General features: G+C 44.5%; 5 protein-coding genes and 1 pseudogene across 5 annotated transcripts; 4 read left to right on the top strand and 2 right to left on the bottom strand.

Moving 5' to 3' along the window:
• Nucleotides 1–55785: 55785 nt before the first annotated feature.
• On the top strand, nt 55786–58815 carry LOC139415616 (inactive serine protease 35-like). The gene is made up of 2 exons (XM_071163731.1): nt 55786–55990; nt 56660–58815. The coding sequence occupies exon 2, from the start codon at nt 56679–56681 to the stop codon at nt 58248–58250; it is 1572 nt and encodes a 523-aa protein (XP_071019832.1). The 5' UTR covers nt 55786–55990; nt 56660–56678; the 3' UTR covers nt 58251–58815.
• Nucleotides 58816–59748: 933 nt separating this feature from the next.
• Nucleotides 59749–98969, bottom strand: LOC139415213 (clathrin coat assembly protein AP180-like). Its single transcript, XM_071163117.1, has 24 exons — nt 98311–98969; nt 97940–98214; nt 92122–92264; nt 91594–91669; nt 77134–77236; nt 76875–76968; nt 76438–76549; nt 76108–76214; nt 75899–75940; nt 75280–75341; nt 73822–73827; nt 73650–73662; nt 73460–73554; nt 73222–73298; nt 73070–73084; nt 72520–72690; nt 69856–69954; nt 67628–67693; nt 63562–63681; nt 62242–62266; nt 61984–62056; nt 60858–60938; nt 60661–60774; nt 59749–60544 (listed from the first exon to the last, which is right to left on the bottom strand). Exons 2-23 carry the CDS (start codon nt 98067–98069, stop codon nt 60685–60687), a joined length of 1800 nt encoding a protein of 599 aa, XP_071019218.1. The 5' UTR covers nt 98070–98214; nt 98311–98969; the 3' UTR covers nt 59749–60544; nt 60661–60684.
• Nucleotides 98970–104054: 5085 nt separating this feature from the next.
• LOC139415430 (phosphoacetylglucosamine mutase-like) lies at nt 104055–109068 on the top strand (annotated as a pseudogene).
• A 2367-nt stretch (nt 109069–111435) lies between these two features.
• Nucleotides 111436–115079, bottom strand: LOC139415615 (notochord granular surface). Its single transcript, XM_071163730.1, has 11 exons — nt 114874–115079; nt 114384–114549; nt 114090–114239; nt 113849–113968; nt 113578–113673; nt 112994–113128; nt 112791–112901; nt 112573–112683; nt 112276–112400; nt 111731–112006; nt 111436–111526 (listed from the first exon to the last, which is right to left on the bottom strand). Exons 1-11 carry the CDS (start codon nt 115077–115079, stop codon nt 111436–111438), a joined length of 1587 nt encoding a protein of 528 aa, XP_071019831.1.
• Nucleotides 115080–123406: 8327 nt separating this feature from the next.
• LOC139415212 (cyclin-C-like) lies at nt 123407–133346 on the top strand. Its single transcript, XM_071163115.1, has 12 exons — nt 123407–123579; nt 124005–124111; nt 128653–128737; nt 129180–129249; nt 129425–129476; nt 129628–129683; nt 130642–130677; nt 130781–130872; nt 130958–131025; nt 131128–131207; nt 131297–131415; nt 131525–133346. Exons 1-12 carry the CDS (start codon nt 123548–123550, stop codon nt 131577–131579), a joined length of 852 nt encoding a protein of 283 aa, XP_071019216.1. The 5' UTR covers nt 123407–123547; the 3' UTR covers nt 131580–133346.
• Nucleotides 133347–133913: 567 nt separating this feature from the next.
• LOC139415211 (failed axon connections homolog) lies at nt 133914–142455 on the top strand. The gene is made up of 6 exons (XM_071163114.1): nt 133914–134380; nt 136451–136586; nt 136795–136991; nt 137257–137474; nt 137847–137963; nt 140338–142455. The coding sequence occupies exons 1-6, from the start codon at nt 134121–134123 to the stop codon at nt 140622–140624; spliced, it is 1215 nt and encodes a 404-aa protein (XP_071019215.1). The 5' UTR covers nt 133914–134120; the 3' UTR covers nt 140625–142455.
• Nucleotides 142456–144179: the final 1724 nt, after the last annotated feature.

Genomic DNA, 144179 nt, shown 5'->3' with positions numbered 1-144179 from the left:
ACTCTGTGAAGCATTTATTTGGGCTGCAATCTGAGGAGCAGTTAATTGCTGATTTCTGAGGCTGGTAACTCTAATGAACTTATCCTCTGCAGCAGAGGTAAGAAAGAGGTCTTCCTTTCCTGTGGCGGTCCTCATGAGAGGCAGTTTCATCATAGCGCTTGATGGTTTTTGAGACTGCACTCAAAGAAACTTTCAAAGTTCTTGACATTTTCGGTATTGACTGACCTTCATGTTAAAGTAATGATGGAATGTCATTTCTCTTTGCTTATTTGAGCTGTTCTTGCCATAAAATGGACTTGGTCTTTTACCAAATAGGGCTGGCTATCTTCTGTATACCAACCTTACATTGTCACAACACAACTGATTGGCTCAAACGCATTAAGAAGGAAAGAAATTCAACAAAATAACTTTTAACAAGGCACACCTGCTAATTGAAATGCATTCCAGGTGACTACCTCATGAAGCTGGTTTAGAAAATGTTAAGAGTGTGCAAAGCTGTCATCAAGGCAAAGGGTGGCTACTTTGAAGAATCCAAAATATATTTTGATTTGTTTAACACTTTTTCAGTTCCTAAATGATTCCATGTGTGTTATTTCATAGTTTTGATGTCTTCACTATTGTTCTACAAAGTAGACAATAGGAAAAATAAAGAAAAGGCCTTGAATGAGTAGGTGTGTCCAAACTTTTGACTCATACTGTAGTTACAGTGCCTTGCAAAAGTATTAATCCCCATTGGCGTTTTTCTATTTTGTTGCATTACAACTGTGCCGCCATCCTGTTAGAAGGTAACAGATAATTTTATTACAATGGTTAAAATGTATTTTCATTGTGTTCCATGGCGTTATTCGTCCCCTAGTGGAGCTTTCTGGTACTTAAGACTACGCAAACAGGAAGTAGAGAATTCGTTCTGAACGCATATAAGCAGCTAAAAACAACGATACGGTGCAGGTCTTTCAGTGTAGTTATTTCTTGTCACGCTTCAGCCTTGGAAAATATTTGTTTGTAAGTTCGATTCAAGCATTTAGCTAGTGATGATAATCTTGTTATTGATAGAGTTGCTTACATATCAATGTTGGTTGGTTGCATTTACTCACACAAATTGCAATGCCTTTCATGTATGTCGTTAGCTGTATTACAGTCTACGATGCAACAACCAGAGCCAGGTGTTCAACAGAGAGAGATGGAGGAGCCTCTTCAGCACATTGGGACCAAGTCTCATTCTACAAGATCAAGGTCATCAAAACAGTCAAGCAGATCCTCAACGGCGAGTTCTGCAGCCATCAAAGCACGCGCCAAGGCGGACGCAGCACATGCTCAAGTCTCCTATGCTGAGAAGGAAGCTTCTGTGATGAAGCAAAAAGCTGACCTTGATGCAAGTTTGTATGTTCTCCAATTTGAGAGAACAGCTGCTGCTGCGTTGGCTGAAGCTGCAGCCCTTGAAGAAGCTGTAGAATCAGAACGCAGAGAGCTTCACAAAGAACTAGACACAGGGACACAGCCCTTAAGTCCAGTCCAACGTACATGTGAGTATGTGCAACTACATGCTAGGCCCTACTTTGCTGAACTTCCATTTGAAGTAGAGAAACAAGAGCTTAGTGTTGACCCAGCTACATGCCATAATCCAGAAAGTAGTAAACAGAGCAAGAGAAGAGACTCTCCCGTTCAAAAGAAATGAACAGCAGCATGGTGGAAATGGAAAACAAGCCCACTTCCAGTCACACACACAAAGCTTCCCTGAGTCACAAGTGTCACCAGACCTCATCAAGTACCTCCTACGCCGTGAGATGGTGCGTTCCGGACTCCTGAAGTTTGATGATCGCCCTGAAAATTATTGGGCATGGAAAGCATCCTTTCTCAATGCAAGTGGCTTGGGGCAGAGTCGTCTGAGCAAGCAAAGAGAATTAGATCTGTCCATATTTTCAATGCAACAGCAGGGCTTAACATGGTCTGGCAACTACTAGAAGAGTGCTATGGTACACCCGAAGTGACCGAGAATGCACTGTTTTAGTAAATTGATGATTTTCCAAAACTGGCTAACAAAGACAATCACAAACTAAGAAAACTAGGTGACATTCTTCTCGAACTGGAGTGTGCTAGAGTAGAAGGGTACCTTCCAGGCCTCGCTTAGCTGGACACATCTCGGGGGGAAAACCCTGTTGTAGACAAACTTCCAGTCAGTTTACAAGAAAAATGGATAGCACAGGGATCCAAATATAAGGAGGACTATCGGGTAAAATTCCCACCATTCTCGTTCTTCTCGAGATTCATCAGGAACCAGGCGAAAACTAGAAACGACCCCAGTTTCACCCTTTACACCTCAACTAACCAGGTGTCTATGAAAAGTGAGAAACCTGCCAGGTACAGTAGCAAGACACTTGTGACTGTATACAAAACAGATGTGTCATCTGAGCCCTCAGACCATCAAGCCAAACCCAGTAAGACAAAGGTTGAAAACCCTGACCATCACTGCCCAATACACAACAAGCCTCATCCTCTATATCCTTTATGGACAAAATTCCAGCTGTGGACCCAGACGGTCCCATCCTCCTGCGCTTAGGACATCTTAAGGGTACACAAGGTACGAGAGCAAATCAATGGGCCCCACGACACTCCTCATGCACAGCGACTCGACCTCGGGTGGGTCATCGTGGGTGAGGTCTGTCTGGGAACGGCTCACCGACCAGCCAATGTTAACGTGTTCAGGACAAACATACTTCAAAATCGTCGCACATCCTATCTGAGCCCTTGCCCTGACATCATCCAGGTAAAAGAGAACTACAGCAGCATAGTTCAGAAACACATCTCTCCTTCTACAGTGCACTCGAGAGATCCAAGCACAACTGTGAACACAGACAGCCTGGGATGTTCCGTGTTCGACAAAACACAAGACGATGATAAACCAGCACCATCAGTGGAGGACAAAGCCTTCTTGGACATTATGGACAAACAGGTTTTCCAGGATGATGGAAACAACTGGGTGGCTCCACTACCCTTTCGCCCCACTAGACGTCACCTCCCTAATAACAGGGAGCAGGCCATGAACCGTCTCACATCACTTCGCAGGACTTTAGACAAAAAGCCTGACATGAAGCGTCATTTTAATGACTTCATGCAAAAGATGCTGGATAACGACCAAGCCGAACCTTCACCGCCACTAGAGGGAGACAAAGAACGTTGGTATCTGCCCATATTTGGTGTTTACCATCCACAAAAGCCTGAACAAATAAGAGTAGTATTTGACTCCAGTGCCAAGTGTCAAGGCGTGTCACTTAACCTGTTGCGTCGAGCAATCCCGTATCCGGGAGCATAATTATAGCCTCAAGCTCATTACCATAACGCAACAATAACTATTCATGAAAATCGCAAATTAAATGAAATAAATATATTGGCTCACAAGCTTAGCCTTTTGTTAACAACACTGTCATCTCAGATTTTCAAAATATACTTTTAAACCATAGCTACACAAGCATTTGTGTAAGAGTATTGATAGCTAGCATAGCATTAAGCCTAGCATTCAGCAGGCAACATTTTCACAAAAACAAGAAAAGCATTCAAATAAAATCATTTAACTTTGAAGAACTTCGGATGTTTTCAATGAGGAGACTCTCAGTTAGATAGCAAATGTTCCGTTTTTCGAAAAATATTATTTGTGTAGGAGAAATCGCTCTGTTTAGTTCATCACGTTTGGCTAAGAAAAAAAAAAGAAAATTCAGTCATTACAACACCAAACTTTTTTCCAAATTAACTCCATAATATCGACAGAAACATGGCAAACGTTGTTTAGAATCAATCCTCAAGGTGTTTTTCACATATCTATTCGATGATAAGTAATTCGTGGCAGTTTGGTTTCTCCTCTGAAGCAAATGGTAAAATACACGCAGCTGGAGATTACGCAATAATTGCAACGGAGTACACCAAGCGGAGCACCTGGTAAATGTAGTCTCTTATGGTCAATCTTCCAATGATATGCCTACAAATACGTCACAATGCTGCAGACACCTTGGGGAAACGACAGAAAGTGTAGGCTCATTCCTTGCGCATTCACAGCCATATAAGGAGACATTGGAACAAAGCGCATTCAAAATCTGGGGCATTTCCTGTTTGAAATTTCATCTTGGTTTCGCCTGTAGCATCAGTTCTGTGGCACTCACAGATAATATCTTTGCAGATTTGGAAACGTCAGAGTGTTTTCTTTCCAAAGCTGTCAATTATATGCATAGTCGAGCATATTTGTGACAAAATATCTTGTTTAAAACGGGGGAAAAAAAATTATCCAAAAATGAAAAGAGCGCCCCCTATATCGAAGAAATTAACGATGTTCTGCTCAGTGGTCCAGACTTAAACAACACACTCTTGGGTGTAATCCTCTCCGCAAGGATTGCATTGCACTAACAGCAGATGTGCAACAATGTTTTACTGTTTTGGTGTATGTGAGGATCACAGAGATTACTTAAGGTTTCTCTGGTATGAAGACAACAACCCAGATAGAAACATAACCGAGTACAGGATGAAAGTCCATGTATTTGGGAACAGCCCTTCACCAGCCATAGCCATCTACTGCATGAGACGAGCAGCGCTACAGGGTGAGAAGGAACATGGGTCAGAACCCAAGCAATATGGAGTGAGGAACTTCTAGGTCGATGATGGTCTGACATCAGTAGCTACTACAGAAGAAGTTATCAACATTCTAAGAAAAACACAAGCAATGTTGGCGGAGTCCAACATGAAACTACACAAGATTGCATCCAATAGCAAAACAGTTATGGAAGCCTTCCCTATGGAGGACTGTGCAAAAGACTTAAAAGATCTGAACCTAGGAGTGGATCCTCTCCCCTTTCAACGGAGTCTGGGACTTTCCTGGAACCTGGAAACAGACAGCTTCTCATTCCAGGTGTCCCACAATGAGAAGCCTTTTACACGGAGAGGCATCCTGTCCACAGTGAAGTCTTTATGACCCCCTTTGGTTTGTGGCTCCAATAACAATGCAAGGTAAAGCCTTAATCAGAGAACTCTCTTCTGATCAGAGTGAGTGGGATGCCCCTCTTCCCACAGAAAAAGAAGAGGAATGGAAAATGTGGAAGGAATCTTTGATGGAGTTGGAACATATGCCTTGCGAAAGTATTCGGCCCCCTTGAACTTTGCAACCTTTTGCCACATTTCAGGCTTCAAACATAAAGATATAAAACTGTATTTTTTTGTGAAGAATCAACAACAAGTGGGACACAATCATGAAGTGGAACGACATTTATTGGATATTTCAAACTTTTTTAACAAATCAAAAACTGAAAAATTGGGCGTGCAAAATTATTCAGCCCCCTTAAGTTAATACTTTGTAGCGCCACCTTTTGCTGCGATTACAGCTGTAAGTCGCTTGGGGTATGTTTCTATCAGTTTTGCACATCGAGAGACTGAAATTTTTTCCCATTCCTCCTTGCAAAACAGCTCGAGCTCAGTGAGGTTGGATGGAGAGCATTTGTGAACAGCAGTTTTCAGTTCTTTCCACATATTCTCGATTGGATTCAGGTCTGGACTTTGACTTGGCCATTCTAACACCTGGATATGTTTATTTTTGAACCATTCCATTGTAGATTTTGCTTTATGTTTTGGATCATTGTCTTGTTGGAAGACAAATCTCCGTCCCAGTCTCAGGTCTTTTGCAGACTCCATCAGGTTTTCTTCCAGAATGGTCCTGTATTTGGCTCCATCCATCTTCCCATCAATTTTAACCATCTTCTCTGTCCCTGCTGAAGAAAAGAAGGCCCAAACCATGATGCTGCCACCACCATGTTTGACAGTGGGGATGGTGTGTTCAGCTGTGTTGCTTTTACGCCAAACATAACGTTTTGCATTGTTGCCAAAAAGTTCAATTTTGGTTTCATCTGACCAGAGCACCTTCTTCCACATGTTTGGTGTGTCTCCCAGGTGGCTTGTGGCAAACTTTAAACAACACTTTTTATGGATATCTTTAAGAAATGGCTTTCTTCTTGCCACTCTTCCATAAAGGCCAGATTTGTGCAATATACAACTGATTGTTGTCCTATGGACAGAGTCTCCCACCTCAGCTGTAGATCTCTGCAGTTCATCCAGAGTGATCATGGGCCTCTTGGCTGCATCTCTGATCAGTCTTCTCCTTGTATGAGCTGAAAGTTTAGAGGGACAGCCAGGTCTTGGTAGATTTGCAGTGGTCTGATACTCCTTCCATTTCAATATTATCGCTTGCACAGTGCTCCTTGGGATGTTTAAAGCTTGGGAAATCTTTTTGTATCCAAATCCGGCTTTAAACTTCTTCACAACAGTATCTCGGACCTGCCTGGTGTGTTCCTTGTTCTTCATGATGCTCTCTGCGCTTTTAACGGACCTCTGAGACTATCACAGTGCAGGTGCATTTATACGGAGACTTGATTACACACAGGTGGATTGTATTTATCATCATTAGTCATTTAGGTCAACATTGGATCATTCAGAGATCCTCACTGAACTTCTGGAGAGAGTTTGCTGCACTGAAAGTAAAGGGGCTGAATAATTTTGCACGCCCAATTTTTCAGTTTTTGATTTGTTAAAAAAGTTTGAAATATCCAATAAATGTCGTTCCACTTCATGATTGTGTCCCACTTGTTGTTGATTCTTCACAAAAAAATACAGTTTTATATCTTTATGTTTGAAGCCTGAAATGTGGCAAAAGGTCGCAAAGTTCAAGGGGGCCGAATACTTTCGCAAGGCACTGTATATTCAGCAGACCTACATCCCAGTCTCCTTGTCTACCACTCAAAGAAGAGAGCTATACATCTTCTCGGATGCCTCTACAGTAGCCATAGGAGCGGTAGCCTACCTGAGAGTTATTGACTCGGAAGGTCAATGCCATGTTGGATTTGTCATGGGGAAATCAAAATTGGCCCCTCGTCCGGCCCACACTATCCCACGCCTAGAACTGTGTGTGGCTTTGCTAGCTGTTGAGATGTATGAACTGATCAGAGACGAAATTGACATTGATGTAAATGCGGCCAAGTTCTACACAGACAGTAAAATAGTTCTCGGTTACATCCACAATGTCACCAAAAGATTATGTTCATGTTGCCAATAGGGTAACTCGCATCAGGAAGTCTACCCATCCAGATCAGTGGTGTTATGTAAACACTGACAGCAATCCAGCAGACCATGCAACCAGGCCCATACTTGCTGCACTCTTAAAGCACACCAGTTGGTTCTCAGGTCCACCGTTCCTGACCCAACCAAACTTGAGTAAGCCTGAGAACGTACATTTTGACCTTATAGAGCCTCACGCAGACGCAGAGATTCGACCAGACGTTACTGTCTTTGCCTCTAAGGTTTCTGGAGCTCAACTCGGCTCTCATCACTTTGAGAAGTTCTCAAGCTGGAAAGCTGTCAATCGAGCCACAGCACGACTCATTCATGTTGCCAGATCCTTCCATGAAGGTGCGGACAACACCAGCTGCAGAGGCTAGCATGACTGTAATAAACCATGCGGTACAAGTGAGTTGTCACAAGCCAAAACAGCAATCATTCACTGTGTGCAACATGAAGCCTTCAGAGAGGAATTCAATTGCCTTGAAAAAGGAAAAGAGTTCCCAAAGCAAAGTACACTGAAAAAGCTGAACCCGGTGATTGATGAGGATGGGTTGCTGAGGGTGGGAGGCCGCTTATCCTCCGCCGACATGTTACAAGACGAAAAACATCCTCTCATCATCCCACGGACACATCATGTTGCAACTCTGCTGGTAAGACATTATCACGAGCAAGTGGCTCACCAAGGCCGTCATTTTTCAGATGGAGCTATTCGAGCAGCAGGCTTCTGGATTATTGGGAGCAAACGTCTGGTCTCTGGTATCATTCACAAGTGTGTTACCTGCCGCAAGGTTAGAGGGAGGTTAGTTGACCAAAAGATGGCTGACTTGCCTGCCAGACAGACTCGGCTGAACCACCATTCACCAGGGCTAACCAAACCTCGATAGCTAGCCATGTGGAGCTAGCTAGTTGGAGACTTAGTTGGAAACTAGTTGGAAAATTATTAATTATATTCAAAACGAAAGCCAAGCTTGAATCCCTACTCTCGCTCTCTGACAACATAGTGTCGGGGGAAGTTGAGCTAGGGGATGACGCAGACAACGACGGGATTAATATTGTGGGTCTGGTCGACTTTGTGACTGACATGGAGGGTGAAACCTGTTTTTCCCCCCATCTTAAGTCCCGAGGTCCCCCTGCCCCCAAGACAGAGGAGCAGATGATATCCCCTTGGAGTACGGGCTCCTAAACATTTGCAAGCAACCGCAGGCAGACTGGATATTGTGTGGCAAGCTCTTTTGGGGAGCCAGAACCCCGGGATGGGAAAAGACTCCCATCCCGCATAGCAACTGCTTCCTGCGGTCCCAGCCTGTCTCAAAGAGGCTAGGAGCTCATGGGATAAGCCCCCTTACCAGCAAAATCCTGGCTAGTAGTTTCCCGAGCATGGACAAGCACAATATGGAAGAATCTGGGTGTTGCAACCCTCTCATGGTGGAGCCGTCACTGGCGGACCACCTCCACCCTATATGCAGTGCTGCTAGCACTACTGGCACTTCTCTCCCTGGAAAGACAAAGCGCTTTTCTGCCTCCATTTTTCATAAGATGTACAAAGCCTTGGCTTTATCAATCAGAGCACCAAACGTGTTGGATTACCAGGCATAGTTACTGGAGGATGTGGGGAAGCAACTGAATCAACTGGACCCTGAATCAGGATGGTTGGGATGAGATCTGTATGATAACGGATGTAAATCTCCAGACCTCCCATAATGCCATCCGTCTGTGGTCGCACCATGAGCCCGTTGGTCACTGCAACTCGCCCTAGCCTCACAGCAGGGAGGGGGCAACAAGCTGGCTTTGGGGGCCCAAAACCCCCGGTGACTCAGCAGACTACACTCTTAGAAAAAAGGGTTCTGCGGCTGTCCCCATAGGAGAACCCTTTTTGGTTCCAGGTAGAACCCTTTTTGGAACCCTCTGTGGAAAGAATTCTACATGGAACCCAAAAGGGTCTACCATCAACCAAAAGCACTGCAAAAATTGAAATCTAAGTAAGATTAAATATGGTAAATCAAGGCAATATATGCTTGTTTTTTGTCTGACAAGATATTTATTCTTACCAGACAGTTTTTATGTTGGAGCATTTCACTTGTTTCAAGCTTTTTTTGTCCTTAATGATCTTAATAAGATAATAGAACTTGTTACTGAGATTGTATTACTGGTTCTGAGTAACTTTATGCTCAAAACTAGAATTACCTGAATTATAAAGCTGTTTGATCAACACTGACAAGTACGAAACTGCTTTGTCAAAGTTTAAATTTCTTATTTCAAGCATCTTATCCTTTTCATCTCTTCACATATTAACAACAGCTAATGACCAAATGGAATTCACTGTTTTATTGTCAATCCCAGCACAGAAATCATGTGGACAAAATACAGTACATAACAAAGACGGTACACTTTTCATATCTGGGGAACACACTATGAATCATTTGAACTGTTGTACAATTCTATTACATCCCCAAGATGGTATTTGACTTGTACATAAGTTTGTGTAATAAGAGGTCAAATCAACCAGCTTTTCAGCATCCACTAACTCAGTGGCCTGTGCAAGGTGTGGGACCTTAATTTGATAAGCCATGATGTTTCTATCAAAGCGTATAGTTTGAAATGGTTAATATTCCAAACAATAAAGCCTAGAATCAACAAGAAATATGTATTTGACCAGTCCAAATTCTGGCATATTACCATTCAGTACTTTGGCAAAGATCATGTATTTATTACAATTTATTACTAGCTATTTGACTGATACAGCATGGTTTACTTCATTGAAACCTAGGAAGTCCCTACATTTTCCACATAAATATTGTAGATCTTTAACCTCTGATACAGGTCCCATCTCCCTTTCATTTGAAAAAAATTGGGTGCATTGAACTGTCAACATTCTGGCAGCTCTCATATATTTGGTTCTGACTGATCAAAGACTTGCAAATATTTTTTAAATTAAGCTTGGAAGCCCATTGTTTAAAAATGTTTATTTGTCACGTGCGCCGAATACAACAGATGTAGTAGACCTTACAGTGAAATGCTTACTTACAGGCTCTAACCAATAGTGCAAAAAAGGTGTTAGGTGAACGAACAATAGGTAAGTAAAGAAATAAAACAACAGTAAAAAGACAGGCTATATACAGTAGCGAGGCTACATACAGACACCGGTTAGTCAGGCTGATTGAGGTATGTACATGTAGATATGGTTAAAGTGACAGTGCATATATGATGAACAGAGAGTAGCAGTAGCTAACCATTGGACCCAATGACTATCTGCGACGGCAAATGTATCATATAATGCTGTTTAGGTGCAACATTTTTCCTGTTCTGTTGGCAGATAAGTTTGCTTATTTTAAGTAATATTTCCCCAATTTTATTGCTTTTTTTCTTGTTTTTAAGAGCTGACTTTTTGCAGTGTATCTAGAACCAAAAATTGTTCTTTGGCTGTCCCATAGAGAACCCTTTTAAGAACCCCTTTTTTAGTTTCAGGTAGAACCCTCACTACAACCTAAGAGCAAACACCAAAACAACTACATCTTTAGATACATGTACTGTAATGATGGCCAGGAAATTCTACTTTGATAACAGGAAACACTGTCTGCATGGTTAGATTAAATGTCTCCCAAATGTCAAAATCTAACATTACCTCATTTTCACCATGAGCAAATCTCCAAATGGTTCTCCTTCTGAAGTGCTCTGGCCCGGGAAAGAGATCACGTAAATCCTTCTTAGAGAAGCTGGGCAGCATGTCTGTGCTTATATTAGCAGCTGAAAAATACATTTAACCACATGGTAAATAGTTAAGTAGTTAGCAACTAAAGCATTGTGTTTATAAACTAAGTGTCAATTTGATATAGGTTATGAGACATTAGCATACTGTCTTCCCTTTCCAGTTAATGCAGGAATGATTTACCAAGCTAGCTAATGTTAGCTAACCAAATTAGACTACCAGTATAACATTAACGTTGACGTGAATTACTTTAAACCAAAAGATAGTGCAAGCTAATGAAACTAACGTTAACACTAAATTGTCTCCCATATTGAAAATCTTAGGTAGTTAATCTTTGCTTGCCTAGCTAAGATTGTATACAATGACTGACACCATTGATAATTTAACTTTGCCGTCTTTGGCGCCCTTTTTTTATTTATTTTCTATTGTCAATAGAAAGGGTGCCAAAGATGGTGAAGCTAAATAATCGACGGTGTGAGTCATTAGGGCACATTTACACCTCATTTACACTATTTCTGGCAATAAAGCACTATCAATCTAACCAAAGTTAGAGTTTTTTCAACGAATGGCCGTTCGTGCAGTTATTAACTGCTAACAGTCAACATTACCTAGTTAAAATTATATCATGCTAACTTGGTTTGCCAACTTTCCAATTCAAATGAACGTTAGCTAATGTTAGCTTGCTAAGGAGAAAGGTAGACGGGTATAACCAAATGAACATTACCTTTTAATATCGCGGTTGATATATGATCCATGTGTCATCCATTCCATCTTCATTCATGGTGTTGTTAGACGACTCAAAGATTTGGACCGTCTTTGACTTTTTATTTATAGGCCTAGCTTATGTAGCTCGATAATGTGATGAACTTACGTCTGTTAAGCAATATTACATGAGAGGGAGTGCTGAATATCAGCACGGCTGTGATTCGGTCGTGGGTACGAGGCCGCAGATAATAATATTCAGTATAACAGCAAGACCTCGAGTGTGATATTGCTTTTATAGAACAGTTCTACAAGCGCAATTTATTAGTTAAAAGTAATAAGCGACAACAGATTATGATTTGTTTATTTATTTAATCATTTATTTGGCTCCACCAACACTCATTCTGTAGTTCCACAACTGGTCTGGGACACATAGTTCCACAACTGGTCTGGGACACATAGTTCCACAACTGGTCTGGGACACATAGTTCCACAACTGGTCTGGGACACATAGTTCCACAACTGGTCTGGAACGCATAGTTCCACAACTGGTCTGGAACACATAGTTCCACAACTGGTCTGGAACACATAGTTCCACAACTGGTCTGGGACACATAGTTCCACAACTGGTCTGGGACACATAGTTCCACAACTGGTTTGGAACACATAGTTCCACAACTGGTCTGGAACACATAGTTCCACAACTGGTCTGGAACACATAGTTCCACAACTGGTCTGGAACACATAGTTCCACAACTGGTCTGGAACACATAGTTCCACAACTGGTCTGGAACACATAGTTCCACAACTGGTCTGGAACACATAGTTCCACAACTGGTCTGGAACACATAGTTCCACAACTGGTCTGGGACACATAGTTCCACAACTGGTCTGGGACACATAGTTCCACAACTGGTCTGGGACACATAGTTCCACAACTGGTCTGGGACACATAGTTCCACAACTGGTCTGGGACACATAGTTCCACAACTGGTCTGGGACTGAACTGTTGCCAAGCACCACATATACATTTTCCTACACACTAGCTCGCTACTGCTACTTTGTGTAGGTCTACATGTTACCGTCCTCTCCTGACGACCATTCATAATTTAACTCAAATGTTATTTGTGGAAATATGTTCATTTTTGCGGTGCGAACTTTGTTACAATCTAAGATAGATAACAATAGTTAATGTAATTAACGGTTATTAGAACACCTGTAAAGCGGAGTGATACATGTATAGTTAAAAGTCCCGGTGCTGTTGTACTCTACTCCAATCAAATTACTTGGTCGTATTATAAATCCATATCAATAGATTGCACAGTCATAGCCCTGATTTCTGTTTGCTCTGTGGTATTGACGGATGCAGTGAGGAATATAGTGTACAATTCCTTCTATCATCATGTAAAGAGAAACCCCCTTCAACACCTACTTGATTGCACCCGACCAGATGAACAACCATCGGAGGAAAGCCAAGTACCACCAGGAAACAAGTAAGTAGCTAGTTAGCATTTCTTTTTTGGTTCTCTGGATTTAAAAAAATACTAATTTAATGAACGGACAATAAACGGACGAAAGTCATACTGTCCATAGGCTATTCGATAATAATGACTAAAGCTGGGTTAATGTGAAAATAATCAATGATAAATAGGAACAAAACACTTAAATAAATCTATTGATGAAACTAAATACAATTTCAAATAATAATCTGTTTCTTTGATGTGTTGAACACAGGACAACACTCAAACCGATCAGCTTCTAGTTTCACTGATCAGCAACTCCATACATCTCACTCAGATGAAGGGCAAAGGGGCATTGACCAACATGGAGCTGTCACAGTGCAACAAGTAAGTTACTCGGTTTGGTGGCAATCTACTGAAATTGACCATATTTTTTTAAGTACTTAGATTTACTAAGAGCATTCATAAATCAGTCTTCACAACCACTTCTCCTGTCAAACATTATACTTGTCATGAACTAGTAATGTCCAGCCTGCACATGTCAGGATACTACATTCAATGTCAACATTCTTTTAGGGTCTGACAACACATGCCAATGCTTTTGTGATAAATGCCAGAACCAAGCATCTTCTCTCACAGGTAAGATGCTTTTTCTGAACAGAGCACAGCATTTGGTTTGTTACATTATGCAGAGCATTTTGTAGTGGTTCAGTGATGGTCGAGTTCATTGTCAGTGCTAGGTTGTCCACCTTACTATTGGTCCCTTATGTCCTTATGTTAATGAATATGTCATAAGAAAATCTGAATATCATAGGTATACATGATGGTGTGTTCCAACCTCCATGATTAATGACATCTCTCTCGCTCTCTCTCTTATTTTCAGAAAGGCGTGAATGACATTGTTGCTGGGGTACAGCAATATCAATCATCACTATTGGACAACCTCAGGAAGCAGATGGAGGCAGTGCTAAAGAAGCATTCAGGAAGCACATCAGGTCAACTTGAAAAAGATGCAATGGATATATTTGACAATTTCATTGACCCTTCTGCTGGCGTTGCAACAACATTTAGACAGGACAGTGTAATTAAGAAGCAGTTTAGCTGTTTGGACGCAGAGGAAATTCACATTGATCAAACCATATGCAGGATGAAATGTGGAGGATCAAAGACATTTTCATCAATTATTTTACTATGTACCATTAGTCAAAATTCTAGAACAGTTCTTATCACACCCAATGATTTTGTCTATGGTTGAAAAGGGACCCCAGATGTGCAGGGAAAGTTTTTTTCATGACATTGTTGATGGTGCTCTTCTAAAATCACATCCCTTATTTTCAGAGAAACCAAAGGCATTACAGCTTGTTCTGTACGCGGATGGAATAGAGATCTGTAATCCACTAGGATCCTTTGCATCAAAAAGCAAGTTGTTAATGGTGTACTACACCCTAGGAAATATAAATTCAGGTCTAAACTGGCTGCTATCAGGCTACCTGCCATGTCTAGATCAGCAGACCTCCGTCAATCTGGTGTAGATGTAATATTGAATAGAATCAAGGAAGACATGGATGCAATGTACAGTTGGGTTAAAATCCTAACTATTAACGGAAATAAAACGATATATGGTGCCATGGTCTCTCTCTGTGGAGACACCCTTGCACAACATGAACTAGCAGGGTTCAAAGAGGGTGTGGGCTTTGCCTACAGTAAGTGCAGACACTGAGGGTTCTTTTGAGGACATGCAGTCACACTTCAATGAGGATGCATATACTAAAAGGACATTGGAAAAGCATGTCAGACAGTGTGATGAAATAGAAAAGGCACAGACGGACTTGCTTCGCAACAGCCTGTGAACAACATATGGGATCAATAGAAGGAGCAAGTTAGTTGAATTCCCAGTCTTTGATGTCATACAACAAACTCCGCAAGACATAATACATGTAATTCTGGAGGGCATACCCCCATTGGAAATCAAATGTGTTTTGAATCATCTTGTTGTGTCAGGACAGATTGATCTGGACTCAGTAAATTCTGCTATTCTTGGTTTCCCTTATTCCCCTCTAGATGTTAGAGATCAGTCATCCCATATTTCTGTTAGTACATTAAAGTGATGGTAAACTAAAACAGTAATCTGGGCAAATGCTTGTCCTGCTAAGGATATTGCCATTTGTTTTGGAGAGTTTGGATGTCAATACATATATGCAACTGATATTTGAGCTAATAGAGATTGTACAGATAGTATTTGCACCTGTTCTTTCCATTGTGACTGTGTCTAGGTTGAAGTTACTCATTGAAAACCATTTGAAGCATTGGAAGGAGCTTTTTCCAGACCGCAATGTTACACCCAAACAGCATTATATGATACATTTGCCATCACAAATAAAGTCATTGGGGCCAATGGTTAGACATATGTGTGTGCGGTTCGAGTCTAAACATTGTTTCTTTAAACAATGGGCTTCCAAGCTCAATTTAAAAAATATTTGCAAGTCTTTGATCAGTCAGAACCAAATATATGAGAGCTGCCAGAATGTTGACAGTTCAATGCACCCAATTTTTTCAAATGAAAGGGAGATGGGACCTGTATCAGAGGTTAAAGATCTACAATATTTATGTGGAAAATGTAGGGACTTCCTAGGTTTCAATGAAGTAAACCATGCTGTATCAGTCAAATAGCTAGTAATAAATTGTAATAAATACATAACTCAGAAGTCCATGATCTTTGCCAAAGTACTGAATGGTAATATGCCAGAATTTGGACTGGTCAAATACATATTTCTTGTTGATTCAATGCTTTATTGTTTGGTATATCAACCATTTCAAACTATACGCTTTGATAGAAACATCATTGCTTATCAAGTTGAAGTCCCACACCTTGCACAGGCCACTGAGTTAGTGGATGCTGAAAAGCTGGTTGATTTGACCTCTAATTACACAAATAGCAACAAGAGACAAACTTATGTACAAGTCAAATACCATCTTGGTGATGTAATAGAAATGTACAACAGTTCAAATGATTCATAGTGTGTTCCCCAGATATGAAAAGTGTACCGTCTTTGTTCTGTACTGTATTTTGTCTGCCTGATTTCTGTGCTGGGATTGACAATAAAACAGTGAATTCCATTTGGTCATTAGCTGTTGTTAATATGTGAAGAGATGAAAAGGATAAGATGCTTGAAATAAGAAATTTGGACTTTGACAAAGCAGTTTCGTACTTGTCAGTGTTGATCAAACAGCTTTAGAATTCTGGTAATTCTAGTTTTGCGCATAAAGTTACTCAGAACCAGTAATACAATCTCAGTAACAAGTTGTATTATCTTAAGATCATTAAGGACAAAAAAAAGCTTGAAACAAGTGAAATGCTCCAACATAAAAACTGCCTGGTAAGAAGAAATATCTTGTCAGACAAAAAACAAGCATATATTGCCTTGATTCAAGATATTTAATCTTACATTTTTGCAGTGTAGCACCTGCTAAGAGGCAAACCTGTAGTTCAACAGTCCTTTGCTGCGGCTGAAGCCGTCCCTCCCCCTCTCTGCCTCGCACAACAATGGGGGGGCACATCTGCATTGGGGGGGGATAATATTTCCTGTGTAGCAGTGCTTTTTCAGGTCTTTGCTCATATGGCAAAATGGGGATGTGCACTCTTAACCCCAAGTGCTATCCCCTCTCCAGCTATCCCCTTGGCACCTCAGGTTTTGAGCCAGGACGAAACTCAACATGTCCGCTCTCCCTCTGGTCTTCTGACTTATGGATCTGGATGACTGATTGCCATTTGTCATAACCATGGCTCCCACTCTAGGTGGGTAAGGCAGGGAAGAGAGCTGACACAATTCCGTTTTCATATGATAAAACAGGTTTCCGGGGTTCACTTTTTTGGGAAATCTTATGACAACTTAGCTCTGTTAATTGAAAAATAGAAAACAGTCAATACAGAATTCCATGATTCATACTTTGCTGGGAAGCCACAAACAGCCATCTCAGGTCTACCACACTCTGGCATTTTTCCCTTGTCCCATTCTTACCTGCACTTGGTTCACACAGTCGGGCACTTGTAAGCTGCTGAGGACATTTTTGCTCGTCAGCCCTTTCCTCCAGGGTAGGACTAAGACAGACCAGACACATGGGATTAGGACATCTGGGTTACCAGCCTGTTTCCTTCTTCCTTTAAGCTACACCTATTGGTGCCTTGTTTAATTCCGTTGGCCACTCTCATGCAAAATGCCTGCTCAGTGACACGGTATAGCCATACCCATTGCAATATGCTAGGGACGAAGTCCAAGGGGATCAGGCATGTTTTGAAATAAATATTATGCCCATATGCATTATGAGTATATCTCAGAAATGGGACACTCTCTGCCCTGTGCCACCCTGTGACGTTATCACGCTCTGGGGTGTGCATGACACGCACTAGCACTTCAAACCTGTTCCTGAGAGCTCGCCCTCCGCATCTATCCAGACTGACTCAAAAGACACCGTTAGAAAGCAACAACCCTGAGGGTTTTGGAGAACCCCGTCCCTATATGGTGGTTACACACCATATAGGGTGGAACCACCGGCACACCCTCTCAAGAGTAATGCCTTAAGCTTTCCCCTCTCCTAGACCTGACACCCTCCACTCTAACTGAGCGAGGTAACAGTCTTATCCCTCATCTTCGAGCCCCTCTATGACCAAGGTCTTTACTGACTGGATGTGACAGCACCTTTTTTGGGGCATACTCCCTCACGTTCGCAACCTCAGAGGTGATGCTGTTGGAACTACACTGTCTTCAGGAGAGCATGTCCGCGTTACGGGAGCTGGCCATATCCAATAGAGACACCAAAACCAGTATTTGAAACTCACGTAATCCTGGTTCTAAGAGTATATGAGTGAGATGTTAACCTAACTTAACCTTAACACAATTCTGGGAACTTTCAATAAATTCTTGGGTATTCCCAGGATTCCTGTAATCAGGAGGGAATAAGCAGGAAATCCAGAATCCTCCAACCAGGATTTCTGGAAAACCAGGGAATTTATTGAAAGTTCACTTAATTTTGCAATTAGTTTCACAGCTTTCCACTGCTCGCAAAAGCGCAAGGAAGAGAGGCATGCTTGAGAAATACCAGAGGGGTTCACCTTATTCACCACTTGACCGGTCTGTCAGTCTCCAACAGACGCTGTGTGATTGGATACTTCAAGCTCATGGACACGCCCAGGTATATCCTATAGTAAGACATCGCACTCATATGCTTATAGAACCCAGGTCACTTGAGAAACCTAGAGTTTTCTTCATGATTGATGATTACAATAATCTTTACATTAAACGGAAACTTCACCTCTACAAGGGCTACTTCTGATAGATCCTTTTTTTAAATTTGATTTTACAAAAGGAACAGGAATACACAGAAGAGGAGTTGAGACAGTGAGAAAAAGAACAATGAGACCAGCAAGCAGGGCAAATGACAAACCACCAAAGTTGTTTTGGTGTCGGCAGCTAGCTAGCAATATAAGCTCTCTTTTTACACAAGGCAGTGTTGTTTAGTACAGTACAATTCCGTGATTAATTCAGCTATAACGGGGCTTGCTAGTATGACTACAAGCCAAGCTAGCCAAGTTTAGCTAGCTAGCGTTGTTTGCTATACCTTTTAGTCTTGGAGTAACTATACCTGTGTGTTATAGCTAGCTAGCTAACATGTGTCTTTGAGATGTCTCATTTTCTACACCATGCTACTACAGTAGGAACAGACAGTACACAGCGATTGCCCATGAATGTCTTATAGCGTTTTTGTCTTTCTCTCTCAGACAATACCGCTTGAATACCAAGAAGTTAATGACTTTCAAGAGGAGATGTGAAAGGTCCCAGAAAACAATCTGCCCATGTATCAAAGTGACTCTGAGCCACCCAAAAACACCATTTGCAAGTATTCCCACTGTAGAACTATAGTATTTATTATAGGCGTTAGTAGTATATTTTTCTTCTACTGTATATACAGTATGTCATACATTGCCATAACTATTCCTGCATACTGCTGTGCTAATTCACCTCGGTCTCCAGAGAAAATAAAGTTTTTCTTAAATAGAAGCCATGTCTACTTGTTTGCTATATTGATAGACTAATCTACTGTTTTATTGAAACATGTTTACTTGCCAACAAATGAAAGTTGAAATGATACACCAACTCCCTGCATCACTTGTTTTAGAATTAAGTTTGTAGCTAGTTTATCCAAATACAGGTACATTTAATGAATATCACAATTAATAGATCCAGAAGTTGAAGACAACAATTTATTGCTTTCTGGTGCAGCTGTAATCATCTAGTCACTACACTTTAAAACTTCTTCAGGCTTGGTGGGTCCCCTGTGCGACGGTTGAGCTAACGTAGGCTAATGCGATTAGCATGAGGTTGTAAAGAACAAGAAAATGTCCCACTGCACTGTCCAATTAACAGTAGCTATTACAGTAAAATAATACCATGCTATTGTTTGAGGAGAGTGCACCGCTTTGAAAATGAAGTTATTAATAAACAAATTAGGCACATTTGGGGTAAATTGGCACAAAATGTTTGACAGAAATTCAATGGTTCATTGGATCAGTCCAAAACTTTGCACATACACTGCTGCCATCTAGTGGCCAAAATCTAAATTGCAGCTGGACAGGAATAATACATTATGGCATTTCACTTGCATTTCACAGATGATGATACACACAAAAAGTTGTTTTTTCTTTGTAGTAATCTCTATCCAGATATAAAGTGTTATATTCTCCTACATTCCTTTCACATTTCCACAAACTTCAAAGTGTTTCCTTTCAAATTGTACAAAGAATATGCATATCCTTGCCTCAGGGTCTGAGCTACAGACAGTTAGATTTTTTTTTTTAAAGGGGCGGATCCTTAAGAGGTTTTAAAAAGTATTATATAAAACTTTTGATCAAACACCATTATATACATAAACTAAGCAAAAAAATAAATGTCCTCTCACTGTCAACTGCATTTATTTTCAGCAAACTTAATGTAAACAAATACAGTGCCTTGCGAAAGTATTCGGCCCCCTTGAACTTTGCGACCTTTTGCCACATTTCAGGCTTCAAACATAAAGATATAAAACTCTATTTTTTTGTGAAGAATCAACAACAAGTGGGACACAATCATGAAGTGGAACGACATTTATTGGATATTTCAAACTTTTTTAACAAATCAAAAACTGAAAAATTGGGCGTGCAAAATTATTCAGCCCCCTTAAGTTAATACTTTGTAGCGCCACCTTTTGCTGCGATTACAGCTACAAGTCGCTTGGGGTATGTCTCTATCAGTTTTGCACATCGAGAGACTGAATTTTTTTCCCATTCCTCCTTGCAAAACAGCTCGAGCTCAGTGAGGTTGGATGGAGAGCATTTGTGAACAGCAGTTTTCAGTTCTTTCCACAGATTCTCGATTGGATTCAGGTCTGGACTTTGACTTGGCCATTCTAACACCTGGATATGTTTATTTCTGAACCATTCCATTGTAGATTTTGCTTTATGTTTTGGATCATTGTCTTGTTGGAAGACAAATCTCCGTCCCAGTCTCAGGTCTTTTGCAGACTCCATCAGGTTTTCTTCCAGAATGGTCCTGTATTTGGCTCCATCCATCTTCCCATCAATTTTAACCATCTTCCCTGTCCCTGCTGAAGAAAAGCAGGCCCAAACCATGATGCTGCCACCACCATGTTTGACAGTGGGGATGGTGTGTTCAGTGTGATGAGCTGTGTTGCTTTTACGCCAAACATAACGTTTTGCATTGTTGCCAAAAAGTTCAATTTTGGTTTCATCTGACCAGAGCACCTTCTTCCACATGTTTGGTGTGTCTCCCAGGTGGCTTGTGGCAAACTTTAAACAACACTTTTTATGGATATCTTTAAGAAATAGCTTTCTTCTTGCCACTCTTCCATAAAGGCCAGATTTGTGCAATATACGACTGATTGTTGTCCTATGGACAGAGTCTCCCACCTCAGCTGTAGATCTCTGCAGTTCATTCAGAGTGATCATGGGCCTCTTGGCTGCATCTCTGATCAGTCTTCTCCTTGTATGAGCTGAAAGTTTAGAGGGACGGCCATGTCTTGGTAGATTTGCAGTGGTCTGATACTCCTTCCGTTTCAATATTATCGCTTGCACAGTGCTCCTTGGGATGTTTAAAGCTTGGGAAATCTTTTTGTATCCAAATCCGGCTTTAAACTTCTTCACAACAGTATCTCGGACCTGCCTGGTGTGTTCCTTGTTCTTCATGATGCTCTCTGCGCTTTTAACGGACCTCTGAGACTATCACAGTGCAGGTGCATTTATACGGAGACTTGATTACACACAGGTGGATTGTATTTATCATCATTAGTCATTTAGGTCAACATTGGATCATTCAGAGATCCTCACTGAACTTCTGGAGAGAGTTTGCTGCACTGAAAGTAAAGGGGCTGAATAATTTTGCACGCCCAATTTTTCAGTTTTTGATTTGTTAAAAAAGTTTGAAATATCCAATAAATGTCGTTCCACTTCATGATTGTGTCCCACCTGTTGTTGATTCTTCACAAAAAAATAGAGTTTTATATCTTTATGTTTGAAGCCTGAAATGTGGCAAAAGGTCGCAAAGTTCAAGGGGGCCGAATACTTTCGCAAGGCACTGTATATGTGTAAATATTTGTATGAACATAAGATTCAACAACTGAGATATAAACTAGTTCCACCAATATGTGACTAACAGAAACGGAATAATGTGTCCGTGAACAAAGGGAGGGTAAAAATCAAAAGTAAGTCAGTATCTGGTGTGGCCACCAGCTGCATTAAGTACTGCAGTGCATCTCCTCCTCATGGACTGCACCAGATTTGCCAGTTCTTGCTGTGAGATGTTACCCCACTCTTCCACCAAGGCACCTGCAAGTTCCCGGACATTTCTGGGGGGAATGGCCCTAGCCCTCACCCTCCGATCCAACAGGTCCCAGACGTGCTCAATGGGATTGAGATCCGGGCTCTTCTCTGGCCATGGCAGAACACTGACATTCCTGTCTTGCAGGAAATCACACACAGAACGAGCAGTATGGCTGGTGGCATTGTCATGCTGGAGGGTCATTTCAGGATGAGCCTGCAGGAAGGGTACCACATGAGGGAGGAGGATGTCTTCCCTGTAACGCACAGCGTTGCGATTACCGGCAATGACAACAAGCTCAGTCCGATGATGCTGTGACACACCGCCCCAAACCATGACGGATCCTCCAACTCGATCCCGCTCCAGACTACAGGCCTCGGTGTAACGCTCATTGCTTCGACGATAAACGGGAATCTGACCATCACCCCTGGTGAGACAAAACCGTGACTCATCAGTGAAGAGAACTTTTTGCCAGTCCTGTGTTGTCCAGCGACGGTGGGTTTGTGCCCATAGGCGACGTTGTTGCCGGTGATGTCTGGTGAGGACCTGCCTAACAACAGGCCTACAAGCACTCAGTCCAGCCTCTCTCAGCCTATTGCGGACAGTCTGAGCACTGATGGAGGGATTGTGCATTCCTGGTATAACTCTGGCAGTTGTTGTTGCCATCATGTACCTGTCCTGCAGGTGTGATGTTCGGATGTACTGATCCTGTGCAGGTGTTGTTACACGTGGTCTGCCACTGCGAGGACGATCAGCTGTCCGTCCTGTCTCCCTGTTGCGCTGTCTTAGGCGTCTCACAGTACGGACATTGCAATTTATTGCCTTGGCCACATCTGCAGTCCTCATGCCTCCTTGCAGCATGCCTAAGGCACGTTCACGCAGATGAGCAGGTACCCTTGGCATCTTTCTTTTGGTGTTTTTTTAGAGTCTGTAGAAATGCCTCTTTAGTGTCCTACGTTTTCATAACTGTGACCTTAATTGTCTGTAAGCTGTTAGTGTCTTAACGACCATTCCACAGGTGCATGTTCATTAATTGTTTATGGTTCATTGAACAAGCATGGGAAACCCTTTACAATGAAGATCTGTGAAGTTCTTTGGATTTTATACGAATGATCTTTTAAAGACAGGGTCCTGAAAAAGGGAAGTTTCTTTTTTTTTAGTTTATGTACCAGAGCTAGCACTATCTATACCACAATGCAGTTGTGAGCATACTGGGCATTCTATATTATACTACAACATGAGTCTAACGGAATATGGATGTTGTGTTGGCTGAATGCTCCAGGCAGGTTCCAGACTGTTCTTCAGCTGGTGAACCTCATTTTGTTGGGTAATGGAAGCTGGTGTTGCAGACTTTGACGCTGTAGCGATGTTGGCAGGGATGTTGGGTTTGGGGAGCTGTGTCTCTGGCTCCTTGTAGACAACATTCTAAGTTGTTTTGCACTCCACAGACAGGTGGACAAGCCTCTCCCTGAAGTGGTGGGTTCTGGGCTCATACACTTTCTTCACCACCCACTGCGTCGACCTCTTACAGAAGATGTGTTTGTACTGCAAGTCTCCTGGAAAGACATGAATACTGATGAGGATGTGTAAAACAAAGACTGATCATGAGGATGTGTAACCATACAAGAAACCATTTTAATCTGTAAACGGCAGAAGAAATTTGGCATGCCGCCCCGGGTCCTCTCTAAATACTACCGCTGCACCATCGAGAGTGCCGGTTACATCACGGCCTGGTACGGGAATTGCTCTGTCCACGACCACAAAACCCTCCAGCGGGTGGTGAAGACGGCCCAATACATCACTGGGACAATGCTTCCACCCATCCAGGACATCTACTCGAAACGGTGCTTGAGGAAGTCTCGCAGCATTATCAAGGACCCCACACACAAGCTGTTCTCTCCCTTACCGTCAGGCAGATGGTATCGGAGAATGACGTCTGATAGAAATTCTCTGAGCCTGTTGGTGTCTACAAGACTGCTGAACACTTGAACTTGACTGACCACCTGCTTTGATTCTCTGCACCTTAGCACACATCACAACTACTGCTACCAAACTCTTATTATACTGCTCAATTTATACCCTTGTCCCTCACACACACCCCTTCTCCAATACACATGTAAATATTGTACTATACATTGTGCCTTCCTGTATAATACTTATGGTAAAATGTTTATATTTTACTGCCATTTACTTTATGTTTGTATTCTTATCTTTTACAATTTCTCATTGTTGTTGCATTATCGTGAAGGAACCTACAAGTAAACGTTTTTGGGGATGATGTATACCATGCATATCCCGTACATACGACCAATAACACTTGAACCAAAAAAGGATACAGTAGACTGGTACAGTATGTGTTCTGTTACACTCAGTCAATAATGGGGCATTGAGATGGACTGTTAGCATAGATGTTTGATGGGGGCTTGACTTGTAGACAGTCCAGTTGTGTATTGTTGTATATGAGTATATGAGTGCCTACAGTTGTGTTGTTGGGTAGACAAGCACTGCCAACAATACAGTAAATATGTTGGAAGAGTACACTAACAGCCTCTCTCCCCCATGCCAAAGAATATGTAGGACACTCTGTATTAGTGATTAGCCAATATTTTACAAATGTGTCCCCCATCAGTACACACGAAAACAAGGTACTATATCCACCCACCCCCCTCACGTCAATAGATTAACCTTCTCTCTCACACACACACACACACACACACACACACACACACACACACACACACACACACACACACCCCTCCTTACTAATACCTTATTTTCTCCAATGTAGACTTCAAGCCTTGTATGAACAATCAGCTAAGCCTCCACTACACAGAGAAAACGACAGTAGAAGTTGCAGCCTGATTGTAAACACACCAGCTATGACAAGACACGGACCATGTATAAGCCTAGCTACAGTATAATTATTTACTCATCATGTTATCATTGAAAGGTTTAGCAAAGGTAACTTACACTAGTTCCTGGTGCTGAGCTTGATGTTGATGCCGCTGCAGATATTGATGGGATCGAACACATAGTCACGTTAGCATCTACGGTACTGTTAGTAAGTCAGTTAGTTAGTTAGCTAGCTACGATCCGGTGGGCTGTAGCTACGTAATCTAATGTAGCCAATGTTAGCTTGCAAAGTTACAAATCACTTTGCCAGATAGCTGCTAGCTAATTACATTGACTTGCTTTGGAATGTCTAGCCAGGGTATTATAAGAGCTAGCTAGTTAGATTTTGGTTTAGATAAACAAACGTAGTTAGCTACGTTATCTCAGTTCGACTTATTTTCTGCTGTGCTGATCGGATACCTTTCCTCTTTGACGTGAAGGGGAAATTCAATGGAATACCATCACTTTAAAACGTTCGATGCACTGGCAACCTCATCAGCTGAGACTTCAGGTCCATATCGAAATCCTCCGGCTGAAAGTGCTGGCTCCAAACACAGACATTTAGATATCCACCTCCACTGGACCCACCTCCGCTGAAATCGCTAGGAATTCTGGATATTGTGGTTTGCTTACAACCAAGAAATGTAGTTTCCCCGTTTCTACCAATGAGATGCAGAAACGCTCATATTTGCGTGTAGTGAGGAAATTCTCAATTTCTTTGACACAGAATATGTTAATAACATATTAATGGACATACACAGTGTAATAGAGCAGCGGTGACATTTCCCTTTAACGATTTCTAGCATGCATTGTTGCTGTATAGAGCGCAACATGGTAAATGTAGGAAACTTGGCTGAACAATTTACTGTTTTATTTGCCTCAAGGGAGAGTGGTGTGGTCAGCGGGATGTTCTGGACCAAACACAAATGACTAAACTCTAATTAATGACCAAACTCCAAAGGATCCACTTAAACTCCCACAAAATTAACACAGCCAGTAAGATATGCATATAGTCAGCCACAGTCCTCCATCCACAGAGAGAGAGAGTACCACAGTTTTTCAATCATTGAAATTATGGAGAATATGGAGACTTGACTTGAAGTGCTCTAGTATGCACAAGGTCAAGGCTGGAAATGAGTGACAGCATGGTTTAGTTTAGTTTTTTAAGATCCCCATTAACTTCTACACATGCAGCAGGGCCTGCATATCCTGTGACATTCCCTGAGTAACCATCGTACCCTATTGCCTTAGGGTGTTACTTTATGATTGATGAGTTATATTGGTTGAATATGTCGGGGGAGAGTTATGGAAGGCTTTATTTTCATACATTGATTTATAACCACAGTGATGCAAAGGTGAAAGTGTTTACTTTGAATCCAGTGCCTAAGTTTGTGTGTGACTGTGTGTGTTTGAGGTGATTGTGTGTATGTATATCTCAGATTGTGTGTGTGTGTGTGTGTGTGTGTGTGTGTGTGTGTGTGTGTGTGTGTGTGTGTGTGTGTGTGTGTGTGTGTGTGTGTGTGTGTGTGTGTGTGTGTGTGTGTGGTGTGTGTGTGTGTGTGTGTGTGTGAGAGAGAGAGAGAGAGACAGAGAGAGAGAGAGTGTGCATGCATGCGTGTGTGCATGTGGGTTTCATGTCTGTAGGCATGTGAATGTATGTATGAATGTGATTGTCCTTGACAGAGCATGTAATATGAATAGTAGTCTATATCCCTATGTGTATACAAGTGTGTGGGTGTATCTTGACATTTCCATGTGTTCCTTAAACTGAGTGAAAGCTGATATTTTCCACAGTGCTCACTGACAGTGCTCTGTGTTGGCTGCAGTCAGACCTGCTCCAAGCAGCACACATCTGTAACCTGTTAACAGGTCTCCCATGTTCAGGAGAGTAGACTGCCAGAGAGGAGGAGGAGGAATACACTCCCTGTCTGCAGGCATGTTCAGTTGACACAAAAGTACACAAACCCACACAGCTGAGTCTCAGCTATGTCTCTCTCCCCTCCCTGCTCTCCAGAGATAATTCCACTGCCACCCCCGGTATGGATGTTCAGTCAGTGGCAGTATAGCTATTCTAATGCAGTGTTTCCCAACTCCAGGTCACAAGTACCCCCAACAGGACAAAATTTTTTGTCACCTCGAGGACTGGAGTTGGGAAACACTGTTCTAATGTATGTAAACTCCCTTATTTAAAATGTTATATTAGTGTGGAAGGTCTAGACTAGGTCCCTTTCTTCCTCTGCTTTCTGCTTGCTTGGTTTATGTGTACAGTGTGATTTAGGGAGATGCTTGTCTACTGATGAGTGTGTAGAAGACAAAGGAGAGGGGGAAAAGAGAGAGAGAGAACGCTCTCTGGGTTGTGGTCATTTCGCCTTTCTTCGCTTGGCTAGGGTTATCCACATCTGCCTTAAGCCAGGTCTAGTCTTGTGGAGGAGGGGGAGAAGAAGAGAAGGATAGGATGGGAGAAGAAGGAGAAGGAAAAGTAACAGGATGGGGGAGTATGACGAGGTGGAGAGGAGAGCCTAAAGTAGGTGGAAGAGGAGATTCGGAGGAGAATAAGGTGAACAACTAGAGGAAAAAAGGTGCTTGGTAAAATAGAAGACAATGCAATCAAATGATCAGCGCTCTGAGTCATTATCCCATCGATCAGATCCAACAGTCCAAGATCATCCAAAACGTATATTTTTCTCTCTTCCCTGTCTCTCTCTCTCCTCTCCTCTCTCTCTCCTCTCTCCTAACTTTGCTCTTATTCTTTACTTTGATTTCTCTATTTTATTGAAAGCTCCAGTGTGAAATAACAAACTAACAAATGAAAGCAAATACACTATATATATATTTTTTTTTTAAGTATATGGACACCCCTTCAAATGAGTGGATTTGGCTATTTCAGCCACACCCGATGCTGACAGATGTATAAAATTGAGCACACAGCCATGCAATCTACATAGACAAACATTGGCAGTAGAATGGCCTTACTGAAGAGCTCAGTGACTTTCAACGTGGCACCATCCTAAAATTCCACCTTCCCAACAAATCAGTTTGTCAAATTTCTGCCCTGCTAGAGCTGCTCTAGTCAACTGTAAGTGCTGTTAAGTGGAAACTTCTAGGAGCAACAACGGCTCAACCGCAAAGTGGTAGGCCACACTAGCTCACAGAATGGGACCGCCAAGTGCTGAAGCGCATAGCTTTTGTCCTCAGTTGCAACACTCACTACCGAGTTCCAAACTGCCTCTGAAAGCAACGTCAGCACAAGAACTGTTTGTTGGGACATTCATGAAATGGGTTTCCATGGCTGAGTACATTTATTTATATTTTTTATTTAACCTTTATTTAACAAGGCAAGTCAGTTAAGAACAAATTCTTATTTACAATGAAGGCCTACCAAAAGGCAAAAGGCCCCCTGCGTGGACGGGAGCCTGGGATGAAAAAATAATAATAAAAACAATATACATTTAGGACAAAACACACATCACAACGAGAGACAACACAACACTACATAAAGAGAGACCTAAAGACATAGCAAGGCAGCAATACATGACAACACGGCATGGTAGCAACACAACATAGCATCAACATGGTAGCAACACAACATGGTAGCAGCACAAAACATGGTATAAACATTATTGGACACAGTCAACAGCACAAAGGTCAAGAAGGTAGAGACAACAATATATCACACAAAGCAGCCACAACTGTCCGTAAGAGTGTCCATGATTGAGTCTTTGAATGAAGAGATTGAGATAAAACTGTCCAGTTTGAGTGTTTGTTGCAGCTTGTTCCAGCCGCTAGCTGCAGGGAACTTAGTGGAGGAGGAATAATGGACTGGGGCTGCTTTTCATGGATCAGACTAGGCCCCTTAGTTCTAAGGAAGGGAAATCTTAAAGCTACAGCATTCAATGATATTCTAGACGATTCTGTCCTTCCAACTTTATGGCAACAGTTTAGGGAAGGCCCTTTCTTGTTTCAGCATGACAAGACCCACATGCACAAAGCAAAGTCCAAACAGAAATGGTTTATCGAGATTGGTGTGGAAGAACTTGACAGGCCTGCACAGAGCCCTGACCTCAACCCATCAAACATCTTTGGGATGAATTGGAATGCCGACCACGAGCTAGGCCTAATCGCCAAACATCAGTGCCTGACCTAATGCACTAGTGGCTGAATGGGAGCAATTCCTCGCAGCAATCTTCCAATATCTAGTGGAAAGTCTTCCCAGAAGAGTGGAGGCTGTTGTAGCAGCAAATGGAGGGACCAACTCCATATTAATGCCCATGACTTTGGAATGAGATGTTCGACAATCAGGTCTCCACATACTTTTGGTCATGTAGTGTACCTCAAATGGGTGTGGGAAGTTAAGAACCCATTCCTGACACACATGTTGTCTTAAAGCATTTCTCATGAACACCCGTACGTGTGTGTGTGAGCGATGAGACTGAGAGAAAGCGAGCGCAAGAGAGAATCTTGGAAGCTCATCTCTGAAGCCAACTCCACAGTTTGAAACAGCCAAGACGTCGTCAACAGTTTTTATTCATTATTTGGACTTTAGTTTACGAGCACAATATTAGTGTTTACGGAATTGTTTTCACTGAGGACTTCATATTCTTCTTCTCCAAGACACTAACAAATATTTAGAGACTTCATGGCCTTTGTGTTAGTTGCTGTCTTACAAATATGTTGTATGTTTATAATCATATGGTTTCCTGTTCAGAGAAGATAGGCTTGGTTCCCTCTTACCTCACAGACACAACACAAAGGATGTTAGTGGTCCAACACAAAAGATTGAATGAGAGCATTATCAACATTAAGTCAGACAGATTGACTATGTGTTTGTGGGGTGTTGAGCCATGGGTGCATGGAACCATTCAGGGTTTGGATTACTCATTGTATGTGAACTAATATGGGGTGGAACAGGGTGCCGTGGTTTGTTATGGGTGTACCCAGCACTCATGGGTACACCGGTAATTCAGAAACTGAGACCAGAGCTTAAGAAACTGTTTGCGCTCACTTCTCCAGTCCTACAGTCCTACAGTAGAGGGGAGACTCCTTATTTCCTACCCAGCTGACATAGGCCCTAAATATCAAAAAGCACCAGCCAGTAATACAAACCCTGATTCAGGTTCCCCCTTTCTCACATAACAATGCACTATGAAAAACCAATCAGTGCAATGAACAGCTGGTGAACATCAGAGAGAATATTTAAGCCCTCTGGTTCATAGAGAGAAAAGTAGTTTATTTCAATATTAATTAGATTCATACAGAGGGGAAATATGGATATAATATGTTCTATGCCAGCCCAATGATGACAGAATTGCATAATAGTCACAAAGCTGGTCCTGGTAAATGCATGTTATTTGGACTTGTAGATTGTGATCAACAGTGCGACTGGACTTCATGAATGTATTTTCTAAAGATCTTAGGCCAGTGACATGGGTTAGGGCTGGATTGGTACTGCAGTGTCACAAGAATAATCTGTTGGTCATTTGTGAATTAGCTGACCACTGTACTATGTGAGGCCACAAAGAATACTATTTTTTCTCTCTCTCTCTGATGAATTGACATACTGTAATCTAAAAGAGTAACCATGACTTCACATCCTTAAAGACTGAATATGACAGTGACGTTGGACATTTACAGTTATCCTGCATTTGATAAAAAGGGATGTAATAATGAGAACGGAAATGTAAACCGGGATTAAATGATCGATAGAGTGGAGGGGAATGTGATAACTTCATGTTAAAGGAACTCCAAGCAGATTTGGGGGATAAATTACAGCTTCCATTTTGGCATAAATGTTTTTACAGAAAGAAATGATGGATTTCCCTTCAGGTTTGGACAGAGAGAGAGAATGTAAAAGAGATCCTGCATCTCCAGTTGTTTATGTGTTTACCAAATTGGCAGAGATGCTGCAGTTTGGTGAACACATAAACAGAGAGCGAAAGGAGGAGTACGGGGAGGAGAGGCAGAAAAGGAGGAAAACAGTAGAGAGTTGGATGATTTACCCAGGTCCTGATATTTCACTATGTGGGGTCAACAGTGCCAACTCTCTCCCACTGTCTAAGATTACACTGTTTTCCACTGCACTGTTTTCCTCCCCCGTTGTCTCTCTGTGGTATACTTGATGATTGTGTTGGCCTTACAGAGAATCCCTCTTTACTACACCTTGTGCATAGGAAAGTCAGAAGAGAAAGAACTAGTAAACACTGGTAATTAAGCAGCACACACAGTTGGTATTATCTAGGAGTTTGCCTTCTTTTCTGTGATCTACCACTAATTACTTGATGTGATAACTCATCTGATTTGGATAGGTGAACTCATTATGGTAGAAACCGGATTTAACCCATCTCTGATTCAAAAGATGCATATCTTAAAGTGATGTTCCAGAACTTTTGTATAATTTCAGACAGTAGTTTTGAAAGTGGTGCTCACAAGCTATAAATGGGTCCCTGTTTTTTTGTGTACTACATCATATTTCGTATGTTATGTCCTGTTTGTGTGTTGCAATTCGTATGATATGCTAATAATCCAATTCGTGGGGCCTCCCAAGTGGTGCAGCGGTCTAAGGCACTGCAGCGCAGTGCTAAAGGTGTCACTACATATCTGGGTTCGATCCCAGGCTGTATCACAAATCTCCGTGATCGGGAGTCTCATAGGGCCGTGCACAATTGGCCCAGCGTTGTCTGAATTAGGGGAGGGTTTGGCCGGGGGCGCTTAACTTGGCTCATCATGCTCTAGAGACTCCTTGTGGCGGGCCGGGCGCCTGCAGGCTCGGTCGTCAGTTGAACAGTGCTTCCGGGTTAAGCAGGTGGGTGTTAAGAAGCGCGGGTCATGTTTCGGAGGACTCATGACTCGACCGTCGTCTCCCGAGCGTGTTGGGGAGTTACAGCGATGAGACAAGATCGAAATTGGGGAGAAAAAGGGGGTAATATAATTTGTACAATATGTTACAAATTTGTTATCCCAGACTGCATCTTTCAGCGTGAGATCAAGACTCCATATGACATGGTGGTCTGTGTGTATCTCATGTTTTACAGGCCAGAGAGATTGAGGACAGTAAATACAACAACACTCCAAACGAGTGAGCATTATCATAATAACAAATGCGTAAACAGGCAATATGGTCCACACACACACTTACACACACACAGAATGTAGAGATGGAATCCCAAAAACAGCTGGAGTTGATATAGAATAAAACTATTACGATATGTGATGACACATGACATTAACACACAAGAAGCTGTGTTTATACAAATGCTGCCAGAACTGTTGAATAGTACTATAATCTGCAGAAAACAACACAGCAGGTGTAGTTGGACACACCAAATGGGTGGTCATTATACATTTTGACTGTTCAGTGGGGTTTTGTGGCAATGCTTGAACAAGATCCGTCTCATTGGGTTTGGTAAAGGTATATGCTGTCTCCTCCCTCCCTTTCTCTCTGTGTATATCACTTATCTTTGTATATCTCCTCTGAGGGTGTTTAATTCTGAAAAAGAGGTGTGGGTTGTCAGTGTGGTTCTGATTAATTAAAAAACAACATATAATCAATGCTAACACACAGAGTATCAGCTCCTTGCAAGATGCTGCATAGTTGTTATTCCAATTTTTAGAGGGCAGGCCCCGGTTAGGATTCCACAACTAGCTACGTTTGAGCTTTTCAACTAGACTCGAGAGAAGTAACAACTGGTTGTACATAATAATGTACGATGTTGACCTGAGATGTCTATTTAAACAGTCAGAACCACCAGACTCCTGCTTTTACTATATTAGCTTATGGAGTAACACTTCAAACAAACATTCTATTTTCTATACTCAATGTGTACACGATCAAGAAAATGGCTGTTGGATGAAGTCCAATTTCTGTCTGGCCCTTGACTCGTTTCCAATAGTTTAAGAGGTGATTATGCACAACACTTATTATTGGAAATAGGAATTCACAAGAAATTCACTGCAGCTCCAGAGTAGTATTTCAGAGGATAATGACATGTGTGTGTATGTACTCAACAGACCCATGCTCTGTGCTATTGTTCTCTTTCATCTCTACAACACACACATCAAATCTACCAAAACAGAGTCTCTCTCTCTCATAACCCTGTGCTCTCTCTGTAGACACACATGCCACTATTAAGACAACTGATACAATAAGGGCCACAATGAAAAATACTGTGTGTGCATGGGAGGTTGTGCGTTTTCTCCCCAGATGTTCCTAGGCTATGCCTGTGTTTTCTATGGCTCAATCTCAGTCAATGTGTCTGGGTTTTCAATGGCTAAATCTCATTCCTACAAGGATGACTTCCCCTCTATTTGCAGTCTGTAATACAGCCAATATGCTTGGAATCAATTTTCTGTATTTTATTTATTTACTTTTATATTTTGTCCTTCAGCAAAGGTTATTTTGACCCAATGCAGACAGAAGTTAAGCATGTCTAAACCCTTATACGTTGTCTCTCTCAGTGTGTGTGCGTGTACGTGGGTGTGTGTGTGTGTGTGTGTGTGTGTGTGTGTGTGTGTGTGTGTGTGTGTGTGTGTGTGTGTGTGTGTGTGTGTGTGTAATGTGTGTGAGCAAGTCTGTTTCTGCTAACATTTGTTTTTGTAAGTCAGGAAGTGTAAGCCTGTGAACAAATAGAGATTTCTCTCCCCACTCCTTTATTCTAGTAAATAAATAGATTTGAGTTTGGAGTGAGTTGTGTTTTCCCTGGACAGTAAGGGGAAAACTAGGATCCTAGGATCCTACATAATATCAGTAAGCACTTGTCTATTGTAGCAACCACATGGATTTACTCACTGATCCGTTTAACAATTTACTAATCATTCAGTTTATTTTCCTTTCTGATCATTACTGTACCAACACAGCTGTTTCATATACTGTACCAATACACACCAACCCAGCTGTTTCATATACTGTACCAATACACACCAACCCAGCTGTTTCATATACTGTACCAATACACACCAACCCAGCTGTTTCATATACTGTACCAATACACACCAACCCAGCTGTTTCATATACTGTACCAATACACACTAAACCAGCTGTTTCATATACTGTACCAATACACACCAACCCAGCTGTTTCATATACTGTACCAATACACACTAACCCAGCTGTTTCATATACTGTACCAATACACACTAACCCAGCTGTTTCATATACTGTACCAATACACACTAAACCAGCTGTTTCATATACTGTACCAATACACACTAACACAGCTGTTTCATATACTATACCAATACACACTAACACAGAACTTTCAAAGATATTTAACACAGAACCAACATTGGCAAGGTAGTCAGTATATTTTAAGAACAATTTCATTGTTATTTGCATACATTTTTAATAATAATAATATTTTGTTATTCTGAAATAGCACCACATGTTTTGATTCCACCACTTACTGTATGTCCAAAGTGGTCATGTTTATTGACATGAATGTTGAGTCAATCATGGTTTTAGCAATCATTATTACTTTAATGATGGAGGTAAGACCTAGTTGATTATGCAAGCACAGTGAGAAGGATGTACTACTTTGGGTTAAACATGACAAAGATGGAATTAGTATGAATGGGTTCAGACAATGAAGTAGCAAGGTTTTATGAATAAACATATACTGTAGGTTTCCCCTTAAACAAGGGTACACATGGTAGATGTCTTCTTACTGTACATCTTACATGAAGGGTTGTATTGAACTCATCAAGACGATTTTTATGATGTTAGACCCTTGTATGGTGGGGTTAGTGGAGTTGGACAGGGTGTGTGTGGTGGGATCCAGGCTGATAATTAGATTGAATTCATTTTTATTCATTTTGGTGGATAGGTCTGGTCCCTAGGAGGCTAGTGATAACAGCACTATATTGCCTGTGTCTATGAGATGAGTCATCAACAGGACATGTCATGCTCATCTTCTCACTCTCTCACACTTATTTGTTGTGCTGCTGACCCTCTTATCATCTCTCTGGTTCCTTCTTTCTCTTTTCATCTACCTCTCTCTGTTCTCACTCTACTGCTCTTCTTTCCTCCCTTTCGATTGTACTATCATGGATCTACATTGGGACTTTTTCTTTTTTCATTCAATCATTCATTCATTCTTCTCTCCTCCATCTTACTCTGTCTACCTCTGTCTTCATCCCTTTGTCCCTCTCATTGTTTTTCCCCCACCACTTCACCAGGTCTCTCGCAGGCCAGCTGGCAGAGGGGCAGAGGAACGTAAAGTGGAGTAGCTTTAGGAGAGAGATCTTGCCGAGGCCAAGTGCCGACGAGAGGCGGAGGAGAGGATGGGTTTGTCTTGGCTCTATACATCTCCCTGTGCCGTGTAACAGAGAGCTTTACAGTTTCCTGTCCACTTTTAATCCCCCCTTTATTGTTATGCGGAGCTAAATGGAACGTTCCCTTGGAGTGATAATCTAATCAATGTGCTCAGTGTTTAAGTAGTCCGATTTCTGATGTAGCCTTGAGCTGTTGATGACCGGCTGGCAAATGCTAACACGGACATTTTTAGATTTAATAGTCTATATCTGGTCTTGATTAACTTTCCACAGCTCAACACAAGCATACATAAACATGTTAACATCACTCACCTCTTTAAATAGGGAGGACAATTCACACTTTGAGACTATACGCACATCTGGGATTAACTGACATACATTATAGAGGTGAGGTGTGTGTGGGGGGGGGGGGGGGGGGGGGGGGGGGGGTGTTTACTTTCCAAATGATGTTGCTCAAGTCATAGGGTGTGTAAGATACTTAACAAGACAGGTTGGAGGGTACAATTATACCATCATATTAAATGCCAACTGGAATCCTATGGGCTCTAGGCAATTGGCATGGACACATGTAAACCATGCTCACACATTCATTTTATACGTCTATTTTATTGTGTTTCTTTTATAGGAATATTTATGTTTTATGATGTGTCACGTCATTTGTAACCTCAACTCACCCCAGGGGAAATTAAAACATTATTTATTCTCAGGGTTTGAAATGATAGAGTGGTGGAAGGATATTTGGCCTGTGAAGATGTTGCCTTGGGAGAAGGTCCAGGACAGAGGGTCCTGTGAGATATTGTCTTGGGAGAAGGTCCTGGACAGAGGGTCCTGTGAGATGTGGCCTCTGGAGAGAAATACCAGGATTGAAGGTCATGTAAGATTTTGCCTTGGTAGAAGGTCCAGGATAGGAGTTCATGTGAGACCAATGAAGCATGGACACTCAGATAGACATAGTTCTTACCATGTGTAGTTCTTACCATGTGAGCTTACATACAGTGCATTCGGAAAGTATTCAGACCCTTTGACTTGTTTCACATTTTGATACATTACAGCCTTATTCTAAAATTGATTAAATATATATTTTTTAAGTATTCAGACCCTTTGCTACGAGACTCGAGCTGGCCGCCCGGCCAAACTGAGCAATCGGGGGAGAAGGGCCTTGATCAGGGAGGTCACCAAGAACCCAATGGTCACACAGAGCTCCAGTGTTCCTCTGTGGGGATGAGAGAACCTTGCAGAAGTACAACCATCTCTGCAGCACTCCACCAATCAGGCCTTTATGGTAGAGTGGCCAGACATAAGCCACTCCTCAGTAAAAGGCACATGACAGCCCGCTTGGAGTTTACCAGAAGGTACCTAAAGACTCTCAGACCATGAGAAACAAGATTCTCTGATTTGATGAATCCAAGATTGAACTCTTTGGCCTGAATGCCAAGCCTCACGTCTGCAGGAAACCTGGCACCATCCCTACGGTGAAGCATGGTGGTGGCATCATGCTGTGGGGATGTTTTTCAGCGGCAGGGACTGGGAGACTAGTCAGGATCAAAGGAAAGAGGAATGGAGCAAAGTACAGAGAGATCCTTGATGAAAACCTGCTCCAGAGTGCTCAGGACCTCAGAGTGGGGCAAAGGTTCACCTTCCAACTAGACAATGACCCAAAGCACACAGCCAAGACAACACAGGAGTGGCTTCCGGACAAGTCTCTCAATGTCCTTGAGTGGCTCAGCCAGAGCCCAGACTTGAACCCCATCGAACATCTCTAGAGAGACCGTAGAATAGCTGTGCAGCAACACTCCCCATCCAACCTGACAGAACTTGAGAGGATCTGCAGAGAAAAACAGGAGAAACTTCTCAAATACAGGTGTGCCAAGCTTTTAGCGTCATACCCAAGAAGACTCGAGGCTGTAATCACTGCCAAAGGTGCTTCAACAAAGTACTGAGTAAAGGGTCTGAATACTTATGTAAATGTGACATCAATTTTTATTTGTAATACATTTGTAAAAATGTCTAAAAACCTGTTTTTGCATTGTCATTACGGGATATTGTGTGTAGATTGATGAGGGGGAAAAAAAGACTTAATGAATTTTAGAATAAGGCTGTAACGTAACAAAATGTGGAAAGAGTCAAGGGGTCTGAATACTTTCCGAATGCACTGTACATGCCTTCATAATGTATGATGAAGTACATACTAATAAAGGCATATTTGCTGGTATGCGTCTGTTGTAACATACCCGATATGGGCTTTGTAATTCCAGTAGAAAAATAGTTCATGTGTTGCATGTTGTACTTAAAGGTCATGAACAGTCAAGATCGTGTTTTTTATTCAATTGAATTATATTTGAAGGAAACCAGGTCAAAGTATGGTGACCAAAGTATGAAAAATATATATTGCTTCTACACTGATAAAGTTTGTTCATAAAGTTACTGGTCCCCTCCCCTATGTCAAAGACATGGATTAATTATTAAGGTGAGATCACCTTAACTCTCATTTTAATACACCAATGGTAACATGATATTCTCTTACCTAATTTAATAAGTCATGCCTTGTAACCAACATTCGAGAATGCATGTTTGTAGAGGGGTGTGGTTTATATAGATAGATAGCTAATCTACCGAAGGCACATTTTGACTGTAGGTTGTCAGCAAATACAATTAAAAGTTTACACTGATGGGTTCTGACTCTTAAACTTGAAATGAGGAGTTCCATAGCCTGGTTTCTAGACCAGGAGTTAATGGTTATCTGTCGGAGGAATTAATATGGTGGAGGCAATTAAGCTTGGAATGTACTGAGTAAAGTAAAGGCAATCACATGGTTGCAGGCACTGATAAGGGTGGAGATATGTGGTTTAGTGAGGAAGTCACATTAAGGGAGAAGGAACACTTTATTGCCCACTTCGTGCCTGACAATAAAGATGTAATGTTTAGCGGGAAGGAGGATGCGCCACTCAAATTGAGGATATATAATGTATACTACCACTGGTGGAACCATGTCTTTGTCTTACACACCTGAATGACCCAGTGGGTGAATAAACTTGGTTTGAGCTTTACTAAGCGTCCGTGAGTACAACGCTATTCATCTATGGCAAAGACACTTACAGTGCATTCGGAAAGTATTCAGACCCCTTCCCTTTTTCCACATTTTGTTACTTTTACAGCCTTATTCAAAAATGTATTAAATACAAAATATTCATAATCAATTTGCAAACATTTCTAAAAACCTGTTTTTACTTTGTCATTCTGGGTTACTGTGTGGAGATTGATAAGGTAAAAAACAATTTAATCCATTTTAGAATAAGGCTGTAATGTAACTAAATGCAGAAAAGGTCAAGGGGTCTGAATACTTTCCGAATGCACTGTATATGTTTCCCCTTTCATCGGTGTCTGGTGTTAGCTAGTTACTGGCTAGCTAGGTCTTCATCTGTGTCTGGTGTTCGCTAGTTACTGGCTAGCTAGGTCTTCATCTGTGTCTGGTGTTCGCTAGTTACTGGCTAGCTAGGTCTTCATCTGTGTCTGGTGTTAGCTAGTTACTGGCTAGCTAGGTCTTCATCTGTGTCTGGTGTTCGCTAGTTACTGGCTAGCTAGGTCTTCATCTGTGTCTGGTGTTAGCTAGTTACTGGCTAGCTAGGTCTTCATCTGTGTCTGGTGTTCGCTAGTTACTGGCTAGCTAGGTCTTCATCTGTGTCTGGTGTTAGCTAGTTACTGGCTAGCTAGGTCTTCATTGGTGTCTGGTGTTAGCTAGTTACTGGCTAGCTAGGTCTTCAGCCATTATGGAACAAAAGGGGGGGAAAGATTGTTCAAAACTCAGACGCAGTTGTCAAGTCAACACATCCGTCAGTGATGCTGTGACATGCCAAATGGGAGATGCATAAAAAATATATATAACATTGATACATTTTCAATGTTGTATGAGTTGCTTTGTGTTTCACCAAATTAGCTTGAGATTATTTTACTGCAACACCGCTCACTGCATCCACGTTGCTTGACATAGGTGTTTCATAGAGCAGTCAGTCAAGGCGAGCTCATGAATATAAGATCCCCACCCACTCAGCATGTCTTTTCAAACTTCCTGGTAGTTAGCCATGAGAGAAACATTTATTTTTAATTCAAGATCCAACCATAGCCATTCTGTGACCGTCTCATGATTGATTTATTAATGTTACGGATACAGTTATCCTGTGTGTGTATCCTGTGTGTGTGTGTTTCTTTTCTCTCCTTCTCCCCTCACAGGTGAAAATCATCACTCCCCAATCAGTCAACAATCAACCCATCAATCAGAAGACACACCTCCTCCTGTTTCCTACCCTATCACAGTTCCTTCCCCATGGTTTAAAAACCCCATCATTTGTTTGTTCAAGAGCTCAATCTTTGTAATGCCATGTTGGTAGATCTCTGTTCTATATAGATTTCAGTAGCTCAATCTCTTTGTAAATGCCATGTTGGTAGATCTCTCTCTTTGCGTCTTAACCTCTTCTTTTGTTTGAGCACCTCCAAATCACTTTGTCATCTCCTGTGAGTATTGTTTTGGTTATGGTGTTTGCTGGTGGGAAAAGGGGAAACCAAGACAAGTCGCCCATGGGCATACACTACCCGTAGGTAAACTTTGTTAAAACACACTAGTTAGAACTGGGCGGACCACCCACTGTATTTTGGTTAGTTAGTTAGCTGTTGTTGAAATAGGCTAGTCTAGCTTAGGGGTGTTTTTGCATATTTGTTTCTTTCCTTGGGTCCAGCTCAGCCCCTTTTCCTGCTCCCCCCCCCCATTACCGTGTGTTTTACAATAAACCCTGAGTTTGACGGTATTATTTCAGTTGTCCTGGTTATTACGTTCACACTTATTTTGTCACTATTATAATTTACATGAGTTATGTTACGCGTCTCATTACCATCCCCCCTAGACTGTCGGGCCAAAAAGGGATTCGTAACAATTAACTTGAATCTAATGAGCACAAATGTTGATACTTTTGGATATACACTGAACAGAAATATAAACGCAACATGTAAAGCGTGTTTCATGAGCTGAAATAAAAGATCCCAGGAATGTTCCTTCCATATGCACAAAAAGCTTATTTCTCTACATTCTTGTGCACAAATGAGTTTACATCCATGTCAGTGAGTATTTCTCCTTTGCCAATGTAATCCATGAAAGGTGTGGCATATTAATAAACTGATAAAACAGCATGATCATTACACAGGTGCAATAAAAGACCACTCAAAAATTTGCAGTTTTGTCACATATCACAATGCCACTTACAGTACCAGTCAAAAGTTTGGGCACACCTACTCATTCCAGGGTTTTTCTTATTTAAAAAAAAAAAGTTCTACATTGTAGAATATTAGTGGAGACATCAAAACTATAAAATAACACATACTGTATGGAATCATGCAGTAACCAAAAATAAAAGTGTTAAACAAATCAAAATATATTCTTCAAAAGTAGCCACCATTTGCCTTGATGACAGCTTTGCACACCCTTGGCATTCCCTCAACCAGCTTCATGCATTTCAATTAACAGGTGTGCCTTGTTAAAAGTTAATTTGTGGAATTTCTTTCCTTCTTAATGCATTTGAGCCAATCAGTTGTGTTGTGACAAGGTAAGGGTGGTCTACAGAATATGGCCCTATTTGGTGAAAGACCAAGTCCATATTATGGCAAGAACAGCTCAAATAAGCAAAGAGAAGTGACAGTACATCATTACTTTGAAAGTTTCTTCAAGTGCAGTCGCATAAACCATCAAGCGCTATGATGAAACTGGCTCTCATGAGGACCAAAATAGGAATGGAAGACCCAGAGTTACCTCTGCTGCAGAGGATAAGTTCATTAGAGTTACCATCCTCAGAAATTGAAGCCCAAATAAATGCTTCACAGAGTTCAAGTAACAGACACATCACAACATCAACCGTTCAGAGGAGACTGCGTGAATCAGGCCTTCATGGTCAAGCTGCTGCAAAGAAACCACTACTAAAGGAAACCAATAATAAGAAGAGACTTGCTTGGGCCAAGAAACATAAGCAATGGACATTAGACCGGTGGAAATCTGTCCTTTGGTCTGATTAGTCCAAATTTGAGATGTTTGGTTCTACCCACCGCGTATTTGTGAGACGCAGAGTATGTGAACGGATGATCTCCACGTGTGTGGTTCCCACCATGAAGCATGGAGGAGGTGTGATGGTGTGGTGGGGGTGCTTTCCTGGTGACACTGAATTTGGAATTCAAGGCGCCCTTAACCAGCATGGCTACCACAGGATCAGCAGTGATACAACATCCCATCTGGTTTGCTCTTAGTGGGACTGTCATTTGTTTTTCAATAGGACAATGACCCAACACACCTCCAAGCTGTGTAAGGGCTATTTGACCAAGGAGAGTGATTGAGTGCTGCATCAGATGACCTGGCCTCCACAATCATCCGACCTCAACCCAATTGAGATGTTTCTTATTTTTATTACATTTTTTAACTTTTATTTAACTAGTCAAGTCAGTTAAGAACAAATTCTTATTTACAATGACGGTATAAGGGCACAAGGCGAGACCCAGATGCAGACACAGAAGGCAGATGGTTAGAGTCCAAGATGTTTATTAACAATCCAAAAGGGGTAGGCAAGAGAATGGTTGTGGACAGGCAAAAGGTCAAAACCAGTTCCAGAGGTACAGAATGGCAGGCAGGCTCGAGGTCAGGGCAGGCAGGTGGGAATGGAGTCCAGAAAAACAGGAAAAGGTCAAAACCAGGAGGACTAGTAAAAGAGAATAGAAAAGCAGGAACACGGGAAAAACGCTGGTTGACTTGAACATACAAGACAAACTTGCACAGAGAGACAGGAAACAGGGATAAATACACTAGTGAAAATAAGTGACACCTGGAGGGTGATCAGGGCGTGACAGACAGCCTACACTTGTCAAACCCAGATGGCGCTGGGCCAATTGTGCGTTGCTCTATTGGAGTCCCAATCACGGCCGGTTGTGATACAGCCTGGAATCGGACCAGGGTGTCTGTAGTGACGCCTCAAGCACCGCTGTACGGGCAGGCATGGGCTACCGACAAGAAACACAATTCAATTTTATCGATGTCATGTTATTAAATGGCAATGCGCAGAGATACTGTGATGAGATCCTGAGGCCCATTGTCGTGCCGTTCATCCGCCACCATCACCTCATGTTTCAGCTTGATAATGCACAGGCCCATGTCGTAAGGATCTGTACACAATTCCTGGAAGCTGAAAATGTTCCAGTTCCTCCCTGGCCTTCAAACTCACCAGACATGTCACCGATTAGGCATTCTCTGGATCGATGTGTACGACAGCGTGTTCCAGTTCCCAACAATATCCAGTAACTTTGCACAGCCATTTAAGAGGAGTGGGACAACATTCCACGTGCCACAATCAACAGCCTCATCAACTCTATGAGAAGGAGATGTGAAACGTTGCATGAGCCAAATGGAGGTCAACAGATGCATATCTGTATTCCCAGTCATGAGAAATCCATAGATTAGGACCTAATGAATTCATTTCAGTTGATTGATTTCCTTATATGAACTGTAACTCAGTAAAATCTTGGAAAATGTTGCATGTTGCATTTATATTCTTGTCCAGTATATTTAGGTCAGGCAAAGCAGCACTCCCTATTTTTCTGAGAAATAGAGAGAGAGTTGTCTTTGGAGCGATATGAGAGGAGAGAGGGACTTTCCTGTGAAAATCAGGGATTCCATAGAGGAAATATGCTGGAAAACAGCAGTAATTCTATAGAAAAGGAATAATACCCCAGAGTACAAAGAAGTAGTCCACACAGAATAATAATTTTAAAAGAGAAACACATTTTATGTTTTTAATACACAGTTAGTCACTTACTAGCTCATAGCTTTAAAACAGATTGACTTGTAGGTGGCGTTGAAGAGAGTTCAAAAGAAGGCTTAAAAGACTGTGATGTATTATGAGACAATGAATTAGTGGAACAATAGTCATTTCCACTGGTTTTACTGTAGATTGTAACGAGAGCTGTAAAGGTTTGTGCTATTCATTAGTGGTACATTCAGAATGCATAATGCTCACACTAAAACTCAAGCATGCGCACATTCAACAGACGCCTTCAATCTTATCTCATAAATAGGGTCATTCCTCCCACTGGAATGACTCCAAAACAAACATTCTTAACATCGCTAACAAATGAGTTATTCGGTCTAGCTCTGTCTCCATCTCATCTCCATGTCCTCGTACAGTCCCATTGACCCTTTCAACATGTAAACTTTTCTCACCTCCGGACATACAGTATGTTTACAATAAATGCAGAAACATGATTATGTAGTCAGAAGGCTTTTAAAAAATATATCTATCACACTCTATCACCAAAACACAGAAATTATAAAAGTGGAATTGTGTGATATGGGTGTGTTTTGAATTTACTGCATTTTCCCTGTTTTGCTTGAGAGGCAGAAAGCCAATCGCAATCAGCAAGATCAATTCCAAATTCCTAAACCTCCAACATGAAGAACATTACACCACAAATCAATCAAACCCCCATTCAGAACATTCCCTCTCTCAATGTGTTAGTTATGGTCACAACCCAAATCTGATTTAAGAGTGTTGAGGCTTCATATAGAGAAGTTATCACTGGTGTGCATTACCACAGCTGCCTCACCTCAAGCCTACAACCAGCTGTTAGTAATAGCCACCCAAATAAATTATTAGTTATTGGTGTAGTGGGAGAACTAGAGTATGAAGTAGGGCTGTGAAGGTTATGGAATTTTGGGTTAAGTTATTTTGTCAGGCAAATGCCCATTTTCACCTTATAACCGATCCAATTGCAAAATTAAGGCATGCTACTTTCTCCTCATCTCTGTCTGCTGCACTACTTCCAGCAGCTGCAGTAGCACCAAATATTCCTTTTTTTTTACAAACCCTTGCTATCTCCTTGTTCTATTTGTGGTAGCACATTGCTTTCCGGTTGCTTAGCAATCACAGTAAACAAGTCTATCACACAGTGGTCACGCAGTTGCACTGGGTGAAAACTGGTTGAATCAACGTTGTTTCCACATCATTTCATCCAACAAATTCAATGTAATGACATTGAATCAACGTTAAAAAAAAATGATTGGATTGCAAAAAAGTAATCAAAATAAGGGAATTTCATATTTTTTTCACCTAACTTTTAACCTAAATCCAATAACATGGTGAAATGTGACAGTGCCCTCCCCTTGAGGCGCGGCTCCAGCAGCGCGCCGACACTGGCCTTGGGGACGACCCTGAGGGCGAGGCGCAGGGCGATCCGGATGGAGACGGTGGAACTAACACGTCCTCCACCGGCACCCAGCATCTCTCCTCCGGACCGTACCCCTCCCACTCCACGAGGTACTGAAGGCCCCTCGCCCAACGCCTCGGATACAGTATGGATTGAACTGAATATGCCGGGGCCCCCTCGATGTCCAGCGGAGGAACCTCCAGCACCTCAGACTCCTGGAGTGGACCAAACACCACCGACCTGAGGAGAGACACATGGAACGAGGAGTTAATTTGATAATCGGGGGGAAGCTGTAACCTGTAACATACCTCGTTCATTCTTGTCAGGACTTTGAATGGCCCCACAAACCGCGAGCCCAGCTTCCTGCAGGGCAGGCGGAGGGGCAGGTTTCGGGTAGAGAGCCAGACCCGGTCCCCCGGTGCGAACACCGGGGCCTCACTGCGGTGGAGATCTGCGCAGGTTTTCTGGCGCCTCACGGACTGCTGAAGGTGCACATGAGCGGCGTCTCATGTCTCCTCAGCACGCCTAAACCAGACATCCACCGCAGTAGCCTCGATCTGGCTCTGATGCCAAGGCGCCAGAACCAGCTGGTACCCCAGTACACACTGGAAGGGGGAGAGGTTAGTGGAGGAGTGGCGAGCGAGTTCTGGGCCATCTCTGCCCAGGGCACGAACGCCGCCCACCGCCCTGGCCGGTCCTGGCAATACGACCGCAGAAATCTACCCACATCCTGGTTTACTCTCTCCACCTTCCTGTTACTCTCGGGGTGAAAACCCGAGATAATGCTGACCGAGACCCCCAGACGTTCCATGAATGCCCTATCAGACCCTTGACGTGAACTGGGGACCTCGATCAGATACTATGTCCTCAGGCACCCCATAGTGCTGGAAGACGTGTGTAAACAGGGCCTCTGCAGTCTGTAGGGCCGTAGGGAGACCGGGCAAAGGGAGGAGACGACAGGACTTAGAAAACCGATCCACAATGACCAGGATCGTGGTGTTACCCTGTGATGGAGGAAGATCCGTTAGGAAATCCACCGACAGGTGCGACCACAGCCGTTGTGGAAGGGGTAAGGGTTGTAACTTCTCTCTGGGCAAGTGCCTAAGGGCCTTGCACTGGGCGCACACTGGGCAGGAGGAGACATAAACCTTTACGTCCTTAGCTAAAGTGGACCACCAGTACTTCCTACTAAGACAGCGCACTGTCCGACCGATGCCCGGATGACCAGAGGAGGGTGACGTATGGGCCCAATAGATCAAACGGTCGTGGACAGCAGACGGACCGTACAGACACCCAGCTGGACATTGGAGGGGAGTGGGCTCTGTACGTAACACCCGCTCGATGTCCGTGTCCAGCTCCCACACTACCGGTGCCACCAGGCAAGAGGCCGGGAGTATGTGTCATACATCCGGGACAGTGAGTCTACCTTCGCGTTCTGGGAACCTGGTCTGTAGGATAGGGTAAAAACAAAACAGGTAAAAAACATGGCCCACCTTGCCTGGCGAGGATTCAGTCTCCTCGCCACCCGGATGTACTCCAGATTGCGGTGGTCAGTCCAGATGAGAAAAGGGTGCTTAGCCCCCTCAAGCCAATGTCCCCACGCCTTCAAAGCCTTGACGACAGCCAACAACTCCCGGTCACCCACGTCATAGTTTCACTCGGCTGGGCTGGGCTTCTTCGAAAAGAAGGCACAGGGGCGGAGCTTTGGTGGCATACCCAAGCGCTGAGAGAGCAGGCTCCTATCCCAGCCTCGGACACGTCCACCTCCACTAGCGTCCACCTCCACTATGAACGCCAAAGAGGGATCCGGATGAGCCAGCACGAGCCCCCAGCTGACCAAAAGCCCTGTCTGCCTCAGCTGACCACTGCAAACGCACCGGTCCCCCCTTCAGCAGTGAGGTAATGGGAGTCTCTACCTGACCAAAGCCCAGGATAAACCTCCGGTAGTAGTTGGCTAACCCTAGAAACCGCTGCACTTCCTTTACCGTGGTGGGAGTCAGCCAATTAGGCACTGCTGTAATGTGGGCACTCTCCATCTCCACCCCTGAAGTGGAAATGAGGTAGGAAAAACAGGCATTTCTCAGCCTTGACGTACAGGACATGCTCCAACAGTCGACCAAGCACCCTGCGCACCAGGGACACATGCTCGCCGCGTGTAGCGGAGTATATAAGAATGTAGTCGACATGCACCAATACACCCTGCCCGTGCAGGTCCCGGAAAATCTCCTCTACAAAGGCCTGGAAGACTGATGGAGCATTCATCAACCCGTACGGCATGACGAGGTACTCATAGTGCCCTGAGGTGGTACTAAATGCCATCTACCACTCGTCCCCCTCCCGGATACGCACCAGGTTGTTAGCGCTCCTGAGATCCGTGCGCCGTGCATTGACTCAATCGCACTGGTTATGAGAGGTAGGGGGTAACTGTACCTCACTGTGATCTGGTTGATGCCTCGATAGTCAATACACGGGCGCAGACCTCCATCCTTCTTCTTCACATAAAAGAAACTCGAGGAGGCAGGTGAAATGGAGGGCCGAATGTACCCCTGCTCCAGGGATTCGGAGACATTAGTTTCCATAGCCGTCATCTCCTCTTGTGACAGGGGATACACGTGACTCCTGGGAAGTGCTGCTTCTACCAGGAGATTTATCACACAATCACCCATCGATGGGGTGGTAATTGAGTCGCCTTCTTCTTACAGAAGGCGAGAGCCAAATCGGCATATTCAGAGGGGATGCGCACGGTGGAGACCTGGTCTGGACTTTCCACCGTAGTCACACCGACGGAAACCCCTAAACAACTCCCCAAGCACTCTCTTGACCACCCCGTGAAAGCCCTCTGTTGCCTGAATTTACGAGTGCCTTATGCTGGGAATGCGGGGAAAACTCAGGAATATTAATATACACAAACATGTGTGCAACAGAGGCCTCTGGGTGAGCCTGGTGCCGACTCACCTGGGGTGACACAAGAGTGCCCTGCCTGCTGCCTCCACTCCCAGAGGAGCCTCTCCAGCACCGACCGACCGGCAGTGCGCCCTCTGCAGCCACAGATGGTGCATGGACCGGCCCCTCCTCAGGTCGCCCTACGTGCAGCACCTCCCAGCTCCATGGGCGTAGGAGCTGTGGTGCTGGGGATGGACCTCGGCGGAAGTCGTGACGATAAGGCCCTATAAAATCCACATTGCGGAGAACTCAGACAGAATCACGGGAACCAGATATTAACATGTAATTCAACAATATAAAATAAATGCAATGAACTTAATAGGAAATCAACTAAATGTATTGAACTTCTTAGAACATGTATTCATTTGCTCAAGTTAATCATAAGACATGAACAAAATGCATCAGTGATTCTTATTTTACTGCAAAGTCAAAGTGGAATTATGTTTTTAGATATTTTTACAAATTAATTAAAAAAATAAAGCTGAAATGTCTTGATTCAATAAGAACAATTACAGGTGACCTTCCTAACTCTGTTGCCGGAGAGGAACGGAACTGCACAGGGATTTCACCACGAGGCCAATGGGGACTTTAAAACAGTTACAGAGTTGGCTGTGATAGGAGAAAACTGAGGATGAATCATCAACATTGCAGTTACTCCACAATACTAATCTAATTGACAGAAGGAAAAGATATTCCAAAACATGGATCCTGTTTGCAACAAAGCATTAATGTTGTACTGCAAAAAATGTGGCAAAGCAATTAACTTTTTGTCCTGAATACAAACATCATATATTTACATTTTACATTACTAAGTGTTATGTTTGGGGCAAATACAATACAACACATTACTGAGTACCACTCCATATTTTCAAGCATAGTGGTTGCTGCATCATGTAATGGGTATGCTTGTAATCGTAAAGGACTGGGGAGTTTTTTCAGGACTAAAAAATAAACATAATGGAGCTTAACACAGGCAAAATACTAGAGGACAACCTGGTTTAGTCTGCTTTCCACCAGACACTGGGAGATTAATTCATCTTTTAGCAGGACAATAACCTAAAACACTAGGCCAAATCTACAAAACCTACACTGGAGCTCTTACCAAGAAGATTGAGTAGCGAAGTTACAATTTGGACTTAAATCTAATTAAAAATATATGGCAAGACCTAAACATGGTTGTCTAGCAATGATCAACAACCAACTTGACAGAGCTTGAAGAACTTGAGAAAGAATAATGTTGCACAATCCTGGTGTGGAATGATCTCACAGACTTACCCAGAAAGACTCAGTGCTGTAATCATTACCAAAGGTGCTTCTACAAAGTATTGACTCAGGGGTGTGAATACCTATGTAAATATTTTCACTTTGTCATTATGGGGTATTGTGTGTAAATGGGTGAACAAAATAAAATGTGGAATAAGTCAAGGGGTATGAATACTTTCTGAAGGCACTGTATCTCTCATACATCTCCCTAAACCTCCTGGGGTCCAGCAACATTAAGGCAGTTTTACATGACATTCCATTTCATACTACTTTTCACAAAACATTAAGTGTGTGCCCTCAGGCCACTACTCTACTACCACAATCTAAACTCAGGACACTAAACTTAGGACACTAAAGAGGCCTTTCTACTGACTGAAAAACACCAAAGGAAAGATGCCCAAGGTCCCTCCTCATCTGTGTGAACGTGTCTTAGGCATGCTGCAAGGAGGCATGAGCACTGCAGATGTGGCCAGAGAAATAAATTGCAATGTCCGTAATGTGTGAGACGCCTAAGAGAGCGCAACAGGGAGACAGGACGGACAGCTGATCGTCCTCGCAGTGACAGACCAGGAGTTACACAAGGAACGCACAATCCCTCCATCAGTGCTCAGACTGTCCGCAATAGGCTGAGAGAGGCTGGACTGAGGGCTTGTATGCCTGTTGTAAGGCAGGTCCTCACTAGACATCACAGGCAACAACGTCTCCTATGGGCACAAACCCACTGTCGCTGGACCAGACAGGACTGGTAAAAAGTGCTCTTCACTGACGAGTCGCGGTTTTGTCTCACCAAGGGTGATGGTCGGATCCGCGTTTATCGTCGAAAGAATGAGCGTTACACCGAGGTCTGTAGTCTGGAGTGGGATCAATTTGGAGGTGGAGCGTCCGTCATGGTCTGGGGCGGTGTGTCACAGCATCATCGGACTGAGCTTGTTGTCATTGCAGGCAATCTCAAAGCTGTGCGTTACAGGGAAGACATCCTCCTCCCTCATGTGGTACCCTTCCTGCAGGCTCATCCTGACATGATCCTCCAACATGGCAATACCAACATCCATACTGCTCGTTCTGTGTGTGATTTCCTGCAAGACAGGAATGTCAGTGTTCTGCCATGGCCAGAGAAGAGCCCGGATCTCAATCCCATTGAGCATGTCTGGGACCTGTTGGATCGGAGGGTGAGGGCTAGGGCCATTCCCCCCAGAAATGTCCGGGAACTTGCAGGTGCCTTGGTGTACGATGTTTGCATTCAGGACAGAAAGTGAATTGCTTTGCCACATTTCTCACAGCAAGAACTGGCAAATCTGGTGCAGTCCATGAGGAGGAGATGCACTGCAGAACTTAAGGCAGCTGGTGGCCACAGCAGATACTGACTAACTTTTGATTTTGATCCCCCTTTGTTCAGAGACACATTATTCCATTTCTGTTAGTCACATGTCTGTGGAACTTGTTCAGTTTCTGTCTCAGTTGTTGAATCTTGTTATGTTCATACAAATATTTACACATGTTAAGTTTGTTGAAAATAAACGCAGTTGACATTGAGAGGACATTTCTTTTTCTGCTGAGTTTTACAATGCATGTGTTTGCGGGTGTCTGTGTCTGTGTCTCTTCACAGTCCTCGCTGTTCCATAAGGTGTACTTTTATCTTTTTTTTTTTAAACAGACAGCTTGGTGCATTCAGCATGTCAATACTACTTAATAAAACAAGTAGCGATGAAGTCAATCTCCCCTCTACTTTGAGCCATGAGAGATTGACATGCTGCCCTGTTCTGAGCCACTTGTAATTTTCCTAAGTCCCTGTTTGTGGCACCTGATCACATGACTGGACAGTGCGACAAAACTAAGGCTTGTATGAGCTGCCTTGTTAACAGTGCTGTTAAGAAGGCAGAAAAGCGCTTTATTATGGACAGACTTCTCCCCATCTTAGCAACTGTTGCATCAGGTTTTGACAATGACAGTTAACAATCCAGGGTTACTCTAAGTTTAGTCATTGCAACTTGCTCAATTTACACATTATTCATTACAAGATTTAGTTGAGGTTTAGGGTTTAGTGAATGATTTGTCCCAAAGTCGATGCTTTCAGTTTTTTAAATATTAAGTACTAACTTTTTTATTTCCAACCATTCTGAAACTGACTTCAGCTCATTATTAAGTGTTGCATTCATTTAATTTGCTGTAGTAGCTGACATGTATAGTGTTGAGTCATCTGCATACAGTACATAGACACACTAGCTGCATCACAACCGGCCGTGATCCGGAGACCCATAGTGCGGAGCACAATTGGCTCATCAACATCCAGGTTAGGGGAGGGTTTGGCCGGGGTAGGCCGTCATTGTAAATAAGATTTTGATCTTAACTGACTTGCCTAGTTAAATAAAGGATAAATAAATAAACAAAATACTCAAAACCAGTGGCATGTCATTAGTAAAGATTTTTAAAAGTAATGGGCCTAGACAGCTGCCCTGGGGAATTCCTGATTCTACCTAGGTTATGTTGGAGAGGCTTCCATTAATGCACCCCCTCTGTTTTCTGTTAGACAGGTAACTCTTAATTCACAATATAACAGACTATGATCGATAATGTCAAAAGCCGCACTGAAGTCTAACATAACAGCCCCCACAATCTTTTTATCATCAATATCTCTCAGCCAATAATAAGTAATTTGTGTAAGTGCTGTGCGTTTTTTGTGTGTTTTTTTTCACCTTAATTTAACCAGGTAGGCTAGTTGAGAACAAGTTCTCATTTGCAACTGCGACCTGGCCAAGGTAAAGCATAGCAATTCGACACATACAACAACACAGAGTTACACATGGAATAAACAAAACATAGTCAATAATACAGTAGAACAAAACAAAACAAAAAGTCTATATACAGTGAGTGCAAATGAGGTAAGATAAGAGAGTTAAGGCAATAAGTAGGCCATGGTGGCAAAGTAATTACAATATAGCAATTAAACACTGGAATGGTAGATGTGCAGAAGATGAATGTGCAAGTAGAGATACTGGGGTGCAAAGGAGCAAGATAAATAAATAAATACAGTATGGGAATGAGGTAGGTAGATAGATGGGCTGTTTACAGATGGGCTATGTACAGGTGCAGTGATCTGTGAGCTGCTCTGACAGCTGGTGTTTAAAGCTAGTGAGGGAGATCTGAGTCTCCAGCTTCAGAGATTTTTTGCAGTTCGTTCCAGTCATTGGCAGCAGAAAACTGGAAGGAAAGACGACCAAAGGAGGAATTGGCTTTGGGGGTGACCAGTGAGATATACCTGCTGGAGTGCGTGCTACGAGTGGGTGCTGCTATGGTGACCAGTGAGCTGAGATAAGGCGGGGCTTTACCTAGCAGAGACTTGTAGATAACCTATAGCCAGTGGGTTTGGCAACGAGTATGAAGCAAGGGCCAACCAACGAGAGCGTACAGGTCGCAATGGTGGGTAGTGTATGGGGCTTTGGTGACAAAACGGATGGCACTGTGATAGACTGCATCCAGTTTGTTGAGTAGAGCGTTGGAGGCTATTTTATAGATGACATCACCGAAGTTGAGGATCGGTAGGATGGTCAGTTTTACAAGGGTATGTTTGGCAGCATGAGTGAAGTATGCTTTGTTGCGATATAGGCTACATATGTTCACGTGGGCCATTTCTAGCACTTTTCTTGGATGATTGATTGTTTTTATTGCTTTTACTGGGAAGCATATCAGAAGTAGACATGACAATGTTATTTCTGTTTGAGCTGATAGTGCAGGGTGAACTTCTAAGGCACACCGCCTTAGTGCTAACAGTAGAACTCTGGTTCACAGGCACATGATTACTGTATAAAATAGCTGTAGGATCGAAAGAGGCTTTCAGGGGAGTTAGAGGGACATACGTTAGGTTACTTACGTTCATTCAAACCTCTACACAAAACTCTCACTCAGAAATCCCCCATTTTCTTATTCCCTGAAGAATTCTTCTGTATGTTATTCTCCTTACACCATTTGTTATCTTCACTGTCAAAATGGAGGCACTTTGCTTAATTGCCCCAATTAGAATGTTTCATTTCCTTTAAACAAACTAACCAATAACATTTACTCACATCCATGGGCCAGGATGCAATCAACATCAACTTCTGTACAGCAGGAATGACTTACAGATGTTTGGGACCATCTCAGAGATAGGCTCAGTTACAGTTGAAGTCGGACATTTACATACACCTTAGCCAAATACATTTAAACTCAGTTTTTCACAATTCCTGACATTTAATCCAAGTTAAAATCCCCTGCCTTAGGTCAGTTAGGATCGCCACTTTATTTTAAGAATGTGACATTTCAGAATAATAGTAGAGCGAATTATTTACTTCAGCTTTTATTTCTTTCATCACATTCCCAGTGGGTCAGAAGTTTACATACACTCAATTAGTATTTGGTAGCATTGCCTTTAAACGGTTTAACTTGGGTCAAACGTTTCGGGTAGCCTTCCACAAGCTTCCCATAATAAGTTGGGTGAATTTTGGCCCATTCCTCCTGACAGAGCTGGTGTAACTCAGTCGGGTTTGTAGGCCTCCTTGCTCGCACACGCTTTTTCAGTTCTGCCCACATATTTTCTATAGGATTGAGGTCAGGGCTTTGTGATGGCCACTCCAATACCTTGAATTTGTTGTCCTTAAGCCATTTTGGCACAACTTTGGAAGTATGCTTGGTGTCATTGTCCAATTGGAAGACCCATTTGCGACCAAGTTTTAACTTCCTGACTGATGTCTTGAAATGTTGCTTCAATATATCCACATTATTTTCCTTCCTCATGACCCCATCTATTTTGTGAAGTGCAGCAAAGCACCCCCACAACATGTTGCTGCCACCCCCGTGCTTCACGGTTGGGATGGTGTTCTTCGGTTTGCAAGCATTCCCTTTTTCCTCCAAACATAACAATGTTCATTATGGCATTGGTTACAGCATTGGACATTTAGATTAACAGTATACAGTTCACCTCTAAAACATTTGATCGGGTCCTATGGAAATAATATGGGAGTGTGACTGTGTGTATGTGGGCGTTCATGTGTGCGTGCTTGGTGCATGTGGAGCCCACACACTCGGTGCTCCACCTCTAGAATGGTCTTCAACTGACTAGGTATTCCCTTTGTGCTTCCCTTTCCCTTCTGTGAAGTTCAGTCAAGGGAAAAGTCTTGAACATATATATTTGCACATTATTGTTTCAAACCCACACTGGAGTGATTATCATCTCTGTAATCAGAGACAATCTGGCACATCTCACTGGGGAGGGATGAAATAGAAGGGAAATGGAACGGACACGCATGTACACACAATGTGTTCTCTCTACTCTGCTGTACATCATTGTTTGCTCTCACTATCAGTATGGCATTTATCGTTAAGGAGTTATGGTCCAGTACGGCATCCCGGGAAAATAAATAGTGGGGGTGATCCGTACCGGTTAAACATCACAATAGTTCAAACAAAAGGTGAAGAAAACTGTAGGCTATTTCACCATTATATGTCATTACTGCATGTCAGAGTCATGAACCATTTGCGAAAGGACTTGAAATTTGATAGCCTACGTGCCAATATGCTATGTTTTCCCGATGAGAACACTGATATTTTGCCAAGGTAGAGATGCGAGGCCAACACTGAGACTCATGCGGACAGCAGTGGACGCATAAATTCGGGCCTCACATTAGCCTTAATGTCGTGACACTTTTTGGTGTTTTGTGTAAAAGATGTCTCTTTCCATTCACCACTGTTTGAGGGCTGGAAACACAGTAAGTTGTGAGTAGATGAACATGTGCGGGTAGCCTAGTAAAGGAGCCCTTTGAAATTATTGTTTGACATTCAGATAAAAATATGACTGGTTGTGATTACACCACAATAAAAGATCATCCATTTTAAAAGTTAAATGACAAATCTTTACAACGAGCCCCACAGAGATCATGTGTGCAAGCGCTTGCACACATAGGAGGTCCCGTACTGGTAAAAAATTAAATCACCTTTCACCCCTGGGTAACAAACCATTTCCATCCTGTCATGATGATGAATAACAGCGATCACCTTTGGCCCTTTCATTGACCTCTGTTCTCATCAACCAATGGCAGAAATCTACCAGGCAGCCCATAGCTGAACTATAACCTCTAATAGCTCCACCCATAAAGGGGATATGTGTGTGTGTGTATGTGTGTGTGTGTGTGGAGGCCAGGGGGAGGAGTTATGTTTTCCATGTCTTTGATTCCGTTCCATTTATTCCATTCCAGCCATTACAATGAGCCCACCCTCCTTTAACTCCTACAACTAGCATCCATTGTTGTCTGTGTGTTTAGGCCAAGACATGGGGTAAGTGCTACACAGAAGGGACAAGGCAAACAGTTTTTTTATACCCTGAAAAGCCTTATAATGCCATGCTTTGTTCAGGTTTGTTGCACTGGCTCTATGGGACCCCTAGAGAAATGTCACCCTGCTCCTCTGCACACTCCACTGGCTTCCAGTCTAAGCTCGCATCCATTGCAAGACCATGTTGCTTGCCTACAGAGCAGCAAGAGAAACTGCCCCTCCCTACCCTCAGGCTATGCTCAAACCCTACACCCCAACCTGAGTACTCTGTTCTGCCACCTCTGGTCTCTTGGCCCTCCACCCTTACCGTAGGGCAGCTCCTGCTCAGCCAGGTCCAAGCTCTTCTCTGTGCTGGCACCCCAATGGTGGAATCAGCTTCCCCCTGAAGCAAGGACAGCAGAGTCCTGAAACCCTACCTCTTCAAAGAGCATCTTAAATATCCCCCCCCCCCCCCCCCCCCACACACACACTTTATTTAGAAAAAGTTCACTTACCATGCTTGTAATATATGGTTTTCCCACCTAGTGTTCTTAAGATGAACGCACTAACTGTAAGTCGTTCTGGATAAGAGTGTCTGCTAAATGACTAGAATGAGAAGTGGATATCGTTTCTCTCTCTCTCTCTGTGTGTGTGCGTGTGCGTGTGCGTGTGCGTGCGTGTGTGTGTGTGTGTGTGTGTGTGTGTGTGTGTGTGTGTGTGTGTGTGTGTGTGTGTGTGTGTGTGTGTGTAGTTATTTTGTCATAAAACAAATCAAAGCTGCTGGTCAGGTTGATGTCTGATATGGTTAATTATAATGTATCCTCAAAGTTATTCAGTCAGCAACAAGGCAACAAGGCAGGATATTTAGCTTAATTCAAAGCAACTCGACTAGATGTGTGAGGTGGGGAATGAAAATACGTTTATGGGAGCTGAAAACAACACGTTTTATATGATTTTCCTACTTTTGAACAAAAATTCCACAGTTCACGGGCTCAATAACTGAATTAAACTTCAGTCCTCCTTCTCATCGCTTTCCTCATCACCAGGGAGTACCTCCCCCGCTCTCATCTTGTAACATGAACGAGCGGCACCTTTTTCCATCAAATGTTTTCTTCGTCATGGGCAAATCTCAGTGCAGTGAAGATCTCGCTCACGGCTTTTCGTTGCGTTCCGGTTGTTTGATGCGCGGGCGATGATGGGACGCGGTCTTTCACGCACTGACTGGTACCCGACTGGATAAAACACCTTTTTTTTAAAGAGGAAATTTGCTGACTTCTCCAACTTTTATTTTCTAAAGCTTGCAGGTATGATTGTTTTGTTAACTCTAGAAGCAACTACCATTTCAATACATTCACGTGACAGACGGGAACGTATAGACGCATCAAGCATTACTAATCAGTGATTATCAAATCCAATTTCCACTCTTACAGTTGCATCATTTACTTTGCTTTGTGTGATTAGGCTACTATGACCAATGTGAGAAAGTCTCAGGGTTTTATCACCATCACCATTACACTAATATGCTAAGTGAGTCTGATATATCCAGTAATTCCTCTAATCATAATTCGTTGACGTATTAAACAAATCATATTCCTGGTCACTTTCATAGCCCAGATGGAGATTTTTTATCAAGCATTTGAATTTGTGCTGCATTCAAACAAATTATTTATTTGAATTTAAGCTTGGTATGATCATATATTCCTTGTGTAGAGAATAGTTGTAAAACATCAGAGGAATTTAGGCTATTGTTGGAGCCAATTAAATGTAACAATTTCCCACCCTGTGCCACCAACGAAATGGACTTCACCACCAACGCTATCTGCCGGTGACAACGCTTTTGCAGAGAATACTTCGATAACACTCAAGCAGATGGTGATGACTGTAGGGGATTGAGCGCCCTCTGCTGGCCTTATTTTATACACCAGTCACCTGTTTATTTTTGCGCAATCTTCCTTCCTCTCTCTGTCTTTTAGGCCCTGGTGGAGCAGTGCGATGACTCCCATTCCCCTGTGTCTGCTGCTGCTCTGTGCCCTGCCCCTGTGTCTTCTTGCCTGGGGGGGCCACGGTGATGGTGTTGATGAAGAGTATGGCTGGTCCATGCAGAGGGTCCCGTTAATTCTAGACAGGCACACAGTGCATCTGCGGAGCCCCACGTTTGGTGGGAAGGTTGAGGGGGCAGGTGAGGATGAGGAGGGGGGGTGTGGGATAAAGTGTCAGAGTGCCCTCCCCCCTCCCGACTGGGCCACACTGGAGAGCATGCTGGGATACGAGACGGTGTACGAGAACGGCACGCGCACACACAGCAACGTCACGCTGCAGGGCCTGAATGACACAACCTCACACACTCCCTTACACACCCCCTCACACACTCGCAGGAAACGTCAGGTGTATGGCGAGGACGGACGCTTTGTCATATCGGACAGCCACTTCACCACCAGCTACCCGTTCTCCACGGCGGTCCGCCTATCCACGGGCTGCTCCGGGGTCCAAGTGTCTGAAAAACACATACTGACGGCAGCCCACTGCGTCCACGATGGGAAGGACTACCTGCAGGGGGTCCGCAGGCTGAAAGTGGGGGTCCTACAGGTCAAATCTAAACGAGGTAGGAGGGGTGGGAGGAGGAGAGGGGGGAGGAGAGGAGGAGGAGAGGGGCAAGGAGAGGAAGTGGTAGGAGAAGAGGAGAAAGGGAATGGGATAGATGGAGAAGAACCGAGACAGGAGCAGAGACGGAGAGGAGGGAGGAGAGGAGGAGGAGAGGGGCAAGGAGAGGAAGTGGTAGGAGAAGAGGAGAAAGGGAATGTGATAGATAGAGAAGAACCGAGACAGGAGCAGAGACGGAGAGGAGGGAGAAGGAGGAAGGGAGAAAGGGAGAAACAGAACAGGGTTGATGAGACTGGAGCAGAGGGAGGTGAAGGAGGGAACATGAAGAAGGAGAGGGGACAAGGAGGGGGTAGGGAGAGAAAGAAAGGTAGCAGAAGCAGCCGTGTACAACGCAGCACCGAACCCAAAACTCAGCCCTCCTTCCACTGGACACGCGTAAAACAAACCCACATCCCCAAAGGTTGGATACACACAGGAGATAGAACCAACGCCATATCCCACAACTACGATTACGCCCTACTGGAGCTCAAACAGGCAATTAAACAGAAGCACATGAAACTGGGTGTAGTGGCCGCTACAAAGCCCCTCCCCTTGGGTCGCATCCACTTCTCAGGGTTCGACAACGAGCCAGAGGGAGGACAAAAGGATGGAGGGGGGGAAAAGGTGGTCTATCGCTTCTGTTCAGTGACGGAGGAGTCAGACGACCTGTTGTATCAGCATTGTGATGCCCAGCAGGGGGCGTCAGGCGCTGGTGTATACATCCGCCTCAGACAGGAAGTGGTGGGGTCCAATAAGGGGAAGTGGCAGCGGAAGGTTATCGGGGTGTTCTCAGGGCACCGCCGGGTGGACGGGGACGGGGGTGAACAGAGGGACTATAATGTGGCGGTGAGGATCACTCCGCCTAAATACGCTCAGATCTGCCACTGGATCCATGGGGATCCCAGCATGTGTAGGGAGGCCTGAGACACCTGGGATATGACCGACTGATCAGAGTAAGAAAAAAATAAGATATGCATTCATGTATCTCCTTTCACTGAGACCTCAAAGCGCTGAGGTGGTGGTGGACAAACTAACCAATGGCCAGCACAGAATGATCAGATGGAATAGAACTTTGGAATATGGGATGATTTTCTTGCTTTGGTCAATCAAACAGATCCCTATCCAGACTGAGGTCTCAAAATTCTAGGGTGCGATAAAAACAGGTTTCTTTGTCACATGTGCTTTTTGTTTCCAAGAAATACCCATCGTGCACATAATATGGGTGCTAAGATGAGTTCCGTTGGTGATGATTTTTCTTGGGTAAATCTTTGTTTTTAGTGTCTACATGATTCAGTTATCTAGCCAATGCTCTTTTTGTTATCAGAATAGTTTTTTCCAGGGTCTATATTTTGAGTGTAAATGTGTATTTTGTTGAGTATTTCCAGAACATATATTTTGCTTGGAAAAAAATTGGATCAACAGTGATGTAAAAAAAAAAGCAAAAATAAAACGTCTTTATATTAAAACCTACCATTGAATACCCCAAAAACTTGTGATGGACTGAACATGTTCAAGCATGAATGACAACAGTGGAGACATAAGTGATGAGGCCTGAAGTCTTTCCACCAGTGTATTTGTATTTTATTGCATCTCAAGGGACTCACATGCAAGTGGGGGAGAGGAGAGGAGTGATGCCATCCAAGAACCAAACACTGCCTTCAACCAAATATATAGCAAATATTGTTATCCACATTTTTTATTTTATGTTTTATTCCTCTTTTTCTTTCTCAATACTTTTTTTCCCACAACAGATTAAGATAGTCACTTTGGAAGAAAAACAACACATGGAACATCCAGTGTATATCTGAGCGGTTTACAGCTAACGAGTTCCCAACACCTCTGGAGTGTTGCTACGGGAGACAATACAACTCTACTGATCACTGCTCCACAATGACCTTAGGTCAGGGTTGTCAAAATTATTCCATGAAGTGCCTAGTGTCTGCTGTTTTTTTTGGTTTGTCCTTTCAAGTAAGCCCTAGACAACCACGTGTGGGGAGTTCCCTACTCATTAGTGACCTTAAATTCATCAATTAAGTATAAAGTAGGAGCGAAAGCCTGCAGACACTCGGTCCTCCGTGGAATGAGTTTGCCACCTAAGCCTTAGGTTGACATGGGCTGTGTCCCAACAATATTTACAAACCTCCTTTCCTTGTCTCCTTCATTTCATGACCACTGGTTGGTTTTCACCAATTGCCTTTCACCTATCAATTCAATTCAGATAATTGGCCGTTAAGTAAAGGAGACAAGTAAATGAGGATTTTTTAAAGTATGTGGATGCAGCCTAGATCAACTTCACTTGACATGGTCAAATGCAGTAACACTCCACACCAGCAGGGAGAGCCACAGTAAACACTGGGGGCTGAGTTTGCATTCAGTGCTGCCTCCAAATACAGATGAGAGATATTTTTCGAAACTGCTTGAATTTTTTAAAACCCTAGAATTCATAGACATAACTAAAATATATGATACATTTTCTCTCAAAATAAAGATTAAAGAAATATATGTATAATCTATACTTAAAAATATTCTAAAATGCATATGTCAATTTGAACATGGTCCACAAATGTTGCATGTAACACACAATCAAAAAAATAGACAAAATAAAAACAAAACATTTTGTCGTATGATTTGTCATCTCGTAAACCCAGATTTGTGGTGACAGTTGTACATATTTCAATATTACTGCATCTGTTCTCAAAGAGGCTGGGTGGCTCAATTAATGGAGAGGAGTACAACTAAGTGTTGAATGATGTTACAAAGACAGCAATATACAGAATTTGATTGGATAGCGAGGGACAGGATAGGGCAGGGATTGGCCAGTGAGGTTTACACACACCGAACACAGTCCACGGTTAACAACACAATCCTCGTCTGGGAAACGCGCAAGAAAATCAACACAGATCCACCATTCCAAGTCAGCTGACACGTGGGAGTTCCAGAACAAATCTAAATACACTATCATTTTTTATGGTACATTTTTTTCTTAGTTTAGGTAAAGGATAACATTGAAGTACACACACACTCATACACAGTTTAGTTTTCTGTGTCTATGATTCACATCCACAGCTTTTGTTACAACAGCAGACAGAGGTTACGGGGAAGTCAGAGGACAGGGGTCGTAGTGCTGATGGTTGATTGGCTGAAGGGGCTGGGGCGTGACAGGAGGGAGACGGGGGTGCACACATCCACATCCACAGCTCCAGACATAACAACAACCTCTGGAGAGAAGAGACAGAGGCAGAGGGATGGATGATTACCACAATATTATTATGTAACTGGCTCTTTTCAATGCATTGTGTGCATGTCGTTTGGTGCCACTGTGAGAGAACCCTACCTCAGAGGGATGGGTTAGAGGGGTTTACATGAAGTCCTTGATGTTGAGGTCATCCAGGGCATTCTTGGGGGGCGGAGGCCTCCTCGGGCTCCCGGCCATCCCTGGAGATCCCATCTGTCACAGGGAACAGTGTTTCATGAAATAGGTGTGTCTTTGTGTGTGTGTGTATGTCTGTGTGTACTCTGTGTGTGTCTTACCGGTGCTCCTGGGGCTGCAGGGGCTCCAAAGCCTGGCCTAACCATGGGCATCATGGGAGCTCCAGCGCCGGCCGCCCCGCCCTGAGAGAGAGGAAACAGTCAGACCCTATGGCAGAAATTTTAGTGATGCGTACATGGGCCACCTAAAGGGGTCATTGGCCATCTTAGGTGCTCCTAATGGTCCTAGGTTGAGGGTGGGGTGGTCTTACCATGCTGAATCCTTGGTAAGACCCCATAAAAGAAGGGGATCCCATTGGAACGTTCTAGGGGTGTGGAGTGGGGGAGAGGAGGTGGGAAATTACCACACTACTTACAACACAGGCACAGTAAAGACAACACTGCAACAACAAACACACAGACATATCACTGACACGCACACATAGTAAACATAGACAAAGACATAAAAAAAAACATTTTAAGACGCACGCAGAGAGAGAACAGCAAAGCACATAAAAACACTCTAACCTCTTAAATCAGGTTCAGGTGATTTGCTCAGAAGCATTTGAAGACCACAGGGTCAATCATAAGAATACATGGATCAGGCAAGCCAGTTTAAATCAGCGACTGGTTATCTGATATTCATGTCAGTGGTGAGGCTTTGGCTGAAATGAACAGCTGAAGCCATAGGTTAATACAGTAACTACAGACCCTATAGCAAAAGCTTTCTTGACTAATGGTTAGTGCAGCAATTAAATTATGAAGATAAAGCGATCTAAATTTGTATTGTGTTTCGTTTGGACACTGGGGAGAGGAGCTGTTGCTCAAAAAATGGGGATTGAAATAAGGAAATATGCAGATGAACGGGGCATTTTGGGGTCAGGTGGCTTGTTTGAGGTCAGAACTTTAAGGGAAGAAAGGGAGGGGAGTGGTTTCACAAGCAGCTCCTTGGTTTGGGACAAACCTCAGCCCGCTCAGAGCTCTCCAGTATTCCCAGTCCAACCCCTTAGTTTTCCCACAAAATGTTCACCCCTTTAAACCAAACACCAAATTCCAAATGTCCATATTCCAAATGTGATTGGACCACCCTGGAGAGTCAGAGAGGAGAGGTGCGTGTGATTGGCTCCATGCCATGCCTGTCACTGCCATGTGGCTGCACTCCATGCTATATGACAAAGACCAGATTTACCATGGGAGCGCCCCAACTTGGAGGAGCTACCTGAGGAGTTGACCAGCCTCCACTTCCCATCGTGTTCTCCCCCCTGCGGAAGAGATGTCAATCAGTCAGTAAGCAAATAGAAAGAGAGGAAGAAAAGACAGAGGCCCCCAACCTCTTAAAATGTAAAGCTCATTGAGCGCTTGGAAAATGCCATGTGAATGTAATCCATGACATTAAGTTACATGTCGAAACACAAAGTGACACATCCTCAAAACAGGAAAAACGTACGTTTTTTGGCTCCCCATTCCCAGATCTGAAAGAGAGAAAATAAGACATTTCCCAGTCAGACAAAATAATGTACATTTAATATCTTATAACAGTTGCGAGTGCTATGTAACATTATTGTACCTCTACTGTAATTACACTGTATCTGGCTATGTGACATTATTGTACCTCTACTGTAATTACACTGTATCTGGCTATGTAACATTATTGTACCTCTACTGTAATTACACTGTATCTGGCTATGTAACATTATTGTACCTCTACTGTAATTACACTGTATCTGGCTATGTAACATTATTGTACCTCTACTGTAATTACACTGTATCTGGCTATGTAACATTATTGTACCTCTACTGTAATTACACTGTATCTGGCTATGTAACATTATTGTAATTACACTGTATCTGGCTATGTAACATTATTGTACCTCTACTGTATCTGGCTATGTAACATTATTGTACCTCTACTGTATCTGGCTATGTAACATTATTGTACCTCTACTGTATCTGGCTATGTAACATTATTGTACCTCTACTGTATCTGGCTATGTAACATTATTGTACCTCTACTGTATCTGGCTATGTAACTACCATGTACACTCAGTAGCCGTTCATGTAAAAGGTTTGCTCCTACAGACAGTGAGTCACGTGCCCATGGCTAGCCATATAAAGTAGGCAGACAGGTATCGAAGCATTCGGTTCCTGTTCGATTGAACGTTAGATTGGGCAAAACAAGTGACCTAAGCGTCTTTGAGCTTGCTATGATCGTCGGTGCAAGCTAACAGGTGGGTTACAAACAGGCAAATAATAGTGCAGTACAACTGAGGTGTGCAGAACGGCATCTTAGAACGCACAACCCGTCGGTCCTTGTCACGGATGGGCTATTGCTGTAGACGGCCACACAGGGTTCCACTCCGATCAGATAAAAACAAAGCGGCTCCAGTGAGCACACGATCACCAACACTGGACAATTGAGGAGTGGACCACTGCCTGGTTCGAGGAATCCCGGTTCGTGTTGTGCCATGCTGATGGCAGAGTCAGGATTTGGCATTAGCAGCACGAGTCCATGGCCCCATCCTGCCTGGTGTCAACGGTGCCCCAAATAATTCAGGCTGTTCTAGAGGCAAAGTACTGGTCTGACCCAGTACTAGATGGGTGTACCTAATAAATGGTCCACTGAGTGTAAGTAACGTTACAATAAGGTGAGATTGGTTATAGGAACATGTCTATGCATAGATGGACAGCACCATGATGCTGAAATTATTCAGGCCAAATTGACAATCCCTGTCCTGTGTCTGCTCAGAGACTTTGTTCAGAGACTTACTGCTAGCCATGCTAGCCATGGTGGCGTCTAGGTCCCCTCCCATATGTTTAACTGGAGATGAGGCGGCCCCAGTCTGGGGCGTCATGGCAGGCATCAACACATCCCCTAGACCATCAAACGCTACAGGAGACACATGGGGGGGGAAGAGAGAGAGAGAGAGAGAGAGAGAGAGAGAGGTGAGAAACAGCCACAATAATCCTCTCTGATCATAACAGAGGGGTCCTCCTTACGAGTGGGATTACCATGACAACCCATCGAGAGGGTCTCCATGACAACAGTGATCAGAGAGGAGCACAACATTGGAATGTTAACAAGAGGCAAGTTCTCATACTGATACTCAGTATGACTGAGGGCTTATACTGTGCCTCAACACACACACACACACACACACACACACAGTTTAAGTGATACTCTCCATGTAATATAAATCAACAGCATAAATATGCTGTCTACTCAACTCTACTAAATAGTATTACTATCCTATTAGCTAGCTTGTTTGAGATGGGGCATCATCCGTTGTATCTTGGTGACAGTAAGGATGCAGCCACCACTCTAGAGGGAGGAAACAGTGCCAAGCTAAATGGGCATTGTGATGTGAGCATCTCACACACCCTGTTTATCAGGCATCTGTCAGAGCAGAGGGAAAATAACAGCAGCAGTCGCTCTCTTACTGCAATGCAGCAATGCACTGTGGGAAACAGCGCATCAATGAGCCAGAACACTCACCCAATCAGAGAGCAGGAAGCAAGCAATGAGCCAGCCCCAGAGCCAGATGGAGAGAGAGAGGAGCAATAGAGGGACGAGAGAGAAAGAGAGAAATAGAACGTGAGAGAGAACAAAGAGTGTGAGAGAGAGCGCGCAAGTGAGTGAGATAAAGTGCAGAGGGAAAGAGAGAGAACAGAGGGAGGGAGGGAAAGAGGGACAGGATGTAATGGTAAGAAGAAAGGGACAGAAGGACAGTAGTGGAGGGAAAAATAATGGAGTGAGTTAAGAGATGACAAATGTTGCGAGAGAAAGAGAGATGGAGGAGAGAGAGAGAGAGAGTTAAGGCTTAAGCAGTAGTACTTGCAGGTCGTCATTTACATAACATGCAGGGCAGTGACAGCCTTGATCATAAACCTGGTAAGCACAGGGAACGTTGCCACGGTAAAATGTGAAAAAGTCAACCAATGCACGCCTCAACAGAGAGAGACATCTATGGAAAGAATCTAGAATGAGAATGACCATACACAACAGCATGTGCATTGGCCATAAAACCAAGGTACGTTCACAAGATACATACACTCAGGATGTATTCATTCAGACAGACGTGTTCATACACAGTACCAGTCAAAAGTTTGGACACACCTACTCATTCAAGAGTTTCTTTATTTTTACTATTTTATACATTGTAGAATAATAGTGAAGACATCAAAACTATGAAATAACACATGGAATCAGGTAGTAACCAGCAAAAGTGTTAAACAAATCAAAATACATTTTATACTTGAAATTCTTCAAAGTAGCCACACTTTGCCTTGATGACAGCTTTGCGCACTCTTGATGACAGCTTTGTACACTCTTGATGACCGCTTTGCACACTCTTGATGACAGCTTTACACAGTCTTGGAATTCTCTCAACCAGCTTCATGAGGAATGCATTTTCAACGGTCTTGAAGGAGTTCCCACATATGCTGGCCACTTCTTGGCTGCTTTTCCTTCACTCTGTGGTCCAACTCAATTGGGTTGAGGTTGGGTGATTGTGGAGGCTAGGTCATCTGATGCAACACTCCATCACTCTCCCATCTTGGTCAAAATAGCCCTTACCTGCCCTCCAAGACACCGACAACACCCGATGTCACAGGAGGGCAAAAAATATAATTAAGGTCATTAACCACCGAAGCCACTGCCTGTTCACCCTGCTTCCATCCAGAAGGCGAGGTCAGTACAGGTGCATCAATGCTGGGACAGAGAGATTGAAAAACAGCTTCTATCTCAAGGCCATCAGATTGTTTAACAGCCATCACTAGCACAGAGAGGCGGATGCCTACCTACAGACTTGATATCATTGGCCACTTTAATAAATGGAACACTAGTCACTTTAATAATGCCACTTTAAGAATGTTTACGTATATTGCATTACTTATCTCATATGTACAGTTGAAGTCGTAAGTTTACATACACTTAGGTTGGAGTCATTAAAACCTGTTTCTTGTTTACAAACTATAGGTTTGGCAAGTCGGTTAGGACATCTACTTTGTGCATGACACAAGTAAATTTTTCCAACAATTGTTTACAGACAGATTATTTCACTTATAATTCACTGTATCACAATTCCAGTGGGTCAGAAGTGTACATACACTAAGTTGACTGTGCCTTTAAACAGCTTGGAAAATTCCAGGAATGGTGTCATGGCTTTAGAAGCTTCTGATAGGCTAATTGACATCATTTAAGTCAATTGGAAGTGTACTTGTGGATGTATTTCAAGGCCTACCTTCAAACTCAGTGCTTCTTTTGCTTGACATCATGGGAAAATCAAAATAAATCAGCCAAGACCTCAGAAAATAAATTGTAGACCTCCACAAGTCTGGTTCATCCTTGGGAGCAATTTCCAAATGCCTGAAGGTACCACGTTCATCTGTACAAACAACACAGCCTGGAGGTGTGTTTTGGGTTATTGTTCTGTTGAAAAACAAATGATAGTCCCACTTTGCGCAAACCACATGGGATGGCGTATCGCTGCAGAATGCTGTGGTAGCCATCCTAGTTAAGTGTGCCTTGAATTTTAAATAAATCACTGACAGTGTCACCAGCAAAGCACCCCCACACCACCTCCTCTGTGCTTCACGGTTTTAACCACACATGAGGAGATCATCCTTTCACATACTCTGCGTCTCACAAAGACACGGCGGTTAGAACCAAAAATCTCAAATTTGGCCTCACCAGACCAAAAGACAGATTTCCACCGGTCTAATGTCTGTTGCTCGTGACCCAAGCAAGTCTTTTCTTCTTATTGGTGTCCTTTAGTAGTGGTTTCTCTGCAGCAACTTGACCATGAAGGCCTGATTCATGCAGTCTCCTCTGAACAGTTGATGTTCATATCTGTGTTACTTGAACTCTGAAACATTTATTTGGGCTGCAATTTATGAGGCTGGTAACGCTAATGAACTTATTCTCCACAGCAGAGGTAACTCTGGGTCTTCCTTTCCTGTGGCGGTCCTCATGAGAGACAGTTTCATCATAGCGCTTGATGGTTTTGCGGCTGCACTTGAAGAAACTTTCAAAGTTCTTGACATTTTCTGTATTGACTGACCTTCAGGTCTTAAAGTAATGAAGGACTGTCATTTCTCTTTGCTTATTTCAGCTGTTCATGCCATAATATGGACTTGGTCTTTTACCAAATAGGGCTGTCTTCTGTATACCACCCCTACCTAATTACAACATAACTGATTGGCTCAAATGCATTAAGAAGGAAAGAAATTCCACAAATTAACTTTTAACAAGGCACACCTGTCAATTGAAATGCATCCCAGGTGGTTGAGAAAATGCAAAGAGTGTGCAAAGCTGTCATCAAGGCAAAGGGTGGCTACTTAAAGAATCTAAAATACATTTTGTTTTGTTTTACACTATTTTTGGTTACTACATGATTCCATGTGTGTGTGTGTGTGTGTGTGTGTGTGTGTGTGTGTGTGTGTGTGTGTGTGTGTGTGTGTGTGTGTGTATATATATATATATATAAATAATTATATATAATGACTATATTTATTATAATTATTATTCACAATTATTAATAATCAAATAACCTAATCTATATCTAATATACATTTAATTAAGATTATATTATATATCCAAAGTACCCAAAAAGGCCACTTGATGTCATCTGATAGAAATCCAAATAAACCTTGAAAGTAACCAAAGATCAAGTCGTTTACTGGTAAATTTAGAAAGTTTCCAGTAATACACCCTACCTTTGTAACCCTATATGTGGTGTATTTACTGTTATATGTCTTTAATACAATGGGAATGGGTCATGCCTGTTGTTTGTGTCATGCCTCGTGGGTGTGTCGTGCATCAGTAGGTACATTACCTGCCATCAGCTCAGCACCAGAGGCAGCTGCAGGTGCAGCAGGTTGGGTTTCTCCACCGGTGGAGTCTAATGGATCAAACCAAACCATACCAGGCCAAGGTGGGCCAAGCCATTAACAGTGCAGCATGAGGACAGAGAAGAGTTAAGAAGTCAGCCATCGGCTCCACACTAGGAATGCCAAACAGATAGAACAGCGTTATCATTGTCAGATAGGACAGTAGACATACACAGGTAAACACACGTACACAGCCAATAGTCTCAAACACACCAATAGAAACTCCTTTGATCCCAATATGCTGTGACAAGTCTACATCTACTAAGCAATACAATCTCAAAATTATGTAGAGGACGTTGAAAAGTCAGATCCAAAGTCCATCCTGAATACCGCAGCTAACAACTTAACTTCAGTAGCAACTTTATTGGTCACCAAAAACATACAGAGAAACGGAATGAGAAATGCTGATGAAGGTGAATGACATGATGAAAAGAATCAATCAAATAATCAGTTAAAGTTAGGGCTTTCCTGCTTCGAAAACATTTTTACAAAAGGCCACTCATTTGAAGATCGTCGATCAATAGCAAGGGGGATAGTTAGAGGTGGGGGGGGGGTGTACATTTACCCACCCCCAAACATGTCTATGATCGCCCCCTTGTCAGTTGGGGGGTCTGAGGAGAGGAAGGGGGCAGGGGAGGAGAATGCATCTGTTGTAAGGGGAGGGGTAGAGGAGGGTTAGAATTATGTGCAAATGTCACACTCACACAACCAAACAAACCCATACCAACTAAACAAACTCACACAAACAACAAAATACAATAAGTATCCTTGAATTACAATAATTCACAAATGTACATATAAAAAAACAGCACTCCAAACACATGCTGAGAAAGAAGGCAGATGGCGTGAGTTTGGGTACCTGCTCCAAACATGTCAACAGTGGGGGCAGGGTCTGCTTTGGTGAAGCTTGGATCTGGCATTGAATCAAACATAGCTACAGGACAAGTACACAACACACACACACACACACAATTTAAATGAGAACAGCAGACTACAAACAATGACTCATTAGATTAACAACTGTGATTGAAAGCCAATGCAGGAGCAGAGAGGCAGCTGGGGAGAATGCATCCAAGCTGAAAGGAAGCAGAGGAAGCGTGATGTGTGCAAGTTAGCCTCACAAAGAGAAAGGGACAATGCAGTTGACGGGTAAAATGCAGGAGACGATAGGACACAGATGCAGAGTAGAGGACAAGGACAAAAGAGAAGAAAATGTTAAATAAAAAGTACCACACACACACGTGTAAACATTTACCACTGAAGAGGTCTATCGATGGGGTGGTGGGGGGGATGGGTGCTGCGATGGTGATTGAGGGGGCAGGAGGGGGCGCCACTGAGTTAAAGCAGTTGTTCTCCATTGGCATCATGGCAAACAGGTCCAGCCCTGGGCCTACTGCATTTGAGCTGCTACCAGTGGGGGCAAAGGGGTCTTTGGGAGGAAAGAACCAGGGAGGGGATGACAAGGGGGATGGAGATATTACACAACCACCATAACACAGTGTGAAATAAACCTAGAGGTATGGCAAGAGCTGTATTCTGTGAAATAGGGAGGAGGAATAGGTGCATTCGGCTGAAATTCTGAAGATACAGGCTTAGTTAGGGAATTCACAGCTCCATATTCTTCATAAACATACAGTACATGTAAAACACTATGAAGTACCGTATGATCAAGAGAATCTGGAAAATAAGCATGTCTGATGAAAAATGATAAGAAAATAACACAATTTGTGAAAAGAGGGAAACATATTGGAGAAAGCAGTATTAGTAGTATTCACACTCTCTCATATTACTCTCTGAAATACCCATACTAGACCAGATTTACAGAGTGTAACCACAGAGCTTGCAGATGTATTTTGAGATTTACAGCGTGAAAGGAAACCCCAGGGGGTATCTAAGCATGGTGGTCAACCACTGTCCTAAAATCAACCTCAGCAACAATCTCCATAGTAACAGCAACAACAATGCCCAGAAACAAACAGCAGCACCACCTTTCTAGGGAAACTAGCTACACCCGCTCACAGCAATGGGATCAACTGTTGAAACACACTCTCCATACACAAAAACACATAAGCACGGATGCACCGAGCACTCAAATACAGCCAAACACACACACAGCCACAAAACTATACACACAGCCATTTACACCGACAGAGACACACGTCCTGCAACCCACCGGCTGCAGCGTCGGCAGCTGGGGTTGGCGTGGGGGCCGGAGCCCCGCCCTCGGCAGCGGCAGAGGCATCAGAGGCGGGAGCAGGGGTCGAAAACGCATCTGATACCCAACACACACACACACAGACGACAGAGAGAGAGGTACAGCGAGAGGCACGGAGAGAAAAGGACGGAGAAAAGAAACAAGCCAGACAATAAAGAGAGTAAGTCAGAAAAGGAAGAAGCCACCTAAAAGATGGTCTGTGCCTCTAAGCAGAGTTTAGAAATACTACTTTCACTTTGTTAGGTATTTAATTGACTTAATATACTGTAACTATATTAAATACTTGTAATGTAATGTCAGGCATAAGATATGTAATATACAGTGCCTTGCGAAAGTATTCGGCCCCCTTGAACTTTGCGACCTTTTGCCACATTTCAGGCTTCAAACATAAAGATATAAACTGTATTTTTTTGTGAAGAATCAACAACAAGTGGGACACAATCATGAAGTGGAACGACATTTATTGGATATTTCAAACTTTTTTAAAAAATCAAAAACTGAAAAATTGGGCGTGCAAAATTATTCAGCCCCTTTACTTTCAGTGCAGCAAACTCTCTCCAGAAGTTCAGTGAGGATCTCTGAATGATCCAATGTTGACCTAAATGACTAATGATGATAAATACAATCCACCTGTGTGTAATCAAGTCTCCGTATAAATGCACCTGCACTGTGATAGTCTCAGAGGTCCGTTAAAAGCGGAGAGAGCATCATGAAGAACAAGGAACACACCAGGCAGGTCCGAGATACTGTTGTGAAGAAGTTTAAAGCCGGATTTGGATACAAAAAGATTTCCCAAGCTTTAAACATCCCAAGGAGCACTGTGTAAGCGATAATATTGAAATGGAAGGAGTATCAGACCACTGCAAATCTACCAAGACCTGGTCGTCCCTCTAAACTTTCAGCTCATACAAGGAGAAGACTGATCAGAGATGCAGCCAAGAGGCCCATGATCACTCTGGATGAACTGCAGAGATCTACAGCTGAGGTGGGAGACTCTGTCCATAGGACAACAATCAGTCGTATATTGCACAAATCTGGCCTTTATGGAAGAGTGGCAAGAAGAAAGCCATTTCTTAAAGATATCCATAAAAAGTGTTGTTTAAAGTTTGCCACAAGCCACCTGGGAGACACACCAAACATGTGGAAGAAGGTGCTCTGGTCAGATGAAACCAAAATTGAACTTTTTGGCAACAATGCAAAACGTTATGTTTGGCGTAAAAGCAACACAGCTGAACACACCATCCCCACTGTCAAACATGGTGGTGGCAGCATCATGGTTTGGGCCTGCTTTTCTTCAGCAGGGACAGGGAAGATGGTTAAAATTGATGGGAAGATGGATGGAGCCAAATACATGACCATTCTGGAAGAAAACCTGATGGAGTCTGCAAAAGACCTGAGACTGGGACGAAGATTTGTCTTCCAACAAGACAATGATCCAAAACATAAAGCAAAATCTACAATGGAATGGTTCAAAAACATATCCAGGTGTTAGAATGGCCAAGTCAAAGTCCAGACCTGAATCCAATCGAGAATCTGTGGAAAGAACTGAAAACTGCTGTTCACAAATGCTCTCCATCCAACCTCACTGAGCTCGAGCTGCACTCGATGTGCAAAACTGATAGAGACGCAAAAGGTGGCGCTACAAAGTATTAACCTAAGGGGGCTGAATAATTTTGCACGCCCAATTTTTCAGTTTTTGAATTGTTAAAAAAGTTTGAAATATCCAATAAATGTCGTTCCACTTCATGATTGTGTCCCACTTGTTGTTGATTCTTCACAAAAAAATACAGTTTTATATCTTTATGTTTGAAGCCTGAAATGTGGCAAAAGGTCGCAAAGTTCAAGGGGGCCGAATACTTTCGCAAGGCACTGTACGTATTTTATTGCAGAGAGATATATTGCAGAGAGATACTATTCAACTGAGCCATCTTTTGATTACTGTAATAAATTCAGTTTAGATTAGTTACAAAACATTTACTTTGTGGCATGAATGATTGACCGGTGAAGGACAAATGAGAATACAGACTGGAGGCACAGCAAGGCCTATGGAAGGCTATGGAAGGCTATGGAAGGCGGGCTTTAGCTACAACTAAACTAGAAAGCGGTAACTAGGTCTGTTGCACTACATAACCGGACAAGCAGGCCACAGAATGGAACCAGAAGCAAAGCAATGTGTCTTTTAGGCGGCAATAAAGAACATGACTCTGTTTGATAGTTTGGCTTTTCTCTGAAGTTAAGAAAAAGCTGTCGGACTATCAAACAAAATGAAGCATGTGAAAATGTATGGGTAGCATGTCTGTGTGGGTCTACAAGTGTGAGCATGCTTGTCTCTGTGTGTAGATCTGTGTCATATAAGTCAGTTAGAATACAGCACAAGATGTTAAAAAATAAATGCATACCAGTATGTGTGTTGCTTGACATGTTCTTCCCAAATGGATGTGTTTGTTTTGGGGTATCTGGGTCACTGTGTGTATGTACATGCAGAGACTAAACATGTGCGTTAGTGTGTGTACATGCAGGTAGAGAACACTACATCTCCTGTGTGTGCATGTGGAGGGTTGGTTGGGGTTGAGCTGTCCAGCAGAGATTCTGTGGTTGGGAATCCTCCAGAAGCCCACTGACCTCCCAGCAGATCCATATTCGTCGCACCGGGGGGGTTGGTGGCGGCCGCACTAGGGGGAGGAGCCAGAGTGACTCCTGGCTCTGCGGCTACAGGGGTGGGCGTTACCCCCGCGGGAGAGGGAGCGGTGTCTACAGCGAGGGTGGGGTCAGGAAGCATGGACTCGCCCATTTCTGCAGGTACCCACGTGGTGTACCAACCAAACCCAAAACAAGGTACCAAAACAACCCCCAGAAATCATCCCCCAAAATACCCCATAGGAACCAAAGCAACCAGAAATGCCCCGTTAGAACCAAATCAAGGTATCAAATCAACCCAATTTCAAAGAAACAACCGAAAAACAAAATCAACCCCAGAATTAAAGCCCCGAAGGAACCAAACCAGGGGATGTGGGGGAGGGATAGAGAGCAGAGAGAAACAAAGAGAGAGAAATAGACTATTGAGACTAGAGCAACACTATGAAACACATTGGGAGATCTAGAGATGACACGCTCTGTTAATGTTAATACACTAGAGATGTTAAAGCCAGGGGCACTGTGGGATAACACTCACCTGATCCAAGGAGGTCTGTGGCAGCATCCCCGGAACAGCATGAGAGAAGGTGATGGAGGAAAACGCAATTATATTAATGTTCATTAGATAATTCAAACTTACTGGTAGTTCCATTAAGAATGAAACGATCAAGTTTTGATGTGGGACATTACCTCCCCAGGACATAGGGGCTGCTGAGGCTCCTGCTGACGGACCAGAGGAGGACAGAGGGTCCAGATCCAACAGAGAACTAGAGCGAGATAAAGGGATAGAGAGAGAATGGAAGGGGAAGGAAGAATGGACTCTTATTCACAGTTTTACCAAATAAATGGAACACATAGAATGCCAGAACTGAGGAAATCCCTGAGGTGACGAGGTAAACTGTGGTAGGCAGAGGAAGTAGTCACTCACTCAGTGGCTTCTTCGGGGGGCGGCACTAGGGTGGGCACGGCGGCTGCAGATTTGGCGGGGGTGGAGGTCGGGGACACGTTATTGGTGGGGGACCCCTGGAATAGAGAGGGAGAGCCTTTTTACTACCTATGTGTCGACATATAACCAGAAATAGAAAGGCAGGGAAAATAATTTGTAATCTTCAACTCACTTTTGTTGGAGACCTGAAAGAGAGACGGAATAGTTCATATTTAAATTTCATCGGTGCAAGATATCACCTTTCAGAGCTGAAGTCATCTACATTTAAATGACCTTTTAAACTTATTTTCATGACTTTACAATACCCTCATCTGTCAAACCCCCAAAGAATCGTTCATGCTCACCCTTCACTTTGATCCCCAATGATGAGCAGAAAGGAACAAAGAGAGAAGAAGGATTAAAGGAAAAGTTAACACAAAACTGTCTTCAGAACTGTGGTGTTGAGATAGGATTCAGCCTGGCAACAAGTGCTCATCCAATTTGTGGTGATTGTTATCCACCCATTCACAAACAAGCGAACCATCGTTAAATAGGAATTACATTTCTCAAAACACATAAATAATGTGCACATTTGAAAGATATGTTAATTCTACGTTGACTGAAATGATTGAACAATGTAAATGTTTGTTATCACGAAGACTAGTAATAGCACTCGGACGCTGAAATGACCAAATTAGCATTCTCAGATGGCAAATATCCTACTGTTATCTACATAAACATTAAGGCACAGTTTCTGTATTTTGTCATTGATATTCTGTGCCTAACACTGTCAGTTCAATAATTGATCTTTGATTGAAAAGGGATAGCCTGTATGGATAATGAGCATTATACACAGTCTAATATTATGAAGTGTTCTTACTACATGAAAACAAGTATAATTTGTTTCAATAATATTCCTCAGCATATAATTAACATATATTTAACATTTTGTGCGCGTTATTTCATAGTTTTAACAAATGTAATTCATATTTAACGATAGTTTTGCTTATTTATGAATGGGCTGGAAGGAGGAAAACCAGCCTGGCCTCAGAGCATTTCGTATGTTTCTGTAAGTAAATCCGAGACACTCCATTTAGTATGATAAGTTAAGTTTCATATTGTATGTATTAATTTGTGGCTGTCCATCACTAATTTCGTAAGATATGTAACCAATTACAATTAGTTTTTGATATATGTTCTGAATTTGCAAAATGTATGATATGTTCTAGCTAGGTGGCTAATGTTAGCTAGGCTAGGGGTTAAGGTTAAGTTTAGGAGTTAGGTTAAAGGGTTAAGGTTAGGGGAAGGGTTAGCTAAAAGGGTTAAGGTTAGGGTTGGGGAAGGGTTAGTTAACATGCTATGTAGTTGCAAAGCAGCTTAAAAGTTGTAAGTAGTTGAAAAGTTGCTAATTTGCTCAAATGCTAATGTTGTCCATCATGAGATTCAAACTTGTAGACTTTGGGCTGCTAAACTTGTAGACTTGGGCTGCTGTTCGCATTATACGCCTACCCATCCACCCTACTTTCATTTTTTCCTTAAGTAACCATTTGTCTTATGTAAACATACCAAACGTAATAAATCATACTGTCCCGGATTTACATTTACTATGTTACATCTAGTCTATGAGACCAGGCTGCATTCGATCAGGAACTGGCTCAAGTGGGCAGGGCTAAATAAGGTGAATAGAGCCCAAGTTATGAGTCTATCTAGTTTCTCACCCTCTCATTTCTCAATTCAGATTTTCTCTGTGTATAGACACCAAGAGAGCCATTTCCGCATTTTAGCTCTTTTTAAAATGGTGTGGTTAGAGAGGGTCCTCTTACCCCTTCTTCCCCTCCAAGCTGTTCATGTGTGTCTCCAGAGACTCCAGGATGCTACTGGGAGCCTGAGGGTCAGAGAAGAGAGAACCAATCAGAGACACAGAAACAACAGGTTTATGTGACTGACTTCCTTACTCATCTGCATGCCAACACTTCAAATAACACAGCACCCAATTCTATTTCTATGGCAGCACCACTCCAGACCCTTCATTTTGAATTCATCCCACTACCCCACTTTTCTATGAACTCAACGGCCTGTAGAATGAAGTGTTCAGGAATATTTTACTTAAACTCTTCAGTCGTTTGTGCACGGAAGCACACACACATGCAAATACACACACAGACATACACTGCAGTCAGAAGTGTCAGTCTGCAGAATTATCCCATGCCAAAACCCCATCCTCCCAAACAGGCACTCTGCCAAGCCACTCCATGTCTCTATGGTTACCGGGTCCTCGATAGGCTTAAAGGGACAGTCCTCATCGTCTGAGTCTATGAGATTCGTCACCACTCGAGGGTGCAGACACTGAGATCGCAGGAGGAAGATTAGGATGGATGTGTGTGTGTGTTACAACTATGCCATCATCCTTCCAGAGAGAAAGCACAAAGACCAGTGACTTACATAGTTGATGTCTGGAATGTCATTTTTTTCGACACCGACTGTCTGTGGAACAGAACACACACAAGAGACAACTTCACAATCATATCCGTGCATCATAACCTTACGTTCCAAATAGAGACAGACACTGTGTGTGAGCAATCCCGGTGTGAGTTTCACTTGGATATAAGTTAGTTAGAATACAGCCTAATCGGTTAGGAAGTTTCCTTTACCTCAGCGAGCTTCATGAACTCTCCGATCTTGGTGACCCTGGTCAGGAACCTCTTATAGATCTCCAAGGCCTCCTTGCAGTCGCTCTTCTTCATCTTAAAGTATTTCTCTACAGACATTTAACAGTTGTTAAGAATAAGAGCATCTTCTAAATCGCCACACGGTGAAAGGAAGTAACTTATATTTTAATTGGTCTGCTTCCCAAATGGCACCCTATTCCCTTAATAGTACACTACGTTTGACCAGGGCCCATAGGTCTCTGGTCAAAAGTGGTGCACTATAAAGGAAATACGGTGCCATTTGGGATGCACCCAATGACATGTCTAGCTCACCTAATAGATTGATTACCCCATCGTTGTAGGAGGCAAACAGCTTGACCAGATCCTTGAAGAGCAGCAGGAACGCTGCGTTGATGATAGGGTTATTCAGCTCCTTGGGGTGGACCTGGGAGAGAGAGAGACGTTTTAAAAGCGTTTTATTCATGTAGTTCAACAGAAGATTAAACTCCAGCAATATTCTGTTGTACTAAAACATTGTACACCCCCACAGAAATATCAGGGTCAATAAAACAGATAGCATCATTGTTATTGAGCGAGAGAGAGAGAAAGAGAAAATGTAACACAGGAAAATAAACAACAGGTAAACAGTATTATTTGTGAGCTGACATAGTACAGTGGTCAGCTTATTCACAAATGACCAAAGGCCCACAGACAGACAGGCAGGCAGACAGTTGTAAACAGATCAATGATAAACAGCATGTCCAACTCACATCAAACTCCAGCAGTGTGTCGATCTGGGTCTGCAGGACGGGCATGCCTTTTAACAGCTTGTCTGGAGCCATTGTCCTCATCACCCCTTCAGCACTGTGGAGGAAACACACAGGGGAAAGCATAACGAGGGCCTCATGGATGAGGTAAATTACAAAATGTCCTCAGTGACGAGGTGAATGACAGTATGAGGTGGGCCTCAGTGACGAGGTGAACAACAGGTGGGCCTCAGTGACGAGGAGAGACAGGGAAGTGACTGACCCCTTCTTGACTTTGGTGAAGTCGAAAGCCATCTGGCGATAGGCAAAGGCCCTCTCATTGAGGTAGCGGCCGTAACGTCTGATGAACGTAGACATGTCATAACCTAGAGAAAGGAGAGAGCACCACATTCATGTCACACCAAAGTTAAAGCTCCTGGTGAAATGTAAAGGCCCTTCCGTTTTGCAAGTCGTGTATCTGATTGTAGGGGAGTTTTGAAGGGGATTGAAGGGGAGGGTTGCAGTAGCTCTTTTTTTTGTTTACGTTAGGATGAGAGACAGTACTATGAGACAGGGGATCTATAATGAGACCAGGGCAAGACACTGGTGACAAGCGCAGGAAATCGCAATCAGAGGCAGGAAGCAGTTTAGTTTGCGTGTGAATGTGCGTGCAAGAGTGCATGGATGTGTGTACAGATGTAGGAACTCAATTTGAGCCAGTTTGCTACAGCAGGAAAATAATCCTGCAGTAACAGGAAATGTAAATTATTATGTGGAATATAATTAATGGACATTTTGGTAGGGGTTGATACTTGATTTTCCCTTACGAAAATGTATGAAATTTCAAAGTGGAAATTAAAAACTTCAGAAGCCTTTTTAAACCTCAAATACACTACAAGTTTGAAATGTCCAGCATTGCAGGAAAGTTCTCCTGCAATAGGGTGATCTTATTGTGGTTCTTAACGTTTTCCCAAATAATCATGGACTATCAGACCACCATTTTATTACGTTTGCAATAGCAACAAATAATCTGTTCAGACCCCAACCAAGGATCATCAAAAGCCATGCTATAAATTCTCGGACAACCCAAAGATTCCTAGATCCCCTTCCAGACTCCCTCCACATACCCAAGAACGTCAGGGTACAAAAATCGGTTAACCACATGACCATTAACCTTGCGCAATACCCTAGATACAGTCGCACCCCTAAAAACAAAAAAACATTTGTCATAAGAAACTAGCTCCCTGGTATACAGAAAATACCCGAGCTCTGAAGCAAGCTTTCAGAAATGGAATGGAAATGGCGCTACACCAAACTGGAACTGTGTAGTATCGAAGAGCCCTCAATGCTGCTCGATCATCCTATTTTTCCAACTTAATTGAGGAAAATAAGAACAATCCAAAATGTATTTTTGATACTGTCACAAAGCTAACTAACAAGCAGCATTCCCCAAGAGACAACGGCTTTCACTTCAGCAGTGATAAATTTATGAACTTCTTTGAGGAAAAGATCATGATCATTAGAAAGCAAATTACGGACTCTTTAAATCTGTGTATTTCTCCAAAGCTCAGTTGTCCTGAATCTGCACAACACTTCCTGGACCTAGGATCAAAGGAGACACTCAAGTTTTTTAATACTATATCTCTTGACACATTCATGAAAATAATCATGGCTTCTAAACCTTCATGCTGCATACTGGACCCTATTCCAACTAAACTACTGAAAGAGCTGCTTCCTGTGCTTGGCCCTCCTATGTTGAACATAATAAACGGCTCTTTATCCACCGGATGTGTACCAAACTCACTAAATGTGGCAGTAATAAAGCCTCTTGAAAAAGCCAAACCTTGACCCAGAATTTAAAAAAAAAATATATATACATTTTTTTTTTTTTAAATCGGCCTTTAACAAAACTCCCATTCCTCTCAAAAATTTTAGAAAAAGCTGTTGCACAGCAACTCACTGCCTTCCTGAAGACAAACAATGCATACGAAATGCTTCAGTCTGGTTTTAGACCCCATCATAACACTGAAACTGCACTGGTGAAGGTGGTAAATGACCTTTTAATGGCGTCAGACTGAAGCTCTGCATCTGTCCTCGTGCTCCTAGACCTTAGTGCTGCTTTTGATACCATCGACCACCACATTCATTTAGAGAGATTGGAAACCCAAATTGGTCTACACGGACAAGTTCTGGCCTGGCTTAGATCTTATCTGTCAGAAAGATATCAGTTTGTCTCTATATGTGGTTTGTCCTCTGACAAATCAACTGTAAATTTCAGTGTTCCTCAAGGCTCTGTTTTAGGACCACTATTGTTTTCACTATATATTTTACCTCTTGGTAATGTCATTCGGAAGCGTAATGTTAACTTTCACTGCTATGTGAACGACACACAGCTGTACATTTTGATGAAACATGGTGAAGCCCCAAAATTGCACTCCCTGGAAGCCTGTGTTTCAGACATAAGGAAGTGGATGGAGGAAAATGTTCTACTTTTAAACTCGGACAAAACTGAGATGCTAGTTCTAGGTCCCAAGAAACAAAGATCTTCTGTTGAATCTGACAATTAATCTTAATGGTTGTGCAGTCGTCTCAAATAAAACTGAAGGACCTCTGCGTTACTCTGGAACCTGATCTCTCTTTTGACGAACATATCAAGACTGCTTCAAGGACAGCTTTTTTCCATCTACGTAACATTGCAAAAATCTGAAACTTTCTGTCAAAAAATTATGCAAACAAATGTATCCATGATTTTGTCACTTCTAGGTTAGACTACTGCAATGCTCTACTTTCCGGCTACCTGGATAAAGCACTAAATAAACTTCAGTCAGTGCTTAACACGGCTGATAGAATCCTGACTAGAACCAAACATTTTTATCATATTACTCCAGTGCTAGCCTCTCTACACTGGCTTCCTGTTAAGGCAAGGGCTGATTTCAAGGTTTTACTGTTAACCTACAAAGAATTACATGGGCTTGCTCCTACCTATCTCTCTGATTTGGTCCTGCCGTACATACCTACATGTACGCTACGGTCACAAGCCTCCTTATTGTCCTTAGAATTTCTAAGCAAGCAGCTGGAGGCAGGGTTTTCTCCTATAGAGCTCAATGTTCATGGAATGGTCTGCCTACCCATGTGAGCGACGCAGACTCGGTCTCAACCTTTAAGTCTTTTTTGGAGACTCATCTCTTCAGTAGGTCCTATGATTGAGTGTAGTCTGGCCCAGGAGTGTGAAGGTGAACGGAAAGGCACTGGAGATACGAACCGCCCTTGCTGTCTTTGCCTGGCCGGTTCCTCTCTCTCCACTGGGATTCTCTGCCTCAAACCCTATTACAGGGGCTGAGTCACTGGCTTACTGGTGCTCTTCCATGCCGTCCCTAGGAGGGGTGAATCACTTGAGTGGGTTGAGTCTGAAGTTATTTTCCTGTCCGGGTTCGTGCCGTGGGGATAGTAAGTTGGTGGTTGAAGATATCCCTCTATTGGTGTGGGGGCTGTGCTTTGGCAAAGTGGGTGGGGTTATATCCTGCCTGTTTGGCCCTGTCTGGGGATATCATCGGACAGGGCCACAGTGTCTCCCGACCCCTCCTGTCTCAGCCTCCAGTATTTATGCTGCAATAGATTATGTGTCGGGGGGCTAGGGTCAGTCTGTTATATCTGAAGTATTTCTCCTGTCCCCAGTCCACCTGGTCATGCTGCTGCTCCAGTTTCAACTGTTCTGCCTGCGGCTATGGAACCCTGACCTGTTCACCGGACGTGCTACCTGTCCCAGACCTGCTGTTTTCAGCTCTCAAGAGACAGCAGGAGCGATAGAGATACTGACCTGAGCCAACTGACATTTACTCCTGAAGTGCTGACCTGTTGCACCCTCTACAACCACAGTGATTATTATTATTATTTGACCCAGCTGGTCATCTATGAACATTTGAACATCTTGGCCATGTTCTGTTATAATCTCCACCCGGCACAGCCAGAAGAGGACTGGCCACCCCTCATAGCCTGGTTCCGGTTTAACCGTCTCCGGTTTCTTCCTAGGTTCTGGCCTTTCTATTGCATTGCTTGCTGTTTGGGGTTTTAGGCTGGGTTTCTGTACAGCACTTGGTGACATCAGCTGATGTAAGAAGGGATTTATAAATACATTTGATTGATTGAATGATTGATTAAGATACCACATCTGTACACGTACAGTACTATGTTTCGCGTGTGCACATTGCATGCTTGCTACTCTTCATTATGCAATTAAAAGGCCAGCAATTTCTTCTCTTTCAAGATGGCCCGTCTCCTCCGGTCTCCTCCTGTCTCCTTCAAATCCCTCCTGTCTCTGCCTCTCCTCCTGTCTCTGCCTCTCCTCCTGTTACTGCCTCTCCTCCTGTCTCTGCCTTTCCTTCTGTCTCTGCCTCTCCTCCTGTCTCTGCCTCTCCTCCTGTCTCTGCTTTATAAATACATGTGAATGATTGATTGATTAAGATACCAAATCTGTACACGTACAGTATTATGTTTCGTGTGTGCACATTGCATGCTTGCTCCTGTTCGTTATGTAATTATAAGGCCAGTAATTTCCTCTCTTTCCAGATGGCCCGTCTCCTCCTATCCTCCTGTCTACTCCGCCTCTCCTCCTGTCTACTCCGCCTCCCTCCTGTCTCTTCTTCTCTCTGCCTCTCCTCCTGTCTCTTCTTCTCTCTGCCTCTCCTCCAGTCTCTTCTTCTCTCCGCCTCTACTCCTGTCTCTTCTTCTCTCCGCCTCTACTCCTGTCTCTTCATCTCTCCGCCTGTCTCTTCTTCTCTCTGCCACTCCTCCCGCCTCCACCTCTCTCTGCCTCTCCTCCCGTCTCCACCTCTCTCTGCCTCTCCTCCTGTCTCCACCTCTCTCTGCCTCTCCTCCTGTCTCCACCTCTCTCTGCCTCTTCTCCCGTCTCCACCTCTATATGCCTTTCCTCCTGGCCCCGCCTCTCCTCCTGTCTCATCTTCTCTCCTACTGTCTCCGCCTCTCTATGCCTCTCCTCCTGTCTCTTCTTCTCTCCGCCTCTCCTCCTGTCTCTTCTTCTCTCCGCCTCTCCTCCAGTCTCTTCTTCTCTCCGCCTCTACTCCAGTCTCTTCTTCTCTCTGCCTCTCCTCCCGTCTCCACCTCTCTCTGCCTCTCCTCCCGTCTCCACCTCTCTCTGCCTCTCCTCCCGTCTCCACCTCTCTATGCCTCTCCTCCTGCCCCCGCCTCTCCTCCTGTCTCTTCTTCTCTCCTCCTGTCTCTTCTTCTCTCCACCTCTCCGCCTGTCTCTTCTTCTCTCCGCCTCTCCTCCCGTCTCTTCTTCTCTCCGCCTGTCCTCCTGTCTCTTCTTCTCTCCGCTTCTCCTCCTGTCTCTTCTTCTCTCCGCCTCTCTCTTCTTTTCTCCGCCTCTCCTCCTGTCTCTTCTTCTCTCCGCCTCTCCTCCTGTCTCTTCTTCTCTCCGCCTCTCCTCCTGTCACTTCTTCTCTCCGCTTCTCCTCCTGTCTCTTCTTCTCTCCGCCTCTCTTCCTGTCTCTTCTTCTCTCTGCCTCTCCTCCCGTCTCCACCTCTCTCTGCCTCTCCTCCCGTCTCCACCTCTCTCTGCCTCTCCTCCCGTCTCCACCTCTCTATGCCTCTCCTCCTGTCTCTTCTTCTCTCCTCCTGTCTCTTCTTCTCTCCACTTCTCCGCCTGTCTCTTTTTCTCTCCGCCTCTCCTCCTGTCTCTTCTTCTCTCAGCCTCTCCTCCTGTCTCCACCTCTCCTCCTGTCTCCGCCTCTCCTCCTGTCTCCGCCTCTCCTCCTGTCTCCGCCTCTCCTCCCGTCTCCGCCTCTCCTCCCGTCTCCGCCTCTCTCTGCCTCTCCTCCTGTCTCCGCTTCCATATGCCTCTCCTCCCCTCCTACTGTCTCCGCCTCTCCTCCCGTGTCCGCCTATCCCCCTGTCTCCGCCTCTCCTCCCGTCTCCGCCTCTCCCCCTGTCTCCGCCACTCCTTCGGTCTCCGCCTCTCCTTCGGTCTCCACCTCTCTCTGCCTCTCCTCCCGCATCCACCTCTCTATGCCTCTCCTCCTGTCCCCGCCTCTCCTCCGGTCTCTTCTTCTCTCCGCCTCTCCTCCTGTCTCCTCTTCTCTCTACCTTTCCTCCTGTCTCCGCCTCTCTATGCCTCTCCTTCTGTCCCCGCCTCTCCGCCTCTCCTCCTGTCTCTTCTTCTCTCCGCCTGTCCGCCTGTCTCTGCCTCTCTTTCCCTCTCGTCTCCGCCTCTCTCTGCCTTTAATCCCGTCTCTTCTCTCCGCCTTTCCTCCTGTCTCCTCTTCTCTCCCCCTTTCCTCCTGTCTCCTCTTCTCTCCGCCTCTCCTCCGGTCTCCTCTTCACCTCTCCTCCTGTCTATTCTTCTCTCCTCCTGTCTCTTCTTCTCTCCTCCTGTCTCTTCTTCTCTCCGCCTCTCTCTGCCTCTCCTCCCCTCTCCGCCTCTTTCTGCCTCTCTCCCGTCTCCGCCTCTCTCTGCCTCTCCGCCCGCCTCCGCCTCTCTCTGCCTCTCCTCCCCTCTCCTCCCGTCTCCGCCTCTCTCTGCCTTTAATCCCGTCTCCGCCTCTCTGCCTCTCCTCCCGTTTCCACCTCTCTCTGCCTCTTCCCCCGTCTCCGCCTCTCCTCCTGTCTCTCTCTGCCTCTCCTCCTGTCTCTCTCTGCCTCTCCTCCTGTCTCTCTCTGCCTCTCCCCCGTCTCTGCCTCTCTCTGCCTCTCCCCGGTCTCCGCCTCTCCTCCTGTCTCTTCTTCTCTCCGCCTGTCTCTTCTTCTCTCCTCCCGTCTCCGCCTCTCTGTGCCTCTCCTCCCGTCTCCGCCCCTCTCTGCCTCTCTTCCCCTCTCCGCCCGTCTCCGCCTCTCTCTGCCTCTCTTCCCCTCTCCGCCCGTCTCCGCCTCTCTCTGCCTCTCCTCCCGTCTCCGCCTCCCTCTGCCTCTCCTCCCCTCTCCGCCTCTCTCTGCCTTTAATCCCGTCTCTGCCTCTCCTCCCGTTTCCACCTCTCTCTGCCTCTTTCCCCGTCTCCGCCTCTCCTCCCGTCTCTCTCTGCCTCTCCTCCTGTCTCTCTCTGCCTCTCCTCCTGTCTCCGCCTCTCTCTGCCTCTCCCCGGTCTCCGCCTCTCCTTCTCTCCGCCTGTCTCTTCTTCTCTCCTCCCGTCTCCGCCTCTCTCTGCCTCTCCTCCCGTCTCCGCCCCTCTCTGCCTCTCTTCCCCCTCTCTTCCCCTCTCCGCCCGTCTCCGCCTCTCCTCCCGTCTCCACCTCTCCTCCCGTCTCTTCTCCTCTCCGCCTCTCCTGCCGTCTCTTCTCCTCTCCGCCTCTCCTCCTGTCTCTTCTCCTCTACGCCTCTCCTCCCGTCTCTTCTCCTCTCCGCCTCTCCTCCCGTCTCTTCTCCTCTCCGCCTCTCCTCCCGTCTCTCTCTGCCTCTCCTACTCTCCGCCTCTCCTCCTGTCTCTTCTCCTCTCCGCCTCTCCTCCTGTCTCTTCTCCTCTCCGCCTCTTCTCCTGTCTCTTCTCCTCTCCTCCTGTCTCTTCTTCTCACTGCCTCTCCTCCTGTGTCTTCTTTTCTCCGCCTGTCTCTTCTTCTCTCCTCCTGTCTCTTCTTCTCTCCGCCTGTCTCTTCTTCTCTCCGCCTCTCCTCCTGTCTCTTCTTCTCTCCGCCTGTCTCTTCTTCTCTCCTCCCGTCTCCGCCTCTCTGTGCCTCTCTTCCCCTCTCCGCCCGTCTCCGCCTCTCTCTGCCTCTCTTCCCCTCTCCGCCCGTCTCCGCCTCTCTCTGCCTCTCCTCCCGTCTCCGCCTCTCTCTGCCTCTACTCCCCTCTCCTCCCGTCTCCGCCTCTCTCTGCCTTTAATCCCGTCTCTGCCTCTCTGCCTCTCCTCCCGTTTCCACCTCTCTCTGCCTCTTCCCCCGTCTCCGCCTCTCCTCCCGTCTCTCTCTGCCTCTCCTCCTCTCCGCCTCTCCTCCTGTCTCTTCTCCTCTCCGCCTCTCCTCCTGTCTCTTCTCCTCTCCGCCTCTTCTCCTGTCTCTTCTCCTCTCCTCCTGTCTCTTCTTCTCTCTGCCTCTCCTCCTGTGTCTTCTTTTCTCCGCCTGTCTCTTCTTCTCTCCTCCTGTCTCTTCTTCTCTCCTTCTGTCTCTTCTTCTCTCCGCCTGTCTCTTCTTCTCTCCGCCTCTCCTCCTGTCTCTTCTTCTCTCCGCCTGTCTCTTCTTCTCTCCTCCCGTCTCCGCCTCTCTGTGCCTCTCCTCCCGTCTCCGCCCCTCTTCCCCTCTCCGCCTCTCTCTGCCTCTCTTACCCTCTCCGCACGTCACAGCCTCTCTCTGCCTCTCCTCCCGTCTCCGCCTCTCTCTGCCTCTATTCTCCTCTCCTCTCCTCCCATCTCCGCCTCTCTCTGCCTCTTCCCCCGTCTCCACCTCTCCTCCCGTCTCTCTCTGCCTCTCCTCCCGTCTCCGCCTCTCTCTGCCTCTCCCCCGTCTCCGCCTCTCTCTGCCTCTCCCTGGTCTCCGCCTCTCCTCCCGTCTCTCTCTGCCTCTCCTCCTCTCCGCCTCTCCTCCTGTCTCTTCTCCTCTCCGCCTCTCCTCCTGTCTCTTCTCCTCTCCGCCTCTTCTCCTGTCTCTTCTCCTCTCCTCCTGTCTCTTCTTCTCTCTGCCTCTCCTCCTGTGTCTTCTTTTCTCCGCCTGTCTCTTCTTCTCTCCTCCTGTCTCTTCTTCTCTCCTTCTGTCTCTTCTTCTCTCCGCCTGTCTCTTCTTCTCTCCGCCTGTCTCTTCTTCTCTCCTCCCGTCTCCGCCTCTCTGTGCCTCTCCTCCTGTCTCCGCCCCTCTTCCCCTCTCCGCCTCTCTCTGCCTCTCTTACCCTCTCCGCCCGTCTCAGCCTCTCTCTGCCTCTCCTCCCGTCTCCGCCTCTCTCTGCCTCTATTCTCCTCTCCTCTCCTCCCATCTCCGCCTCTCTCTGCCTCTTCCCCCGTCTCCACCTCTCCTCCCGTCTCTCTCTGCCTCTCCTCCCGTCTCCGCCTCTCTCTGCCTCTCCCCCGTCTCCGCCTCTCTCTGCCTCTCCCTGGTCTCCGCCTCTCCTCCCGTCTCTCTCTGCCTCTCCTCCCGTCTCCGCCTCTCTCTGCCTCTCCCCCGTCTCCGCCTCTCTCTGCCTCTCCCTGGTCTCCGCCTCTCTCTGCCTCTCCTCCCGTCTCCGCCCCTCTCTGCCTCTCCTCCCGTCTCCGCCCCCTCTGCCTCTCCTACCGTCTCCGCCCCTCTCTGCCTCTCCTCCCTATCTGCCTCTCCTCCCGTCTCCGCCCCGCTCTGCCTCTCCTCTCGTCTCTGCCCCTCTCTGCCTCTCCTCCCGTCTCCGCCCCTCTCTGCCTCTCCTCCCCCTCTGCCTCTCTTCCCCTCTCCTCCCTATCTGCCTCTCCTCCCGTCTCCGCCCTCTCTGCCTCTCCTCCCGTCTCCGCCCCGCTCTGCCTCTCCTCTCTGCCCCTCTCTGCCTCTCCTCCCGTCTCCGCCCCCTCTGCCTCTCCTCCCGTCTCCGCCCCTCTCTGCCTCTCCTCCCTCTCTGCCTCTCCTCCCGTCTCCGCCCTCTCTGCCTCTCCTCCAGTCTCCGCCCCGCCTCTCCTCTCGTCTCTGCCCCTCTGCCTCTCCTCCCGTCTCCGCCCCCTCTGCCTCTCCTCCCGTCTCCGCCCCCTCTGCCTCTCGTCTCCGCCCCTCTCTGCCTCTCCTCCCGTCGCCGCCCCTCTCTGCCTCTCCTCCCGTCTCCGCCCCTCTCTGCCTCTCCTCCCCCTCTGCCTCTCCTCCCGTCTCCGCCCGCTCTGCCTCTCCTCTCGTCTCTGCCCCTCTCTGCCTCTCCTCCCTCTCTGCCTCTCCTCCCATCTCCGCCCCCTCTGCCTCTCCTCCCGTCTCCGCCCCTCTCTGCCTCTTCCCCCGTCTCCGCCTCTCCTCCCGTCTCTCTCTGCCTCTCCTCCTCTCCGCCTCTCCTCCTGTCTCTTCTCCTCTCTGCCTCTCCTCCTGTCTCTTCTCCTCTCCGCCTCTTCTCCTGCCTCTTCTCCTGCCTCTTCTCCTCTCCTCCTGTCTCTTCTTCTCTCTGCGTCTCCTTCTGTGTCTTCTTTTCTCCGCCTGTCTCTTCTTCTCTCCTCCTGTCTCTTCTTCTCTCCGCCTGTCTCTTCTTCTCTCCGCCTGTCTCTTCTTCTCTCCGCCTCTCCTCCTGTCTCTTCTTCTCTCCGCCTGTCTCTTCTTCTCTCCTCCCGTCTCCGCCTCTCTGTGCCTCTCCTCCAGTCTCCGCCCCTCTCTGCCTCTCTTCCCCTCTCCGCCCGTCTCCGCCTCTCTCTGCCTCTCTTCCCCTCTCCGCCCCTCTCTGCCTCTCCTCCCGTCTCCGCCTCTCTCTGCCTCTCCTCCCCTCCCGTCTCCGCCTCTCTCTGCCTTTAATCCCGTCTCTGCCTCTCCTCCCTTCTCCGCCTCTCTCTGCCTCTCCCCGGTCTCCGCCTCTCCTCCTGTCTCTTCTTCTCTCCGCCTGTCTCTTCTTCGCTCCTCCCGTCTCCGCCCCTCTCTGCCTCTCCTCCCGTCTCCGCCCCCTCTGCCTCTCCGCCCGTCTCCGCCTCTCTTCCCCTCTCCTCCCTCTCTGCCTCTCCTCCCGTCTCCTCCCGTCTCCGCCCCTCTCTGCCTCTCCTCCAGTCTCCGCCCCTCTCTGCCTCTCCTCCCGTCTCCGCCCCTCTCTGCCTCTCCTCCCGTCTCCGCCCCCTCTGCCTCTCCTCCCGTCTCCGCCCCCTCTGCCTCTCCTCCCGTCTCCGCCCCTCTGCCTCTCCTCCCGTCTCCGCCCCTCTCTGCCTCTCCTCCCGTCTCCGCCCCTCTCTGCCTCTCCTCCCGTCTCCGCCCCTCTCTGCCTCTCCTCCCGTCTCCGCCCCTCTCTGCCTCTCCTCCTGTCTCCGCCCCTCTCTGCCTCTCCTCCTGTCTCCGCCTCTCTCTGCCTCTCCTCCCGTCTCCGCCCCTCTCTGCCTCTCCGGCTCTCTCTGCCTCTCCTCCCGTCTCCGCCCCTCTCTGCCTCTCCGGCTCTCTCTGCCTCTCCTCCTGTCTCCGCCCCGCTCTGCCTCTACTATCGTCTCCGCCCCTCTCTGCCTCTCCTCCCTCTCTGCCTTTCCTCCCGTCTCCGCCCCCTCTGCCTCTCCTCCCAACTCCGCCCCTCTCTGCCTCTCCTCCCACTCTGCCTCTCCTCCCGTATCCGCCCCCTCTGCCTCTCCTCCCGTCTCCGCCCCTCTCTGCTTCTCCTCCCTATCTGCCTCTCCTCCCGTCTCCGCCCTCTCTGCCTCTCCTCCCGTCTCCGCCCCGCTCTTCCTCTCCTCTCGGCCCCGCCCCGCTCTGCCTCTCCTCTTGGCCCCTCTCTGCCTCTCCTCCCTCTCTGCCTCTCCTCCCGTCTCCGCCCCCTCTACCTCTCCTCCCGTCTCCGCCTCTCTCTGCCTCTCCTCCCGTCTCCGCCCCCTCTGCCTCTCCTCCCGTCTCCGCCCCCTCTGCCTCTCCTCCCGTCTCTGCCCCTCTCTGCCTCTCCTCCCGTCTCCGCCCCTCTCTGCCTCTCCTCCAGTCTCCGCCCCTCTCTGCCTCTCCTCCCGTCTCCGCCCCTCTCTGCCTCTCCTCCCGTCTCCGCCCCTCCCTGCCTCTCCTCCCGTCTCCGCCCCTCTCTGCCTCTCCTCCCGTCTCCGCCCCTCTCTGCCTCTCCTCCCGTCTCCGCCCCTCTCTGCCTCTCCTCCCGTCTCCGCCCCTCTCTGCCTCTCCTCCCGTCTCCGCCCCTCCCTGCCTCTCCTCCCGTCTCCGCCCCTCTCTGCCTCTCCTCCCGTCTCCGCCCCGCTCTGCCGCTCCTCTCGTCTCCGCCCCTCTCTGCCTCTCCTCCCTCTCTGCCTCTCCTCCCGTCTCCGCCCGCTCTGCCTCTCCTCTCGTCTCCGCCCGTCTCTGCCTCTCCTCCCTCTCTGCCTCTCCTCCCGTCTCCACCCCCTCTGCCTCTCCCCGGTCTCCGCCTCTCCGCCTGTCTCTTCTTCTCTCCGCCTGTCTCTTCTTCGCTCCTCCCGTCTCCGCCGCTCTGTGCCTCTCCTCCCCTCTCTGCCTCTCCTCCCGTCTCCGCCCTTCTCTGCCTCTCCTCCCCTCTCTGCCTCTCCTCCCGTCTCCGCCCCGCTCTGCCTCTCCTATCGTCTCCGCCCCTCTCTGCCTCTCCTCCCGTCTCCGCCCCCTCTGCCTCTCCTCCCGTCTCCGCCCCTCTATGCATCTCCTCCCTCTCTGCCTCTCCTCCCGTCTCCGCCCTTCTCTGCCTCTCCTCCCCTCTCTGCCTCTCCTCCCGTCTCCGCCCCGCTCTGCCTCTCCTCTCGTCTCTGCCCCTCTCTGCCTCTCCTCCCGTCTCTACCCCTCTCTGCCTCTCCTCCCGTCTCTGCCCTCTCTGCCTCTCCTCCCGTCTCCGCCCCCTCTGCCTCTCCTCCCGTCTCCGCCCCTCTCTGCCTCTCCTCCCTCTCTGCCTCTCCTCCCGTCTCCGCCCTCTCTGCCTCTCCTCTCGTCTCCGCCCCTCTCTGCCTCTCCTCCCTCTCCTCCCGTCTCCGCCCCCTCTGCGTCTCCTCCCGTCTCCGCCCCCTCTGCCTCTCCCCGTGTCTCTTCTTCTCTCCGCCTGTCTCTTCTTCGCTCCTCCCGTCTCCGCCCCCTCTGCCTCTCCTCCCGTCTCCGCCCCCTCTGCCTCTCCTCCCATCTCCGCCCCCTCTGCCTCTCCTCCCCGCTCTGCCTCTCCTCTCGTCTCTGCCCCTCTCTGCCTCTCCTCCCGTCTCTGCCCCTCTCTGCCTCTCCTCCCGTCTCCGCCCCCTCTGCCTCTCCTCCCGTCTCCGCCCCTCTCTGCCTCTCCTCCCTCTCTGCCTCTCCTCCCGTCTCCGCCCTCTCTGCCTCTCCTCTCGTCTCCGCCCCTCTCTGCCTCTCCGCCCCCTCTGCCTCTCCTCCCGTCTCCGCCCCCTCTGCCTCTCCCCGTGTCTCTTCTTCTCTCCGCCTGTGTCTTCTTCGCTCCTCCCGTCTCCGCCCCCTCTCCTGCCGTCTCCGCCCCCTCTGCCTCTCCTCCCGTCTCCGCCCCCTCTGCCTCTCCTCTCATCTCCGCCCCTCTCTGCCTTTCCTCCCTCTCTGCCTCTCCTCCCGTCTCCGCCCCCTTTGCCTCTCCTCCCGTCTCCGCCCCCTCTGCCTCTACTCCCATCTCCGCCTCTCTCTGCCTCTCCCCCCGTCTCCGCCTCTCCCCCCGTCTCCGCCTCTCTCTGCCTCTCCCCAAGTCTCCGCCTCTCTCTGCCTTTCCCCCCGTCTCCGCCTCTCTCTGCCTCTCCCTTCGTCGCCACCTGTCTCATCTTCTCTCCGCCTCTCCTCCTGTCTCTTCTCTCCGCCTCTCCTCCAGTCTCCACCTCTCCTCCTGTCTCCGCCTCTCCTCCAGTCTCCACCTCTCTCTGCCTCTCCTCCCGTCTTCCCCTCTCTCTGCCTCTCCACCTCTCTCTGCCTCTCCTCCCGTCTCCCTGCCTCTCCACTTCTCTCCGCCTCTCCTCGTGTCTCTTCTTCTCTCTGCCTTTCCTCCTGTCTCTTCTTCTCCACCTCTCCTCCAGTCTCCGCCTCTCCTCCTGTCTCCACCTCTCCTCCTGTCTCCGCCTCTCCTCCAGTCTCCACCTCTCTCTGCCTCACCTCCCGTCTCCAACTCTCTCTGCCTCTCTACCTCTCTCTGCCTCTCCCCCCGTCTCCACCTCTCTCTGCCTCTCCTCCCCTCTCCCTGCCTCTCCCCCTGTCTCCGCCTCTCTCTGCCTCTCGCCCCGTCTCCGCCTCTCCCCGAGTCTCCGCCTCTCTCTGCCTCTCCCCCGTCATCGCCTCTCCCCCCGTCTCCGCCTGTCTCTTCCTCTCTCCTTCTGTCTCTTCTTCTCTCCGCCTGTCTCTTCTTCTCTCCGCCTTTCCTCCTGTCTCTTCTTCTCTCCGCCTCTCCTCCTGTCTCTTCTTCTCTCCGCCTCTCCTCCTGTCTCCTCCAGTCTCCACCTCTCCTCCAGTTTTCACCTCTCTCTGCCTCTCCTCCCGTCTCCACCTCTCTCTGCCTCTCCCCCCGTCTCTGCCTCCCCCCCCCCGTCTCCGCCTCTCTCTGCCTCTCCCCCCGTCTCCGCCTCTCTCTGCCTCTCCCCCCGTCTCCACCTCTCTCTGCCTCTCCCCCCGTCTCCTCCCGTCGCCGCTTCTCTCTGCCTCTCCCCCCGTCTCCACCTGTCTCTTCTCTCCGCCTGTCTCTTCTTCTCTCCTCCTGTCTCTTCTTCTCTCCGACCTCTCCTCCCGTCTCTTCTTCTCTCCGCCTCTCCTCCTGTCTCTTCTTCTCTCCGCCTCTACTCCTGTCTCCTTCAGTCTCCGCCTCTCCGCCTGTCTCCACCTCTCTCTGCCTCTCCACCTCTCTCTGCCTCTCCACCCGTCTCCGCCTCTCCAACCGTCTCCGCCTCTCCAACCGTCTCCGCCTCTCTTCCCGCCTCTCCTCCTGTCTCCGCCTCTCGCTGCCTCTCCTCCGGTCTCTGGCTCTCCTCCCGTCGTCTCCCGTGTCTGACCTCCCCTCCCGTTTCTGACCTCACCTCCCGTCTCTTTCTCTCTCTCTCTCCTCCTGTCTCTGCCTCTCCTCCTGTCTCTGCCTCTCTCCTCTTCTCCTCCTCCTCTCTCCTCCTTGTCTCCTTCTGCACCTCCAGGTAGTCTCACATCTCATCTACTGTATCAGTTTATGGTCTCAACTGGGAGGGAATCCACCTGCATCCCTCCACAAACATACAGGAAGTGCACTTACCGTGGGAGCCTGTTTTGTCGATAAAGTTGCTGAGGTTGAACAGAGCAGTCCTGGAGGCCAGGTATTGGATGAACCTCTGAGGAAGCAGAATGACAATAAGGCACTGACACTCTGAAACACCTTACAATGAAATAGGCTGATTAAACAAAACCAGAATCCAAGAAAAAAAAATTAAGACAAATAAGGCATATTTACTGAAATTGTCAACTACAAATTGAGTGCTAGTATGTTTGTCCAAAATTGAGACTTTATCATTTACAGTGTGTGAAAGCACGTCTTTTGCAATACAGCAACTCAATAAGTAAATATAGCTCCAGACAAACACAATGGTGATTGATGAAACATGAAACCATGTTTCAGAACGAGCTCTAGTCTGCAGCCATACTAATAGCACTGTTTCCAGCACCATGGACAGCCACACTCACAGCTCCCCTGGGATGAATCAAGACAGCCGTGTAGCTGTCCATGGTGCTCAAACAGTCCTAATTGGTTTTATTGTGGTTGTGCACTAAATTGCTGCCCTCTGACCTCGTTTCCATGGACACACATGTGGTGTGTGGTGACTAGGGCCTTGAAGACGACAATCCAGCTGGCGTTGGTGGCCCTCTCAAACAGAGTGTCAGCCATCTGAGGGATGTTCACGTTGGTCGCATTGGTGGCCGATATCAGATCTGAAACACATACAGATAGGTTTGTTAGTACTGTGGGAAGAGGCTGTTCGTTCAGCTCAGTGAAACGGTTCTCTTATTGATTGTCAATCCGTGAAACGGTCAGACATTTTGAGACAGTAAAATATAGCAGGATTTGTTAGGATATCTCAAGGTATGTAAAGAGTTGTAAAATCATGATGAGTAAGTACAATTTCAAAGTGTTAAGACATGCTGACTGCCTAGAAAATATGTAATGTGCTGCCGTAGCTGATAGTGAAGCCTCACCCCAGGTCAAATGAGATTCAGTCTCCCTTGCTCCATTCATGTGCTCTGTGATTTTTTGGAGTAGGAGTGCTGGGCTGTGTGTGTGTGTGTGTGTGTGTGTGTGTGTGGTGATTCTGCTACTGGAATGTGTGAAAGCCATAAAACAGCCTCTGGGGGTTGTTCACTTCACTGTGTACCTAGTGGAGCTAGGCATTGCCGAGTCAGACATCCATTTGGGAGTCAGGACACACATACCAAGCCTCAAAGAGCCACCAACACTGCTGGAAAGGATCCAACACAGAGATAGAAGTAGTACACACACACACAGAGACAAACAGACTGCTATTTAGACAGACTGACCGACAGGTCTGACTCAGAGAGCAATCACCTCAACCCAGCTCTTTGGGATACAGTAGATGACAGATTAGCTGCTCGGAAGAGAGAGGGGGATATGGGATATGAGATATGAGATATGAGATATGGGATATGAGATATGGGATATGAGATCGGGAAGGTAAATCATAGCCAAACCGTGTTTCTGTACTTCCAAAAGGCGGAAGCTTGTCCTGCCAAGGGATGGAAGGCTGCAATATTATCAAACAACACTGACCAGACTAAAAAGAGAGAGGGGATGCATGATGAAGGCTTGTTAGTCATTTCATGGTCAAAGGGCAGGGGCTTTGTCCACAGATTAATATAAATCAGTAAGGAGTCTGGTGTGGTGACCCCTCTCCCAAAAGCCACACACACACACACACACACACACACGAGAACAAACACACACGTCTCCAGTTATAAGCTTTTGTGTCCAGTTTTTGGTAAATGTTGACTGAAGTACTGCCTGTACATTCGTATAAAAAACAGGTGCTATCTAGAGCTTGAAAGGGTTTTTCGGCAGTCCCCACCGGAGAAACCATTGAAGAACACTTTTTGGTTTCAGGTAGAACCCCTCTGGGTTCCATGAAGAACCCTTTCCACAGAGGGACAACCTTTTATGTTCTCTCTATCCTAAATGTGTCTGCCTCTCTCAGTAAAACAGTTGGTGATGACAGCCATAATATTCCTGTCTGTCCCTGCTTTGCTCGGCTTCCTACACAGCTCAACCATATGTTCCATCTCAACAGGCAACCCTGTGGTGGGGATTTTATGTGTGGAATATTTGTGGCCCACTATTTTGTTTCCCACACAAACGTGTTCACACACACACACACACACACACACACACACACACACACACACACACGTTTGTGTGTGTAAGTCTAATGATGATTGACTGATCTAAATAAAGACTCAGTAATCCACAGCAGACAGGAGAGCTGTAAAAATTAACTGGTAGGGGAGTCTATAACAAGGCACACAGGACTGTGTGTGTGTGTGCATGTGCGTGTGTGTGCGGGCGTGCATATGTTTGTGGCCTGCCTGGGTGTGTGTATTGTTGTACTCACACACCAGACTTCTCCGAGGTTAGAGTGACAGGAATAGGCCAGATTAAAATCAACTAGAAGCCAGCGTATAGACGCCAACCCATTACCCTAACAACACTCCTATGAGACCACACACACACACACACTTGTTAAGCTTGTCCAGAGGTATCAGCTAAATGATTCACTTAGCAGATGACTGAAAATGCCCCCCCCCCCCCCCCCCACACACACACACACACACACACACACACAAGCTGTGCCCATGCATAAAAACATGCATGTGGGTATAGGCTACACTGACCACTAAACCAGTGATTCCTGTCGCATCACTGATCTTCAATGTATTTTTATCATATTGCTCAGAAGGAACAGGTTTGTCAAATTTAACGAACTGTGTTTCACCACAAGAGGGAACAATAAGAGTCCTATCAAAATGAAATACATTTCAGACATCTCGCTCCTTCAGAGTAAGAACCAATAAAAAAAACACATTGAAACCCATCTCACTCTGAAACACCAAAACAAGACAGAAAATATAATTCTAAGGATATGCTACTGCCCAAAATGACTATCTGTTGAAGCACTCTGTAGTCGTTTGCCCGCCACTGTGCCTTTCCAGAACCCCCCTTTGTGTCAGCCCGAGTCTTTAACCCGCTCTACAATCTGTTTCCATGGCAACCGGACTGCCTCTCAAGGGTCAGCAATCATGACACAATGATGATGGACAACAACTATCTTCTCTGTTACAATGGCTTCACACAAAGACTAGAGGGGTAATGTTTGATGTATCATCATATTGGCAAATTAATGTCTGTGGCAATTTGTATAAGGGTCATTGAGATGTACTATACTCTTATTCCATTTCCATGTCTAGGCCTAGGGCATTATCTGTGGAATCTATGCGTTATGCCATCAAACTTAAGGCCAAGAGATATGTAATATACAGTACCAGTCAAAAGTTGACACACCTACTCATTCCAGGGTTTTTATTTATTTGTACTATTTTCTACATTGTAGAATAATAGTGAAGACATCAAAACTATGAAAACGACACATATGGAATCATGTAGTAATCAAAAAAGTTAAACAAAACCAAATATATTTTAGATTCTTCAAAGTAGACACCCTTTTCCTTGATGACAGCTTTGCACACTCTTGGCATTCTCTCAACCAGGTTCATGGGGTAGTCACATGGAATGCATTTCAATTAACAGGTGTGCCTTGTTAAAAGTTCATTTGTGGAATTTCTTTCCTTCCTAATGTGTTTGAGCCAATCAGTTGTGTTGTGACAAGGTAGGGGTGGTATACATAAGATAGACCTATTTGGTAAAATACATGCCTTCTTTATTTGTGCTGTATGTATTGTTTTTGCTCCATTTAGAAAACTATTATTATTGAATATCAGTATAAATATGGAATGATCCATTATAGAGCATGGTTGATGAACTCGTCGTTTTTGGTTTTCTATTAGAATTATCATGGGTATTTAAAAGCATTATGTGTTCCCCTTCCCTTTACCTATTTAGGTTGTTGTCAGAACGGGTCTACTAAGCCACACGTATGGCGGCACCTTACAGTTTTTTGACCGCTACGCCACTAAGCTGCTACTAGTCTATACCTCTGTTTACAGTTTAAATCTGACCGCTTTGCCTTTGATTATCTATGGAATATAGCTTATGAAATGACCTTTTGTTTGGAGAACTTTGATCTTTGAACGCTCTGTTCTGTGGTTGCTTTGGAAGCGCGTCTGACTACGGCATCACATACCTGAGGCCTCAAGGCAAGTTTGGAATTGGATTATCCCTGAGGAGATGACAAATAATATGCCCTACTAGAGTTTCCAATAATATATTTAGGTTAGACAGAGCCCTTGCCTAAAAATGTTGGCCTAATTAAATGTTTTGGTGTTTGAAGCCTTGAATGTTGCCTTGAGGGCATTAACTATGTGGCAAGAAAATAAGATAAGGGAGACATTGTGCCCTATTTTTATTTAGTTTTGAAGGGCCATGAAATCGATATACATTGTACATGCACTAGGATTAACTGCAAGGCAAGAGACATCGCTACAGGTACTCAACAATCAATGTCACAACACAGACAAGACACAGACAATATACTTCCATCTCGATAAAGACCGGATCCATTTGCATTGTGCTTTGTTTATTCACGCTTGTCGTATTTGGTTAACATGTGTAAAAAATTAACTACTACAGTAAACATACACTGAGTATACCAAACATTAGGAACACCTTCCTAATATTGAGTTGAACCCCCTTCCCCATTTTGCCCTCAGAAGAGACGCAATTCGTCAGGGCATGGACTCTACAAGGTGTCGAAAGCGTTCCACAGAGATGCTGGTCAATTCTGACTCCAATGCTTCCCACAGTTGTGTCAAGTTGTCTGGATGTCCTTTGGGTGGTGGACTATTCTTGATACACACGGCAAACTGTTGAGTGGGAAAAACCCAACAGCGTTGCAGTTCTTGACACAAACCAGTATGCCTGGCATCTACTACCATACCCTGTTCAAAGGCACTTAAATATTTTGTCTTGCCCATTCACCCTTTGAATGGCACACATACACCATCCGTGTCTCAATTGTCCCCAGTTTTAAAGATCCTTCTTTAACCTGTCTCCTCCCCTAACAAGTGGCATCAATAAGGGATCATAGCATTCACCTGGTCAGTTTGTGCAATGGAAAGAGCAGGACATATGTGTATTTTGTTGGGTAAGAATCTCCCTTCTCTGGACAGCCATACTCTGAGTTCTCTGCCTCTCTCTATCTGTGCAATGCTATGCTAATCCCCAGCAGTCTCCTGCCTACTTTAGCATTAGCATGGTCACCTTTGGCTGTGTAAATAATAGAGGCCAGTCTTTGGCTGATTAATGCATTATTCAGTGGGGAGCGTATCACACGACATAAGTTCTGAGTCTTGCTAGACCTAGCCTGAGACTGGGCTGGCCACCTGACCACACACACAGGCAGGTGGAACACCATTCATCCACGACTGCTTTAGTTTGACTCGGGCTGCTAGGCCCTATGCCAGCCATTCATATTGTCTTGTCATGAGGCGGACCCTGATTCTTTATGGAAGTAGCGCTGATGCAGGGAAAATTGGATACTGGTGAATAAGCAGAATTGGACGTTAAGGCCTATATATCTACAGTAGGCCTACATCTATATGTTATCTAGTCGTTGCCCATTTAATTCACACTTGATATAGTGTATAGTGTATAGGCTACACCTTTGAAACCAAGTGAGGAAGCTCTTTAGCTTATCAATAACAAACACAACTACAGTAGCAGACACTGCAGCCGTTGAAGACTTGAAGACATGCACTCCCTCCTGCCATAAGTATCACTTAAGGGAAGCTTGGGAGGTGTAGTGTGCAAGGACAAGTGAACAAGGGAAAATGTCATGTATTGTGACTAGGCCTCTGTGTGAGTCAGTCTCTTTTGAGTCATGACCACCTTTCTCTCCAATCACTGTGAGCTACACATGTAGGATGACTAGGGGTCACCATTGGGGTCATCTCCATGGTAACATAACAATAACAACAATACATTGTAGGCCTCTGGTCATGCAGGACAGGAGCATAGAAATGTAATGCATTGGTTGATGATTCAACAAGCTCTCAGTCTCACATCAGAATTAGACAACATTTCTAAGTGGTTTCAAACATCACATTTCTAAGGGTTTAGGGTTAAGTTTAGGCATTAACTACGAAATCTTAAGGTTATGTATTAACTCTGAATGGTTAAGGTAAGGCATGAGATTTGGGATAGTCTTAAAACATAAATCTCAAAAACAACATTATATGGCTGGATTCGAACATGCAACGTTTGGCACCAGAGGCATATGTTTACAATGGATGTCAACCATTTTTTTCCCCATAGATATCTAATCAATTCATGATGCAGTGTTCTTCACCTGATAGTGTGTGTGTGTGTGTGTGTGTGTGTGTGTGTGTGAGAGAGAGAGAAAGGGTGGGGATGAGAATACACTTACATTCCAGGTGCTTTTTCTTGGGCGCCATCACCTCGTGAGTGGTGGCTTTGCAGACGGCGCGAGATACCTCTGATCCCGTCAACTGGTACTGCGCAGCGGCAATACGATCCGTGAGCGTCTGCCCCGACATTTTCTCCTCGTGTAGTCGACCACCTTAAGAATTTATTTAACCAAAGAGAGAAATAAAAGCCGGTCTTGCTACAGGAATACGGGTATCAACGATGCCAGTGCTGTGCGGTCCTCTCCAAATCTCCCACGTATAGGCCTGTGACCTTCTGGATGGGCGAACAATTTGCAATATTAGCTCAAATAAATAAATCAATATTTCATTTGACATTAAATAATTGGGTCACGTTGATGTGTGCTCTGACCTGGGTAGACTTAAACAAGATTGCCTTCTTCCTTCTGTGTCCCCGCTATACCGTTCAATTCAGCACCTTGGATAAAGTCACTCTTACGTAACACTACGCTAGAAATACAATGTATTTCCTCAGCCCACAGCAATAAAGCAATAATAAAGAAGCAATCAGGAGATTGAAAACGTTGCGACCTCGCAGCGTTTCTTATCCTTACAATGAATGGGTTTGGCCAAAGGTCCAACCTTCGTCAAACATACATAGAATATTCCGTTATCCGTTTTGCAGGAGCATCGGATACACCGTCCGTGTTTCCTTCTCCACGACGCACGGAAAAAAAGGCAAACCGAAGGAGTAAAATGCACGGGGGCGCTTTCAAAATAACGATTTTGTAGTGACGCACAGTCGGCTCGTTGATTAAAATCTTCGCTCCGGACGTTTTCTTCTGATCAAGAATGTCTGATAGAGAAGGACAACGAGCCTCTGTCGACAGCAGATGTGCCTCTAACCCCTGTGCCAAGAGCCAACACTGACCGGCGCACCAATCCAAGGAGGCTGAATAGGCTACTAGGCTATACTGTATGGAGATGTTGGAAATAATTGTGTCTTCCACTCACTCGAATGTATGTTTATTTGGACTATCTATCCTCTCCCCCCGTGCAAAGTTAGGACAGGGTCAGGTGACACTTCATTAACAAACCGACACACGTCCATCCCACGCTCACCGTGGCGCGTTCTTAAAGGGGAATATTCCTAGGCCTACTGTATAGCCTTGCAATCATATCATTAATATGTCAAAGGGTTTACGAGTGAGCACTACTGCAATGGTGCAAAATATTAAAGAGACAGATTTGAACCCACTTCGCACAGGAAGTATATTTTCCAAATGGCCCGTGCCCTCGTGATGCTACTCGCTCTCCCATTACTACTGTTAGTTTCCTTCCCTGCGGTTGTTTACCCTGGTCATTGACACGTTGCCACACACGTATAGGCTTTATTATGCCCTATAATTAGCATGTATTGCCTAGAGCAAAGTTATTATAGTTTTGTGTTTTTACATTCGTTTTTATTTCTATTCGTTTTTGTATTATTATTTGGAAGTAAGTTTATTTTCAGTTCGTTTTCAGACCTGATTTGATAGTTTTTATTTAGTTTAGTTATATACAAATATTTATATTTTCAAATCAAATCAAATTGCATTTGTCACATGCACCGAATACAACAGGTGTAGAACTTACAGTGAAATGCTTACTTACAAGGCCTGAACCAACAATTCACTAATAAGAAAATACCTAAAACAAGTAGGAGATAAGAATAACAAATAATTAAAGAGCAGCAGTAAAATAACAATAGGGGGGTACCAGGTACAAAGTCAATGTGTCGAGGTAATTGAGGTAATATGTACATGTAGGTAGAGTTATTAAAGTGACATAGATAATAGCAAAGTAGAAGCAGCGTAGAAGGGGGGAGGGAGGCAATGCAAATAGTCTGGGTAGCCATTTGATTAGATGTTCAGGAGTCTTATGGCCTGGGGGTAGAAGCTATTTAGAAGCCTCTTGGACCTAGGCTTGGCGCTCCGGTACTGCTTGCCGTGTGGTAGCAGAGAGAACAGTCTGTGACTAGGGTGGCTGGAGTCTTTGACCATTTTTAGGGCTTTCCTCTGACACCGCCTGGTATAGAGATCCTGGATGGCAGGAAGCTTGGCCCCAGTGATGTGTTGGGACGTACGCACTACCCTCTGTAGTGCCTTGCGGTCGGAGGCTGAGCAGTTGCCATATCAGGTAGTGATGCAACCCATCAGGATGCTCTCGATGGTGCAGCTGTAAAAGTGCCTCTCCTTGTTCGGGCGACATTCGGCGGTCATCGTCACCGGCTTTCTAGCCGCCACCGATCCACGTTTCTTTTTCCATTTGTTTTGTCTTGATTTTACACACCTGGTCCCCATTACGTAATAATTATTTTCCCTATTTAACCCTCTGGTTCCCATGATGTTTTGTGCGTGATTGTTTCTTGTTTAGTGTTAGTCTTCTGTGTTATGGTGTGTTTTCCCTGCGTGGAATTTCTGGTTGTTTGTTTTTTGAGTAAAGTGCGTTATTTTACTCACTCTGTTCTACAGCTCAGCATTTAACACCATAGCACCCTCCAAACTCGTCATCAAGCTCGAGACCCTGGGTCTCGACCCCGACCTCTGCAACTGGGTCCCGGACTTCCTGACGGGCCGTCCGCATGTGGTGAGGGTAGGAAACAAAACCCCGCTCCACCCCGCTGATCCTCAACACTGGGGCCCCACAAGGGTGCATTCTCAGCCCTCTCGTGTACTCCCTGTTCACCCATGACTGCGTGGCCATGTATGCCTCCAACTCAATCATCAAGTTTGCAGACGATACTATAGTGGTAGGTTTGATTACCAACAACGACGAGACGGCCTACAGGGAGGAGGTGAGAGCCCTCGGAGTGTGGTGTCAGGGAAATAACCTCACACTCAATGTCAACAAAACAATGGACATGATCGTGGACTTCAGGAAACAGCAGAGGGAGCAACCCCCTATCCACATCGACGAGACAGTGGTGGAGAAGGTGGAAAGTTTTAAGTTCCTCGGCGTACACATCACGGACCAACTGAAATGGTCCACCCACACAGACAGCGTGGTGAAGAAGGCGCAGCAGCGCCTCTTCAACCTCAGGAGGCTGAAGAAATTTGGCTTGTCACCAAAAACACACAAACTTTTACAGGTTCACAATCGAGAGCATCCTGTCGGGCTGTATCACCGCCTGGTACGGCAACTGCTCCGCCTACAACCGTAAGGCTCTCTAGAGGGAGCAAACTACCTGCCCTCCAGGACACCTACACCACCCGATGTCACAGGAAGGCCAAAAAGATCATCAAGGACAACAACCACCGAGCCACTGCCTGTTCACCCCGTTATCATCCAGAAGGCGAGGTCAGTCAGTACAGTCCTCTTCTGAGGAGGAGTAGCGAGAAGGATCGGAGGACCAATGCGCAGCGTCGTAGGTGTGGGGGGGGGGGGGTTTCACAAGCCACTGTATAAGGTCCCACAGTTGACAGTGCGTGTCAGAGCAAAAACTAAGGAAGGAGGAGGAATTGTTCGTAGATCTCTGAGAAAGTATAGAGGCACAGATCTGGGGAAAGGTACCAAAAAATGACTGCAGCATTGAAGTTCCCCAAGAACACAGTGGGTTCCATCATTCTTAAAAGGAAGAAGTTTGGAAGGTGCTTCAACAAAGTCCTGAGTAAAGAGTCTGAATACTTACGTAATAGTGATTTTTCAGTTTAGCTACTTAGCCAATTTTTTATTTCCCTCTTAGCCAGTGATAGCCAGGTGATAGCTAGTGATAGTGATGTGCAAGCTAGTGTCACGACTTCTTCCGAAGTCAATGCCTCTCCTTGTTCAGGCTGTGTTTGGCGGTCGATGTAGACCGGTCTTCTAGCCATCGCTGATCCATTTTTCATTTTCCATTTATTTTGTCTCGTTTTCCCACACACCTGGTTCTCATTTCTCTCATTATGTGTTGTGTATTTAACCCTCTGTTTCCCCCAAGTCTTTGTGTGGTATTGTTTATCTGTTTTCATGTATGTGCACGTTAGGCTGGTTGTGCTGGGTTATGTTCAACCTGTATTTGTATTTCGTGTTCGTTTGTGCTGTGTGCTTTTGGTTCGCCAAATAAAAGGCTCCGTTTTGCTACCAAATATCTGCTCTCCTGCGCCTGACTTCCTACAGCCCTTCACGCATACGTTCACAGCTAGGCGTATTTGAAACAATTCTGTCTCCTGGTTGCATTTACCCACCAGATTGAATAAACACACATTCATCCTAGTTTTGTTTTTTATTTTTGTACATTTTTGGAGTCAAAGATAACTGTTTCAGTGTAGTTTTAGTTTTTCGAATGGGTTTGTTAATTATTTTATTTCAGTTTACTATATTGTTCTTTCATGATTCATTTTAGTTTACAACACCCGTTGCTGACAGATGTATAACACTGTAAGTGCTGTTATTGTGAAGTGGAAACCTCTAGGAGCAACAATGGCTCAGCCACGAAGTGGTAGGCCACCAATAGGATGGTGCAACCTTAATTGGGGAGGACGGGTTTGTGGTAATGGTTGGAGCGGAATCATTGAATGGTATCAAAAGCATCAAACACATGGTTTCTGAGTGATGTAAAGCTCGCCGCCATTGGACTCTGGAGCAGTGGAAACACAGTCTCTGGAGTGATGAATCACGTTTCAACATCTGGCAGTCCGATGGAGGAGTCTGTGTTTGGCGGATGCCAGGAGAACTCTACCTGTCCCAATGCATAGTGCCAACTGTAAAGTTTGATGGAGGAGGAATAATGGTCTGGGGCTGTTTTTCATGGCTCAGGCTCCTTACTTCCAGTGAAGGGAATATTAACTCTCCAGCATACAATGACATTATAGATGATTCTGTGCTTCCAACTTTGTGGCAACAGTTGGGGCAGGCCCTTTTCTCTTTCAGCATGATAATGCCCTTGTGTACAAAGCGAGGTCCATACAGAAAGGGTTAGTCAAGATCAGTGTGGAAGAACTTGACTGGCCTGCACAGAGCCCTGCACAGAGTCCTGCACTCAACCCCATCGATCACCTTTGGGATGAATTGGAATGCCGACTGCGAGCCAGGCCTAAATGCCCAACATCAGTGCCCGATCTCACTAATGCTCTTGTGGCTGAATGGAAGCAAGTCCCCGCAGCAATGTTCCAACATCTAGTGGAAAGCCTTCCCAGAAGAGTGGAGGCTGTTATACCAGCAAAGAGTGGACCATCTCCGTATTAATGCCCATGATTTTGGAATGAGATGTTCGACGAGCAGGTGTCCACATACCTTTGGCCATGTAGTGTACAATAGGCAAGAACTGCATTTTATATAGGCACATTTATTCTGGGCACAGTCTTATGATTAAATCGATATGTATATTGAATTGTCTTGAGTCGGTAAAAACATTGGGTAAAGCTTTTAGCCCACTAATTATCCTTGGGGAAATCGTCCTCTAAAGCTGTGCCCACTGAATAAATGCATCAAAACATGTCTAATCTGCCCAGCCTACTATGTGCTCAGATGATTGGTTTTGTGCGGTGCAGCGGAGCATGACAGTTCAAGGGCGTGGTCAAGGGACGTACAAGGAACTGCAGCCACGTCGCAAGTAGAATCGAGAGGCTTTCAATTCATTCCTTCAACAACTGCAAGTAAGTGAAACTATTTATACGTTTAGTAAACATTTCGAAATTAATAGCCGGTATTCTATTTGTATTGTAACAAGTAAATTACCTTGCACGCATGCTGCGATATCAGTCTGTCAATAGAGAGGAAGGAGCTTAATCATGTTTCTGCATGAGTTGATTTAGTTTACCTAGCTATCAATGATCAGCAGCAGCACAGATACACCTTTGAAATAAACTTTGCCCCGTAGAGTATGACCTGGTAGTGCCAAGGCTACATCATAGTGGATTTAGGACGAATGAGTGAACATGGTTTCTCAGTGCCCTCATTAAATTGACATATCAAATATTGAAATCGTGTTGATAAAGGGTTGTGGCTATCATTATTATTGTAAACTGTTCAAAATTAATATATTATCACATCATTTTTATTATTTGGGGTATTTTAAACATGTTCTGCCCCCTGATTAATACAGGCTACATCTTATGAAGGAGATGAGCTGAAGAGACGAACCCACTTCAAATGATTGAGACATCCCCTTTGTTTTTCTGTTTTGGTGTTTCAGGAATGGCCCAGTTTGAGGAAGTATCCCAGCAGTCTGCTGTCCACCCTAAACCTGTAGGGTTGGTCCTACAGTATGGTACTGCTGGGTTCCGCACCAACTCTAAGCAGTTAGACCATGTCATGTTCCGAATGGGTTTACTGGCCACACTCCGCTCCAAGAAGACTAAGGCCACCATTGGAGTCATGGTCACTGCGTCACACAACCCTGAGCTGAGCCAAACCTAACACTTGCTTCCTTTTAATACCCTTCGCTGTACCTATATGGCTTCAGGGTCATTCCATGTCATTTCAAGCAAACCATGACATCTCAGATTGTTCTGAAATCATTTCTGTAGTTAGAAACAGATAATAGCATTCCTGCAACATTATTTTGTTGAAATATAATTTGATCTATGATAAATTAAGCTAATTGATTGCACCCAAATTGGCCATTTTAATTTATAGGATTCATGTAATATTCAATAAATGTAGTACCTAACATCTGATTTGGACTAATTAGAAAAAAACAATGATTAAGACATGAAGAATTCAAAGAAATGGTCAAAAGCCACACATGGACCCCCCCCCCCCCCTCCTCCCCCCAACCCTCCCCAACAACCATTAATCTGTGTCTATTTTCTTTCTGACAAGTACTATGGAGCTGCAGCTCGGAGTATTGTTTTTTCTTACTATGTAATATATTCTCAGTGAATTTGGGGAAGTTTTTTTCCAACCCTGTTCAGAGAAGTTAGTCATTGAAGCTGTTAGGTTTGTGTCCCATCCTACATCCTTATAATACCAGGTTCTGACCACTAGATGCTATTAGGTGATTTAAATATATATATAATAATCCCCCCAATGTTGGAGAGTTCACACAAATTACATATTGGTTTCCTTACCCTGTCAGCAGTTTATGGACAAGTTATGACAGCAACTCATGCTTGGTCCAAATCGGATGTTAGGTACTATATTTATATAATATTATATGAATCTTATAAATTAAGATGGCCAATTTGGGTGCTTAATTGCTCAAATCAAATTATATTTCTAACAACAGAAAAGATTTTAGAACAATCTGAGATGGTGGGTGTCAATCCTCTTACTTGTGCTTTTTAAGGTGGACCGATCGTCCCTGGTTCTATTCTGGTCTGCTCTGAGGGCCACAAATAAAGCTGCTGATATTATTACAAAAAGGTTGTCTGGAATTGATTTGCTTTCATGGAAACTATTGCTTTTCTGACTTACACAATATCCCAATCTTTATCTCTCCCCTCCTCCTTCTCTCCATCTACCTCACCCCTAATATCCACACTATACTACAATCACCCCTTCCTGTTCCTTTCTTACCCCTTCCTTCCTTCTCTCCTCCACTCCCTTCCCATCCACTATATCCCTCTACCCTCCCTCTCCAGGAGGATAACGGGGTTAAGCTGGTGGACACCATGGGGGAGATGGTGACCCCTGCGTGGGAGGGCTATGCCACCCAGCTGGCCAACGCAGAGCAGGAGGGGCTCCTCACCGCCATGAAGGACGTAATCGAGAGAGAGGCCATTAGCATGGCCCAGGAGGCCAGCGTGTTTGTGAGTAAAGACACAAGGTACTGGGGTATTAACATTATCTAGTCTAGAAACTAAACTATAATCTTGAATGTCAAGGGTTAGCAATATAACAGGGGGCAAGTTCATTTTGCATCACCCGGTGTCCCGGGTGGGTAAAAATTTCACTTTAGGACCAATGGAATGATCTAAAATACTTAAACTCACCCCATCCGGGGCACCAGGTGATGCAATAAGAACTCAACCAAGGTTACCTCAGATATTTAATGTGATTGGTTGTGTTCCATCAGGCCCAGTAGTGAGAGCCTATCACAGGCAGTACTGGATGGAGTCCACGCCCTGGAAAGCCACAGTAAAGGTGCATTAACTCTTGGGTTTAACTACACCTTGATATTTGATTGTTGGTTTGAATGACAAAAATTGGTCAGCAGTTATAAGCAAGTTTATTCACTTGCAAGAACTTATACTTGCTTGTTATAATTGCTTGCTTGTTATTATAAGGTTAAACCAAGTAGCAGTTCACTGCTAGTAGCAGTTCAGATGTCTTTGTCTTGTCGTGTCCCATGTATATATATTTTTTCATTTGTATATATTTTTTTATATTTTTAACCTCAGTTTCAACATACTCTCCTGCAACCCGCCTCACCCAATGTGGTATGGATCTCCTATTTTCTATACTTAAGAACCGGAACCCCCAACAGAAGCTAGCCAGCTAACTAGCTAGTAGCCAGTTAGCCACTGCTAGCGGCCATCAGCTAACCTTAGCCCTCAACTCCTGTCAGTCTGCACAGCGAATTCAACCCAGAGCATACCGGACTACTTTTTCTCCACATCTCCGGATTCCTACCGCAAGCTCTGAACCTTTTCACCTGGATCATCGCAGCTAGCTAGCTGCTATTCGAGTGGCTACCCCCTGGCTAAAGTCTCTGTCCCGAAGCAAGCACCAGTGAGCCTGGAACTAGCCTCGTGCTAGGCCTATCTCCCAGCTAGCTGAAGAGGTCCATTAGCCACTCCTTGGGCGACAATACCTTTTTTGCCAATTGGCCTGGACCCATTTTACTGCTGACACGAGCCCCGCCGTTCCATCACGACTGGTCTAGTGATGTAATCCACCCGAGGGGTTTCAACAGGCTCGTCCATCGTGACGTCCCCTGAAGGCCCATCCGCTAGCCTGCTAGCCTCAGCCCGCTAGCTGTCTAGAGCATATCGGACTGTTAGCTGAAGAGGTTCATCAGCCAATTTCTTGAGATACAATACCTATTTTGCCAATTGGCCTGGACCCTTTTACTGCCAACACGGAGCCCTGCCGATCCAACACGACTGGACTACCAATGTAACGTCTGAGGGGGCTACAACAGACTCTTCCGTCACGACGTCCCCCTAAGGCCCTTCTGCTAGCCCTGGCCCACTAGCTGTCTGAATCCCCGTGTCTCCAGCTCGCCTAGCTACCCACTGGTCCCTATGATCACTCAGCTACGCATGCCTCTCCCTAATATCAATCTGCCTTGTCCATATTGCTGTTTTGGTTAGTGATTGTCTTATTTCACTGTAGAGCCTCCAGACCTGCTCAATATTCCTTAGCTAGCCCTTTTGTTTCACCTCCCACACATGTGGTGACCTCAACTGGTCTAAATGATGTCTCTAGAGACAAAACCTCTCTCGTCGTCACTCAATGCCTAGGTTTACCTCCACTGTATTCACATCCTACCATACCCTTGTCTGTGCATTATGCCTTGAATCTATTCTTCTGCGCCAAGAAACCTGCTCCTTTTACTCTGTTCCGATTGCACTAGACGATCAGAGAAGGGTCAGAGCCATCCACTCTCTGTCTGTCTGTCTGTATTGCTCTCTCCCTCGTTTTCCCATCCCAATCTTTCTCCTCTTTTGTCTCACATCTCTCTCTCTAGGTGTGGAGATGAGTGCAGGGGAGCGTTGCTGTTCGTATGATGGTGATGCTGATCGTATTGTTTATTACTACTGTGACTCAGCAAGGAGATTTCACCTGCTAGACGGGAGACAAGATTGCCACCCTCATCAGCACATACCTCAAAGAACTGCTTACACAGGTATACACCCACGCACTCGCTATACTCACCTGTGATGCTTAAACATGCCCCTACATAACACACCAACTCCTCCTCATTCAGAAGTGTGCACACACTGACATGTTCCCCTGTGTGTGTTTTGATTTGCGCAGGCTGGTCTTGACCTACAAATAGCCGTGGTACAGACGGCATACGCTAACGGCAGCTCTACACGCTACCTGGAAGACACGATGAAGGTGAGGACACACAAACACACCTTAGTCGCTCCAACACACATGCGATCAGTGCTGACCTCTCCTCCCTCCAGGTGATAGTGCGGTGTACCAAGACCGGAGTGAAACACATTCACCATGCAGCCCAGGAGTTTGACATTGGTGTTTACTTCGAGGCCAACGCCCACGGGACTGTGAGTAGGAAACCGACTTGCACATGCTTACACACTGATCTGTGATGGGTAGATTGCTTGAACGTGCCCGCTCAGTGACGGCCTGTCTGTATGATTGCGGTCCTGTCTCAGGTCTTGTTCAGTAAAGAAGCAGAAGAGAAGATCCAGCAGCTAGCCCGGGACTCCAACACCGACGAGAGGGAAAACGCTGCACTGCTACTGCAGAACACGGTCAACCTCCTCAACCAGGTATGACCACACACGGCCATGGCAACACAATCAACCGTTTTTAGCAATAGTGACTACACACGTTCGTTGCAATTTAAGGGTCCAATCCTGTATGCATAACTGACATTTTCTCTCGCTCTCACTGTAGACCGTAGGAGATGCTATCTCTGACATGCTACTGATTGAGGCGGTGTTAACCATCAGAGGGATGACCGTACAACAATGGGACGCCACCTACACAGACCTGCCCAACAGACAGCTCAAAGTCAAGGTGTGTATTTGCGTGGGTGGGTGCATCGTATGTTACTTTAAATGCCTGTATAATAAGGAAATCTTGTATATATGTTTTAACACTGTTTATCCCAGTGCCTCAGTTGCAGTGTTGTTGTGTGGCCTGTGGGTGGCAGACCGGCGTGTGATTGACACTACAGATGCAGAGAGGAGAACAGTGAGTCCAGCAGGTCTGCAGGAGGCCATAGACAGCCTGGTGAATAAGCACAGACAGGCACGCTCCTTTGTCCGCCCCTCAGGTACTGAGGATGTGGTCCGAGTGTACGCCGAGGCAGACACCCAGGTGGGATTTAGACGCTGACACTCAAACCTACTTGAACGGAAAAAAACACTGAGCGATAGGGATTCACTCAATTCACATTTCTTTGTTCACTCACTATGCCTTTACCTTTCTTTACTCTTTCTTTTTCTGTTATCTCACTGTCTGAGGGTGATGTGTGTTTCAGGAGAGTGCTGATGCCCTGGCACATGAAGTTAGCCTGGCAGTGTACCACATCGCAGGAGGAGTGGGAGAGGAGCCCAAACCTTTATAAACAGGCATTATGCAATGTCTGTCGAACACATTTTTTAATCGTGCATCTAATGACAACTTCCTCAACCCATGATTCTACGTCAAATTTGTAGTCTTTATCAGGTGCCAAATCATTTTATAATGTGCACTGCATTTAATACTGTGTTATCACTTTTCTATGAGTCTGAACAATTTGATTTGTCAATGTGAATGAAAGGGAATCACTGTATTGGACAATGAAGGGAAAATATGCTAAATAAGGTTAGACTTGTAATCCTCTTCTTTTTTTTACCCAACCTTAATCCTCTGTCAATGTAGTGGTACATGTTTACATTAGCAGTTATTGTAGATCAATTTTGTATTACTGTTTTATAGTGTAGTAATTGCACTGCTTTGAACGGACCTCAACTACAAAGACTGCTGCTATGACTGTCGGCGTTACTCTGGACCCTGATCTCTCTTTTGAAGAACATATCAAGACTGTTTCAAGGACAGCTTTTTCCATCTACGTAACATTGCAAAAATCAGAAACTTTCTGTCCAAACATGATGCAGAAAAATTAATCCATGCTTTTGTCACTTCTAGGTTAGACTACTGCAATGCTCTACTTTCCGGCTACACGGATAAAGCACTACTTCAGTTAGTGCTAAATACGGCTGCTAGAATCCTGACTAGAACCAAGAAATTTGATCATATTACTCCAGTGCTAGCCTCAAGGGCTAGCACTGGGCTAGCACAAGGGCTGTTTTCAAGGTTTTACTGCTAACCTACAAAGCATTACATGGGCTTGCTCCTACCTATCTCTCTGATTTGGTCCTGCCGTACGCTACGGTCACAAGACACAGGCCTCCTAATTGTCCCTAGAATTTCTAAGCGAACAGCTGGAGACAGGGCTTTCTCCTATAGAGCTCCATTTTTATGGAATGGTCTGCCTACCCATGTGAGAGACGCAAACTCGGTCTCAACCTCTCAACCTCAAGTCTTTACTGAAGACTCATCTCTTCAGTGGGTCATATGATTGAGTGTAGTCTGGCCCAGGAGTGTGAAGGTGAACGGAAAGGCTCTGGAGCAACGAACCGCCCTTGCTGTCTCTGCCTGGCCGGTTCCCCTCTTTCCACTGGGATTCTCTGCCTCTAACACTATTACAGGGGCTGAGTCACTGGCTTACTAGGGCTCTTTCATACCGTCCCTGGGAGGGGTGCGTCACTTGAGTGGGTTGAGTCACTGATGTGATTTTCCTGTCTGGGTTGTGCCGTGGCGGAGATCTTTGTGGGCTATACTCGGCCTTGTCTCAGGATGGTAAGTTGGTGGTTGAAGATATCCCTCTAGTGGTGTGGAGGCTGTGCTTTGGCAAAGTGGGTGGGGTTATATCCTTCCTGTTTGGCCCTGTCCGGGGGTGTCATCGGATGGGGCCACAGTGTCTCCTGACCCCTCCTGTCTCAGCCTCCAGTATTTATGCTGCAGTAGTTTGTGTCGGGGGGCTAGGGTCAGTTTGTTATATCTGGAGTACTTCTCCTGTCCTATCCGGTGTCCTGTGTGAATTTAAGTATGCTCTCTCTAATTCTTTCTTTCTCTCGGAGGAGGACCTGAGCCCTAGGACCATGTCTCAGGACTACCTGACATGATGACTCCTTGCTGTCCCCAGTCCACCTGGCCATGCTGCTGCTCCAGTTTCAACTGTTCTGCCTGTGATTATTATAATTTGACCATGCTGGTCATTTATGAACATTTGAACATATTGGCCATGGTTATAATCTCCACCCGGCACAGCCAGAAGAGGACTGGCCACCCCACATAGCCTGATTCCTCTCTAGGTTTCTTCCTAGGTTTTGGCCTTTCTAGGGAGTTTTTCCTAGCCACCATGCTTCTACACCTGCATTGCTTGCTGTTAGGGGTTTTAGGCTGGGTTTCTGTACAGCACTTTGAGATATCAGCTGATGTACGAAGGGCTATATAAATACATTTGATTTGATGTAATTGTTGAACACCAGGAGTAAAAATAGGAAACTGGACATCAAATTTGTCCAATTTTTTTTTTTTTTTTTTTTTACCTAAATATGTTTGGAAATTACCACATTGAGTGAAAAATACTATAATTGCTTTGCTGTTTTTTATTTTATTTGTTGCTTGTAGAGCGATATGGTTCTCAGACACACACACACAGGGAGTTAAAGGCTAACAGAAAGGCAATGTGAGGCTAAGAGGGAGTTTAGTGCAGGCAGAGACAGAGACACTGAGAAGAGGACCATAGGGATTCTGAAGACCACTATCCTAGGGGGTTGGTGTGGGTTACATTTTTGGGGGCAAGGGTGGAAGGGCTGGGGCTTAGGTCTCAAGGGGTCTAACATTCATTCAGTGGTGTAGGAGTTAGGAGCCTGGACTTCCATCTCTAGTCCTCGTCTGTGTCGTCAGCAGCTCCAGAGATGGTAATGGTGCATTCCTGTGTGTCGCTCTCATACATGTCATCTGTCTTAACTGTTCTGAGAGAAAATGGGAAAGGGCAGGGAAAAAGGGGTTTGAAAACAACACTGGGTGACAAATATATTTTATACAAATATATAAAAATGTCCTCAATCACTTATTCAGGTGACAAAACAGACTACCGGTATGCCATATTTTATCCACAGATTATTGGTAAAATTATCTCCCAGTACGGTTTAATTTATGACCCAGGCTTGCTCTACCTGATGAGAAGAGTCTTCCGCTCAGTCATCTCCACTGACTGTTCCTCGAAGCTCTCCGTCTGGCTCTCTGGTGATATCACCGCCCCGCCAGGGGCCTCTTTGGTGCCTCCGTATCCAATACCAGGGGCTCTGCCCAGCCCGGCCCCGTATCCGCTGACAGAGGCGGCACTAACCGAGGTGGAGCTAGCGCTGATGGCCACACCTCCTCTTCCTCCTCCCAGGGACATGCTCTGTACCATGGTGCTGAGACGGGTGTCCTCGCCTTCGATCAGCGCCCTGCCAAATTCACAACCACAGAGAAGACACACAAAATCACAGATTTACACTTAGCAACCATAAAGTAGGCTGCATATCAAAAGAGTTGTGTTGCTGCATGCCTCCTCTTTTTCATCTCTACAGATTTGACAAACCCAGGATAGCTGAAAGCAATATGGAGGACACCTACTTGGTGCAATCTGCATTTACCTGTCCAGTTATTTTCTCTTCAATGGGAAATGAGGAGCAGAAAAGGCCTGTTTAGACTATAGGGGAGTTATGATTGTCACCTGTAGGTGGTGATCTCAATCTCCAGGGCCATCTTGATGTTGAGCAGCTCCTGGTACTCTCTCAGCAGCAGAGCTATCTTCTCCTTCATCACCATCAGCTCCATCTTCAGCCCCTCAATACGCTCCTGTGGGAAACACACACAAGCTTTTAGGTCATAGGGAGCCAATTGTGACCGGCTGTTGGAGTCCATTTGAAAGTACTCTCACTTATTGCCCACTTTGTAGAGCAAATATCCATTCTGACCTCCCATGCTTCTTTCTACAGTAAAGGTGTGTCGTGAGAGTAGTACAACTCACACGCAGTGTCTCCTCTTCTTTCTTGTGTCTCGCCACAGCATCACGAATCTGAACCTCCAGAGACTCATTTCTCGTTTTCATAGACTCCAACTCACGCTCCAGGTTTAAGCTCTACACACAAGAGACAAACACACACACACACACGTGTGTTTTCAATCTGTTGCCTACTGTTGTCAATAACAGTATTATCGATTATAAGAAAAGAGGGTCCCACTTACATCTTTCTTGTAACTTGCGATTTCCTCCCTCACACTTCGAACGCTTTGAACGTGTTTGGTTGTCACATTGTTCAGGTCCTGGAACTTTGACTTGTACCAAGCGTCCATCTCCTGAGGAAGACCAGAAACAAAATGGATTCAGTTTTCTGTGTAATTATGTAATCAAGTATGAAGTGATGTGTAATAATATCTGCAATTGGTACCTGTAGGTTTCTGGCAGCGATGCTGTCGTACTGGGACTGGATTTGTTTGAGGGCGGAGGAGAGGTCAGGAAGGGCAAAGGTCATGTCCACCTTCGCCACCGCCACATAGATCTGCTGCATCAGTTCCTCAATTTCCTGACCGGGGCAAATACAATGGAGACTACTCATTCCTTCTGTGAATTTTGCTTTCATTCTTATCTGTGTATACCCTAACTTCCTAACTCAGCCCGCCATGCAGTTTTCACAGTTAGTCGATAAAGTTTGCATCACAAAACTGTCAATCACTAGGCCCATGAAACAAACTCTCCCACTTTAAGTCATATACTGTCATAAGTAATGTGTGAATCCAGCTGCATGCCTGTGATGGCCACAAATCATACTTAACAGATGCTGCTACAGACACATACAGTATGTAAGATACAGTATGTTACACCGAAAAGGACTACCTCAATCTGAAAATAGATACAAAGGTATGTTGCCCCTCTGTGAATCAAGACAGTGAAAGACACTTATACCTGTGAATACAGCTACCTTCCTAGTTGGGAAAACAGACGTAGACACAGATATAGACCCAGACGTGTTACCTCTTTGTGAACTCTGGTCAGGAAGGTCAGCTCCACCTCCAGGTTCTCCAGCTGTTTCTCCAGGCCGATACGGGCCGAGGTGGCTCTATCCACATCCTGCCAGAAAGGTTAGAGGATGAATTATTATTGAGTTTATACACAGGAATAACTGAGAAGACAGTAAATTGTTTCATGACAGCCTGGTAAATGAGGTAGGTGATTCTGTGTGTACACAATTTGAGTTCATGTTGACATTGTTTAATGGTTATGTCTGCATCTGTGTTTGACTCACGGGGCGGAAGGCTTCGATCTCCAACTCTGCATTCTTCCTGGCCTCCAGAGCCTCCTCATATTTGACCTTGAGCACCTCCACCTGTCCTGCCATGGCCCCCTTGGCCGCTACAGCCAGGTCCTTGGGGTGTAGGAAACACAGTCAAACCCAATACCTGTCTGTCTCATCCCAGTCCACCATTGTAAAAGTAATTATCATGCATAGGCTATAGGTGGGCCATATTGGTGGTCATAAAGCTCACCCTCTGTACTCTCATCTGCTCCGCGATCCGGTGGAGCTCTCTCAGCTGTCCCTCGTAGAGCTGTCTCAGCCCAGACGGCTTCATATAGCGGTTCTTCAGAGCATCAATCTCAGCCTCCAGCAGCTTGTTCTGCCCCTCCAGAGTACGCACCTGGGACAGAACATGGGCTTGTGAGTGAGAAAGAGCGCAGAAAAGATAGGTTTGCATGAAAGTGTGACTGGGTGTGGCATAGAGTTTGAGTGAGAGAGAGGAGAGTATGAGTGACAGAATGTGTGAGATGAGGCGTGGTCTTGCCTTCTCGATGTAGATAGCCAGGCGGTCGTTGAGGGCCACCATCTCCTGCCTCTCACCGGTGCGGGTGCTCATGAATTCTTGGTTCTCCGCTGCAGCTGCATCCAGGTCCAGGCTGGGCCCCAGGCCCATGTTCATTCCGAAGCACAGGGCCCCCATACTCACACTACTGTGGTAAGGACAGGAGTGGACAAGGCCAGTCATCAACTATCCACTATATTTGACTTCATTACATTTTTTATCTGTATTATTCAGGTAATGAAATAATCAGAATAGGTCTGATACTCAAAGTGAAATATATTTTATCAATAGAAATAAGTGTCCCATTAGGAATAAATTCAGTGAGTATTAGGCTAAGCCTACAAATATAAATGAGGCAGTATTCCTGTGAAAGAACAAATGGATAGTTAATGCTGATATTGCATTAAAACCTCAACTGTAGCCTATAATGGTCCTATCCATAGAGAATACAACTTCAAGAGAGTTGTTTTACCTGGTCATATGGGATTTGCGGCTGCTGGAGGGGTTCCTCCTCCCCATGGTTCCACCGCTGCGACTGTAGCTGGCAGAGCGGTGACGTACATCCCTTCGGGTCGGTGAAGGGCTCGAAACCCGCACCTGGTAGGAAGCAGAGGAGGAGGCAAGGGCGCCCTCGAAGTGGCGGCGGTAAGAAGACATCCTTTCTGGGCTGCGACTCATGATGGCGGCCTGTAACTTGTCTTTACCTTCACTCGATACTGGAAACTGTTCACACTTCGTTGGAATGGGACAGTGGTGATTTTATACCTGGGCTCTCTTCTTCAGCCCTTCCCAGTTTCCACCACCAGGGCAAGACGCACCAACGGCGAGGAATTTAGAACCTCCCCATTCCAAAGGCTGACCGTCCCTGCAAAAATCTATCACGGTTCCGTGAAGAGACTACAGTGGTAAAAATAGAGGGTTGAATGAGTCTTAATACAATGACTGTTATTACACTGGAATGTTTACTGTAGCATACAGAACAGAATAATCTACTCCTCGATGCAGGCTGTATCACAACCGGCCGTGATTGGGAGTCCCATAGTGTCGGCGCACAATTGGCCCAGCGTCGTCCGGGTTTGGCCGGTGTAGGCCGTCATTGTAAGTAAGAATTTGTTCTTAACTGACTTGCCTAGTTAAATAAAGGTTCAATAAAAATGTTGTTTCTGTCTTTTTTTAGTGTGGCCTATCCACAGCTTGGTTATTTATCCATGTAATTATCCCATCTAAAGTTCATATGGGTTAATGAGGATGAATAACAATTATAGTCAATTATTGTATTAAAAACATAGACGTGACAAATATTTAACCTCATTTGCATTACTCATTACCAACCTATTCATGGATAAGGTCGTAAAAAGATGGGGTGTGGACGGCTTCCTTATACTGTCATCTCTCCAAGACTGGAATCATATGATCACTGTGAGGCTGCATAGCGCCATTCTTTCGGGCTTGCATGCATGTGGCAGGTGCACAAAGTCATAGTCTATTGGAGGTGTGAACAGAAACAAAGTAATTGTGCTTGAACCCTGGGCTTCCCAGGCAGTAGCCCATTGTCCTTGCCTTACCGTGTGTGTCTTAGGGTAGACATGGAATTATAATTCCTTAGTAATAGTTTATATACAGTGCATTTGGAAAGTATTCAGACCCCTTGACTTTTCCACATTTAGTTACGTTACAGCCTTATTCTAGAATGGATGAAAAAAAAATGTGTCCTCATCAATCTACACACAATACCCCATAATGACAAAGTGAAAACAGGTTTTTAGATAAAAACATGTTTTAAACTAATTGCACCACCAACTAACCTTACACTTATTTACCACTATTTAAAAATATTAATATCTCTAAACATCTTATAACTTTACTGCAGTAAAATCTCGTACACACAGGTACTGCTCTGCAGCTGCCACCTACAATCATTAAAAACCGACTACCCCATTCCACTATTTTGACCCTATCTGTTCCTGCACCATGCCAACAGCCTGGGAGAACAGGACACCAACCCGTCAACACACCCTGTAACTCTTCTTAAGTCAAATCTTGTATACCCAAATACTTCTCTGCAGCTACCACCACATCTATTTTCTGTGATTTACATTCCATTTCTGTGTTACAGTTTATAACCATTGCTATGAACACTAAGAAGCCAACCTTACTGAAGCATAAATCACTCGTTGGCCTATCCCTCTGTGCTGGCACAGATCTACTACTCATTGGGATCCTCTCAGGATCCCTACCCCTTGACCCATCCTCCTCTACTTTCTTCACTGCCTCAGCATATGACACCTTCTGCACTATTTTGACTCTGGCCACTTCAACCTGCCATAATGCAATAATAGTGTTTAACATAATTTTTTATGACTAACTCATCTCTGTACCCCACACATACAATTATATGTAAGGTCCCTCAGTTGAGCAGTGAATTTCAAAGACAGATTCTACCACAAAGACCGGGGAGGTTTTCCAATGCATCGCAAAGAAGGGCACCTACTGGTGGATGGGTAAAAAATAAAATAAAATACAGACATTGAATATCCCTTTGAGCATGGTGAAGTTATTAATTACATTTTGGATGATGTATCACTACAAAGATATAGGCGTCCTTCCTAACTCAGTTGCCGGAGAGGAAGGAAACGGCTCAGGGATTTCGCAGTGAGGCCAATGGTTTAAAACAGTTACAGAGTTTAATGGTGTGATAGGAGAAAACTGAGGATGGATCAATAACATTATAGTTACTACACAGTACTAACCTAATTGACAAAGGGAAAAGAAGGAAGCATATACAATGCATACCATGCATCCTGTTTGCAACAAGGAACTAAAATGATGGTGCAAAAAAATGTGGTAAAGCAATTAACTTCTTGTCCTGAATACAAAGTTTTTGTTAGGGGCAAATTCAATACAAAACATTTCTGAGTACCACTCTCCATATTTTCAAACATAGTGGTGGCTGCATCATGTTATTAGGTATTCTTGTAATCGTTAAGGACTAGGGAGTTTTTCAGGATAAAATAGAAATGGAATGGAGCTAAGCACAGGCAAAATCCTAGAGGAAAACCTGGTTCAGTCTGCTTTCCACCAGACACTTGGAGCTTAATTCCCCTTTCAGCAGGACAATAACCTAAAACACGGCCAAGGCCAAATCTACGCTGGAGTTGCTTACCAAGAAGACAGTGAATGTTCCTGAGTGGCCAAGTTACAGTTTTGACTTAAATCTACTTGAAAATCTATGGCAAGACCTGAAAATGGTTGTCTAGCAATGATCAACAACCAATTTGACAGAACTTGAAGAATTTTGAATTGGAATAATGGGCAAATGTTGTACAATCCAGGTGTGGAATGATCTTAGAGACTCACAGCTGTAATTGTGCTTTACGTGCCTTTTTTGATTACATAAATGCATCAAAATTCACAAAAAGTGATCTTACCTCATATAACAAAACGTATGAGCTCTCTTAAGTCTGTGTTTACCACAGACCTCATTTTTGGCCTTCATCCAAAAACGACTATTACCATTACTATTGCTCTCTATAGAGACACCACCACCCGGTTAAAGCCCAAGCGAAACAGTTTGCGCGAAATGAATAATTACAAAATGTTTGTTCGTTTTGGCTGTTTGTGAGCGCAACATGTTTTCTTGGGGCTGTGATTGGTCAACAGTACTACTCCTAGTAGCAGTGGGAACTTTGAACCTGATTCTTCAATGAAGCGTTTGTCATTCATCGAGCGACCACTACTTTCAAGCACATTTCCCCACTTGAGAAATACTGCACCAAACCTCTTCATTAGATGTAAAATTGCGAGTTTAAGACCTCTTCGGTAAAAATGACAACATTTATTACAGATTTCTTGATTTATCTTAGATTAATTCAGACTATTTTGAGGAAGTGTATAGACGGGTTTGCAGATAACGTCACGAAAATGATGTGGGCAAACTCGTATATACACTTCCTCAAAACAGTAGAGGGTGGCCATAAGCCATGCTTTGTTAATTCTGAATGCTCAGATAGCTAGCAACAATGACAAGAATATGCCATGTGTGGAATCGTAGGTGGCTCATTTTAGTTAGTTGTATCTTCCTCTTGATACCATGTCTTGTTTTGAGGTGTTTTGACTAATTTCATGGCAATGCTAATATGGCAGAAGATTTAATAGCTAGCTAACTAAAAATTTTAATGATGTACAAAAAATGTAATATTTGCACAGTAAGCACAACAAGTGTAAACATTTGGAGACTAAATGTAGTTTACATGTTGTCAAGAATCTAAGCCAACCCGGTCTGTTTTGCCCCGTATTTGCGCACATCTCGGTTTTGTTGCTAAACTACCAACACGTCTTGTTGCTACGCTCAAGAGGGATAAACTGTAATATTGTCAAAAACGGGGAGGGGGTTGGAGAAAGCTTTCAGCATGTCCGCTGCTCTTTAAATACCTGTACATTTGAGTAATTTACCAGACCCCACAAAACGGAGCAAACATATATCAAAGTCTGTTCAAGAATGTTGAAGAACATTTTCGGGAAACGTGCCATTCAGTACAAACCGTTATACAACATAGCAAATGTTGGGTTGGGGTCATTTCGGAATTTAATTTAAACAATTAATCTGAATTGGTCACCCAAGAAGGTAAAGGCCCTCCCCCGCACTCCTTTCGGCAAGTCTGACATGACTCCATCTTGCTCCTCCCTTCATATAGGCCAGTGGTTCTCAAGCCTGGTCCTGGGGACCCAAAAGGGTGCACTTTTTTTTTTGCCATAGCACTACACACCTGATTCAAATAAACAACTCCCTGACGAAGGCCATGCTGCCGAAACGCATTGGTTTAAAAAAAAAACGTTGTATCTATTGAACATGCCTTACTAATAAATCCATTTAAATTAATTATATGAAGAGTGCCTTGGTCCTCCTTTCTTTTTGATGACCAATTTACCCCTTTTACCAAAGAGAACCTTCTATCTACGAAAATGTACTATTGTGTACCTTAGTAGCGCTTCCCTTCCTCCTCTTTCAACTCCTCATCAGGCTTTGATGATTTGAATCAGGAGTGTAGTGCTAGGGCAAAAACAAAAATGTGCACCCCTTTGGGTCCCCAGGACCAGGATTGAGAACCACTGCTATAGTCAGAAACTCAAACAGGAAGTACCCATGCTAAGAACTATACAACGCTGGTCTGACTAATCGGAATCCAAGCTTCAGGATTGTTTTGATCACGTGGACTGGGATATGTTCCGGCTATCTTGCGAAAATAATCTAGACGCATGCACGGATACGGCGACTGAGTTTATAACTGACTATTAAAATCTACCCTAACCAGGAACCGTGGATAGATGGTAGCATTCGCGCAAAACTGAAAGCACGAACCACCACATTTTCACTCCACAAGGCAATCAAACAAGCTAAATGTTTCAAGATGTCCACCATTTTTCTTGTACCCAAGAAGCCGAAGGTAACTGAACTTGATGACTATCACCGCGTAGCACTCAATTCTGTCATCATAAAGTACTTTGAGAGACTAGTCAAGGATCATATCACATCTACCTTACCTATCACCCTAGACACACTTCAATTTGCTTACCTCACCAATAGATCCACAGATGATGCAATTGCCATCACTGCCCTTTCCCATCTGGACAAGAGGATACCTATGTAAGAATGCTGTTTATTGACTATAGCTCAGCATTCAACACCAAAGTACCCTCCAAGTTCATCATTAAGCTCGAGGCTCTGGATCTGAACACCGCCCTGTGCAACTGGGTCCTGGACTTCCTGACGGGCCACCCCCAGGTGGTGAAGGTAGGAAATATCACCTCCACTCCGCTAATCCTCAACACTGGGCCCCACAAGGGTGCATGCTCAGCCCCGTCCTGTACTCCCTGTTCATCCATGACTGCGTGGCCAATCATGCCCCCAACTCAATCATCAAGTTTGCAGACGACGCAACAGTAGTAGACTTGAATACCAATGATGACGAGACCACCTACAGGGAGGAGGTGAGGAATCTGGGAGTATGGTGCCTGGAAAACAACCTGTCACTCAACATCAACAAAACAAAGGAGATGTTCGTGGACAACCCTCTATTTACATCGACGGGACCACAGTCCCGTAGATGTAGATAGAGGGTTGTCCACGAACAAGTTCCTTGCTGTACACATCACTGACAAACTGAAATGTACCACCCACACACACAGTGTGGTGAAGAAGGCCCAACAGAGCATCCTCAACCTCAGGAGGCTAAAGAAATTTGGCAAAATTGAAAGCATCCTGTTGGTTCTGTATCACCGCCTGGTACGGCAACTGCAGCGCCCGTAACCGCAAGGCTCTCCAGAGAGTGGTGCGTCTGCTCAACGCATTACCGGGAGCAAACTACCCGCCCTCCACGACACCTACAGCACCCAATGTCACAGGAAGGCCAAAAAGATCATCAAGGACATCAACCACCTGAGCCACTGCCTGTTCACCCCGCTATCATCCAGAAGGCGAGGTCAGTACAGGTGCGTCAAAGCTGGGACCGAGAGACTGAAAAACAGCTTCTATCTCAAGGTCATCAAACTGTTAAACAGCCATCACTAGCACATTAGAGGCTGCTGCCTATAAGCACAGACTCACTGTGATTCACTGGCCACTTTAAGGAATGGAACACTAGTCACTTGTCTGGCATTACTCATCTCATATGTACAGTTGAAGTCGGAAGTTTACATACACCTTAGCCAAATACATATAAACTCAGTTTTCACAATTCCTGACATTTAACCCTAATAATAATTCCCCGTCTTAGGTCAGTTAGGATCACAACTTTATTTTAAGAATGTGAAATGTCAGAATAATAGTAGAGATAATTATTTACTTTACAGCTTTTATTTCTTTCATCACATTCCCAGGGGGTCAGAAGTTTACATACACTCAATTAGTAATTGGTAGCATTGCCTTTAAATTGTTTATCTTGGGTCAAATGTTTCAGGTAGCTTCCCACAAGCTTCCCACAATAAGTTGGAGGAATTCTGGCCCATTCCTCCTGACAGAGCTGGTGTACCTGAGTCAGGTTTGTAGGCCTCCTCTCTCACACACGCTTTTTCAGTTCTGCCCACACATTTTCTATAGGATTGAGGTCAGGGCTTTGTGATGGCCACTCCAATACCTTGACTTTGTTGTCCTTAAGCCATTTTGCCACAACTTTGGAAGTATACTTGGGGTCATTGTCCATTTGGAAGACCCATTTGAGACCAAACTTTAACTTCCTGACTGATGTCTTGAGATATTGCTTCAATATATCCACATAATTTTCCTGCCTCATGATGCCATCTATTTTGTGAACTGCACCAGTCCCTCCTGCAGCAAAGCACCCCCACAACATGATGCTGCCACCCCCGTGCTTTATGGTTGGGATGGTGTTCTTCGGTTTGCAAGCATCCCCCTTTTTCCTCCAAACATAACGATGGTCATTATGGCCAAACAGTTCTATTTTTGTTTCATCAGATCAGAGGACATTTCTCCAAAAAGTATGATCTTTGTCCACATGTGCAGTTGCAAACCGTAGTCTGGCTTTTTTATGGCGGTTTTGGAGCAGTGGCTTCTTCCTTGCTGAGCGGTGTTTCAGGTTATGTCGATATAAGACTTGTTTTACTGTGGATATAGATACTTTTGTACCTGTTTCCTTCAGCATCTTCACAAGGTCCTTTGCTGTTATTCTGGGATTGATTTGCACTTTTCGCACCAAATACGTTCATCTCTAGGAGACAGAACGCATCTCCTTCCTGAGCGGTATGACGGCTGCGTGATCCCATGGTGTTCATACTTGCGTACTAATGTTTGTACAGATGAACGTGGTACCTTCAGGCATTTGGAAATTGCTCTCAAGGATGAACCAGACTTGTGGAGGTCTGCAATTTTTTTTCTGAGGTCTTAGCTGATTTCTTTTGGTTTTCCCATGATGTCAAGCAAAGAGGCACAGAGTTTGAAGGTAGGCCTTGAAATACATCCACAGGTACACCTCCAATTGACTAAAATTATGTTAATTAGCGTATCAGAAGCTTCTAAAGCCATGATATTATTTTCTGGAATTTTCCAAGCTGTTAAAAGGCACAGTCAACTTGGTGTATGTAAACTTCTGACCCACTGGAATTGTGATACCGTACTGTGAATTATAAGTGATATAATCTGTCCGTAAACAATTGTTGGAAGAATTACTTGTCATGCACAAAGTAGATGTCCTAACCGACTTATCTATAGTTTGTTAACAAAAAATGTGTGAAGTGGTTGAAAAACGAGTTTTAATGACTCCAACCTAAGTGTATGTAAACTTCCGACTTCAACTGTATATGTTGTGTAATTTGTTTGATGTTACTTGTTAGATATTACTGCACTGTCAGAGCTAGAAGCACCTTATTTCCTTATAACATCTGCTCATCACGTGTTTGTGACCAATAAAATTAGATTTGATTTTAATAGTATTTTTGTCATGAGATGCTGGATTGTTCCCTTCCATACTGCAGTGTTTGATCTAATTCATTCCGGAATTTTCTTTCTTCTTCTGTTATTTAAATGAAGGGGAATATGAATTATTATAGACAACCCACAACATGATCTTACAATATTTCCAGACCACTGTAATTATTTGTAATTGTTTTAGGAGAATGAGTTTTTTAAAATGAAATCTTTCAACCTCATGCTGCATGGTATTGGTAGCCATACATGATTTCAGATTAAACATTGCTATGGTGATATGTACAATAAATAAGCAATTTGAATGACCTGTACATTGAATTTAATTTAATTAAATTATTTTTCCTTGAATTAAAATTCAATTAAAATTATTATTTCATTCAAATGTAAGAATTGAATTGGAATCAAATAGCAATTTGCAACTCAATTCATAATCGACCCCAACCCTGATGGTTAGGCAACATCGATACTGTAACAATTGTATATTTACACGCAAAATTAGACAACAAGAGATGTGCGTTTCCCACCCATTTAGCAACCCAGACCCAGCTAAGTGGAACCCAAGCACATCACGCCCCAGTCGCCGTCAGAACAGCATTGAGTGTTGCACTGCAAATTTATTAGCTGACCACTTTCTTCTCTATGTCCCGTATCATCTTTAAAAATAAAGACAATTTAAAATAACATTTTCTACCTCAACTCATAAGCCATGGCTGGGAACTTCTGGCAGAGTTCGCATTAGTAAGTATTCTGTCCGAACGTGATGTATTAGGACTATGTATGGGAAAGAAACTCCATTGATTTGGGGCCTAGCTAGAGTTAGCAAGCTACCTAACTTCAGCTTGTCCGCACACTCTAGTCTTATATTATGTCAGTATTGGTGTACCGGACGAACATTTAGTGGTCATTTTTCTTAGTGTTAATTAGCTAGATATGAATGCTGAGATTTATTTGTAGAGCCAGCTAAGTATTTTTTTGTGCCTCTAGCGAGCTGGCTTGACAGCGTAGCCACACTGACATTAACTTTGTGCGCAGGTCGTCAAGGCATTTTTGTGTTATTGTTTATTTCTGACGCACCGCTCTCAGATTTCCTATCAGCAGTTTTGTTGTTATGATACTGTGTGTATGAGAGGGCTCGTTGTGGTTTATTGTCTCTCTTTCACTAGTCTGCAGTGGGTCCTGGACAAGCAGGACCTGATGAAGGAGCGTCAGAAGGACATCAAGTTCATGTCTGAGGAAGACTACTGGAAACTGCAGATCTTCTTTGCCAATGGTATTTCATCAGACTCATATGCTATGATAAATCTGTTTTTGTGGGAGAATGGTTTTACTGTTAGGGAAATGGTACAATGTCGCAACATTAATTACCCTCAAATCTCATTTGACACTACTCCTAGCAATAACCGGTAACAATGATCTATATTTACATTTGAGTCATTTAGCAGGAGCAATTAGGGTTAAGTGCCTTACTCAAGGGCACATGGACAGATTCACCTTTCGATTATGGGCCCAACGCTCTTAACCGCTAGGCTACCTCTTCATACACTACATGATCAAAAGCTTGTTGAACATCTCATTCCAAAAATTATGGACATTAATATGGCATTGGTCCCCCCCTTTGCTGCTATAACAGCTTCCACTCTTCTGGGAAGGCTTTCCACTAGATGTTGGAATTAGAGGTCAACTGATTAATCGGAATGGCCGATTAATTAGGGCCGTTTTCAAGTTTTTATAACAATCGGAAATCGGTATTTTTGGACACCGATTTAATTTTTTTTAAATTATTATTTTTTACACCTTTATTTAATCTTTATTTAACTAGGCAAGTCAGTTAAGAACACATTCTTATTTTCAATGACGGCCTAGGAACGGTGGGTTAACTGCCTCGTTCAGGGGCAGAACGACAGATTTTCACCTTGTCAGCTCGGGGGATTCAATCTTGCAACCTTCTGGTTAACTAGTCCAACGCTCTAACCACCTGATTACATTGCACTCCACGAGGAGCCTGCCTGTTACGCAAATTGTTGCTAGCTAGCATTAAACTGATCTTATAAAAAAAACAATCAATCAATCATAATCACTAGTTAACTGCACATGGTTGATGATATTACTAGTTTATCTAGTGTGTCCTGCGTTGCATTTAATCGATGCGGTGCGTATCGGTGCTCCAATGTGTGCCTAACCATAAACACCAATGCCCTTCTTAAAATCAATACACAGAAGTATATATTTTTAAACCTGCATATTTAGCTAAAAGAAATCCAGGTTAGCAGGCAATATTAAACTAGGGAAATTGTGTACCTTCTCTTGCGGTCATTGCACGCGGAGTCAGTGTATATGCAACAGTTTGGGCCACCTAATTTGCCAGAATTTTACGTAATTATGACATAACATTGAAGGTTGTGCAATGTAACAGGAATATTTAGACTAATGGATTCCACCCCTTAGATAAAATATGGAACGGTTCCGTATTTCGCTGAAAGAATAAACGTCTTGTTTTTGAGATGATAGTTTTCGGATTCAACCATATTAATGACCTACCTAACCATATTAATGACCTACCTATATTTCTGTGTGTTATGTTATAACTTAGTCTATGATTTGATAGAACAGTCTGACTGAGCGGTGGTAGGCAGCAGCAGGCTCGTAAGCATTCATTCAAACAGCACTTTCGTGCATTTTGCCAGCAGGTCTTCGTTGTGCATCAAGCATTGCTCTGTTTATGACTTCAATCCTATCAACTCCCGAGATTAGGCTCGTGTAACCATTGTGAAATGGCTAGCTAGTTAGCGGGGTGCGCGTTAATAGCGTTTCAAACTTCACTCGCTCTGAGATTTGGAGTGGTTGTTCCCCTTGCTCTGCATGGGTACCGCTGCTTCGAGGGTGGCTGTTGTCGTTGTGTTCCTGGTTCGAGCCCAGGGAAGGAGCGAGGAGAGTGACGGAAGCTATACTGTTACACTGGCAATACTAAAGTGCCTATAAGAACATCTAATAGTCAAAGGTTAATGAAATACAAATGGTATAGAGAGAAATAGTCCTATAATTTCTATAATAACTACAACCTAAAACTTCTTACCTGGGAATATTGAAGACACATGTTAAAAGGAACCACCAGCTTTCACATGTTCTCATGTTCTGAGCAAGGAACTTAAATGTTAGCTTTCTTACATGGAACATATTGCACTTTTACTTCTCCAACACTTGGTTTTTGCATTATTTAAACCAAATTGAACATGTTTCATTATTTATTTGAAGCTAAATTGATTTTATTGATGTATTATATTAAGTTAAAATAAGTGTTCATTCAGTATTGTTGTAAGTGTCATTATTACAAATAAATAAAAACAATTGGGCGATTAATCTGTATAGGCTTTTTTTGGTCCTCCAATAACCGGTATCGGTATAGGCGTTGAAGAATCATAATCGGTCGACCTCTAGTTTGAACATTGCTGCGGGGACTCGCTTACATGCTTCCACAACAGCATTAGTGAGGTTGGGTACTGATTAGGCCTGGCTAGCAGTCGGCGTTCCTATTCATCCCAAAGGTGTTCGATGGGGTTGAGGTCAGGGCTCTGTGCAGGCCAGTCAAGTTCTTCCACACCGATCTCGACAAACCATTTATGTATGGATCTCGCTTTGTGCACGGGGGCATTGTCATGCTGAAACAAAGTTTGAAGCACAGAATCATCTAGAATGTCATTGTATGCTGTAACATTAAGATTTCCCTTCACTGGAACTAAGGTTCCTAGCCCGAACCATGAAAAACAGCCCCAGACCATTATTCCTCTTCCACCAAACTTTACAGTTTGCACTGTGCATTCGTTGGACTGCCAAATGGTGAAGTGTGATTCATCACTCCAGAGAACAAGTTTCCTCTGCTCCAGAGTGTAATGGTGGCAACCTTTGCACCACTCCAGCCAGCGCTTGGCATTGAGCATGGTGATCTTTAGGCTTGTGTGCGGCTGCTCGGCCATGGAAACTCATTTCATGTAGCTCCTGACAAACAGTACAGATGTTGCTTCCAGAGGCAGTTTGGAACTCGGTAGTGAGTGTTGCAATTGAAGACAGACAATTTTTACGCGCTTCAGCACTCAGCGGTCACGTTCTGTGAGGTTTTGTGGCCTACCACTTTGTTGCTCCTGAAGGTTTCCACTTCACAATAACAGCACTTAAAGTTGTGGGCAGCTCTAGCAGGGCAGAGCCGAATTCACTCATTTGAAGGGATGTCCACATACTTTTGTATATACAGTGCATTCAGAAAGTATAAAGACCCCTTCACTTTTTACACATTTTGTTACGTTACAGCCTTATTCTAAAATGTATTAAATTGTTCTACATACAATACCACATAATGACTAAGCAAAAACAGGTTTTCGGAAATATATATATTTTTTTAAACTGATGTCACATTGGTAGCGATTACAGCCTCATGTCTTCTTGGGTATGATGCTACAAGCTTGGGAGTTTTCTCCCATTCTTCTTTGCAGATCCTCTCAAGCTCTGTCCAGTTGGATGGGGAGTGTCGTTGCCCAGCTATTTTCAGGTCTCTCCAGAGATGTTTGATCAGGTTCAAGAACGGGCTCTGGCTGGGCCACTCAAGACATTCAGTGAATTGTCCTGAGGCCAGTCCTGTATTGTCTTGACTGTGTGTTTAGGGTCATTGTCCTGTTGGAAGGTGAACCTTCACCCCAGTCTGAGGTCCTGAGCGCTCTGGAGTAGGTTTTCATCAAGGATCTTTCTGTACTTTGCTCCGTTCATCTTTCCCTCGATCCTGACTAGTCTCTCAGTCCCTGCCGCTGAAAAACATCCCCACAGCATGATGCTGCCACCACCATGTTTCACCGTAGGGATGGTGCCAGTTTTCCTCCAGACATGATGCTTTGCATTCAGGACAATTAGTTAAATCTTGACTTCATCAGACCAGATAATCTTGTTTCTCCTGGTCTGAGGTGTCTTTTGGCAAACTCCAAGCGGTCTGTCATGTGCCTTTTACAGAGGAGTGGCTTCAGTCTTGCGACTCTACCATGAAAGCCTGAGTGCTGCATAGATGGTTGTCCTTCTGGAAGGTTCACCCATCTCCATGGAGGAACTCTGTAGCACTGTCAGAGTGACCATCGAGATCTTGGTCACCTCCCTGACCAAGGCCCTTCTCCCCCGATTGCTCAGTTTGGCCAGCTCTAGGAAATCTTGGTGGTTCCAAACTTATTTCATTTAAGAATGATGGAGGCCACTGTGTTCTTGGGGACCTTCAGTGCAGCAGATATTTTTTGGTACCATTCACCAAATCTGTGCCTTGACACAATCCTGTCTTGGAGTTCTATGGACAAATCTTTTGACCTAATGGCTTGGTTTTTGCTCTAACATGCACTGTCAACTGTGGGAACCTATATAGACAGGTGTGTGCCTTTCCAAATCATGTCCAAGCAATTGAATTTATCACAGATGGACTCCAATCAAGTTGTAGAAATGGCTCAAGGATTATCAATGGAAACAGGATGCACCTGAGCTCATAGCAAAGGGTCTGAATACTTATATAAATAAGGAATTTCTGTTTTTTTTTATTTTTAATACATTTGCTAAATAAATCTAAACCTGTTTTTGCTTTGTCATTGTGGGGTATTGTGTGTAGATTGATGAGGGAAATGTTTTATTTAATCTATTTTATAATAAGGCTGTAATGTAACAATGTGGATAAAGTCGAGGTTTCTGAATACTTTCCGAGTGCACTGTACAGTGTTGTTTGTCTTGTAAGGTTGCTGTTTGACGCAATTGAGGTTAGATGTGCTTTGTGTTCAACGTATTGTTCTGTTCCAGTGATCCAGGCACTGGGGGAACACCTGAAGCTCCGCCAGCAGGTCATTGCTACAGCAACCGTCTACTTCAAACGTTTCTATGCCAGGTGCTTATACCATTTTCATAACAACAACACTGTGTTCTATTCATCAGCTAATTATAAATGGCACTAGGGGAGCATTGTATAATATCTACAGTGCCACCACATGCGCCTAAATATTTTGCTGTATGACCTGGAATTGTAATTTAGGAAAAAATTACCCAGATGATAATTGTTGGAATTATTATTTCACTGTACCGCAGCCCCTGAGTACCATGGAGAATACACTGAGCTCAGTTTTTCACCGTCATGTTTTCCTCATTACTACAAAGAAAAGGACTTGTTACTTCAAATATTTTTAATTGTGCTCCTACATTTTTCAACTTAGGCGCATACATATATATATATTTTTTAAACGGTCTCTGGAGCCCTGAGCTTTGGGCCCTTCCAAATCACTTTCTATCTCTCCCCCTCTTTCTCTCTCTCTTTCTTATTTCTTCCTCTGCAGGTACTCCCTGAAGAGTATAGACCCAGTGCTCATGGCTCCTACATGTGTGTTCCTTGCCTCCAAAGTGGAGGTATATATGGCCTGATATCCCACTGCCTTTCCAGTTTTCATAGTCTGTGTGGGAGTAGGGATAGGGTTAACTGGTAGGGTTAACTGCTCTGTAACATAGTCTTTGATAGTGCAATTCACCCCCATCCTACTCCATGACAGCATCCTCAAAGCCCTTCTGTTACTGTCTCTTCCAGGAATTCGGTGTTGTTTCAAACACTCGTCTGATCTCTGCAGCTACGTCTGTGTGTAAGTAAGGAGACACGAAGCGTTTCCATTTAGATATGATCTTATATTTAAGATGACAAATACAATCTTGCTGTGGTACAAAAGCTACATTCATTCTGATGGGTTGCGTTCATTTGATGTCAAATCTAACAAGTGTTTTTGTTTTGTACAGTAAAAACAAGATTTTCCTATGCCTTCCCAAAGGAGTTCCCTTACAGAATGAACCATGTACGTCTGACCTAACCTTGCTGTTGAAATCATTTAGGGTGTGATGTATGAACAGTTCTTAGGCTAAACAATGTAGTATTTATTATGAAGTTAAATGATTGAATATAATTCATTATTGTAGCTAGATGTTACGATCATGTTGCATTGTGGTGGGACCTATCTCTGAGGCAACACACTCACTATAGTGTGGAATATTTATACTTAAGCAATAAGGTGGTGTGGTATATGGCCAAAAAGGCTGTTCTTAAGCACGACACAACGCAAAGTGCCTGGATACAGCCCTTAGCCGTGGTTTATTGGCCATATACCACAAACCCTGGAGGTGCCTTACTGCTATTATAAACTGGTTACCAATGTAATTAGAACAGTAAAAAGTAATGTTTAGTTATACCCGTGTTATACGGTCTGATTTACCTCTTTCACATATATCTTTCAGCCAAACAGCATTGAGTGCTCGAACCACACAGTTTATACACCAGTAAGAGTCCTTTACGTTGTGTGTTGTAGTTAGGTATCAGTATGTTGGCGTCTACGGAGACGCCACATTCCACAACTAGTGTTCACAAGCCTATGGCAAAACTCCCATCGCCATGGGAGGTGATTTTGACCGTGGTCGGTTGCGTCTCCTCACCGGGGCGTATCTATCGCTGTGGCGCTAAGTGGAATACGATTGCAGCGCCGGTTATTTATCTACTGATTCCACAGAGTTACCAGGACCACGTTGGGGCTGTCCTAACACCTTGTAGACAATTATTGATTCTCTGGTGGTGTGGCGCAATGAAGGAGGTGATTATTCACACTGTAGGGGTTCAGTTAGCAGAATGTTGTTATTCCCAGATACTGGAAATATTCCCAGATACTTCCCAGATAATAGAGAGAAAAGGGATACAAGTTGAGACTATGACACTGATATATTTACTAAACTGAGTTCGCACTTCATTTGCTTTCCTCATTACAGGTATTAGAATGTGAGTTCTACCTACTAGAGCTCATGGTAAGTATAGAAGGTTTTTGTCTCTGTCACAATACATTCAATGCTAGATGTCATCCATTTGATGGATGGATGGATTCATTAACTGATTTCATGCGTGTTCCAGGACTGCTGCTTGATAGTATATCACCCCTACAGACCCCTGCTGCAGTATGTGCAGGACATGGGGCAGGAGGACATGCTACTGCCATTGGCCTGGTATGTGTTTGTTTTTTTCTTTGTTTGCGGGAGCATTTATTGATTTGATATGAGAATATTGAAACACTGTCTTATTTCTCTACAGGAGAGTAGTGAATGACACGTATAGGACAGACCTCTGTTTGCTCTACCCTCCCTTCATGATCGCACTAGGTAAGACACCCCGTCAGGCCTCTCACATTTCCTACTAGTAGATATTCAGCTCAATAAAATATAGGTGAGGTGTTACACACATTCTTCCCCCTGCATCCACAGCATGTCTGCATGTTGCCTGCGTGGTGCAGCAGAAAGACGCCAGGCAGTGGTTTGCTGAGCTCTCTGTCGACATGGAGAAGGTACGGCCACACAAAACAAATGGCATATTAATACATCAATCGGAGGGGAAAGCTGATTGTCTGTGCGGTAACGTATATGCTCTGCTCAGATCCTGGAGATCATCCGAGTCATCCTGAAGCTGTACGACCAGTGGAAGAATTTTGACGACAGGAAGGAAATGGCTGCAGTGCTCAACAAGATGCCTAAACCCAAGCCGCCTCCCAACAGGTACAGAGATCTATCCTAATCTCACCTTAGTGTTCCACCTATATACTGTTAACATGACCCATTCACTTCCTGTCTCAACTAACTGTTTTCTGTTTTGTTTGTGTACCAGTGAGAATGACCAGAGCTCCAGTGGAAACCAGAATAACTCTTACATCCAGTCATAGGCAATGGGACGTCCACCTCGGCTCATGTATGATAACTCATCAGATGGCCACAGGAATGCTGGCATTAGCCAATTGGCGGCAGCAGTCCTGTGTTTCCATCCCTCAACAGTTAAAGGGCGCGTTCCTGTGCCCAGGTGTTGCTAACGCATGGCAGATCTTAAAACACCTGGATAGGTATTTTATGTATCAGCTAACCACATGTTATAGCAATATAGTGCCCAATTGGCACAGTTGATGACTGCAACCATTGGTTGATGCATTCAACGTCTGAGCAGGGGAACGCGACCAAAACCTTATGGACCCAACTGTGAGAAACAGGAGGATGTAGTGAGGGAGGGGGGGACTATGAGTTGTGATGATCCTGACTTCCTTGAAACACTCTCGGGGAACAATCATATAATATGGAGCTCCGTGGGGCCAGAGAACTTGATCATTAGTGATTGTGATGTGTGAGTTGCCCATTTGGCAGTGTCTTCATTCCTCAGGGAGAATAGTAGTCCTTTTTACTGGTATCGCTAAGATGACTGGACCCTGTACTGTTTGAGATGCGTTCTGAAAGAATGTAAGTCTGTTCGATTGTGTGACCCGATTGGATGTCCTGTTATCTAAGATCTACGTTGATTGGTTACAGAGCTTAGCAGGTGAAGTCATGGGGGAGAATGGAATTTCTGGGGGTATACCCGCTAGATTCAAGTGTCTTCATTACCTGTTACATCTCCAGCCTTTGTAAATAGCTTTACTCATGTCTTTCATTTCATCGTTTGTGTTTTACTTGATTGGTCAAATTTGCTTGGGTAGAAATCATGAAATGTATTTGCTGTCTGCTTCAAGTAAAACTGCTCAAATGTGTTTACTATCATGATGTAATTAGCCTGCAACAAAAAACGTTTTATTTTTTATTCTGCTTTTTTTATGTGGAGAATTGTTAGGACCACATTTTTGGTGGGGAAGGCAGGTGGATTTTTAGCTGTGTGTTCTTGATTACATATTGAATCAGTCCTACACAAGCCAGGGTCCAATGTTTTCTGTCTGCATGTACCACGTATTTAATCAAATTGAAGTGTCACAATACGTTTGTGTGCATATTTACTTGTAGATATTGATATATTTTCTGTACAGTAATACAGTGGGAGTTGTGTGTGTGAGAGGTTGTTTCTCTTGGTTTCTCTGATATGTACGTGTTCATCTGTGTCCAGAACTGGGTGCTTGAATGCCTTACAAAATAAGCTGTTTATCAAGGTAATAAGACTTACGAGCACACTGTCCTATTGCAGGGAAGTGATGTTTTTTGTTAGTTTTTTTGGGAGGGGTGTATATATTAGTGGTCCCTTTGGGTGCATCCCAATAGTCCGAAGTGAATTCCTCTCCTTGTTATCGGTTGCTTCATATACACTGATGCGAAGTAAATCTAGATTAAATCAGGCTGTTGGTGGTTGTGCTCCATATTACTTTCACATACTGGCTGTTTGCAAGTCATGAAAGATAAAGGAGAGCAAGAATCCAGCTTTTAGACTATTGAGATACAGCCTTTTGCCTCAGAGTTCCCTTCCCCTTTACAGGCTCCATCATGTATCATATGTGTTTACTTGACTGACTGGGATTAGCCTACTAAGGTTTTCCCCCTGTCTCTATAGAAACACAACATGAAAATGTGTGGTTTATCAAGGATTGGCTATTACTTGAACTGTATTTCTTTTTGAAAATCTATTGTGGTAATAAAATGAATATTGCAGTAACCAAATGGGTTGATGCAGCTATAGCTCCTTCTTTGCACGACTGAATGTGTTTATATTATTTGTGTTTCAGGGGCATTCAGCTGTTGCCTGACGCATGACCATCCTGACCGACCCGTTCTCGTTTCGCTTCACTTCACTCAAAATATTCAAATCAATGTTTATTGGACGGTACACATATTTGCAAATATTATCATGGGTGCAGCGTAATGCTTGTGTTTCTAGCTCCAAAGTGAAGTAATGCCAAACAATACAGACATAATCCAAAAATAAATACATTAATTAATAGGTAAAGCGAAACCGACTATAAACTCGCGAGACTTCAGGATGGTTTTAGGCCTACGATACGAGGCTAACTCAGTTGTATAGGCTACCCTACATTCTAGTGTTGCCTGGATTTAATTTTGTAATGGTCTAAAAGTTTCTAGAACTACTGATCATCTTGCAACAAATAAAAGTCATAGGCTACACCACCATACAATAGTTAGGCCTATATGTCTTTAGTAGAGTAGCCTATGCTATTGCCATTGAGTAGCCTATGCTATTGCCCAACTGATCGCAAAAACAGAGTTTCAAAGGTACAGCTATCGTGACGTCACTTATCCGCGGCAGAGTGAGAGAGCGGCGACGATCGGCTGCGGAGGATACCGACCCCGCAGCGGGGACGGGACAACCGCCAGGCGAGATGGCCCCTATCCCTTTCTTCCTTGCATCCCGCATCGCAACGACCCCTTTGCACGCATGAAGCCCCCGTTGATGAAGCCAAAACCGGCCAAAGCAAGGCAGAAAAAGGCCACTGAGAGAGAGAATGTACTGGCGCGTCGGGTTCGCCTGGACGCGCTCGTTTGTGGTTGATCTTGGACGGAACCAGAGCTTCTCCTTCGGCTTGTGCGGCTCCAATGAGCAGCTCTCGTTGTATGGGTACATCATCGCCTACCCTCTGCAGGACTACGGCGGGATCATGCCGCTCCTTGGGTCGGACTCGTGGTGGCGGAAAACGCTCTATCTGACCGGGGGCGCTCTGCTTGCCGCCGCTGCCTATCTACTGCACGAGCTGCTCGCCATCAAGTAGGCTTCCAAAATGAATGCAGCCTAACGGCTTGAAGGAGATTCCATGTTTGTCGCGTTATGGAAAGAAAATAAATTAACCAATGAATCACGCAAATGTTATGCCTCTTCGTATTCCAGTGATTGTGGCTATTAGGACTAGATGTCAAATTAAAACCATCCATTGATTTGTTCATATGTAGCGTGAAGCCTGGTATTTGAGATATGTGTGTGTAAATACAATAAGATCATTTTCATTGCTGCAAAGGTTGACTATTTTATTTATTTACGATTTCTCAAGGGCATGGGATGACAGGGCATGTGATATTGGCTAGATGGCTGTACCCAAGCCAAACATGTCTTCTCGTTTTCTGTCGAGTCGAGTCTTGCAGTATAGAAAAACATTGCGGTTGTGATAGAATGACCTTTACTAACCTCGCACTTGAGAGAAGTATACAGCTAAAAGCCAGGCCCGGATATGTATTAGCTAACAGGAATTGACCATCTGTGACCGAAAACTGCAGCTTCGCAGTAGAATCCCTAGATTTTAGCTGAAATAATGTCTGGGGGAATTGAGTTTGGTCGCTGCGGTCCTTAAAAAAACATCTCGGGTTACCTGCAACGATAACCCCAAGGCCAACTCAGCTAGATAAACACACTCTTACAGAGATGGATGCGGGATTCGAGTTGAATTGACTTCACACCAATAGAAATCATTGTGGCCTAAAGCTTGTTGTTGTATACACAGAAGGGCATTTTGATTGACTGTCTTGTTTTTTATTTTATTATTATTATTATTATTATTTTACATGTGGCTAGCACTGTGTGTTTTCTCATAGCTCTTCTTTTTGCACCGCCTGTACTCTATCTTAGAGACCCATTTTAAATCGATCTCTAAGTAGTTACTGTCTCATTTACTTTCCCTATATGTCATTACACCGAAGTGCTTTGCATTCTATAGATAACTGGATCAATACGTTTGTTTTTTGATGTATGTGGGCATTTCAGCACCACTGCTAAATGGACAGCTCCTCAGTATTTCAGAACATGCGGTCCTAGTGTTTCAGCGCCTTCAAAGTAGTAGGCTACCTGTAAACAACTCCCTTTCAACTTTTTTCATTTAATAAGCCCCCTATTTGTGACTATGTTGGTCAGTACGAACGTGTAATAGGATCAGCTACAGTGACCATGATAATGTATTGCAATATTTCACTTGGCTGTGTCCTACTCGTTTTGACATTGTAGTGTCCCGGTGGCAATGGCGCCCTTGCCCGAGGAAAGTTTCAGCATGGGTATTGTGCAAAGATCTCTATGATAGATAGCTGTAAAATGGGATCTACTGTAGCACCTGAGATTGTTGTGTAAGATCTAAGAACATTTCCTTGATTATTTTCAAAGTACAATTTGATCATTCGCCTATAATCAACTCCAGATGTATGTAAAAGTGTGGAAGTGTCATGGGTGCACTATAGCCTACTAGGGGATCCAGATATCCAGAGATTTTAAAATAATGTACAGTGTGTTTGAATTGGGACATCATTTGCACTGCTACTTCAGAGTTGAGGGTTTGATTCCCACACATTTATTTTTTCCAATTAGTTCAAGACTGCAACTACCATCTCCCGTATGGACTCGGGAGAGGTGAAGTTCGAGAGCCATGTGTCCTCCAAAACACGACCTGCCAAGCCACACTGCTTCTTGAGACACTGCTTGCTTAACCCGGAAGCCAGCCGCACCAATGTGTCGTAGGAAACACCATACAGCTGGCGACCAAAGTGTGTCGCCAGCAAGGAGTTGCGCGATGGGACAAGGACATCCCAGCTGGCCAAACCCTCCCCTAACCCAGACGACGCTGGGCCAGTTGCCTCATGGGTGTCGCAGTAGCGACACATCCCGGGATCGAACCCGGGTCTGTAGTGTCGCCTCTAGCCCTGTGATGTAGTGCCTTTGACCGCTGAGCCACTCGGGAGGCCTGCACACATATTTAATGAATATATGCACTAACCAACCGTAAGTTGCTTTCAATGAAATGTATAAGAATGAGTGATTAGAATGTGGAGCTCAAACTGCCTTGCTCTGGCTGGTTCATAGGAAAGAACAGGAGCTGAACTCTAAAGACACCATCATCCTCCACCAGTTCTCCAGGCCAAAGAGTGGTGTCCCATCTCTCTCCCCCTTCTGCCTCAAGATAGAGACCTACCTGCGCATGGTGGACCTGCCCTACCAGGTGTGTGTGTGTGTGTGTGTGTGTGTGTTTGTGTGTGAGAGAGAGATGGGGAGGGGGAGAGAGACAGAGAAAGAGAGAGTGATGTTTGGGTTGGTGCTTAGTTGAATTATTTGATGTAACTAACATTGTGTCATTTTCTATTGAAGAGTAACTGACCATTGAAATTCCTTCTTCCTCTTTCCTTTCTCTCTCTCCCTCTGTCATGCAGAACTACTTTGATGGGAAGCTGTCTCCCCAGGGGAAGATGCCATGGATAGAGTACAACCAGGAGCAGGTGTCTGGTACAGAGTTTATCATCGACTTCCTGGAGGAGAAGCTGGGCGTGAGCCTCAACAGGAACCTCAGTCCCCCGGAGAAGGCTGTGTCCCAGGCTGTCACCAAGATGGTGGAGGAACACTTCTACTGGTGAGACACTTCCTGACACTACAGCAAGACATCCACTAGATGCTGCTCTGTTGGGAGACCTAATTTATTTGATACTGAGGGATAGGATGATAAACTAGTGAATGTGATTGGGTCGCAAACCATTACATCTGTCCCTTGAAACTCACAACCCTGGTGTTGCAAACTCCATGCTCCAACCAACTGTGCCATCGGGACCACACTTTATCAGCGTATGGATTTGAGATACTGTTGACCTAACGAACATCACGTCTGTGTGTGATGACAGGACCATAGCGTACTGTCAGTGGGTGGACAACCTGGAGGAGACCCAGAAGATGCTGGCAGTGAGTGGGCCACTGAGTGACCTACTCAAGTGGATCCTGAGTCGCCTGACTGGCAGCATCGTGAAGAGGGAGATGTACGGCCACGGGATTGGACGATTTACCAGGGAGGAGGTCTACGCTCTAATGGAGAAGGACATGCGGACGCTGGCCACCCTACTCGGTAGGGTGAGGGTATACTGTAGATAATCATTAAAATCACAATCCTACAGATCATCATCCCCATCTCATTTCACAAGGTACAGTCTGCAGCCTTACAAGCCTTACAAGCCAAATCTCATAACTAGGGCTAAGGCCAGCTGTAGGTTCCATTGTGGTTTAATTAACTTACTTGGGTTTACAGTACTATGGCCAGTTTCAAGTGCTTAAAGGAGCATCCTTTTTATAACAAGATACATTGTACAATTCTGTCCTCTTCTGGAGAAAATAGGATACTACACCATGAGGACTAATTTCCAGTCAAAATTTTACCCCCGTCCCTTGTTTCCATACAACATTCTTCTCGCCCCCTGATTCTTGGTGTTTTTCTGGGTAGGTGATAAGAAGTACCTGATGGGTCCTAAGCTGTCTATGGTGGATGCCACTGTGTTCAGCCATCTAGCCCCTGCCATGTGGACCCTGCCGGGCACAAGGCCAGAGCAACTCATCAAAGGTGAGTTTCACCAACAAGCCACATTGCGTGTCATGGTTAACATTACTCCCCAGAAAGGGCCTACATTGGTTCCAAAAAATAAATAAATAGCAAGTTAGGGCAACAGTGAGGGAAATCACCCTACTTAAAAAAAAAGATAAAGTAGCCATTGTCATGCAGATCTTACCGCCCAATATTCCTCTTGAATGTGGATTTTCGCATACAAACAGTAATACAAAAGTTGATTCACTCAGATCAAACTCAGATCAAACAATCTCTGCCATTTTTTCAATATAATAAGTCATACTAAAAACTTGAATGCTCCAAAAGTGTCAGTATCATTAGATGCTGAAAAAGCATTAGATAGGGTGGGATGGGCATATTTGGTGGCTGTCTTTAAAGTGTTTTGTTTTGGTCCGGTATTTATCTCCTGGATTGAGCTATTGTACAAATCCCCCAAAGCAGCGTGACAGGGATGACCTTTGTCTAGTTATTTATTTTCTTTAGCCACAGAACCCCTAGCATGAATTTGAACTCTTGGCTCAATCCGGGAATAGAGATTAGTGGAGATCAACAGGTGATATCATTGTATGCAGATTACATTTGACTATTTATCTAAACCACAACATTCTCTGTCATTTATTTGACTTCTGTTAGACACATGTGTTGCTGTATCAGGATTCAAAGCGAATTGGGAGAAAATAGAAATAATGCCCATTTCAAATTATGATTTCTCAAGCTTAGAAAGTACATTATTAAAATGAACAAAGATGCATATGACATACCTAGGTGTACTGATACCATGCAATCAGGAGGAGGCATGTAAAATCTAATATTTTATTTTACTAGATAAGATTGAGTCCAATGTTCAGAGACTGAGATCTCTCTCCATTTCTATGTTAGGTAGGGTCAACATAATCCAAAATGAATATATTACCAAGGTTGATGTATTTCAGGTCCTGCCATTTTCAATTCCATCCAACTTTTTAAATAAAATACATGGCCTGCTCTCCAACTTTATTTAAAATGGAAAGACCTCAAGAGTCAAATTGACTGTTTTACACTTACCCTATGCAGCTGGAGGTCTTGGACTACCTCATACGAAAATGCATTACTGGGCTGCACACCTGCGTTCACTTAACAATGGACAGCAGACTATCCTTTGCATGGAGGAGTATCAAAGCCATAAATGTAATACCTTAGGGTCTAAAATATATTCACTACTTCGGGTCCAAGAAAAAAATGGACAATCCAATGATTCTCCATTCAAAGACCCAATATTGCCAGGCACCTTTATTTGCAACAACGTCTCGTGTTTAATGACAACACCTTTAAGTCCTGGTTCCAAAGTGGCATCATGCATTTTGAACCTGTGTACTATGATGGATCTCTACTGTCTTTCAATCAACTGCAAGACAGATTTGGATTATCCAAGGACGATTTCTTTAACTTCTTACAGAATAAATCGTATTCTGAAATCGTATTCAATTGCGTCAACAGAATCTGGATGTACCTAAGGCATCTAGCATAGACGAAATACTGAAAGAAGCTCATATGCCAAAGAAGTTGATTTGCCAAGTTATGTGAAGGGTTGATTTGAAACTCTATATCTAAAGGATGAAATTGAGGAGAACCCTTGGTCACAGATATGTGCACATGCTAAAACCTGCTCCTACAACCTAAGACATAAACTACTGCAATTTAAGATAATTCATAGGACTTACTACACTCCTGCCGCAATGAATATAATGCACCCAGAAATGTCACATCTCTGTTGGATATGGAAAAAGCACAAAGGAACCCTATTGCCTATGCTGTGGTCTTCTGATAAAGTGATACCATTTTGGGATAATGCATGTTCTATCATTTCATTGTGTCTATGAATGTATATCCATCTATCTCTACGATTATGTCTGTTAGGAAATGTAAATATTGATGATCAATATCAGAGAAAGTTTTGTGATCTGTCTAATTGCTGCAAAAAAAAGTGGAACCCTCAATTGGAAGGCCTCATATTTACCCTCAATAACAAAGTGGAGGACTGAACAATCTAGCTACATAAACGTTGAATTTTGTATATTATAACATTTAAAAAAAAAACAGAAGTGTTTAAGGAAATTTGGAAATCATATGTTGATCACCTTGGGGAATGTGTTGTATAGTGGATGTTTTGTTTTTGTGTTGTTTGTGCAGTGATGTGGAAACACAAAATAACATTGTCAAATGTGAAAAAAAAACGAGAAAAAACTGTGATGAGGAAGAAACCTTGACAGCAATCAGACTGGAATAGACTCCATCTTTATTGAATATAACACACCACATTTTGACCCATTCTCAGCTGAGCTTGTTGACCTTTGCCTTTGTGTTGACCTTTGACCCACCCTATCCGCTCCAGGCGAGCTGATTAACCTGGCCATTTACTGTGAGAGGATCCGCCGGCGCTTCTGGCCCGAGTGGTTCGTTGATCTGGAGGATTTCTGTTACGATGACACCACAGAGGACGACGACTCCCCGTCCAAACTCCAGGACCTGGGGCTCTACTCCCGTACAGACACCTTCCAGGACGAGGCCAGCCCTCCTCACACACACACAATCTCACCAGACAGTGACCTCACGGGCCACTCGCTCTGCGACTCGGACATGGACACAGAGTGCTCTGAGATGGAGCAGCTCAAGTGTTGACTGCCCTATGACACACACAAGACACACACACACCGCCTGGATGGATCTCGTGCCCCCCCCCCCCCCCCAAACACAATGCCCTGTACCTGTTGAGCAGGGAATAACTACTGGGGTGCATTTCTGTTGCCAGAGGCTGTTGTTTGTGTTAATGAGTGATGGATTCAGAGATTCTACACACACAATGGACTGCAGGAAATGAAAGACTGAATAGAGATAGAGAAGTAGAGAAAAAAACTGAGTAAAATAGGAATAGAGAGAAAAACAGCCAAAGAGTGATAGAAAGAGGTAAAGATAAACCGATGGAGAAAAGAGTTGAGAAAAAGAAAGATCAGGAGTTAATGACGGCTTCGCTGAGAAACTCCTCTACCTGGGTGACATCAACGCCTGTTGCCCAGTTTTGCATTGTCGAGTTGTTGTTACCACGGCAACAACGTGGTGTGTGTTACCTGTGTCCCCCAATTTGAGATGCATTGTGTGTTTGACGTACTGACCCCCGTGACTTGCGTCCTTGCAAAATATGAATCATTCTATTGATATTATATTGATATGTCAGACACTGTTCAGACAAGATGCAGATGAGTGCAGTTCCATATAAATATGTAATCAGATCCCAAATCTGATTTAATATGAGTATATATAGTATAGATAGCCTGCTAATTACATATATGATCCCAATGTCATATAATGCAAATATGTGGTTCTCCCTTACAACATCTCAGTGCTTGTTAAATATGACCAAACTACCTGGTGACCCCCAACTGACACTTTTCATCTGCAGTCAGGCCATTGAATATTTCCTCAATCCTTTTTAGAATAGTCTGATGTTATGGAGGAGTTGCAGATACTGTAGATTGGGGACATCTCAAAAGTCTAAAGTGGCTTCCTTTCCTCATCTCCTCCTCTATAATCTGCACAGATCTGAAAACATTGGATAGGTGAAAGCAATATGGTGGATGCCTACTTGTCCAATTCGTCTTCCACTTGTCCAATTCTTTCATAGTAGATGAAGAAAAGAAGAGGAGGAGACTACTGGAGATCCTTAGTTGTGTGTACTTTTAGCCATTGAGGACGGATGAAACAATCATGTAGAAATAGACTAGATAGACATGGAGTTGCATGGCTGATAGGTGCCAATGAAAATCACACTTTACCCTGCTGGTTATCTGTTATCTACGTTTCTACGCTGGCCTGTCTTAATGTTTACTGTGATGCAGTGTGTCTGTGCATATGTGTGTACCTCAGGCCTGAGAAAGAGCACGAAGATGCAATAGATGAAAAGAACACTTAGGCTTTTGCTCAGCATCTCAGTTTTCATCACATATAGCTGGTCTGTCCACCCCCCTTTAAGAATGAATCTTATCTAGAAATAGAAGGAAGAGAATGGTCATTGTTGCTTTAAGCATCAATTCACTCTGTGCTAAGTATGAACCCACTACTATAATCCGCAGTTTTGGTTGCTAGTCTTACTTAATAGTAGGCTGTGTGGAACAGTGAAACAGTCTATTCTAATTAGCCTATTTCTGGTGTGTGTGTGTGTGTGTGTGTGTGTGTGTGTGTGTGTGTGTGTGTGTGTGTGTGTGTGTGTGTGTGTGTGTGTGTGTGTGTGTGTGTGTGTGTGTGTGTGTGTGTGTGTGTGTGTGTGTGTGTGTGGGGCGTAGAGTCATCGTACGTCATGTGTTGATTTCGAGGCGTACAACGTACAGGCATTCAGGCTGGGTGTTCACAGCTGAGCGTGCACAGAAGTGTACATATATAGATACAGATACATATATAGATACATATATAGATACAGATAAAGATACACATAGTTACAGATACATATATAGACAAAGACACAGATACAGATATAGACACAGTTACAGATACGGACACAGATACAGATATAGACACAGTTACAGATACGGACACATATAGACACAGTTACAGATATAGACACAGTTACAGATAAAGATACAGATAGTTACGGACACAGATCCATATATAGACAAAGACACAGACACAGATAAGGACACAGATACAGATAGATACAGATACAAATATAGACACAGACACAGATACTGATAGACACAGATACATATATAGACAAAAAGCCACAGATTAAAAATATAGACACAGATACAGATACTGATAGATACAGCCACAAACACAGAGACAGACACAGATACTGATACAAATATAGACACAGACACAGATACTGATAGACACAGATACATATATAGACAAAGACACAGATACGGACACAGATTAAAGATATAGACACAGATACAGATACTGATAGATACAGATACAGCCACAAACATAGAGACAGGCACAGATACTGATACAAATACAAATATAGACACAGATACATATACAGATACTGATAGATACATATACAGCCACAGTTACAGATAGATACAGATACAGTAACAAACACAGATACATGTACATATACAGATACTGATAGATACATATACAGCCACAGTTACAGATAGATACAGTAACAAACACAGATACATATACAGATACTGATAGATACGCATGGCCACATTAGACGTTACAGGGATCTCAACTTGGCAGGGCTCTCAACTTGTCTAATGGCAGCAGAGAATAGTTGTGAAGTAGTGTGGCTAGATTGGGTTCTCTAAGGAGGGAGGAGTGGTTAGTAATGCAAAGATGATAATACTGATTGTAATGGTAACGATGGTGATGCTGATGATGATTAAGATCCTCTACAAACCTTATTGCAACTTTAATTCTCCTGCCCAATGAAAGTGCTCAAACCACATGTCGCCACGTCTGAGTACAAAGCAGAGTCCGCCTCCATATGGGGGTACCATGGTGTGAATTTACACAGTGATACATAAGCCTTTGTGTATAGATGATGTATACCAGTCTGTCACTGTCTGTGTCACTCCCTATACCCTATCTGCATGTTTCTTGCCTTCACTTATAAGAGCCAGGGGAGAGACACAGCCTTGGTGTTGGCCGCTTAAGCCAGTGCCAGCATATTATTTATGTATTTATATGTATTCTACATGATTTATTTTCTATTTATTTGTTTTCTATTTGTTTTGTGTATTTACGGAGGGGAGGGGATGTTATGAGGCATTATTTTTGCACTAATGTAATGTAGCTATTTATTTTCTTATATATTTTTGTACTAATACTGCCAATTCGGTTTTTTGTTTTTTGTTCAGATTCTCTCCTATTTGAACACGGTAACGAGTTGTGTTTTCGTTGTACGTCTATGTTGTGTGCAGTTGTCTTATTCTACTGGAACTGGGTTGCCATTGGTTTGTCAAAACTATGACGTAATCTCAATTTCATCCGTGGAATCGTGACATGTTAAAATAATGTTTGATGATTATGATTTGTTCCAGTAGACGTGTCAAACCCCTACTACCAATGGGCATGCTTAATGATGTCCCTTATCTAGTACACATCTATTCTCAAAATAAACCAAAAAACGATTGTGTCATCCTCATCCTACCATACCCCATCGCTTAGCTTTGTGCCAAGTGGAACGTTACCATTGACATAGGCTTTCCAGGGTCCTCTTTAGGATACTTGATA

This window comes from Oncorhynchus clarkii, chromosome 8 (genome assembly GCF_045791955.1).
Source record: "Oncorhynchus clarkii lewisi isolate Uvic-CL-2024 chromosome 8, UVic_Ocla_1.0, whole genome shotgun sequence".
In the NCBI taxonomy this organism is placed as follows: Eukaryota; Metazoa; Chordata; class Actinopteri; order Salmoniformes; family Salmonidae; genus Oncorhynchus; species Oncorhynchus clarkii.
Note: the sequence above shows the minus strand (reverse complement) of the source record. Positions and strands in the feature narration are given on the sequence as shown.

Coding starts and splice junctions, on each gene's coding strand:
- LOC139415616 (XM_071163731.1), top strand. CDS start 56,679: ATGACTCCCATTCCCCTGTGTCTGCTGCTGCTCTGTGCCCTGCCCCTG.
- LOC139415213 (XM_071163117.1), bottom strand. CDS start 98,069: ATGTCGGGGCAGACGCTCACGGATCGTATTGCCGCTGCGCAGTACCAG. Junction 75,941..76,107: donor AGTTCATGAAGCTCGCTGAG/GTAAAGGAAACT, acceptor TCTGTTCCACAG/ACAGTCGGTGTCGAAAAAAA. Junction 62,267..63,561: donor CATGGCTAGCATGGCTAGCA/GTAAGTCTCTGA, acceptor TCTCTCTTTCAG/ATCTGGGAATGGGGAGCCAA.
- LOC139415615 (XM_071163730.1), bottom strand. CDS start 115,079: ATGAGTCGCAGCCCAGAAAGGATGTCTTCTTACCGCCGCCACTTCGAG. Junction 112,902..112,993: donor TCGCTGCCAGAAACCTACAG/GTACCAATTGCA, acceptor GGTCTTCCTCAG/GAGATGGACGCTTGGTACAA. Junction 111,527..111,730: donor CGGAAGACTCTTCTCATCAG/GTAGAGCAAGCC, acceptor ATTTTCTCTCAG/AACAGTTAAGACAGATGACA.
- LOC139415212 (XM_071163115.1), top strand. CDS start 123,548: ATGGCTGGGAACTTCTGGCAGAGTTCGCATTA. Junction 129,250..129,424: donor TCCTTGCCTCCAAAGTGGAG/GTATATATGGCC, acceptor TGTCTCTTCCAG/GAATTCGGTGTTGTTTCAAA. Junction 131,026..131,127: donor TCCCTTCATGATCGCACTAG/GTAAGACACCCC, acceptor CTGCATCCACAG/CATGTCTGCATGTTGCCTGC.
- LOC139415211 (XM_071163114.1), top strand. CDS start 134,121: ATGTACTGGCGCGTCGGGTTCGCCTGGACGCGCTCGTTTGTGGTTGAT. Junction 134,381..136,450: donor CACGAGCTGCTCGCCATCAA/GTAGGCTTCCAA, acceptor GCTGGTTCATAG/GAAAGAACAGGAGCTGAACT. Junction 137,475..137,846: donor GACGCTGGCCACCCTACTCG/GTAGGGTGAGGG, acceptor TTTTCTGGGTAG/GTGATAAGAAGTACCTGATG.